This window comes from Myiozetetes cayanensis, unplaced genomic scaffold (genome assembly GCF_022539395.1).
Source record: "Myiozetetes cayanensis isolate MyiCay16 unplaced genomic scaffold, myiCay2020 scf5-8, whole genome shotgun sequence".
NCBI classification, from domain to species: domain Eukaryota; kingdom Metazoa; phylum Chordata; class Aves; order Passeriformes; family Tyrannidae; genus Myiozetetes; species Myiozetetes cayanensis.
Window position 1 is genome coordinate 10,210,179 of NW_026087742.1, and position 144,179 is coordinate 10,354,357.

The 144,179-nt window shown below is 40.2% G+C and overlaps 1 protein-coding gene and 1 non-coding gene across 8 annotated transcripts; one reads left to right on the forward strand and one right to left on the reverse strand.

Moving 5' to 3' along the window:
* Positions 1–29,316: 29,316 nt before the first annotated feature.
* NRIP1 (nuclear receptor interacting protein 1) lies at positions 29,317–105,243 on the reverse strand. Of its 7 annotated transcripts, none has more exons than XM_050333790.1 (4): positions 105,079–105,243; positions 98,258–98,342; positions 53,368–53,416; positions 29,317–38,169 (listed from the first exon to the last, which is right to left on the reverse strand). In XM_050333790.1, exon 4 carries the CDS (start codon positions 37,801–37,803, stop codon positions 34,315–34,317), a length of 3,489 nt encoding a protein of 1,162 aa, XP_050189747.1. In that variant the 5' UTR covers positions 37,804–38,169; positions 53,368–53,416; positions 98,258–98,342; positions 105,079–105,243; the 3' UTR covers positions 29,317–34,314. The 7 variants fall into 7 exon arrangements, with proteins under 7 accessions (XP_050189747.1, XP_050189749.1, XP_050189750.1 ...); XM_050333792.1 differs by lacking the exon at positions 105,079–105,243 and adding an exon at positions 104,818–104,956; XM_050333793.1 differs by lacking the exon at positions 105,079–105,243 and adding an exon at positions 104,154–104,172.
* A 12,605-nt stretch (positions 105,244–117,848) lies between these two features.
* Positions 117,849–117,921, forward strand: TRNAD-AUC (transfer RNA aspartic acid (anticodon AUC)). The gene has a single exon. It is a non-coding gene; the product is annotated as a tRNA-Asp (tRNA).
* Positions 117,922–144,179: the final 26,258 nt, after the last annotated feature.

Consider the following 144,179-nt stretch of genomic DNA (forward strand, 5'->3'; position numbering starts at 1 on the left):
ATTTTATTTCCTATTATACAAAATGAAGTTCAGGAGATTTGTTGGACAGGGGTTAAACCTGCTACTACTTCAAAATGTTTAAAAATTTATTCCAATTTAATTTCTGTGCAGTGTAAACTGTACAGATACATATGAAATCATGTTTAAATAGCCTGAAAAGGAGGAGTTTTACAGAAGAGAAACAAAAAAATTAAATTTTACAAGCCTAGGGGAGTGTCTTGCCTGCACCGGCTGTCTGATCAGAGAATAATGCAATATTACATAAGCTGCCTTTCACATGTAGCCAACAGGACTTCAGAAATAAGTCCTAAAATGAATAATCTCATTTAAAGTTTGATTTAAATAAGAAACATTGAAGTAAAGCTTTGCTTAATAATTCTGAACAACAAATGCTGTAAAGGACATCGCAGACTTCACAGAGCTATTCCAGGGACAGAGAAGAGTTACATTCATCAAATAAAGTGCTAATTGCATGTAAGTCATTCTAACCTCTCTAAATATTGTGGCAGAAAGATTTTTTCTTATCACCTCTATTTTCTGGTAACATAGTTAAAAATTTTTAAATACATATTCCTAAAATAGTACTATAATTGGATCATGCTGTTTATTTTACTGTAGTTCATCTAGTTGTCCCTTATGTTTACCCAGCCTGGCAGCTCCCTTTGGAGAGAGGTTTAGCTGCCAACACTCACTCACCATCATAGAGGTTGTTATGTTTTCACTGGTGATCTGAAAAATAGGGAAAATTTGTCAGGAATAATTTATTCCGAGGATTCTGGGTGTAGGTGAAAAGATTCCCAGAAACATTTGGGCAGTTCCATATCGCCAGCTAAAATGTGGGACCACTACAGGGTGTAGACAGCTATGAGTTTATTGATCATATACTCCCACTCTGATGGTGTGAGAAGTCCCAATAACCACAGGGGAGAATGTGGACAATTGGGTCAGTGTCCAGTCAGACTCAACTCAGGGCTGTCCCTGCCTCAACTTATATGATTTTTCCTTTTAACAGCAGATTACATATATCATGTGGTTACGCAACAACCAATACACTGTGACGATAAATAGAGGCTGGGGTCACTGTGACCTAATGATCAGCAGCAGTGGCAGGATGTTCACTTTTTGAACTGGGATGAGACAGCATGTGCTGAGCCAAGTCCTTGACTCTGAGTCAATCTCCCGAGCCCCCCCTTCCCTTGCACTGGGTGCAATGTAGAGGATATGTTTGCAGATGCAGGACAGGAAAAGTGAGGGAAATTCTGTGACCTGTTCCATATATCTTCATCTATAGCAATCCCTTCAGTGTATTGGATCAAACTCTTGTATCCTTGCACTTCTCCCCTTGCAAAAACCATCCAAACATTGCTTATTTTTACAGCACCATATGATGCCCAGTGAATATGTCTTGGTTTTGGATATGTCTGGTTTGGCTCTATCAGTTCATCAGCATGAACCGATTAATTATCTGCCACATGACTCCACCGAAACCTAGTAATTCTTATTAGTGATTTAAATATGTGATCATATTTTTAAAACACACTTCATTTTCAGACATACAAATCTTCCTAGGTTACAGTAAGTTATAGTTTAAAACAAATCCTCAGATAATCTCTTATTCCAATTAAATTTAATCCTTTAAATAAACCACAGAAAATTAGAGGCAAAGGTGAGAAGGCTTCTGAGGTAGAAGAAAGTCTACAGGGGGATGATAAGCAAAGGAACTAGGAAGGAAAACTTTCTCATGTACTACCCACACGTGCCATCTGCACAGTTATTGACTCAAAGTCTGCATGTTTGGTGATTTTTTTTTATCTGTTATTTGAGTTATAAGGAAACCATATTTGGCAGACTTCAGAAATGTATTCTTTGTTCATAACGATGCTGGTCTTTGGGTGGATCCAAATTTGGTCCTGTGAATACAGTGTACTGCACCCACCTCTGTCCAAGCATGCACAGCGCTCCCCAAAGCAGCAGAAACATCTATGTCAGCCTCTCTGAAAGAGATCAGACTGTAGCATTTCTAAGAGAACAGACTGGGCTTTTAAGTTTTAATCATCCTTATAATCTTGCTACCATGAATTTTAAGGGGTGACGCCAATTCTTTTTACATATTGATCATCTTTTTTCACTGGACTGTCTTCTTTTGGCTGATGCTGTCTCAGAACTGGTCTAGTCTTTATTAGTAACTCTGGTGTTCATCAGGGTAACATCAATAGCAAAGGACTCGTTTGGTATTAATCTAGATGCCATACACATTTCTAGGAATTCCATTGCGATCCGGCATTACTTTACTGTTCCTGATTGAAAATTTAAGCACTTCTGTACAAAAATAATTCTGGGAATTGTTGAAGTCTTTGGTACACCCTGCATACTTGGTAAGAAATTTAATGACTATTGTTATTGCTTTTATGAAATTATTTGCTTTAAATGTATTTCAGCTGTCTCATAAACAAACATTAAAATGTTTCCCATTACTTGCTTCATAGTAACATAAGCACAATAGCTATCAATTATCTAATGCTTAAACTGCTTTTAATAGCAGTTTAAGCTAATCCAGCTAACTTTATACTGGGCAAATTCAAGAGAATTCATACCCCTCCTGAGGTATCTCTGCTCTCTTATTCAGCCTGGGTGCGGTGGGCAGTAGCATCTTGAGCATGCACGGTGGTGTTTGCAGCCCTTGGATGAGCATGGCCTCAGGCTCCCAATTTTACATCTACAATCTAAAATCTTCATGACCTGGTTTATAAACTGAGACTTAAGTAACATTCCAGATGTCTTTCAGCAAATCAAGGTCTTAAGTACTGACTGGCCTAAAATGATATTTATAATTTCTTGCCTTAGCTCTTGTTTATATCAAATCTACTAACAACATTTCTCAATAGATCCAGAAACAAAATGTATTTTAAAAAACTTATTGTATAGGTGTTACGGTGTCTCTCACTACCTTTCATATGAATTTCTAATGGAGCTAAAGGAGAGGATTTCCTTTAGCTAATTGGATTTCTTTCATAATGTCACTGTATCACCAACAAAGCCTACACGGCAGAGTATGACAGCATGGCAGTGGAGTAAGGGAGGACACAGCCGTGGAGTCAGGGAAAATAAACGTCTTGTGGGCTAGGATTCATTCAACCATGCAGACCTCTCCTGTGTCACATATTTTGCCATCTAAAATGAAGACGAAATTATGCTGAACTTGTGGAGTTTCCATACATCTGTCAGAGTAGATGACCAAGCTCCTGCACCTAACAGAATCCATAAAATTCAAGTGCAAACTCATGTGGCACCTTGAAAGAAGCACGCTCTGTTTTACTATTGCTTCAAAGAAGCCACCCAAGCTTAAACAAGCCGTGGTATTTCACATATAGTCCCACTCAGGATAATAAAACTCAGCACTCCATAGAGACCACGGTCCAGCTTCCACCTTATAACATTACAATTTAATTCTGGTGTCTTGAATTGTGCCATGTTCTAGTCTAGAGACACCAACAAACAGAACAGACCTCACTTTCTGACCTTCTGCTACCTGATGCCCTTACAGGCACCTAACTCTCTACAGGCTCAAACTTCAGAGCAAAATTCAGGTAAAAGCTTTACGTCTCAGAAAATACATCCCAACAAAACTGCCTAGTAACCTCTCCAGCTCTGGGAATAAATACAACCGAATTTGCAGTTGTTTGTAGCCATGTAATGGAGCAGAAATAATTGTCTCTTGGCTGGCCACAGTCTTGGTAGCAAAAAAATGAAATTGCATCAAAGACTTCTATGCTCTTAACCTCCATTACATTACTACTTGTGCTAAGTTATTTCTACTACCTCCAAAAATACTTATGCTTTTTAAATACAGAAACCTGTAAACCCAGGTTAAAAAAAAAAAAAAATCACAGCTCTGCAATAGATAAAACTAATTTCTTTTTCCATGTGGAAATATACATTATGTTGGATCACTGAAAGTGTTTCTATAGCAGACTCAAAAAGCATAACCAGACTATGAGGAAGACTGAGAGATGACTTTAATTTAGCTGCACAATTAACTTTGACTGGACAGCAAATTTTTAGATAGCCAAATAAAAAGAAAATTAATTCCACCCTAAGACTATTCTCCATAATTCCAGACTGTATCCATTTCATGAGCCTGCCAAGAAAAGCATGCTCAGAAAGAAATCTATTCTTTCCCCTTCAGTTCAGCAGTGGTTGAAAGTCCCCACCAGAAAGACAGTTACATCAGACAAATCATGCTGTCTTGTAAAAAAAAAAAAAAAAATGAAAAAACCTAGTCTAACAGGGAAAAGGCTAATGAATGCTTCAATGGCACAGCAATAAGATTTTTAGGAAGTATTGCATGAAACCATACATTAAAAAGAACAGTGTTATCATAGTAATAATGTATAATTATCCCTTCACACTTATCTCACCTCAAATAGGCTTACTAAAGAAGGCAAGGAGTATTACCCTCATTTTATAGCTAGCATACCACAGAGCAAAATATCACCCTCAAAGTTGTGTAGCGGAGCACATGATGGATTCAGACATCCCACACAACTATGGCTTTATTACATCGTTCTGTTTCAGTTTTTTTAAAAAAGCAACAAAAAAGAAACCCAAAACCATATGACATTCCATGCAGAAGAAAATAGTGAGTGCATAGTGCATCAAGTCCTTTCTACCAATTTCTGCAATGTTCAGTCTTCAGAGTCCAGGGCAAAGTAACAGTTTTAAAGCTGTAAGAGATGAGAAGAAGCATTTGAATCAATTATAAAGCTGTTTCAATACTAAAATTTTATAAAAACAGCACCTATCTACCCCAGTACTTCCACACAAACTCAGACCTCATGTGACTTAGCTATTAGAGGGACCCCATTCTTAGCGTTTAGGACATTCAGATATATCAACCTGCTCGCTTTTCTTCCAAAAATGTTGTGTAAAGATTTACACTTCTCCTATTTTTTGAAAACTTGGTGAATTTCCCAGCTAGATAAATACGAACACATACATACACATGCATGACCTTAAAGAAGCAAAATAAGAAGGTGAATAATCGGCCTCCTTCCAAGGCAGCAGGACTGCAAAATGCAACCTGTTTTGCTTAGGACTTGCAAAATTGCTTGCAAATTTTGGGGTCTAAGCGCTGCACCAGGGCAGGACATGGTGAAAGTGCCACCTCTGGCAGCTAAGAGCCCATCAGAAGGCAAGGAACATCCCTGGCAACCTGGAGACCCAAGAGAAGCCCAGTGTGGAGTCAGGTCATATAAACAACAGACCACAGGGTTATAGGCCTGAGGTGGGGGATTTGGGACACGTCACAGCCCGCGAGGAAGGGCTCGAATCACAACGGGCAAGAAAACGCTAAGACTGAAATATATTTTAAGCGTGTAATCTCCCATCATGTGGTATTATTCAGGAAGCTGCTTGAGCTTGGGGGTGGCAGGGCTTATTCTCTTAGTCAGAGCCGGTGCGTTAGCAGGAGATTATTGCTGTGCATGTAACAGGAAAGGAAAAGGATTGCGGCGCCTGTGACGTGGGAGAGAAAGGAGGTTACCCAGCAGGAGCCAGAGAGGGGAAAAGATCTACGGGCACAATGGGAGGAGCATGTGACCATCCCCGTGACTAACAACGAAAGGGCTGGCAGCCCCTCCGACGACACACACCGGTTGTTCAAAGTTGAAATCTGGATCTCAAAGCAAGAAGTCACTGGACATTCACGCTGAGAGAGGGAGAAAAAAAGTGCTAATCGTGAAATATATGTTAGATTAGCAGGTGTGGGATTAAGCTAAGCATTTCTGTACACTCCTGTTGTACAGTTTGCTGTACAGGAGTTATTCATCCAGATACGCAAAAACTGCTCACTTGATAGATGGTTGAAGTCCTCAAAAGCGAGCTGGATAAGCTGACTCTGTTGCTTTCACAAGGGCTGAACGTGTGCCATCCCTTTTCAGAATCAATACCTAGAGATGCTTCCAAGGCATCACAATAAAAGTTTGGCATTGTTACAAATGAGAAAGCACCCTCTTCCAGATCTGCATGTGTGTGCTGCCTTTTGGACAGATTTGAGCTTCTAAATCTTTCATCCCTCTTACTGCAACAAGAACGAACTACTGTGCACTTCAGGCAACCAGTGGGGATAGGGAAGGTATTTAATAAGGTTCACTGCAGTTTCAACACCCAATTTAGAGTTTTCCAAATGAGATAAAAAGTAATAAGGCTGCAAATCCCTCTAGTTAAGACTATCACATCTCTGTATGCATATAAGAGTAAGCAGCTGCTAATTCAAGGCACTGATTTACACTTACCAGACATATGAAAGGCTAGAATTTTTTCCTAAAAAATTCAATGTGTGAATTAGTAAGGGCTTGGGGCTCTTGTCATAGTCATTCCAAGTGCTCTTTTGTCATCTCGTCGAGTGGAAATCAACTAAAAATTGGTTATTATTCTTTTTTATTGGAAAAGGTAGCAACAGCATGCCTGTTCTTTCTATGGGGATTTCCCCACATATTTTCTACCTTTGATTTTCAGTATTTCACCTTTGCATTGATCTTTCCTTGTAATTCTGCTACATTCTCTGCTTTATGTTCTTCTGGGCTCACTAAGTGCTATGACACCCAATACCCTCTTTTTTAAGGGCCTGCAGAGCTTTTAATACTATAGGTAGGCTCCAAGAATTCATTACTTCATCCTGACTGCACTACACCTAAAAACCCAGATCCCATAAGCTACATGTAAATCTATTATCAAAACTGTTTGAAAAATAAACTTTTTTCCCCTGTGTATTTCTATCCTCTGCTGCTTCTTTCTTGCAGAGGTGTATCAACCCTGCTGTGCTCTGAGACTGCTCTTGGTATTTTCTCTGTACACCTCAGCTGTTCTAGAGATTAAACTATTGTTCTAGAGATTAAACATCATCAAAATCCTGCTGACCAGTTGGGCTTTCTTGGACACCACATCTAACCAGTCAACTCAGGTGTTGCTTTGGAGGCTGGAAAGAAAAAGGTAGAAGGGCAGCAGAGCAGGGCAGCACAAGCATAAATAGGAAAAAGCATGGGAGAGATACCTAACAGAGGAACTTCAGCTACAATAATTACCAGAGCTTCCATTTAACTGTGCTACACTGATTTTTTGCAAAACGAGCTTCTTATCTATTAAAGATGAAGCTGAGAGCTTCAGTTTGTTGGCCTAGTTCCTCTCTAAGGCTATCTCCAGAGATGCAGCCTTCCTGGTGACTTTAATAGCATCATTCCATCAGAGTTTCTTTAAACCTTGGATATTTCACTTCATATTACCTCCATTATCAAGTTGCTTTGTTCAGCAGCTTTGAAATATTACATAACACCAATCTCCCTTGTCCCCTTGAATTCAAAATATTACTATTAATCCTTTTGTAACTGTGAATCTGGGTTATATAATTTCTTCTGTAGACTTTTTCTAAAGTTGACAGAAAATGCAGAAGAGGTCTTTTCCTGATTTAAATTTTAGAACTTGTTCCAAATGTAAAACTGCTCTATTGGCCTTTAGGCAGTATGTCAACTGAGGCAGACATATTTAAGCAAAACATAGGAGGCACTGAAACAGATAAGGTGCTGATAAAGTCTTCTAGGCATTTTCAAATCTGTAGACTGTATTCATTATAGAATTTAGACATGCACCAAAAATATAAAGCTGATTTTTGTTTTTATGAAGAAGCTTGGGGGTATTATGTCATGGTATTTTTACAGATTCCAACTTCAGTGTTTTATCTCTTCTCACAAATTACTCAGAAGTTACTCCGATAAAAAAAAAATTATACATTCAGTCTAATTGTCTCTAACACAGGAAATACATACTAAATTTTTTTGAAATACTGCTCAGAAAGTTTACAACTAGACTCTCTTTATTCACATTCAGAAGCATCGTAAGCTAAGCAATTTAACCAGTGATGATAAAATAAATTACATTATTTTTTAGGCTATGCATCTAAAAGCTGCTTAATGATAAGTGACTTTTACTCAGTGGGAAAAGCTGCTGGATGAATTTCAGGTGCTGCAGAATCAAAAAAAAAATTATCTTTCTCTGTGCATTGAGTTTAATTCAGGTCCCAGTTCAGGTCTGAATAAACTCAGTGGGCATTCTCTATTTATCTTCAGCAAGCTACAGATCAAGCCCAGGAATCATGTTACAGACAAAGAAGAGAACCTGTGGCTGAATAAGCTTCATTTCTGAACTTTCATAGACTGACAGACCAATTATAATACTTCTAAATTTAATAATTGAGAAAAATCAAAATCAGAAAAGTCCATTCTAGAAAAGAAAAAAAAAAAATCTTTTCTTTTCTGGGACCTGTTGTATGAAAACAAACCAAAACTTCCAAAGTTTAACAACAGAAGGGCTGCAAACATTAAAGCTATCTAGACCAAACTGCTCAGGACTGTGTCCAGAAGAATTTTTAATATCTTCAAGGATGAAGATCCCACAACTTTTATGGGCAACCTGTGTCAGTGCTATGTCACAATAAAAAAAGCTTCCCCTTATGCTGAGGTGGAACCTCCTGTGTTTTAATTTGTGCTCATTGCCTCGTCGTGCTGTTGAGTACCACTGAAAAGAGCCTGGCTCTGTCTTATTTACACCTTGCTCCAGATATTTAAATACATTGACAGGATTCCCCTGAACCTTCTCTTCAGCTGGGCTCAACAGTCACAGCCCTCTCAGCACCTGGAGCATCTCTCCTATGAGGAAAGGCTGAGAAAGTTTGGGTTGATCAGCCTGGAGAAGAAAAGGGTCTGGGGAGACCTTAAAGCACCTTCCAATGCCTAATGGGTCTGGAAGAGCTGGAGAGACACTATTTACAAGGGCATGTAGTGACAGGACAAGGGGGAGCAGCTTCAAACTGACAGGGAGTAGATTTAGACTAGATATTAGGAAGAAATTCTTTGCTGTGAGGTGGTGAGACACTGGCACAGGTTGCCCAGAGAAGCTGTGGATGTCCCATCCCTGGAAGTGTTCAAGGCCCGGTTGGATGGGGCTCTGAGCAATCCATTCTAGAGGAAGGTGTCCCTGTCCCCAGCAGGAAGGCTGGAACTAGATGATCTTTAAAATCCTTTCCAACCCAAATAATTCTGTGATTCATCAGGACAAGAAACAACCAAAGTGTTCTCTCACCATGGTGCAAATCAGCTGCTATGGCTCCACTACCTCTTCGACTTAATGTGCCATTTAGCACAGGTAACCCTGGGAAAAAGAAGCACCATTACAGGAAAAGCTTCATAATTTACTTTCTCTCTCAGGCTGAATAATCTTCAAAGCCTGCAAAAACCATGAGACAGCGTGAGAAAAATCTCAGCCACAGCTATACTACCTATTCTGCTGAATAGCAAACCTTAACCCGCAGGTTTAGCAGCATGTATCAGTGTGTTCACACTGCAGAGCAAACAGGAAATAAGTCTTCACCCCTCTCACCTGCAAAGCCTGGCTCAGTGCCCTGCTGCCTGGGAAGCGTGGGGACACTTCTGGCCTTTTGCTGCTGACCTTATTATAGTCCTCCATTTTCTAAGCTTTCACCTTAATCTTGATAAATGAGATCTTACTGGGTATGTTCAATGAGTTTAGCGAGATCTATGGCTAATCAGGGTAAGAGTAACCTGTATACACTAAAAATCTCATTTTATAAGAAAAAAACCCAAAAGAAGAATGCACTTTCCCCTAGTCTACAGGATACTTACTGCATATTTTATGCTGCTATCTGTAGGCTTCCTTGAGGTATTTCACTATGGTCTTGCTTCAGACAGAATCTTTGAAATAGGGGCAAATCCTTTTTTTTTTTTTTTTTTTTTTTTTTTTTTTTTTTGGTCCTTTTTTTTTAGTCTAAGGATTTTTTCATCTTCATTCATACTGGTAATGCCAGCTAACAAATGGCAGGCAGCTGGAAGAACAACAGCAAATGCCAGTGCTTGTGGAGATCTAGAAAAAGTATATTTGTGATTAAAGTATTAAACAGCACTTTCCAAAAGAGGAAGGTGTGACTGGAAGTATCTAGGCTAAGGCAGACATTCCTCTACTTAGAATTCAGTGTGAAACATATGGAAGGAGATATACCAGGATGAAGTTTGAAATACCTACACAGAATAACGTGGGAGCCAACCAGCTGCTGTTTAATTTAGATTGTGCAGTGGATAACCAGTATCACCTGACTACAACAGGGAAATGAAAGGTTAATAAAACTCACTACAGCCAAGTATTACAAGAAGGAAACTTTCCTGCACCCCTCTATCAAAGCATATCTTGGTTATTTCAGCCCCTTTGCATAACTCAAGATTTCACTACTAGATACATCAAAATATGTTGATTTGAACTAGTTCTAGAAATAAAAGACTAACACAAAGTGAACTGAAATAAATTGTAAGCTGGCTCAAGAGCAGTTACAGGAATTTGCCCACAATGATAATGAATTTCAGTAGACTATCTGAACACACAAAAGTAATTTAAACTTGGTAACTTTCTCAGCTATGCGAAGAATTAACAATTTTGAGAGCAATATGTGAACACGTTAGCATTCCTCACTCTTAATTGAATCAGTGGGCTGCAATTAAAAGCCTGGACCCTGGAAAACAGGTATGAAACATAGCATGAAATGTTTTTTACACCTATTTGTTGACAAAGTAATGTTTTTAAGAATTCCCGTGGAAAGTAATTTTCTGGCATCTGCAGCCATCAGATATCATCTCTCTTTGCTTATGAGGGTATTTTCATACCAAGCTTTCACATTTGCTGTGCTTGATTACATCCAATCCACCACTTCCCATTGACTTCTAAGGGCTCTAGAGAAAGTGTTCAGTGACCTAATGTTTTCTACCTCTTCTGTTTAAGTTTCTTTGAAGTTAAAAATAGATTTTTCAGCAGAACATCTTTCCCCCTTATACTTTAATTATACTGTTCTAAGCCTACTTTACCCTGAAAACATGTACAGCTGTGCTACTTCAAGAAGCTGTGAGATTCTTGAACACACACCTTCAGTTTCATTAAAGATCTTATTAAAACTTACCCTGATTTCTCAATTAGCTAGATGCTAAGCTGTGGTTACGAGGCTGAGTTCTCTGTTTTATTCCAGAAAACGTGCTTCTGTAAATCGAAGAGGACTGGTTATTTTCCAATTATTCTGTAACTTAAAATGGGGCACTACTAATTCCTGCAGAACAGCAGACTGGAGTGCCTTTTGTTGCTGTCACTAAGGAACCTGTGTGGTCAACATCAGGATAACTGAGAGTAAAGTTTGATGATCTACTGAATGACAACAAAGGTCATGGTCTTACACTTACAAACTACTGATAATCCGAACCAAAGCAGACCAGCATCAGATAGCATTTGACCAGTGAATTCATATGACACATGCCATGATGCTCTCTACATAAACTGAACTGATGTGCTCTGAGGATACAATTACACTTATGATCCTAAAATACATAACCTTGGAGAGAGTTCCTATGAAGGAAACCAAGAAAAATGAGTAATCAACATCTCCAATGGGAACACAATCTCACTTTAGTTTGCAGCCCCAAACCTTCCCACAACCAACCAGCACTATGTTGCTGTGTGAAATCCGATTGTATTTATTAACCTGTGAAGCACAAGTGTCTTTATTAGGTCCCAGGACTTGGGTTTTGCTTTCATCTGCTGATGACTCAGTCTCGGGTTTGTATTCAAACATATGGAATTGGAGAATTTGTTTTTGTTTGGTCTCTAGTGTGTAAAGGTATACTTTGAATGAGCCACAAGGAAAGAGACTACATGAGTGGCTAAAAGTAGTGGCATTAGGTCTAACTGAGAGTTTCTTTCCTGGGCTGTGTCAATATGAGTAACAATTAATGGAAGATACCACTGAAATCCAGTTTATGCTACAGTAGGTATCAGAGTTTGGAAAGCTTCCATCTCAGTTTCCAGCAAACTTCTCTTCTTAATATTTGCACAGCAATTTTTTTTTTTTTCCATCCATGAGCTGTCTCTCAGAATTTTTCTGCTTGTTCACTCTTTTCTGTTGAGAAATACATCTAAAATACTTAATCCAGATTTGACCCTTCTCAAATTGAAACCTGTTTCCAACTGGTGACAAATTTAAAAACGCTGATTTTTTTTTTTCTCCTCACACTCAGATCAAATAAGTCGCTCCTTCAGTGTGGCTGTTCAGACCCAAACTGCTTTTCAAAAACCTGAGGCAGTCTTTAGCAGGATTAAAAAACTATAATAGGATAACCCCTCTAAAAATCAATAAACAAACATCTAATAATGTAATGCACACCACTCAACTTTCCTATATCAGGTGAAACATTTCTCAGTAATTGAATTTACCTCAGATCCTTTAGGAATGCTGATGATCCACACAGCTGCCCAAAATTAAAAACTGGGATATAATTCTAAGTAATTTTATTTAATACACAATAGAAATTTATCACTGAAAGAGTTGTGTCAGGGGTCCTAAGGCATCTTATCTAAAAGGATTGTGATGAATTTTCACTTGATTCAGCAGCTGCCTATGTTTTTATTGCTGAAGCCTCCAAAATACCTGGCGAAAACATCACTGACATGATGAAGCATCACACAGCCATAAGTGGTGCTGCATACTAAAGAAACTGAGACTGGGGTATATCCCCAGTGGAAAAATCTCAGGCCAATTCTCTGCTGAGCTACCACTGCACTTTAACATGGGACTGAAGGCCCAGCTCACCAGTTCCTGGACTTACAGTTGGGTTGGAGGTGAAAAGAAAGCAAAATGCTGTATTTTGGTTTTTTATACTTCAAGGAATATTTTTTTTTCCTATGGAGCAACTACTTGGAGATAGGAAAGCAAAGAACAAACCTGGTAGGATTGTGCTATTAAGCGTTGCCCATTAAAATAAATCTATGCCTTTGGTTCACAGAAAATGCAGTTTTACAAAAGCTCTTGTTTTGCACATCATCAGCTTTGGACTGGCTGCTGTATACAATGTATTTTCAGAAAACTCTATTTTATCAAAAAGTTATATTATTGTAATTACCCTGCTAACTGAAAAGAGAGGCACCAGCTGATGGTGGTATCAATCAGCTGATGTGAATCAGCAGAGCTGCACCAAAGGAAAAGGTCTTGATGCCAGTCTATTAGCCAAGACTTTTATCCCAGTACATTTAGTGACTGTGTATACCTTTGGCACACACAGAATGAGCTGTTTAAAAGAGCTGTTCTGTGAAATTCATAATGATTTTTGCTCGAGGCAAGAGGGATAACAAACCACCACCCTTTCAGCAGCTAAAAAAGTCAGGGGTGGACACTGCACAGCGAGGATTGGCAGCAAACCTGTGCAGTGGTTTCCCACTGAAGATACAGTCTGAGGTTTCAGCCACTTATTTGGGATGTATGTGACCACTGCATTTCGACATGAGGGCTGAACAAAACTAACAAGGAACAAAACCGAATCTGATGCTTTTAGAAATGAAGTCATGGCCTACTTTTACTTCCTGACCCCAGGCAAATGATTGACATTGGAGCAGACTGTGACCTGTTTAGACTGGTTTAGTGTGTCAACTGCCACCTGGTTTTATGTCATTGAACATGTAATGAGGCTCACTAAATAAGGTAGACCTAACCTAGAAAACTGCATCAGTCTTCACTTATATTTTTAGGTTGATTTCTTCTCAAATAAATTTAAATACCAACCTGAGTCATTCACTGTGAAAGTCTGTACAGGCTTTCCTGTGCTCTCAAGAGAGATTAAGGATTCTAGCCAGTTACTTGATGTCACTTTATTCTGGTTTTTTTGCTTCTTTTTTTTTTTTTCTTTCTAATGAACTCTGATGTTCTATGTTGAAAACCTGCAGAGAAACGGCATGACAGAACTAGAAGTTTCTGTGTTTTCAGGAGAGGAGAAATACCAACACAAAAATGGAGCAGTCACCTGCCAGCTCCAGGAACTGGCCAATTCTGCTACTCCTCCCAAGTAACCAGTTAGCAGTACATTATTTTTATTACTAGTGTTGGACCCATGTGAGGAAAAGGTGATCCTCCTGCATGTTTTCCTAATGGTGACCGGCACAGTTGTTTCTGATAGGATTGTTCCAGCCTCCTGCATTTCTTGGTGCCCTGCTGAGAACCCAGAGGGGCATTACCTCAGTGGAACTAACCTACATCGCCCAGGGGAAGCTGAATACTTGCTACACCTTCTCTTCTCCACACTCTAACACTGAACAAGCCTTGCCACATGCAGGGAGGATTTTGGTAGCCCTAGCTGTAGGTAGGCTCTGCCCTTGCACAGAGCAGCTGGTGGTGGGCAGGACTGAGCTAGGGGGAAGTACTGTGGTCCCACACAAGCCCCAGGACACGGCACAACAGTATAACCCAAAGGCCAAAACCAAACTTCATGCTTGGCTTGCTCTCACAGAGATGTATTCCTACTGCTGTTCCTACTAAGCTCATATGAGAAGTAGGGCATGTGTCAGCTGAAGCTTAACCCTTTTAAATTTTTTCCCCTGACTGAACACTTCTTAAAAAAGGATGATGATTTAGTCTCATTTTCTATGTTATTGCAGCATTGGAAGGTCTTGGATTAGACTTTTGGATGTTCAGTCGACTTCTGGATCTGCTGCAAAGCAATGGCTTTAGGCAGTGCCTATGTTTTGAAAAATATGCAGATACTTTCTGTGAGTTGTTCAAACTGCAGTGCTGGGTCTAAACTCACTGACCTACTTTAACTTGCTTTTTGAGTGGCTGAGTTTCAGACTTATCTTCATTTTATCTGGATGTCAGATATTGCTTGTTTTTCAGAATTACCGTGCATGGCTCCATCTGAAGTCAGTCTCTTCTCTAGGTAGGTGGTTTCCTGTCCTCAATTTTTGTTGCTGATTGTAGTCATTCCTAATGCACACAAAAAGCAGTGTTCCAGGCTACCAAATCACCAGTGCATGCCCTCATCCCCAAAAGGCCTTCAGACATTTGGGGCATTATGCAGTTAAGCCCTTCCACATCTGAAGGTATTGAAACAAGCACATGAAAAAAATAATAATTGCAATAATAATAAAACCCAACAGTTGGCAGGCTATCAGAGCACCTAGTCCATTTGCAGGAATGGAAACCAAGTGTATGAGGAAAGAGTATTACACACGATCGGGCTGTCAAATCGCAAGAGAGATGCAAATCTTCGAACACTCCATGTTCAGAAGGACAGCTGCCCAAACTCTGTCAGTTCATTTCAGTTGTTGGAAAACATGGCCCCAGATCTTCATTCCTGCTGGGCAGATGTTAATATTCTTGTGTGGTGCTCCCATTCACTTCCTGAGAGCCGTCTGTCGGTGTCTCTGGTCTGCAAAGCACACCAACTGTTATCACAAGCTTTTCTAGAGAGGAATTTTCACACTTCTCCACAGACATAGTTGTGCAGACTTGAGTTTCACCACTGTGAAAAAAGAACAGCAGTTTCAGACAAAAACTTCCCCTCCCTTTGCTGGGTGCATTTCAGTCTCTGTCACTCGCTTGGTTTGTCGAGTGTCTGAGATTGCTCCCTAGATGGTGACACCAATGACTGGCTGCACTGCCATTTCTCTACATGCAGCACGTCTTGCTCTAGGGGAGAAAGGGGGTGTGAAACCCTTAGTCAGGAAGCCAGCATCAGTTTGTGCACTGTGTCCTATATTTCACTGCTACGGTTGTCCAAATTTCTCTGTAACAGCTCTAGCAGCCTCACATTTCCTTAGGCTACCTTGACTCTTAAGCAGCTCGTAGATGTGGGCAAGTAGAGATGCCATACTAGGCACAGCTCTGACTTTGTCCTGGCAAGACCTAAAGACAGCACTGGTGGTGATCCAGCCGGCTACCAGCTTTTATTGAGTCACTGGTGGAGAAGAGTTTCCATCAGCAGAACCACTCTCTCCTCAAGCCTCATCTCCTCCTTTCTGAGCAACGCCCAAATTCCCCTGCAATTCTGACCCCCAGAGCCCTCTCCTGTGACAGGGCACAGTGAGCCTCTCTTTCTCCCAGGGCAGGAGGACCTGGAAGGAAGTGCCAGCTGCAGCAGCACATTCCCACGCAGGGCACCTGTCTGTTTTTTCTGCCTGCATCATACCTGACCCGGTCAGAGCAGCAGCACGACCCAGCCAGGGCAGCACATCGGTACATTCGGTGCCAGGGTAAGAGGGTGCGAACGGGTTTGACATGATCCAGGCAAGCCCAAAATAATCTCAGCTCTTGGCAAGGCTAACAGAATTTGATAGAATTTGTATGAGGAGACTTCAGACTAGTCAGAACTCGTCATGAGACACAATAGATCGCCTGCGTTTTTCAAAAATGCATTTGAAAGGTTTGAAAAGTTCCCTTTCTTCAGCTTGGGGTTGTTCCCCCCCCCCCCCCCACCTCCCTTTGGGATTTACAAAAGAACGTCAGTGGATGGGGCACATCTTACAAGCAAATTCCACATAATTTCCAGATATTTGGACTATATATGGCTCTCAGATATCAACACCAAGTGCCCTGCCTGGGCCTCTACCCTCTGCTTCCCGGAACAAGGAGAGGTGCCTCATCTGAGAACACAACATGAGACACTATTTTTCCTACTCTGATCATGGCATGGGTGTGTAGGGGACATGGCCTGAACCCCCACTCCAGCAGGGCATAGTGGGGTCTCACAGCCAGTCCCATCCCACCACCTCCACAGGGAGCAGAGGTGGCCTGGGGGCAGCACCAGCACCACTACGGGTCCAGATGAGCTCTGCCACGATGGAGGCAAGGGACAGTGACAGCCTGCTGTGGTGCCAGGGCCCTGCCCTCCTGGGCAGTGGCCACATACACCAACAGCCCTGGTTATTTGTATTTTTAAACAAACAGCTTCACAGAAGAAAATACTGGAAATTTAGCATCAGCAAGGACAACCTGGCCCTTAACCTGGTGGTTGAGACAAATATAGCACAGCCACAGAGCCTGTTCCTCTGTTTCAAGCTACACCCATGTGCTTGCAGAAGTAGGGGGTAATGAGTTCTCTTTACTTAAAATCCCCCTCTTGGTAAAACCCTTGTCAGCTCCGGTATGTCAGCCACCAAAAGCTCCTTACAACTTAGCTGTTGCATCATGCCAGACACAAAAACTTGAGGCACAGAAGCCTGGGGTTTTTTTTAAATAGGACCATTAGCAGAAGCATCCTCATGAAATTGCAAAGTTTTAAAAATAAGCACAGTATGAGTGCTTGCCCACTGCTCCTGCAGACACCAGGTTTCTCAAAAGGGCTGCATGGGGCAGGGGACTGGCCAGCTGTGGATTCTCCCTGCTGCTGTGCCTTCCTCTGGTTCATTGCCTTCTGCACTGGAACTGATTGCTTGTTTGTAAAAACAGATGATGGTCTGATTAAAACTGATTAAAACACAAGTATCACTCAAATCCGGGGGACAGACCAGACTGGTGGATGTCCCCTGCGTTAGCTTAAATAGTCTTAGAGGGTGAGTTTCTCTCCTGTACCAGATATCCAAAGGACAGGACAAGAGTACGTGCACTCATACTGAAATTAATTTATGCCACTGGGTGAAAAAAACCAAACCAAAACAAAACACTTCTTTAAAACCTATGGTAGCATCCCGAAATCACAGTGACAAGAAAGTCCAAAGATAAAAAGATATATTACGCGTCCTTCGCAACACTTGCATGCTCTCTACGTTCCCCAGTGCAGATGCTCTAAATTCTGGCTATAAAATAATCTTCTCTCAAGTGATATATGTGATGCAGATCCACTGGAAACCTATTAGATTTAGACATGCAGATTCCAAAGCCCCCAGCTGTTTCTGCAGGAGACCTCTGTTTTCCCTGGAGTGGAGATGTGGGCTCAGGCAATTGCCCAGGCAAAGCCACACCCAAGAATCAGGAGTTACTCACAAGCATGCCTGAGCTCCAAATTTCATACCCTTCATACTGGCAGCACAGGCACACACGCCTGACTTCTTTTGAGTTGATAAGAATCAATCACAACAGAGTTTATCAAATCATTTTTTTGTTTACAGAGCCATAATTTACTTAGATATAAAAACATAAACCCCAGAGGTGTTTGCAAGTTTAATGTTGTGTGCTTTTCTCTGGTTAAGTCGGGGCAGTAAAACCTTCCATTAAAATCTTAGAAGCAGTTCAGAGTGACACTGTACCAAACAAAACAAAACAAAACAAAAACCAAACCACCAAAGAAACCACCATGGGAGTTATAAAAGCTGGAGCTGGCACTGGGAGATTGAAATTCGCAAGCACAGTTGAGTTTGAAGTTGTCATGGTACCAGTGCTACTATGTGTGAATCACAGCACCGTCAGATCAAACTCTGAAAAACAGCAGTTTTGCCTGCATGCAAGGCGAGCAAAACCTTGGAACAAACTGTTCAAGGAACTCGACGTTCATTCTGATCTAGTAGTGCCGATCCAAAGTTTAAGAAGCGGTGAGATTTTGGGAAAAAATTAGTAATTTTCTGCAAGCTAGGCCAGATTCCACACTGCCATGACATTATGGAGTTGTAATTCTGCAATCTGTGGATTAAATCAGAAGCACCAGAAACACCTCAGCTCTTCTCACACTGTCGGCCATCACACGATGTGGTTTGCCTCGTCTATGGCAATAATAACAATCAGCAGAATCCCTGTCAGTAATCAATGCTTTTATTGCTATTAGCCCTTTTGTGCTCTGCTACACATTGTAGCGTGGGTAATCCATCACTATCTTGTTAAACTTATTTTGCAAATTTTTACTTGAATATGTGGGCTAAGGTTTGTTCCCTTTATTGCTATGCTCCTAATAATAGTGTGCAGCCAAGTGTAAAAGATCTTCTGTCTTCTCAATTAACAGACTATTAAGCTTTCCCCTAAGAGTAATAAGCTCCTGAAATCTGGCAGGGGCAGCAGTCCACAGATACATCTTTTTCCCCAAACTGCGAATTTCTCGTCCCAGATCTGTGTGGAATGTTCTAAACAGATTTTGCTGAGGAGACACACAGAAGGTATTTCACACTAACTAACATGCTAAACAGATGAAAAGTCATCTGGTATACAATTAAATATTTCAAAATACTTCTTTCATTTCATCAAGTATTCCTCCAAGTATTTACTCATGGTGCATGAATAATCTTTGGAGACTATCTCTCAACAGCAGACATTTTTCTATTAGGGCCATAGGGACTCAGAACATCCCTGAAAAAGACAGCTGGAAAAAGCAAATATTTTGTCAGGACCGTTGAATTCGCTGGTTTAAAAGTTTCAGCACTGTTATGAAATAAACGTAGGAGGCCATAAACTCCAGAACCCTTGCTCTGAATTGAGGAGTTGAGGAATGCAGAAACTGAAGATAATGACAAATTCTTCCTTCCCGCCCCCAAATACATAGTCAGATATCTGGGAAACGACATGTAGTTTACCTAAATTTATAACTAAATGCACTGTTCCCATAAAAAAGGTAAGCAAGGTCAGGCTGCAGAGGTGAGATGTGTTACCACACTCATTAAGTTACACCACAGGAGAGCCAAAGATCACACCCAAAAGCAACAAGGCTGCTTTGTTTTCACGGTGCAGAAGCAAAGGCGAGGCATTCACAGTTTAACAGGTCCAAGGTCAGAAGATTTTCTTGCGTCATTTTAAAAAAGGACAAAGAATTCCTTCCTGAAATTTATGATCTGAGGACTTGGAAGGAAGACCATCTGCCCCTTCTCTCCATAGTTTGCTGTAGAAAACAGCCAGGCTCACCTGCTTCTTATATCTGCTTGACTCCACTGTATGTGTGCAGCCCCAGTGAGCCCACAGTAGTATTACAGAACAAGAGAAGGTGCAAGTAGGTTCTTTCACAACTTACAGAGCAGGTAAGGTCATCTACTTTATCAAACTCTGTTTAGAACCACGGCTGCTTTGAAACCTGCCCAATAGCTATGCCATACCGACCATGATTTTTTTATTTTCTTGTCCCTTGCAACCCAAAACCAGGAATATTTCCTATATTTCACTACTGAGAAGTCCCATTGCATTTTTTTCAGCTTGCAGTGATAAGATGGTATTGTCAGCACTAACCTTTAACTAAGCAAAGCCTAGCCTAGGGTTGCAGCGTGGGGACCACCCACACACCAAGGATGTACCTCTCTGCTAGTTAAAAACAACTATGTATAAATAAAGGGAGCCACCTGGGGACTTGGAGTCAGCTCTCTCCACATAGCCTTTCCTGCTTTTACCTTGCTGCTGCTCATTTTTCAGATCCAGGTGACACTTCATTTCTCTGCTGAAATCTCCAGGCCAGGTCCATGCAAAGCCCTGAGAGCACATCTGCAGTGCTCTGGTGCTGTGGCTGGGCAGAAATATCCACAATAGCTGTAAATGTGTTGGCATGGGCACCTGCAGCATTTCCAAGAACAGCAGAGCTTTCAAACACCTCAGTTTTATATTTCTTAATTTATTAAACAAGTTTCTTGGCAACTTCGTTCCCCTCCCCCCCCCCCCCGGCCGCTCTCTGGGCAGTTTAATATCATCTTTATTACCCCACTTTTGATCTTCCCAGGTTTTTTCCTCATACTTATTGGAGTTCATGCATTTTTTTTTTAAGGTATCACTGGGGAACAACAGCCCCTTCCTTTTCTGATCACTTCCATGACACAAGGCATAGATAGTGACTCTTGTTTCAAGTTAAGAAACAACATACTCCTGAAATAAGGCATACCAATGCCTAGGTAAGGAATAATTAAATAAATAAGCTTTCTCCTCCTCTACTCTGTTTTAGTGACAAGTTTTCTACATTTCCTATGATACTGAAGGCTCTGGATTGACTCAACCCCCAAAATCAGCTCAGCACCCTCTGTAACTGTTTCTTGACTAGCGCCCAATGAAGCTCAGTCGCTCTTTTGCAGTTCCATAGATCCAAATCCTTTCCTCTTTCCCTTTCTCCTCTCATCTTCCCCTCCTCTTTTTCTTCAGAAGCTCCTTCAAGTCCCACCATAAAACTTTTCCTCCAGTCCAACCTGCCTCTCCTCCTTCCTTCAACAGACTCTTTGAATGGGAAATCACCTTTTCCCAGCGTCAAGAATAAAATTCACCCCACGTAGAGGAGTTGGTGTCAGGTCCGCTTAAGTCTTCCAAAGAATTTCACCTCAGATGACTTTCCCCTCTCCTCCTCCTCCAGTCTCATTCCTTTCACGACGCTTTTCAACAATGACCTCAGCCAGATTCCTTCACTACTGCTAACTTGTACCAGCACTTAATGTACTTTATGTGCCTGCAGTGGTTTTTTTCTGAGTTTGCAATAGGCTGCAAATTCCTTGAAGCATGTCTCATTATATTTTTGTATAGCTCCACTCACTCTGTCTATACTTAATAAATAATGGCTACTCTACAAGAACACTCACTACACACCACTCGTGCTTTAAATACCAGGCCCTTGCATTGTCAGCTTTCTTAATTTTTCTTTTGTCTGCATGAGTCATTGTACCCATCTTCTGTGCGTGTTTACGTACACATACATGCTCATTGACATTTTTCTTCACAGAAAGAAATGTAAAAGTAATCCTCTGCACCAAATTCCTTATTATGCACATAAATCTAAACATTTTGGTTTAGCTGTAGACACAGTCAGCTTAAAAGATTTTCCACCTTTTTATTCTTCCTAGAAAAGTTCCCCTTCCTTTCCAAAAAAACCTAACCATAGAATGTAAAAGTGCTGTTTGTGTTCTTCAAGAAAAGCTATTTTAGACATGAGACCCCATGTTTAACTTGCCCTGCTGTTGCTATAAGAAATATATGGCAGATGATAAACAAACAACATGCTAAAAATACACTCAAATCTTGAACACTGGAACTAAGCCTAAGTGAAAGAGCTTTATGTTGAGGAAAACAGAGTGAGGTGTAGCCCAGCTGAGAAAAAACACTGGCTCCCATGAGCACAGTCACAATAAGGCACTTTCACTGCTGCAAGGTCTTATTTACTTGTCCAAGCCTATTAGGGGTTAGACCTGCTATACAATTGCAAGCCTGGGGTCAGCTTTCACAGGTTTCAGGTACAAATCACAGCCAGTGCCCTGTTTCTGCTTCGATTACTCACTCGCTTCAGAAACCTTTCTTTTATTTGCTTCATTCTCATTGGTCTTTAAATTTGCTCATTTAATGCACTGCAAGTGAGTTATACTTCCAAACTGTTTCTCTTGCAAGTACATTTTAACCTAGTTTTACTCAAAGGTCTCAGGTGAGACAACCAAAGCAGGGGCAGGGTTAGAGTGTGTGATTTAAATAACTGATGCAGACAGGAAGCAGCATCGGAGTTGAGGATTTTACCGTCTACTCTGTGATCTGTCACTGGCAAACACATTCCTGACTAACGGGGTCCCAGATCACAGCAGCTCCAGAATCTCCAGGGATGATCCCACTGATGGAAAGCTTCATGTTTAGATGCTCGAAAGGCCAAACCACATGCTGTGCATTTTAACACCCCAAAACCTGATATATGGCAAATGATACTCTCTTGTCTATGTCAGATATATGTGCAGCTCATAACCCACAAGCATAGAAGTCCCCCTAAAACAGGAAGTCTCTTTTGGTCTATTTAGCAGAGGAATCCTGACACACACTATGGCCATATGCCCCACCTGAAATTTCATGAAACCTCACATTACAAACGTGAGTCATAATTTGAGGACCACTCCTCTTCTCCAGGTGAGCATGGTGGTAGGAAACACAACCAGTCATGACAGGCTACAGGTACCACCTGATAGCAATAGAGATCTAAGTTGTATATAGATGCTGTGGAAAGAGAACCCTTGCTCATGGCAGGAAGACTGCAGTGATTGCTGCAGAAGTTGAATAAACAGAAATGAGGTAGCAGCTGTAACTTTTGCTGTGGAAAAAGAAAACATAGCAAACAGGAACTCCTGCTTTCACAGCAGCTTTATTATTTTGGCTTTGTAATCTGACTTTGTTTGCTCAAGCAAGGCATCCAAGTACTGCAATACCCTTCCTGAAGTCCTTTTTTTGCATCTCCCTTTCACCCTGGACTCTTTCAGCAAGACCAACCCAGTCGTCATTCCCTTCAGATTCAGGATGGTACCATCTACCCAGCTGGCCACCATGTGTCCCCCACCCCACTGAGCAGCAGTAGGCACTGCAGCCAGCAAGGCTCTGTTACATTGCCTCTTTTTGGTACCTCTTTTCATCCCTGTCAGGTCTCAGGCAACAGCAACAATTTGAATACTAGATAGAAAAGACAGAGTACCTCTCTAAGCACTCCTTCTTTGATCAATTCACTGCAGCCGTCTCTGGCCTTGACACATTTCTGGACAGTTTTCTGTGCTTCATCAGCTCATGATCAGGTTCTCACACCAGGGACTGAATTTTACCCAGTGAATGCTGTTCTCATTCATCTGATCCTTCCCCTGTTGTTTCCCACTCCAGAAAAATACGTGCATCAAGCAGAGAAGGAGAGCAAACTCGGAGCATACACACTGAAACCCAAGTGAAATCCAAGCGGCTCTGCCCTGCCCTACAGATGCTTCCACTGTTGTCAAGATTTTGATCTCCTGTACTGAACCCTCTACTTTCCTGCAAAGCACGGGGTTCCATGCCACAGGCAGTCACACTCCACATCAAAACAGACAGCACTGTCTCAGCTCCTGTGTAACCACGTTTGCTTTAGGCCAGCTGGGCAGATGCTCACAGGGTGACACTGGCACAGATGCACCCTTAGTGCAGGCTAACAGGAGGACAGAAGATGCCAGGAAACTGGCTGCTGCTTCTGCAGCCCGTGCTCTGTGTAACGCCAAAAATCTCCATATCCCCTTGATCCAAACTGGGAGACAGAAAAACTGAACTAGGCAGTTTTTAGAACTACAGCGCTCAGAATCTCATGTGACTGACATTACCACTCACCGCTTCAGGCATCCTGGGAGCGAGGCACAAGTTACACTGGGTCACAGGAGACTTCTGCTCTGTGCAGGAGGTTCCTGGGACTGTCAGGAGGCGTTTTGCAGGCAGCATTGTACTGTGTTTACAGACACAGTTTGAAATCAAACAAGGGATAGCAAGCCATGTCGCTCTAATGTAAGTACAACATAAATGTTTATGTAAAAAGAGAGAGAAAGATGTCAGGAAAACTGGAATAGCACCTTTCTCACTAAAGGGAACCAAGGCTTCAAGTGCTAAGCAGATGTTGGAAGACAATACAAAAAAATCGGTTGAAGCCACTAAATATGAGAAAAGTTTGCTTTTTTTAAAATATAACTATCTTCATCCTTAGACCTTCTATGCAAGTTTGAAAGAGTGAGATGTGTTCAATACAATAGCTGCTGTCAGTTTCCAGACAATTATTCCTTCCGCTTCTAAATTAATAACTGCAAATCTATGCCATGCAAAAATACAGGATGATTCTTTGTGCTGTGAACATTTGCAGCAGGGGATTTCAGTACCTTCTCTTCCTCCATCAGCAGCTGCCACTGTTTTGGTGGCGTTGAGAGCAGCCGCCACCAGCTCCCAGCTCTCCACGTCAGATCTCATGCAAATGGCAAAATTTGGCCCCCTGGGAAGCAACCACTGCCTGCACCACCCTTGTGCCTTCCCTCTGGGAAACAGGTGGTGGGACAGAATGGGAGCAGGCTACAGGCTGCCAGCTGGACCATGCTGAGGACACTTAAAAAAATTTCCCCTCTCATTTTCCTTCTCTGTCCTTGAACTTGCAGTTTTTATTCTGTGTCACTTTTAAAAACTCTTAAAAAGCAATTTTTTTTTTTTTTTTTTTGGTGAGGAAAAAAGGCTGTGTGACATACACTTTACTTCTTTCTGCCACAGTAAGCAGCATTCTTAAATAAAGAAGATACCGGGGGTAGGTGCTGTTAGATGTCATCACCTCTCTTCTCAGTATGCAGGCACTATGCAATGCCTTGGGTGAATACTTTCAGAGGAGAGACCAAGATATAGCATTCAATACAGTCAATGCATAACACAGTACCTTGGGCAAATACTTATTTCAAAGCAGTTGTCTAAAAATACATACTTCTTTTGTCTCCGCTGCCCTTCATGGATGATAACTGGGCTCCTGTGCAGTTTAAAGATGAGATGAAAGGACTCAAAATAATAGGTACAAGGAAGGAGAAAAATGGCATGAGAGTTAACAGCTGCTCACACAAGAGAGACGCATCACTATATGGCAAGGATTACCTGGACTATTCCTTTTAGATTTTCAAGCATATCTATGTAAGGACAAACCAGCTCTTGGTACTTCTGCATAATGAAATGTAAAGCTTCTTTTGATTTTGGACTAGGAAGTAAGTAAACTTGAATCAGTAATGTTCCAGGGTTTAAGTGGTGATATTGAACTACAGTTAGTTAGTATACTGAGCCAACCCTATCCTGGGATGCATCAAAAGCAGCATGGCCAGCAGGTTGAAGGACATCATTCTTCCCCTCCATTCTGCCGTCCTGAGACCCCACCTGGAGTGCTGTGTCCAGCTCTGGGGCCTCAGCACTAAAAAAGATCTAGACCTGGTGGAATGAGTCCAAAGGAGGGCCACGAAGATGTTCAGAGGGCTGGAGCACCTCTCCTATGAAGACAGACCAAGATAGCTAAATGTTGTTCAGCCTGAAGAAGAGGGTCTCCTTCTCCTCTGGGGAGACCTTAGAGTCCCTCCCCTGAAGGGGGCTTAAAAGGAAGCAGGAGAGGGACTTTTTACAAGGGCATGCAGTGATAGGGCAAGGGGAAATGGCTTTGAGCTGAAAGAGGGTAAGATTTAGGTTTGATATCAGGAAGAAATTCTTTACTGTGAGGGTGGTGAGGCCCTGGAACAGGTTACCCAAAAAGGCTGTGGATGCCCCATCCCTGGAAGTGTTCAAGGTCAGGCTGAACAACCTGGTCTAGTTGAAGGTGTCCCTGCTCATGGCAGGGGGTTGGAACTTGATGATCTCTAAGGTCCTTTCCAACCCAAACCATTCAGTGATTCTACTATCTATGACATGACTAGCTACATGAGATTTTTTTTTCCTGGATTCATCTAATTCCTGCCTCAAATGCTAGTGATGGCTTCCTCACTGTGACCATGTTAAACACAAGAAAATGAGGTGGGATTAGAAAGTAAAGGGCACTTGAGAATAACATACTGTAGCATGCTGTTTTAAGATTCCCCTTCCTTCTCTTTCTTCCTCCTCCTCCTCTTCAATTAACTGTGGCACAAAAGGTAAGAAACACCCCCAAGTTGCTGGTTTGCCACAGCAAACAAAGAGGACAGGCACACAGATACCTACAAACATGAGGAACTGAAGGAACACAGGCTTCCTGCAAGACCCAAGGTGAATCACATGCTGAGCCATTTGTAAGGCATGTGAGAATTACTTACACTTCTCTAAAAAAATACAAACCCAAAGGTTTCTTTCAGAGTCAAATGTGAATAACACATTCAGGATAAAAAAACTGCACAATTATATCAGCTCAGACGAACTTCCATTTTCCACAGAAACCCTAGTAAGGCACTTCCCAAGTCACAGCATATACGAGACTAAGCATCAGGGCATCCAGCTCCAAATCATGCTTGAATTTCACCGCTTATTCTCTCTCAGTACCTGTGATGAGGTTTGGGCATGGGCTCTAGTCAGGCAGAATTTGGAGAACTATGACATTTTGCTGGAGTTACAAAGGTGGAGAGAGGCAAACATTGAGAGGTAACAACAACAGACAGCATGTATCTATGTTTCAGTGGCTACTCAACATTCATTTGCACAAGTCACCTTTGAGGTCTGTACTGAAATTTTCAAAAGAATTTGAGCATAAAAAAGGGTGTGACTTTAAAGTCAACACCAGCTTCAGTAAAGACTGAGGTCAGAGATCCCCCACTAACTTACAGAATCTAAGTTTGCCTCCCACTTAGTAAGAAAGTAACACGACGTCACCAAACGGGAATCCAGATCACCTATACTGTGAAGGAGGACACAATTATTTCTCCATCTTTCTCCAAAACATGAAGATGCACTGAAGGCACACACTGAGTTTAACTGCAAAGGCAGGCATCAGGTTTATCTAACTGGCACAGTCACAAGTCAATGATGTTCGTTTTGCATTCAGTTAAATTCTGAGTAATTTAATCAGAAAAGTAATCTGGAAATAGTGACAAACCTCTTTACTCATTAAGAGCAAGCAGTCCTTAGAAAGCCCAATCAAAGTGGGCTGTTGCTAGCTCGGATCAGCATATGCTCCTTCATTAGCAGCACTGATAGCTACCAGCAGAGAGGATTTTCATGCCCAAGTTTGTGCCATGCTCCCTCTGAGTCACTCTGACAATCAAAAGGAAATAAAAATATTATCAGCAATTATTACCTGTGTATCTTAGCCACTGCTCAAGGCTAGATCCCTACAGACATTCCCATGGGCGTATTCCACACCTCTAATGTGCCAGGCTGTGTCACACACAAGAACAGTGTCATTGCACTCTTTAGTTTCAAACACTCATTTTTCTTGGCAAAGTTTACAGTCAGTGAAGAATAATTTGCTTTACTTTTCTTATGTGCACGTGTTTGTATTACTGCAACAAGTTTCTCTGCTCTGGTAAAGGCTTCCACAAGGCACATCCCTGCAAATGATCCATCAGAGTCCACATCTGTCCTTGATGTTAATTTCATTGAGGAGCAGAAGACTGGGCTGCCAAGTCCCATGAACACAATCGCTATCCCCTCCCTCCCCATTTTGACATCTCTAAAGCAGATATGAAAATTTCTTTATCCAGCAGCTATTTTGCTAAAAAAGCATCAACATCACACACATCTTTCATTCTGTGAGGAAAAACCTGGAGACCAAGAAGATTCCGCGTGACCACAGGTCTGCCTGCAAAGAGTTCACAGACAGTTTGAGGCATTTTTGAGCGAGTTCATTATGAATCACTAAGCGAGTGCTGCAAACATTCACTCGCAGTGAAATGTTGCTCAGGATATTCACACCCGTTCAACATCCTCGTCGCTCCACAGGCTGTTTTTAGCACAGCATACGCTCAGCTCCGCAGGCTTGTTTGTTCTGGTAGACACAATGCAAGTTTTACTTGGTGTTGCAGCACAATTGGATAAATACAGTGAAGTTAAAACAGCCTTTCCTGCCCTCCCCTCCTTCCCCTTCCCCCCCAAGTAATTAAAGAAAAATCGGTGATATTCAGGTGCTCCAAGGAGCACCACTTGAGAAACAGAGGCATACTGTGGGCTTTGCTTGGTGGGCAGACTCAAAACCAGAGGAACCACATCAGTGAGGAAAAGCAAACCATTCAAGAAATCATTTCCGAGCTGCGCTGCCACTGGAAGACTGGCTCCTTAGGTATATTGCTTTTTGCTTTTTCAGGTGGCTGTATTTTGGCTTAGCCATTCATCCCTCAGATCAAGCCTACTTACAGGGAGAAGAGTCTATGCAGAAGCTGGGTCAAGGGTCTTGTCCCTCTGCAGCACAGCTGATTATCACTGGTGGTACTGCATCTGTACTACAAGATGACATATCCAAAGACAGACAGCATCCCAACCCTATTCTATTCTAGGATACCAATTAAAAAGCTCAGTTATGTAGTTCATGAAGACCTAGCTGAGACCTATGGAGTCAGAATCACTATTTTAAAATTAATTTTATGTTTTATAACTTAGGCTTTCCAGAAAGCTTCCAAAGGACCTCAGGCATGCAGTTTATTGCTAAGAGATCAGAAAACATAGGAGGATTCATGAAAATAGCTGTTACTTTTATCCAGAACAGTCACAATCCAAGTGCTTGCCTGCAACTGTACAGCTCCAGACACAGTGTGCCTGTACATCTTGGAACAAAAATATTCTGGAGAAACAGCACTTGCACTAATGCTGCAATCCATCATTCGCACTGATGTCCTAAGCTAACTCAGAAACCCCAAAATACGATGCAAGTGCACTACTAAACCTTTCTGTAGGTTTCACAGGCAAATTGTGTTCACTTTTCTACGTTTGCTTAGGAAAATAACTGGAATAAACTAAAACGTCCTCTTTGTGATATGGACCAAAGTAGGTTTTAGTGGGAAAAAAGATCTTTCCTGCCCTGCACAGGGGACCTGAACAACATTTCAACATTTTAAATGATTTTCACGTGAGAATTCCCATTTAGAGGTTTCCAGTTTATGGTCATTGACTTCAAGTTAATAAGCAGAAGGGTATTTGAATAAAACACAGTACAGAGCTTTGTAAAGTAAAGCTGCTAATCTGATTTAGATTATTTCACTTCCACTCCACGACTCTCTGTTTCCAGTCAGTAGCCTTGCTGAAGGTTATGTGTGCCTAAGTTCTTGAGGTATTTTTGTTGTCAGATATTTGCATTAACAGCACTGATGCAAAGAGCCCACTAACACATGAAATAAAGCAGATTTAAAAACCATCAAGACAATGCATTTTTCTCATTTATTCAAATCTTCTGCAGGAAGTAAACACTGAAAGATTTAAAAAAACTTCACACTGCAGTATGTACAGTTTTGTGACATCACATGAGGAAATTAATTTCTAATAAAAAAATGAGACCAGTTAGATAAATTACTGAAGACACATCACAATAAAACTGGTTGTGGCAAAATCCCAAATTCTTATGTATGGCAATGAAAATCAATACTCCTTTGTTGTACAGGGATGGAATAGTCCTGGTACAATATTTCAATTATGCAAAATGGAGTCCTGAACTTACATGACTGATTATAGTTGTATGAGCACTTCATGTTTTAAAAGTAATTTTGCTTTTTTTTTTTTTTTTCCCCCAGACCCTTTTGATTTGAAGCACATTCTTTCACAAAGCTAAAATACCACAGCAGAAGTCATGTCCAGAAGTGGAATACTGTTGTGTTTTGAACTGACCTGACTTGTTAAGACATTTTTTTTTTTTGCCAACGCACAGATGCACAGGGTCCCCCATGCACTTTTCATGCAGCAGGTAATCACAACTTTAAATAAAAGTATTTTTCTATACATTCTTCCAGACTTGCAACTGTATACATACATGCAAAAGTTTTTAAACCTATGTGATCATATTTACACTTATACATGGAATATACATAACAAAAAAGATTAAAAGGTTTTTTTTTTCCTTTGCATTAGAACAATACAAAATATGTATTTTTCATTAAGGAAACCACTATTTACATCACCTTTTAAAAACCAATTTCAACATATTATAGGTGTAACAAGTCAACATATTTACATTATATATAAATATATATAATATATACTTACCAGTTTACTCCTCTGTAAGATGTGGCAGAGAACAAACTGGTAATATCATGTCACTGACGTCAATGAGAGCTGTAATACTTTCACCAACATTTAACAGGGAAAATTTAAACCACTCACTTCTTTCTTTTAAAAACATTTGTAAATCAAAAATTTAAAAACATTACTAAGAGTAAATGGCTAAGAAAAGTGAAAGTTATGGCTGAATTCCCTTTTGATCTTGTAACATTTATAAACTTCTCCAACTGAGCCGCCTGGTTATGTGGTATCAGCAGAGAAGCCCTACAGCAAAACACCTTTGATTCTGTGGTCATGTGTTACCCCCCATCATTTCCTCAAATTTTGGCAGAGGAGACACTAAAAATCCAGTTATCTGACTCCTGTACGCTTCCCTCTGGAGAAAAAAAAGGCATATCTGCGTGGTGACTACAAGTCAATCCCCAAATCTATCTGGCTTGAGTGCTACATGCCAAGTGCATGCGCCTGTAGATCGGGCACTCAGCAATCCAAGTGCTGCAACTCCTCCCAGTTAAGTGAGGTTAAAGTTAATTCACGTTTCAGACCCAAGGGGTTGCAATTACAACTCTAAAAGTGTGGTATAGAGACAACTCCCTAACTCACTTCTTCACTGCTCTGTGAGGTGGAGGCAACTCTTCCCTATCAGTCTCACCCAGCCACAACTGAGGTACATTGTCCCCTCCCTCCCTGTCCCTTCGGTGGTGAGATCACACATCAGCACCCATCGATCCTGCACTGCTTTGCCTATACAGCTGCTGCTGCCAGTATCTGACAAGATGCCATTTTCCTTCAAATCCATAGTCTAAGAGCCTGTGGGAGATACAAGGTGCTGAGAGCACCAAGTGCTATTCAAGAGATGACCCTGCTCTGAAATTCATCTATGGTGGAAATCATGGATATTTGAGTGGCTTGGGAAAACAAGGCCAGCCCTCCAGTCCGTCTGCTGGTGCAGCAAAGCCAGCTCCTGCACCCCTCTTTTCTGATGGAAAAGTCCCCAAGTTAAAAAACTAGTGACTCCTTTTTATTCACCCATGCTACGAGGCAAAAAATGATTAAAGAGCCTTTGGTCCTATGGTTTCAAGGCTGTAAATGTGGGTGGGGTAGATTTAAAGACCTCTCTTTCCTAGGGAGGGGGTAACAGCAGTGGTACTGGAGAATTTCACATAGGAGACTGCTGCCCTCCTAGCAGCTGACTGAGAGCACTCCCTTGGCATGTCCTTCCCTCTCTCAAGGTCCTCATCATTGTGTTACCTGCTGCTTGAGATTGCAGTGTCTGCAAGAGGCAAGATTCTTCCATGAACAGCATGTCCTAAACTTAAATTCTGGTGTATTGTAGTTTACTGACGTCTGTGAGAATGGCAATACCCTTTTGTTAACATCACCCAAGAAGAAAGTAAAGCCTCAACTGGTCAAACTGTTACCATTTTAACTTAAACATTTTATAAAACCTTCAAAACTAAATGTTCAAAAGTATATATTATAACAATAGACTACCCTAGAATAAATACATAGGTCAGCACACTGCTAGACTCCAATATTACTTTTTTTAGGGTCAGAGTCTTGTCTCCATTTTTCATCTCGACTTCGATGAAGTTTTTTCAACCAGATTATTCCATGTCCACTCAAACTGCACTATTTTGTGGAGCCCTTCAAGTAAATTATAACCCTGTACTTACTCTGGGGAACATCTATTATTCTATATTGTATATATTTCCTACCTATATACATATTGTTTCAAGAAAAATAATCAATTAAGACTTTAAAAGACATTTAATGGATGGAACAAATACCATCTTTTTAATATTTCTGCTGGGTTGACTCATATAAAAAGAATTCAGTTCCACTGTCGATCCAAAATATACTTTATCTCATTAATGATTATTCTATGAGACATCTGAATTGTCACTGGGCCACTTATAAATGCAATATTAGAAACAAACAAAATTTTATTTTTATATTATACTTCAAACAATGACATTTAAAATGATATTAGATTTGTGTGAAGGTTTTAAAATATAAATCTTCTTTGTACAGCCCATTAATATATTATGCTTCACCGAAATAACATAAAAATATATCTTTAAATTGCTCTGTTATTTCTCATAAAAACCAGGGGGAATGTTTTATATCAGATACTGCCAAATATTTGTGTTCCCTAAAAGAAGGTATCCTTCCCCCAGAGGGAGGCAAAACAGAATAGTGGTGCATTTTCCAGCTGGCAGACAGGAGAAGTCCCTTTCAGTAGGATAATAGGAACTGCACTGGGAAAAGGAGGAAGTGATCCTGGGCTGGGGATGAGGATGAGAGGGGGAATAACAGCTTGCTCTGCCTCAGCAAGCCAGGAGTCTGGGAAAAGGGTCTCTGAAACCAAACCAGACAGCAGAAGAGCACAATGCCCCATCACTCATCTCTGCTATGCAGACATGAGATGGACAGAAAGAGCAGTTCTGTCATGTCATTGGCTCTCAGTGGTGAAAACAGTCAAAATTAAAACCGTGTGGCTTTATCTGGTGCAAGTCAACTACTCAGCTGTTTGCTGATAGCAGAGGGGATTATCAGTGAAATTAAGAAGCCACAGAGAACAGGTTTTTTTTCCAGGGGAGTAAAAAGTTCAGCAAAACTTCTGCTTGCCAATAATTCACATAATTTAGAGGAACTGGATTTTCTCCTCCTCCTCCCCCCTGAGAAATAAGGGCTGCAAATGGAGTTAACACTGACAGCGTTAACAGGAAAGTGGCGCCTCACGGCTCTTCCCCAGCCTGCAATTATTTTAAGGTGTCTCAGCTTTGACTGCAATTTTCAGTTCCTCCCATCTCAGGCTGATATTGCCAGATGTTACAAATCACAGCACAGGTGGGGATTGAGGAAAAGGGCAGAGGAGGATTTCTCAAGACATGTCCCACTATCCATTACAGAACATGACAAAACCACAGTTTTATCCTCAGTGCAACCTGGAAAATTATTCTAAAACCAGGTTTTCTGCAGTGAAAGGGTAGTGCATTAAACCATGCATCAGCTGTTCAGAGAGTAATAAATATTGGCAGATTATGGATTCTTTTCCCTGGTTGTAGGAAGAGGCCAACACATTTTTCATTAAAATCCTATTCCATCTTTGAGTGGAAGGCTGATGTGCTGCTTTAGCACAGTCAGTGTTCTTCTGCAGAGAAGCAGGATGGTGCTGAACAGACAATTCCACTCATCTGCTTCACGGGCTTTCCACCATTTTCCTCACCAAATACATGTACTAAGCCTTCTCAATTCCACTACTCCAAGAGGCATTTTGGCTTTCCCCTTTTCAGCAGGGAAGTGACAGGAATGTGCCGACAAAAGGACTCATGCAGTACTTGCATGGCCTGTGAAAATCTGCCTTTTTTATAAAAACCTAGAAAAAACCCTTAATCATAACTAATAACTCATAACTATGGCTAAGAATTCTGAGGAAGGCATTTGTCAAGAGCAGGGCAAGGAAGAAAAATAGATTTTACACCACTATTCTGGCAGGACCACAAACAAGATTTAAAAATAACAATACAAATTTTGGAAGCACTAAAAGATACATTTCAGTGCACTTCAATTATTAACACTGACGCAGGTTTTCCAATATGATGAGCTAATACCTTGGACGGACTGCTCCATGTCTTAAAAGTTATCCTTAAAATGTCACAAAACATATTAAACATTCAAAAAAAAAAAAAAAGTACGCTGTCTCTATGCTCAGGCTTTCAAAAAAATAAGGATTATTTTACAGGGAGGGAGGAAACGCAGCATCACCACCACCTAGGCTGTATGCTTACACTTTGTTATACCAAAAACTTGCAGTTCCAAATAAGACTCTGATCAAAGAGTACTCATAACTTAATCTGATACATACAGAAACATCTTGTACAAATTACAACCTTTCTAGTTTCCTTGTGACAATCTACTGTAAAGCAAAATTTATCTACATGTATTTTAAATAACACCAGAAAAATAAAAAGTTTATCAAATGAAAACATGTTTCAATTAGACCATGCTTTTTTTAAAATCATGCTCAATTTATACAGTAGTCAAGTTGATACTCATTTTTTTTTTCTCCTTTTTTTTTTTTTTTTTTTTAAACAAAGATTCAAAACCGCTGATTGTAAACTCACTGAGGAGGCTGCAGTTTATTCTGGCTCTTTTTTGATTGTTCGCACTTTTTCCAGAAGTCCATGCACTTCTCCATTCACACCACCATGTTGATGAGAGGTGTTACTCCCCATATGGCTGTTGTAAGGGCTTCTCAAGTTACTAAAAGGAGTTTTAAGCTCTGTGTCAGATGGCAACTCCTCTTTGATTGTAACATGAGTTGAACTCTCAGTAAATGAAGGTTCATTCCAAATTTCTTTGTCATGTGCTTCTTGGCTACTAACAGAGTTGCCACCCTTCTGTAACATGTAGTACAATATTGGATTGGTTTTGGTCAGTCTCGGAGAGTCTTTCTCATAATCATTCTTGTCCATGCCTGTGATCACCCATCTGATGGGCCCTTTTTCACTGGGCATGGAACACATGCTAAACTGGTCAGACTCGAGTCTAGATACCGTATTCCCCAAATGTTCAGGGAAGGGGGAACCGGCAGGGCTCTTTACTGCTACAGGATACTGAAATGTTCTATGATCTACACAATTATTCTGCTGCACAGGGCTTCCCATCAACGATCTTACTGAAGAAATGGTGAATTCAGGTTTATTAACTGTTGCACTGGTTTTGTTTCCTTTTTTCTTGCCCTCTGTTAGTATGTTATTCCTATGTTGTGACAGATCTCTCTCACAGTTTTCTGAGAGAAGAAGCTGTTTCAACACATTAAAGCCTTTACTATCTCTAGACCAACTCCTATTTTCAGTTTCACTATTTGAACCGTGACTTACAGCATATTTAAACTCAGCATCACTTCTGCTGAATTTCAGTTCTTGCTGGTTAAGCAAAGGCCCATACAGCGCCTCGGTAGGAGAAGCGTGATTGTTTGCAGCATCAGACACATTACTTTTCATCTTTTTTAGTGGACTTTCCAAAGGCTCAGCATGAAGCTTCCTCTTCTTCGGTAGTGTGCAAAGACTCTTGGATTCAAGGTGTGTCAGCTCGTTGTTTCGGTGACTCCTGTCCAGCTCATCTGCAGGGTAACTGTCTTGATTTTGTCTCAGCAACCTACTTAGGAGGCCATTTTTGGAAAAGGAGAAATCTTGAGGTGAAAGAGGCTCAGATTTCAACTCCTCGGATGCTGGAGAAGCAGCTGTGTTTCTGTGCAGTGAATGAACAAATCCTTGAAATTTGTTGCCCTTGCACTCTCTTACTTGTTGTGCATTTGAATTATAAGGAACATTAGGTTCTTCAGATGGTTCAGTTTTTATTTTCACCGTCAATATTTGCTCATTCAAAGCCTTATCTGTCTGTTCTTGAGAACTTTCATCTCTTGAAAGCATCCTCTCTTTCTTTTCACTTTTACCTTTATTGGGAGTTCCCAGAAGCAGCTGAAGGACAGTGCGCCTTTCAAGGAGATTTTCTATTTCTGAACCTGGAAGTCCTTGTTCCGCAGGCGCAGGCTGACAACTGAGTATTTTGTTATTTTCTTCATGCGTACTCAATTTATTCGTGAGCAGAGGGCTGTTCAACCTATCAATCAAGCCCACAGGTTTATCCATGTTTCCTGCTAGCAGCTGTTTGCTGGCTCTTTGTTCTTCACTCGACATGCAAGTCTGCATGCCACACTGAGCCAGGTTCTGCAACAGCTTGCTGGCACTGAATGCTGAAGAGTTCTGGGGACTGTCATTCCTGCTCAGCTTGGCTCCTTGAATTTCTTTGCTTTTAGACAGGTCTATCAAATGTTTGGATGCAGGATTCATCAGTCTGTCCGGCTGGATGCTGCAGGCATACGGTGGTGAGCTGCGCTTGATGGCTAGAGATTGGTGCGAGAGATTTATAGGAGAGTCTGCTTTTGTAGAAGCCAGCAAAGGTGGAGTGCTTAATGGAGTCATTCGATTTGCACTGGGACTGTCAGTAACAGGAGTCCTTTTCCCAGTCTGAACAGTGAATTTTGCCACATCAGCTGCACTGTGTGGTCCCTGAGGGTCATTACTCTTGTCTGCCTGTTCTTCAGTCTTATGCCCAAGCAACAGCTGAAGCAGTGTTACTTTCTGATGGGGATTCAGCTTGGAAGATTTTGGAGTGTCTTTCTCTTCCTTGTTCTCTGGACAGGAAACTTTTGGATCCCAGTTATGAAGCAAGGACTGAGTCAGGTTATCCAGTGATGCAGGTGGACCTGCATCTGGTTTATCTGTCCTCTGTTTAAAGGATAGGTCTATAGGAAGACAGTTAGAATGGGAGCTTTCATCATCGCTGCTGTCTTCCGTAAAACTAGGATTGTTGTCTGAGTACTCATCAACAGTTGTTGGTGTGCTACTGTCTTCAAAAATGCTGGCTCTCTCACTCTGCTCACGCCCTGTCACATGCTTGGTGGTATTCTGGCTCTTCAGCAGATGCAAGAGCAAACTGTTGCTGGGAGAGGTTTTCAGGTTACTCCTTTCCAAAGAACTTTTGTATCCCACAGTCTTGGGAGGCGAATGCATGATTCCCACCGAACTCTGAAATGGTGCCATATTGCTTTTGCTAGAAAGCGGTTTGGGTGATGATCCCGCTTGACCATTGAGATGGCTTGTCATTCCTTTCGCCAGACCGAACTGGCCCACATCCTTCTGAGCGCTCTCCTGCAATCTGGCCATGGCCGCCAGTCTCTCGCTTGCGATTTGGTTGGCGTTTTGTGCTTTTAGAGCGTGTTCCCTGGAGTACTGCTGCAAGTGGGCTTCACTGGAAAGGAGCAGAGCTAGCTGGCTGCACGCTACGCTGGGCTTCGGCGAAGCAGCAGGACTGGATCGTTTCTCCACCATGCTCGCAACAGCTTGTAATCTTGCAGCACATGACAGAGGCTCATTTATCACCTTAGGTCCGCTCTGCACCACATGAGGGGATTCTATAAACCTCTCCTTGGGCAGGTTCTTTGTTATATCGGGCAGGCTGTTGTCCAGCTTCTGATCTTTTGCTTTGCTCTTCTTCAGCAGAGTCTTCAGGTGACTGGATGCAACGCCATAGCACCTTAAATCTTTCTCCACTTGTAAGGAATCGTGGCTAAGGGAATACCCTTGCTCCTTAAGGCTCTGCCTAATCTGCTGTGACAGAGCAACACTCTGCAGCCTAGAGCTGAATGACTGAAGCAAAGAGGCAAGTAATGTGCTATCCTGTTTGCCTTTAGGCACATTTTCAACCATGCCAGCCAACAAAGCTTCCTTTTTTCCATCTAAATCCACAATGGAATCAGACAACCGCCTTCTCTTTGCTGCATTCCAGTCTTCTGAAGACTGCAACAGTCTTGCTTTTTTGAGGTGCAGCATGCCAGATCCCCGATATGTACTTGTATTAAGAACTGGACCATTACTTTGACAGCTGGGAAATATATTTCCTGAAATCTTCAAGTTTTGATCCTCTCCACTATGCCCAGTAGACTTTTTGTCAACTGCAGTACCTGAGCCTCCTGCTGCTTGATGCATTAGTAATCCCTCTAGGTAAGTTAGAACAACAGAATCCTGGTGCATCTCAGAGCCAAGCTCTTCTCCATGAGTCATGTTCAATAAAAGTTTCCAAAAAGGCTCTGGTTCTATTCACTTCAAAGACTGGCTTTGCTGAATCCAGATGCAGAATTAAGAAAAAAAACCTGATGGATGTCTATAGTGTTTTCTCACAGACTTTCAGAAACAATAGAAAATGTCTTATTCTAAGCAGGCTTCTCCCAGTGTATACTGTTTGATAAGCCAGGTTTTCAATCATATCAATCTGCTGATATCTAGAAATATTTATGGACGATGTCTAGGAGGAGCACTCAAAACATGGTTCCACAGAAAAAAAGTTCCTTTAAGTATGTGCTGCCTTCTTTCTCCAGGAAGCCAACTTGCTTTTCTTCTTTTTCCATCTCCACCAAGCACATAAAATTCCTAAGTAAGAAACAAAAGAAAGAAAATATTTAGAATAAAATTTAAGTTCTTGAGACTTATTTTCTTTTTTTTTTTTTTTTTAAGAAAAAACCCCTGACCCTCCACACATTGTTTTAGGTAGAGATTCAGGATACATAACCAATGAACATGTTCCAGAAGAAACTAAAACTCAAGCAATGGGCAAAATGTGTGGTAACTAATTTAAAGACCTTTGTGAAAAAAATTTTAAGACAAAGTTTTATACAAAAATTAAACTTAATACTCATAAGCATAGCTCCTACAAGAGTTCATCGGATTTCCCTATTCTACATCTTAAAATAAGGAATAGCAAACATGAAAGAAAAATCTTGAATTGCTCTAAATGCAGTTTTAAAAAATATTCCACTGGATTTTATTTCACAGTTGCATCAACCTTTCTTCTTATACAAATGCAAACACACAGAACAAGCAGCCCATCAGTCTAAAACAGAACTAATAGGAAAAGGCATGCCTAAAGTCAACATTTAGGTTCACTTCAAATCTGTTTTCAAATAACAGAATAGGCAGCATCCTGAGTACGTTTTCGTTTGGCAGGTAGATGATATTGCTGAAAGTAGAAACCAAGTTGACACTGCTGCCCAGGACTATGCAGTATTGCAAAGTTCAGTGTGAGCACAACAGGGATGAAATCTGTTATTCTTACAACACCCAACTACTCCCACAAGTCATTAGAACAGTCATGTGATAGGAGTGGTGAAAAGGTTACTTATGTTCCTGATGTAACATAAATCCTGATACCAAAATCCTCCCTTAGCCTGCGTATTTTTATCTTTACATTCTTTCTATACATGAAACAAGCAATGGTAAAACTAAAACAAAACAGGTCTTCCTTGAAGGGTTGCTATTTTCAAAGAGTGCAGAACACCTCTAACTTGACACTTTCTTGGACGATGCACTGTGCTATAAAAAGCTGTTTTAAAAAGCACAACAATGGTGCTTGTGCAAGATGCATCTCTTCAGTTTTAGTTATAAGGCTGGTCAATGAAAGCATGAACAGTTCAGTCACCACAGGTCAATACTGAGATCATTACACCCCACAGGTCGCCTCCTTCCCTCACTCAGTTCTAAGCTGGCATAAATATTCAACATGAGCAAAGGTAAGTGTCTTTCTGCATATTTTACTCTGCAATTTGCTTTCGAAGACTAAAAGCTCATTGAAAACTTGTATTTTTGCAAGTTTTAAAAGGATGTACACAGATGAAATCCTTGTCTCCTTAAACTCAATGAATATTTTATGACTGATTTCCCAGAGGCTATTTTTTAATTCAAAATCTACAGGCAACTAGAAGTCAGAAAAATATTAGTGAAAAAAGTAAAGAATGAGAAGAAAACTTAAATACTCATAAAGTTAACAGCCCATATATCCCCCTGTGAAAATACTCCATGTTATTAGGTTTTAAGTCATTTAGAGAAACACTAAGAGCTATCTCGAAAAAACCTCAAAACAAAACAACCCAGCAATGCATTGTAAGTGTAAATGCATATACTTAAAACCCCATGTTTTTAAATATCAAATGAAAAGCTGATAGCTATTACTGAGGTCTCAGTACTTCCCTCAGAAATACATATCTACATTACCCATCATTTACATAATTACCTGGAAAAGCCACAGTGTTCCTTCAAAAATATGTCCAATGTGGATTCATCTAATTGAAAGTTACTGATCATCTTACTGTTCTCCTTCAAAAACCTGTGCACCTCTGGGTGAGCTTTTGCAGAGTTTCAACCCAAAATAGACTAAAATCACAAATAACAAATCCTTAAATGTGAAGGTTTCCAACGAACACATCAAGTATACAGCACCAGTAACATCAATACAGCCAGAATTATTTCCTCCAATATTTGGGAATGCACTGGAAATGTATCTGGAAAATACATTTTTCTAGCTTCCAAAAATAAATTGTTTATCTGCAGCCACACTGTTCATGTTTCTAAAGGTAATTAAGCTGACTGCATGCTGTTATTAAAAAGGACTGAGTAGCACTTGATAAGCTCTGCTTTGCATTTAAGACAATAAAACTGAAATTTTGTAAAGATTTTTTACTATCTGATAAAAGTAAGCCTTGCAGGTCACCTTTAAGATAAAGTTCCAAACAAATACACCATAAAGCAAATGTTCAGTACAACTTCACTTATTACAGCCTTGGGTAATTCAAAAGAGACAATGCATTTATGCAAATTCCTCAGGTACTCCAGAAGCCTGTTGCAGATGACGACACTTCTAGCCAGTACAGTTTACATACAATATCTTCTATAAGAAGTGTTTTGCCACCTTTTTTTCTCCCATTTTATTTTGAATTACTCAGTGCTATGGAAATACTAATAATTTTACAGAAATTGGGTTGATGCAAAGAAACCTCCTTTAAAGAGAATGAAACCGGAATATACTCAATATCAGCAATCCTTCTTAAAAGCCTCTTCTGATCTAGTGCTGCAACAGGATTATAAAATCTTATATGATTTAATGTTCAATATACAAATGTTAAGAAGTCATCTGTCAAGAACTAAAATTACATTTTTAAAAAACTGTCTCTAATCCTACACCTTATTTGTGAGGGAAAACCGGGTAGTAAATTCCAGAATTTGAAGGCAGTCTCATAACCAGGCACTTTCAGCAGGTTTTAACCAAGTATGGTTTTCTTCTGAGGTGTGGTCATGTGGAAACCAAACCAGGTCTGCAAATGAATGTTCAGGCTGGACATCAAAACAACCATTCAGCAACCTTTTAAAAACACATAAACTGTACTAAAGAACTTCCCTGGACTCACTGAAACGTTAATAATTTTTATTAATTTTATTCAAGAATAAATTTTATTCAAGAAATTACCAGAACAGAGGAAAGAAAAAAGAACATCAGTAAAAAGGACAGAAGGAAGAGAAAGGAGAAGTCACACGACAACAGATCTCCCAGTAAGGGCTGAACCAACTGCTAAGATCTATGAATATCTACACCTAAAAATTATATTTAGTTACTGGACAAATTTATAGGTTGATGTGCTTTCTTGACCACATAACTACTGTAAATGCACTCTTTTTTGCAACTTCTACTATCTTTTTACAGACTTCTGTAACTAAGCAATAGGTAACCCACTTGTTTTGGAGAGACTTCTTTCAGAACCTGAAGAGCACCCATAGGTTACAGCTCATTAAGCCATGTTCACCCAGACAAAACTAAACCACCAGCAGAATCCACAGCACAAATGCTGTAACCTGGTGAGACACTCCCCAAGCAGAGCATACCATGAGAAATCAGTCCCACAGCCTTTTCAAGTGTGCCTAAGGAGAAACTGTGGGCAGAATAGGGAAGATAAGAGAATGTTAAAATGTACACTGAAGTGTGTGTGTCCAGAATATTAATTTTACTTTTGCAGTTCTTGGAGTTTTTCTGTGCTTGCGAACTACAGATATACTTGTCCACCACAAAGATTTTAAAACAACAACAAAATTTAAGATCCTCTGCTCAAAAGAAGTATAACTGCTGCAAAATATAATGAAATTTGAGGATATATGTTAAAGCACAGCATCTGAGCCAATGGCTTTTTGTTCCTGAATATACATTTTTGATTTTTAAAGAATCCTCTGAAATAATGAAAACCTCAACTGTGAAACCTAACTGGAGAAAAACAGCAGACTTCTAGTTCACCCAACAGATATTTAGTTCCCAACATTTAAGAAACTGACAACTAGCAAAATTACATCCACAAGACATTTTTCCAATATCCCAGAGTAGTATTTCTAGTTAAATCCTTCTGCTAAATGGAACAGAGAGCCAAAGTAAATTAACAGCTAGACTAGTATTACAGTATACTAGACTTGGATTATCTGAGGAGAGTTACACAATTCATTAGACATAACCCATAAAACTGCATATTAATATCTTCCCTATGGTCTTGAATTAAGACTACAGAAGAAAAAAATCTTGTATCAACCATTAAGGTATTCATTTTGGAAACTGGCAATGGCTAGCAGATTGCCCAAATGAACATATATTTGAAAAGAGATTACAAAACTCTTGCACATTGTTAGAATGATTAACAGAGGCTGAGATTTGTAGAGATTCACACAGATAAAACATTTTTATTAACCACATTATGGAGTTCTTTCATGACTTTTAAATTTCTGTAGCCATTTCATGTTCCATTTTTAAGCTGAGATGCATCAAAACATGAATTTGCAGAGCTAAAAAATCAAACAAATAAAAATTTCCAGTTGTTTAATAAGTCTGGTGTTCTAATGCTCAGCTACTACTAGAAGAGCCAGAAAGTCTCTCATTAGCTCATTGACTTCCCGTTCTCACATCCCCAAATGTAAAGGCTCCAGCCCACCACATCAACCAATGGCTCAGACAGTCATTTTAATTATTACAGATTTGAGGAATGCAGTACAGTGATTACAGTGGCAGCTTGGGATCCAGGGGTCCAATTACTCACTGTGCTGCAGACAGGCTGTCTGACTTCTGCTTTTACTTCTCTGTACCCTGTTTTCCCAGATGGAGTAATAATAGATGCAAACTTCAAAAAGATAATTGAGGATAAATATATTAAAGGTTATGTGTTGCTCAGCAGCTCAAGTAATAGCACTGAGTAAGTACCTAAAACACAGGATTTTAAGTGATTCCCCTTCTTTATGGCTGCCTGTTATGAAATGTTGCAGAACACAATGAAATTAAGATCTCCAAAAAAATTCCCAGATGCACTGAAAATTGCAGCAGAATCTTGCAGTGAACTAAGCCACGAGTGGGGAAAAAATGAGACTTCCTGTCCCTGAATTATTTTGTTATTAAGCTCCGTTTGTAAATCTTTCATTTCAGCAAGCAGGAAGGATGCTTTCAGACCAGTGGTAAAAGCACTTCACAGTTGACACTTTTTGTTAAGGTTATGAGCAGTGCAACAGGTCTGATTCAACAATCCCTGCCACCAAATCCACAGAGCTGCACAAACGTGCAGGTACTTCAGTGGTACTTAAGCACGTCCTTTAAGGGAATCAAGTATTTAAGTGCTTTGCTTTCAAAAATCCACACTTTATGTCAGAAATCTGTTGAGATGAATGGAGCAGCTGAGACCTCTTCACAGTTTTGATTCAGGCTGTCAAGACATTTTGAAGGTTCCCTTTACAAATGTAATTTAGAAAAAGACCAAAAAAAATAAAAAGCAAAAAGTGATCAGCAATAGGTGGGTGAATTATTCCATGGCTGCACTCAAAAGAACTTGGGAATCCAGAAACCTTATTTTATGGTTAATTTATATAAGTAAATCAGGCTCCTTTTCTGCAGTGATAGGGTATCACTTTGAGAAAGCAAAAATAGGCTTCTTCCCAAGCTTGGCATGTTATTCACTCCTTCATTAAGGCCTACTGACTGACTCCAAAAGACATTTTAAACATGGGAAGGATACCCTATACCTTTTAAACAGCTCGGTCAGGAGAGGGCACACAGGGAATCATGTTGCAGGAGCAGCAGGAGCTCCTGCTCCTGCCAGGAATTCTGGAGGGGCTCCCAAGGCCCTGACCCCACCACAGAGCTGGCATCCCGCATCCCGAGTTAGGGCTGTTCCCTCCAGGCTGGCACGATCCCACAGAGCACGGCAGCACCGCTCCCTCTGTGAAACATCCCCTTGAATAATGGCAAGATTAGCAACAGCCACGGCTTCACAGCCCAATTCTGCATGAGCATACGGAATGGAAAAGCCTTTTCCCTGGAGTTTTGTTAATCTGTGTAATGCCAAACCCAGTCCTGACCTGACTTTCTTAAGAGAAGTTTCAGACCACAGAAAAGGGTGCTGTTTTCTTCAGTATGGGGATAGGGTGGGAGGGGGTACGTGGAAGGGAACAGACTCAAACCAGCACAGTCAAAACCTTCTCATTATTTTAGCAGATTAAATAGTAGGATTTTGAAAAATACTGTAGAAATCCAAATCCATAACGATTCATGGCAACAGCTCAAAAAGATACCATTTTGCAAAAGCACACAAACCCTGAGTAACTGATAAATCCCAGGTAGCATAAAATTGACAGGAACGCAGAACCAACAGCACAGCAGGCACAAGACCACAGTTTTTCCTGTGAGAATAAGGTTTGACAGACCACTGGACTGAAATGTTAGTGTACAAACAACTGTGTAGGGAAGAAAAAAATCCAACTGTTCTCCTGGCAGAGAGTATTTAGATTTACTTTAGCTTTTAGGAGACTGCTAAAACGTAAATGCCGATTACTGCTGTTAATAGTAGCCCCAGAGGCACATGAAGAAGGGGAGTCTGTTCCTACACATTCCACCTGGGGTGTGGAAAAGGGGATTTCAGACACCTCATCTCAGTGTCCCTCCACTCCTCAGATTTCACATGGGATTCTCCAGTCCGGGAATCTGTGACTCACCCGGACCATGCAATACCACCTCATGACAAGGAGTAGCTTTGGGATGGTACGTAATATATATCAAGGGGGAATACAATATTTCCAGCGTCTGCTGAAATGAGGTGTGGAAATGTCAGAGAGATTTTCATATCCACGCAGAGAGCTGCTCAGGGAGGTGGCAAGACAGGCCGTGCAGCACGCCAGGAGAGACGCGGATGCTGGAGTGCCTCAAACTCTGTGGCAAAGCGTTCCCACGTGAAACCAAAATTCTGAGCAGCACTGGCTACTTACCCAACCCTGGGGAACAGGTTGAGAAGAAACACCCACCCAGCCCTAAGAGACACCTCTGCCCCAGGAGAGGACAGCACGACCACGAACAACAGCAACCTGAGAGTGACAGTGCTCGGAGAAAAAGGTCTGTCTGCACGGCAGGGTGACAGATACAGGAGAGAGCCAGGCAGCTCCAGTGCCAAAGTAAGCCTAGCCCAGCACCAAGGGGCACCACGGAGGTTGCTCCCCCAAGAAGTGGGGTATTTCAACACTGAGCTACTCTGCTGCAACTTCTCCAATGCTGGCACTCAAGCCATGCCAGCTGCCTCTTCCAGAACTCAGTGCACAGTTTACAAAAGGCCACAGGTCCAAGTTTCTGCCTAAGTTAGGTGTCACACGTATTTTTGAAGCTTACTTCACAAACCTGCCAGTAAGGAGGGGAGAAAGAAAAGAAAAAAAAGGAAAAACCCTAAACAAAAAAATCAAGCCAATCAGCCAAAACAGAAGAAAACCAAAAAAAGCCACGTACATCATAAAAAAATCCCTCATCCAACATGCCCTTAAGCCCAAGCAAACCCCCAAAACAGTTGAAGTATATGGGAAGGGGGAAATGGGAGGGCAGACAATTGCCATGAAAGCTGGGTTTGTGAAAGCCTTAGCAGCAGCTCTCCAAGGTTTACAAGTACAGTTAAGCATCGTACACAGCTTAATCCAAATCTGGCCTGCATGTTAAAACCTCCTGCTAGAAAGTTTTGTGAAGTTCAGAGACAAAAATGCACATGTGGCCATTTTCATGCTGTGGCACTCGCACAGCTAATGTTAGCCTACCTTAAGTATTTCTTATTCTAACAAGTAGAAGAATTGAGCACCACAGAAATAATCACTCCTAGATGCAGAAAACCCCACACCGTTCATATAACTTGAACAATTTATCACAGTGTTTCATAGAAATGTCAGTCAATTCCTTAGCCAAACTCATGCACATATATTTCTTCTTATAAATACTACTGGAGAAACACTTTTGTTCTCTAATGGTACTGTAAAGGCCATCTTTGAGTTCATTTCTTGATCATGATCTGCTAACACAGACATAAATTCAAACACACTCTCTGCCAACTCTTTGATAATTGTAGTAGTATGAGGAAGAATAGACATTCAACCTACAAATGCCACCTTAGGAAGGAATCAAGTATTTGACATCTAAAAGTGCCCCATGAAGGGTTGGACTTGATGATCTCAGAGGTCCTTTCCAACCCATCTGATCCAATGATTCTATGAATCACTGATCAGTTGGCTTCTACTGAAGACAAAAAGGGCAGAAACTAAATGATGGTGCAGAAGAGTTATACCTCACTCCATACCCATTAAGGACAGGAGTCCAGAAATAACATGTATCACTAAATCTCAACTAACCTGGGTACAGGTGTTGATCAAGGCTCAGAAGTATAGTGAGCAGAAAGGCTTTTGGTTAATTGAGTCTCCTTATTCAAGAGACCAAGAGCAAAAAACACACAAAAATCTATACAAACACTTGTTTTCAGGATAGAGGAGTGGATAATATACAAGAGAACGGACAGAGAATGTACCTTTCAAATCTTTGGTAAACCACTTGCCTATAAATAAGCAATTAAAAAGGAAAGTCACAACCAGATTCCCATTCCTTCCAACACCTACCAAAACAAATCACTGATTATGCATTTAACACTACGTCAACTCCTCAGGAACGAAACTTGATTAATATACAGCAAAGAAATCAATGTCTTCTTGTGGGCAATCATGCTTTTGAGTTATGATCGATGCATGCAGATAATGCATTTCCACACAACTCTGACCTTCTGCCTGTTGAGGGGATCTAAAGACACAGGCAGTTATTGAGCACTGAAATAAAATTGTATATTCCTTGGAAAAACTCTATGTTACCTGGTTCACCCTATGATAAGTCACTATGTTATTTTAACCAAGGACTGGTTTCAGATGCCAAAGTGCAACAAAGCACTAAAGAGTAATGCACAGTATTTTATTGACAGTAGTAGTTGTGCTCCACTTGGGACCAAGCGTCTCATGGTTAAGTTATGAATGAGAGCCACTTTCTAGACTTTACAGCAGAACAGGTTTCAGCTAACTGAGCACAAATACATAGTAATTCCACAGCAAGGTGAAATACAAGATCACAGTTGCATAGCATTCCATTATATGTAAAACCCCCATAAATCCATGTTAGAGACACAGATGATTTGTGGTTTAGGTTTGTTTGGGTTTAAGTGAGTGGAAGGACAATACAGCTTCTATTGTAATGAGAGATTTCAGCTTATTGTGGATAATGTTTGTAAAGGTTATAGACACAGAAGAGGCCCATATATACATATATACAGTAAGGTGTGAAAAGTAAAATCTGCATTAGCAAGATGGTCTCTACTAGTTCAATTCAAACAAAAAATTAGGTTTTTTGAGCTCCAAAGCAGCAATAAACTCAAGTGAAATTAAATATAAAACATAAGAACCAACTTTAGTGAAACCTTGTGAGAAGAGGCTGTAGAGACAAAAGGACACAAAGCTCTTATCCTATCACTATGTGACAGTGTCGATCTGAAAACATTCATAACATAAATCCCTAAGTAAAATATTAAAAAGGTTTAAAGTCATATAGATGTATATAGAGATGATCAGATGACCCTCAGACGTAAGGAACTGGGCTGCAACTCAGCCTTAGACATGAATCAAATCAGAACAACTAAATGCCAACTTAACTCAAAACCAGTGAAAACAGTATTCACTGTCTCAAACCCACAGCAGCAACAGTGGAGAGCTGGCAACGGGAAAAGTTTAACTACCCTTCAATATGAGGGCATAGAGTTTAAAATAATTTATCAAATTTTATGCTGATAAAGGCAACATGAATTTTAAGAAGATAATATACCATCACAAAGTTGTTGAAAAAAACCCATTCTATATGTTTTTCATGAATGCTGCATGAAAGAAACAATTGCAAAATAGCAAAAAAAGGCTACTTGTTGTTACCACTTGTTCCATTACTGTCAAGAGAGTTGAAACAGGTCATTATATCAAATTAAAACCTGTATAAAACAAAGCAACAGAGATGTGCGACTGATCTCTGAAGTGTGACTTTCTACATAAAACAACATTACCCTAGAAGACCTATTAAAAGTAAGTCTATTACCCCACACTTGCACATAAATATTAGCTAATTTGGGACCATGTTTCATAGTGCCTGTGAAACCAACAACCCCACTAAGCCTTTATGAAGCCATATGCCTAAAGTGTCACTTAGACCGACCAACTTCACTGCCCTGTCAGCACACATCTAAAATAAGGCCTGAGCTCAAGGACCCTGCTGAACACATGTGGCACCAGTGCATCATTGCTAACTGGCTGGCTGGGAGCTCCACCTCGACCTCTAGGGAAACGAGGCCATCTCAGTCACCACAGAGAACAACGTTAGCAATAAACAGAACAGAACTAGTGCAGAATCTGCACATTTAAATGTATATGAAAACACGGTTCCACAAGAATTTTTGTCTGATCTAAGTGTGAAGCTGCTGCCAGAGCACGTAGCCTTGTCTTGGTCTGTGGATCTGCAGCCGCGTGTGCCTGCCACCTTCCCAGGACTGACACAAGCATTCCTACACAAAGGCAAGTCAGACTAAGGACCTCTTCATCATCAAAAGAAACCCCGAAGACACTGCCGAGTGTCTGCTTCACAGTTCTCCACGTGGGAATGTGTGACTATGAGCGGCAGGAGAAAGAAGGAAGAGCAGGGACTACTCCTTTCACTGGTGAACCTCACTTAAGGCCAAATGAAAGCACTGCCACTGCTGAGATGCTTACAGAGAAAACTCCACCTCCAGGCAGAGAACATCGGTGCTGAATTTAGAAGAGTTCATCAGTGAGATAAAAATGCCTTTTTAAGAAGCACCTCCTAAACAGAAATACAAAAAAATATAATTTTAAGAAGTCAAGGTATTCAAGCCCTCTGAAATCTTAAAAGATGACTTGAAATTTATTCAATACAAATACTTTAAATTTTGGATTTTACTGAGGTATCCTGTGAAGCGTGAGTATAAATCCTATTAAAATGAACTTAGTTTGTCCATCCCTAAAATAGATTTGACATACAAACACAAACACAAGGTCAAGGTCACAGATCAGCAAGAAAGATTACAAAGAGGACTGATGTAAGAGCTGGCATTTGATCAAAGCTCCTGGATGTATTTTTTTTAGTACACTTACCAGAAATACCACTACACTACATTTTCTGCACATTGGTACATTGTATGTTTTAAGTATTCCCTACCTTTAACAGCAGCTGCTCTGCCCTTATTTATTTCAACAAGCAATGTTAGGTAGTATAGCAAGTAAACTAAGGAAGAACTCTTATGTTAAATGCAAAGCAAGTGGGAGACTATTTAGCATCCTTTTCCCTCTATTCAGCCATGTGCTGATATATATTAGATGACAAATCTAAAAGGAAAACCACTGACAAATACAGGACATGACAGCAAGATCACTGCTAGAGAGTCAGGACCTCAGTTTTTAACTTCTTGCAGTCCAAGATACTTATCTTAATATAGCAGTTGTATATTTGGATGTGCACTTCCAAGTACAACACTTGTTTATTTATCCTAATTATCTGTGTGCACTGCACATATTTCTCAATAAAAAAAACCCCTCAGCACAAGGTCTGTTCAGAACACAATCAAACTAACCTCTTCTGTAATCAGGACAACATTTACCTCTTAGAAAGCTTCTTTAATTCTGAACACTGAGTAAGTGAGCAGATTAAACACAGTAGCAACAGTTGAAAGACTCATTAAAACGCAGCTGCTGAAAATAGTTAGCAATGAAAGTCATTTACTGATCTATCCATCCATCCACCCACTGATACGTTCTTAAAGCTTTAAACATATGCAGAAGAATATTCGGCTCACAGGTCACGTCTACCAGACATAGCCTTTTGATGCTTAAACAAGAGGAAGAAGGGGTGTCTTGGGTGTCACAACATCATATGACATTCAAGGGTGCACTGCTTCCACAAAGTTAAGATACTCATTGTACTAAGTAGTCATTTAAAGGATAGTCTGGCTTGTACTCTTAATTCTGAACCCTCACTTTCAATACCAGCACTGCTCTGATGTTAGTCTAGACATGACTGGGAGCAGTTTATATTTAGACAGAGGGATATGTCTATAAATAGGACTGTTTGTGTTGGTATTAAAGCTTTTATTGGAACCCATTTGGGGTGACCTGTATAACTCACTTGGATGTGGGTATCTTGGACATTGCCAGTAAAACCTTCATGCCATCACACACCTTCCTGAATCTTGTTGCAGCTGTTATTCAGCATTTCTTTACTGATTTTTCTCCATTTAATTTTTGTATAGGTATCACATATGCAGCACTCCACCTGTGTGATTGGACTGGCTCAGCTACTAGTGAAAAGGCCTCAAATGAAAAAGACAAAAAAACCCAGTAAAGTTTTAAAAAGCCAATTCCTTTTTGAAAACATCCTTCACAAGAATTAGATTGTCACCCTTTTAAGCTATAGTATTGTCTGAGCTACTAGGGCCAGATACAAATCACTCCTGAAGCCTGAGACTTGAGCTTCTCAGCACAATAGTATAGGTGCTTTTAACTCTGATAGTGATTCATCAGATCTTAAAACAGTCACTGGTTTAAGATCAAATTGAGTTAAGTCGTAGACCTCAGGGCAATACAATTCTGCTCTTCCTTAGTCCCTCCTTTTCTAAACCCTTTCAGCAAAATGGAAGAAAAGGGAAGGTTGGTTCATTTTTTTTTCAAGGGGAATTTCTATCCTTCCTTTGTGAAAGGTTGGTAAACCTTCTCACTGCATTAAAGTGTTAGGAAAGAAAAATAAAATAAATTGGGCAACAATTGCAAAAAAATAGAGGTTCATTCAACACTCAAACATATCAGCAACTTACTCAGAAAACCAAACACACTGGAAAATGTGTATAAGACATCACAACCAAACACATTCTAGGAAATGCTGACTAGCAGTACAACTACTCAACACTTTAAAGGAAGCATGACTGGAGTCATATAGCTTATTTAAGTTCACTAATGCACAAAAACTTGAATGTGTGAAAAAGTCTTTATCTATGTTACAGTGTTTAGCAATATCACAGTGTAATAACTGTTCATTCAGTATCATCGCAGGTCTCCTCTAAAGCTTACACTAGGGAGGGAAAAATAAATAAGTAAATCTTTCTTTAATCTTTGTAATCAAACCTTCAATAAAACTATAGTCACCAGCAGTTGTGGGTTTCGGTGGTTTTTTGCCTGTTAAATACAAGCTCACGTTCTTAACAGTCTTAACCTGCAGAAGGCAAGAAGTTTATCCTAGTTCTGAATTTTGGATCAAATCTCCACCTTTTCAAGCAGCAGGGTTGTGGCAGGTTACTAACAGCAGCCAGTGGTGGGTTTGGTCTTTTTCTTACTGTGACACCATGTAGAAAACATCTGAAACCCAATTCTAATCCGCTCCTCTTTGGAGAGCTCAAACAGGCATCTTTCCACATGGCAACCCAAAGGTGAAGCATTTCAAGTGTGCTGTCTTTTAAAAGGAGGTAACAACAAACTGCAATGAATGGCAAGCCAATATAGCAACAAAAATTAGTATGACAGCTAGCACAAAGAAGAGAGTACTTCTGGTCAATTCAGTAGCCAAGCAGCCTAAAACAATGGATTATCTTGAAGAACTGAATGGCTGTCAATGCCCAGTTCTGTAAAGGTACAGTGGTACTTATTTATTATAGCTGGAAAAAATATTGTCTAAGGTTATATTTATGTGTGAAATATGAAATTAATTTTTTAAAAATTTTAAAACATCATATTTATGAATAGTGCAGTTGTAAGTCCCTGAACTTTGCATTTTCTTTTTACTTATTTATTTTTCGTTACAGAAGTAGATCTACAGATTTTAATAGGACAGCAAATTAATGGCAAGATTACACACATGTGCATATTTGTGCATGAGAGAGGCATCTGAATGATGTAACGTATATTAAAGTCGCAGACTTTGACATGGAATAGATGGAGATCTACCATACTAAAAACCAGTAATACATCACCAGTTTAAGCATCACGACTACTAAAAGCAAACTAGTTCATATTCAAAATTTCAATATTCTTCTATTATTCAAGACTCAGCAAAGGATTTCCAGGACATGCATGATCAGTTATTCCGTAATTCCCATCCCTCAAGTTGATCAACACACAGCAACCATAGCAGGTGATTTGGTTTCCCACAAATTACAAGTCTGATATTGACTCATCGTCTAATAAAATGGGCCAGTGGTACCAATGAAAGGCAGGGGGAGGCAGGTGGTGAATTTCCCTCTGCAAATCTTGTCTCAGCTTTGAGGGTGTGGGGAACACACAAATATCTCAAAGGTTGTGATTAAAGTTTTAATCTATACACTTAATGTCTACTGATAGAGTATGGAGGTAGTGGGAGAAACTGTCAGATAACAAAAGACCTGAAAGTCAAGAATCTAGCAAATAAAATGAAACTGCACCAAAGTAACTTAAACCATGTATCACGTAGGATAAGGTCATTATATGATAGTTATTATCCATAACCACAACTCTATCAATTCAGCTGATCAGGCTAGGTATTATTTCCAGCTTAATCTGCCATGGTAGAGATCTGGGCCTGGCTGACAGGTCATAACCCATGTCCTTTGTGTTATATAAAGCCATCTTTCCTTGATGTAACTGGAAGAGTAATTTCCCAGCTCAATATACCATCAATAAGTAACTCCAGCGTTTTCTGAATCAATATCTCGTAAGGCCTTGTCAATGACCTGAAGGTAAATTTCATTGACTGCCTCCATTCTTACTAAACTGTAATTTTTTTTTGTTTGTTTCTTCTATTTTTCTGTCTTTATAAGAATCTTGTCATAAAGTTAAAGAAGAATGGGTTTGATCAAATTCTGTTGCTAAGTTTCATCAGTGAGCAATACCAGAAGAACTCCACTGAATGCAGCATTAATGTGATTTCATTCAAAAGTAGTTCATGTACCTGCAGGATCCTACAGGACCACAAGACAACTCACAAATATCAAATAAATGCTGATGCAAATCAAACTGGAAAGGGAGATACAAGCTGAAGAGGGTAACAAAGGAAGACCAGAGAGGGAAAAAAAAAAGCCCACAAAAGACCCCACAACCTATTCTTCTCAAAGAGACTTTATGCTCTGAAAGTATACAATTTAAAACCCATTTGTTGAGAAAAGGCCAGAAGTTCTGGTGGGCAGGTGATCATGTCTTCAGCTTCCCAGGAAATCTAGCAGATTGTTGGCACCCTAGTTAACAAATTAAAGAGAAAGAGATCAAGACTATACAATAATGTGAAATAAACCACTGTCTGACTTGGAATTCTTACCAGGGATAAGGACCAAAGCTATTGTGAATGAGACAAAGTTACCACTCCATGCTCAGGGTGAGAAAAAAAAAAATACAGGTTAATAAACTTCACAAGTTCAGGGCAGAAACTCATACCTTTCAAGTGTCAATGATGGATCTTTGTGAATCTGCTTTTCACTCCTCCCTGCCAAAAATAAATACATCATAATCAGGATGCAGAAACTTATGGTGGAAAACAGTTATTTCTGCTGTAACAGGCAAGTAATTTTCGTAATTCACAATCAGCTCAAGAAAGAGAGTCAGTCTTACTTCTTAATAAGGTATCAACAGACTTAATTAGTTTCCCCTGAAGTTGTTTTTACTTGTGGCTGGTTTGTGACCATATCAGACCGTGAAAAGCGAGCTGGTAACGGTAATGTGCCAGGAGAGAGGTGATAGGTCTCCTTGCCCAGTTAATACTATCCACTATATAAAAAAAAAAAAACCAACCAAAAACCCTCAGGATGAGAAACAAATTAAAAAGATAACCAGGAGATCATCTTTATTCTACCACACCTGCTACCCATTTACCCACCACGACAAAAAAAAAAAAAAAAAAAGAGACAAAGCCCAACCAACCAAAACCAAACCAACAACATGCTACACACCCTTTACACTGCATCCTGCTTTTCTAAAATCTTACTCATCTTCTCCTGCAATTATCCTTATTACTCTCATTCAGCTCTCTATTTCTACAATCCACACTTCTGTAACATTAATGACATCCAGTGACTGTTCCACACTACACAAAACACAGCTGTTATTGTAATCTTTATACCCCAGACATTGACCATACAAGCCTTTACTTCAACTTTTCAATTGTTTTTCTCCTGTTCCAGGTTAAAATTTCTCATCCGAGTTCTACAGACATTAATAACTTTTATTTCTACTCACATTACCTAACCACTTATTGTGTCTTCTTCCTTACCCTTTTGTTTCCACAAACACTCATTCCTGCTGTAATACTCAGGCACCTCTCACACAGGAAATTCCATTATGCTTCTGCACTGCTCCCCAGGCGAAGATCATCTACACTCTGGGGGCTATTTCTTCCTCTCCTCCAATAGTAAATTACCAGAGCAAAAATTAATCCAAATCCACTAAAATACCTCCTGCAAGACCACAAGCCAAAACACAAATGATGTATGTTACTTGCCTTTCCTCACAGACTTCCCTTTCCCTCATCACAGCCTACATGAAGTTTAAAACAAATACATCTGCACCTCTGAGATGCTGACAAGTTCAGCTGGACAGCAATTAAATGAAGCCCTAGAGCAACACTGGCCTCCAGAATAAGTGTGTTTTCCTTTTCTCTTACAAAAGAAAAAAAATGCTCCTATTGGTTTTGAAATACAAAAGTACATGCTGCTGTAGTAATAGAGTTTTCACCCGATTCCTTTCTTTTACTACATATGATTAGAAGGTAAGGGAAGAGTGATACAGACTAGAAGATCAACAGAAGACAAAGATTAATGATATATGAAGAAAAGGGTACAAAAGGCCTAAAATATAATGCAGAAAGGCTAAAACATAGCATCAAAGGGCTCCCCTTCTCTTGAGCTGCTGCTTTTAAAAATCTAGTGAAAGCTCTTCACTTCACTGGCTGACGCAATGACAATATCCCCACCCTGATGCAATTTATTTTCACTTCAGAGGGCACAGATGCAAGAAAGACCAGAAAAGGAAAGGAAATACTGCTCCTAGGAAAACTTTTTTCCCAGAGTGACCATAGTTATTTATTTTTAATCATGACAGCAAAGGGTGCCAAAGAAGACACAAACAAGGAAACTTTCGAGGAGGAAGGTGAAGGCTGAGAGAGCACCTGTCCCAGGGACTGGTTAAACATAAACCCAGAGCTCCTTCAATGAAACAAAAGAAGCTTTCTGTGTCTCAGGTGCCTTAATGAAATAACCTTCCAAGCCCAAACAGCAGACTTAATTCTGCAAGTTCTCCACTTCCTTGAATATAATTTCTCCTCCTCCTCCTCAAATCAGAGAGGTTTGATTTATTGGGTCCACCTCTAAATTCTGTTTTATTGCAAATAAAACTTAACCCCTGCTTTCAAAATCCCTTTGGTGTCTCTCTACTAGCTCACAAACCAGAGCTTGCCTGTAGCACTTGTGAAGGTGAACAGTTTGGCTTACCAAGAATAACCTACTGGGATGCAAAGTCCACTTGCCTTCTTTATCTGCTGTCAGGTTTATGAGACCAAGTCTGTCTATGCTTGACATTTGGCATAATCACTACTGTAAAACATTTTATATTCCCGTAAATTCAGATTACAACCCCAAAGCGCTTACAAACTCAGGCAAGATGCAGAGATAACGAAGGAGAAAGGAAGGGTTGCAGGGTAAAAGTGGGTATAAGGAGGAAGAAAAGCATCAATGGCAGGTGAAGACAAGTAAGGCTATTCAAGCTGTCTGGGACGCTGCCTCACCAGCTTCAAGTTCTGAAGAGTAAGAAAAAGAAGAGCAGAAACACGATGATGCAGGATACTGCACGTGGTAAATGGGTACAATCATCTTGCTTCATTAAAATATAAAGCCAGAGGTGAAATTCTAGGTAGCATGGTTCCTAAAAACATCAGCTGTATTTCACCATTGTAGGAAGCATTTCCACTGAACTACAATGAACACTGTTGCAATGGAAAAATCTTCAGGGATTTACATTATTTTTATTGTGATTTTGACTAATGGAACAAGAGGAAGGACTGGAAGATCTAAAACACTTTCACTCTATAATCTGTAATTGAAAAACAGGTGGGAGGGAAAGAGAAAAAACATTAAGTCACTGCCTATTCATCACCATTCAGACCACAAGCTCCACTTGTATAGGGGGTGGGGGATAAGATTCTAAAATGAATATTAATAGACCAAACCATTCTGTTAATTCACTTCTACATACAAGAAACAGAAGTGTTCACTGAATGAAACTTATTTTTGTCAGCTGCTTGGTAAGACATGAATTACTAAAGAACATGGAGGAATAACAGGCTCCTTTTTGCTAACATATCTGAACATAATGTATTTCTGAAAACACCTTTCTTGAGTTTTCCACAAATTCTTGTATTCCACTACAACTACTTTAAAGCAAATGCTTTTCCAAGATCACACACAATCTGTGTTACACACAGGTATCAATCACGAGAAAGGTAATAGTATTTATGACAGTTTTTGTAATGCACATCCAAAAAACTCAGACTACTTGAGAGGGATACGTAAGCACAATCTTTGCCACTCCAAGTACTACCACTAAAACCTCTCTTGTTCAACATTTCTGTTAGTTTGATTGGCAGATTTCATTATGAGCCTGATTTTTGCATAGTTAAAGCTCATACAGGCATTTTTAATTTCAAATTGGTTTGCACTCCCCATCATTACTAGCTAAATGCTACAAAAGTCTTTGACATCATAACCTCATAAGTCTCAGAGAACAGAAGAAATGCTCTTTGGGGAAGGGAACTGTTGATAAGACACTTCTTCCTCCATTGACTGTACTCTGTCAGCTGTAACTACGTGCAAGTATCCACACTTGCAAATTACACAAAACATGCATCTGAACTACCCTTCCATGAAATTATTTTCTTTGGTAAAATGATAGCCACAGGTAGAAAAGCTGAGAAGCAAAAAGTGTCTGAAGTTGACCAAGCATCCTGCTTTTCTTTGTTGCAACACACAACCATAATTTAAAAACTTAATAAAAATAATAATCTTGATGTACTCCACCACCAAGCTGCAGAGTATAGGCAACATCCTAACTGCAGAAAGGACTTTCATAGACTTATCCCTCCACCACAAGAATCCGGAAAAGAAAATCATGAACTATTTTGGCCTTGAATGAACTACAGAATTAAATTCCATATTGCTCATGCACAAGCTGAGGTCATAACAAACTCCATTTACACGCAAACTAATGACAAGTAAGAGGCATTTCAGTTTCAATCTGACATCTAAATATCGGATGTTAGATGGTTGCTGCTGTTTACAGGCTGATCATAGTCATTACATTCCTTCACTGTTCACCAGGACCTCTCATTACATGCAGTGTGTGGGTCTAAACCATGCTGGAGGCTACTGGGCACTACCAAAATTGCAAGAAAAAAAAGTGATTCCATCTTTGAACAAAACAGAACACTTTACAAAGCATCAATGAACGTGTCACAGCAGTCCTTTGGAATATAACCACTCCACACATGAGGAAGAGTGAGGACAAGAAAAGATTAAGCAACTTGCCCAGTAACACATACAGTCCATATCCATAGCAAATGAAGAGAGATTTTTCTAAATTTCAGTCTGACCCTTTAATTACAAGATACTCTCTCTACAGTTTGTGGGTGGTTTTGGATATTTCTTTTTCCCTCACTGATGAAAAAAACCCAACAATTATATACCTTAAACTTGAGGTGCTTACTAAAGGAGTAAGAATTACGAACTACAATAAACGCTTTTATCTTCCAAAATAAGAAAAAACACTGGCACTGCCATCACCCTTAGGTGTGTCAGTCAAGTACAGGCAATACAGGTTTTCTACTATACCTGCTGAAAAAAACCATTCTCTCCAAGAAAACAACTGTGTCAGTATTGAACTGAACAGATGAATGATGGCATAAGGATTAAAAACGTAATTCCACCAACTTTCCCTATTTCTCAGAGATCTAACACGCTGAAGGAGCCCTACTGAGCTGGGCAAGCACTATTACACTGATTGGAGCTGGAAAGACCCCTGCACAGCAGCAGCTCTTCTGATCCGTTGCCCACTTTCAGTCTCTTTCCTGACCAAGAACAACAAGGTCCTTCTTATCCTGAAGCAAGGGTCCTTCATGGTGAAATACACATATCCAAGCACTTCCTTCCCAAACAGGCACATTTTTATTTCCTTGCTTTAGAAAGCTGTTAAAACCTGCTTTTTAGCAGTCTAGTTCAGCTGCAATACATTCATAGCACTGGACTGCTCAGATGGACCAGAAAACAGGGTGTGCTTTTATCCCAAGCTACACCAGCATAAACACAGAACTGCAGCAGTCCAGGCAAGCAGCAGGGCAATGAAGGAAAGGCAACTGATGCTGCAGCAGCAAGTGAATCCACACAAATGGCTTTTTTTTGCATGTGCTGAACTGCTTGGCAGTGCCCATGCTCTGGAATCCTGAATTACACCAAGCCTGACTAAGCATCCTCTTCAAGTCGCACCAGCAACTAGAACTAAGGCTGCAGAATGGAGTTTGCTTCCCATTCAAACAAAGCCTGATGAGTTGGTACAAACTCAAATTCTAACTTCAGAAGCTGGAAGTTTCCAAATGGACCAAACTCAATAAATGAAGAACTTAATTCCTTTACTTATTAATTTGTAGAACTTGCAGATACCTGACATGTGTACTCTTTGCCAGAGTGGAAGAAAACAGATCAAATGTCTGCCAGTGGCTTAAAACACGTAAGTTTAGGAGGAGGGGAAACATCCCAAACGTTTTAACTGCTAATAGTCAGTGCCACCTATGGTTGATATTGCAGAAATAACTATTCAAACAAAGAAAAAAAAGGTATTTGGAACTTTAACAAGGTTTTTCAAATGACTTCAAGAGAACAGATTAGACAACGTAGATTAATAATCGTTGTCTACTCTAGATCATTTACCACAACTGCACTAGGTATAATTGTGCTACTACCAAAACCAGGTCCTAATTCTCAATATGATTTTACAATGAAAAAATCTTAAAAACACACTAAAAATTTTTAAGCACGGCTTTCTACTTTCTTATCTTACCACACTCACTTCTTCAGGTAAGACTGATCATGTTTTTATTAACAGCTCCATTTCAACTATTCAATCTGGCTCTGTTGGTGCAGATGCTTGTCCAGTGGTCAGGAAAATGATGCCAGACCTTATTTCATCAGTTCTTGCAAAATCCTCCCCCATCACCCCAACAGAGTATCACCAACACACTTAATTTTCAGGGAAAGTTAACCAACACAACAGACAAAATAATTCCCTCCAGAGGTTTCCCAGCAGTCTCAGTTCAGTACACAAGTCCATTAATTACACAACTGCCTTTAGCATTAGCAGGAATCTGGTAGCGACAGCACTGCTTGAGTTAAGGTTGCTTTCAGTATCTGCACAGAAAATCTATTTACTTAGAGAAGTTATGCAACACCTCCACTTCCTCTTTTCTTTACTATGGTAGAGCATGATAGCAGAGAGAAAGAGGGCGAAGATGAGGAACAAGCATTTCACAATCTCAAGCAGGGCACAGCTACCTTTCAAAAACAGACCTAAACTGGAATTCACCCCTAAAATATGCCCAAACTGATGATAACACTCAAGCACCAACTTTTACTTAAAATTTGATTAAGTACTTCCAGAGGAAAAGTGGTTACACAGTTAACCAATGCTGGAATCAACTGCATGCCTCCAATGTAAGTAAGAATGATTTTTAAAATCTGATTTATTTGGCTGGGGAGTTGTGTTTTATTTTCCTCATTTGGTATCTTTTCCACCACCTCACCACCACTTGAGTAGTCTGCCCAAGGCCAAGTTGTATTCCAAAAATCTTATCAAGATTTTGAAGTTATCAGTCATGCTCATTCAGTAAAGTCATCAGTAAAAAGTTTTAACTGCAGGGGGAGAAGGAAAACCATGAAAATCTTATGGTACTCAAGCTGATATATTTCACAGCACTAAGAAAATCAACGTATCACAAGCTCATTGATTCTCTTTTAACTATGACTTGAAGAGTCTACCTCATATCTCTATCGATATACTGACAATTGACCAAAAAAACCAAAACAACAACAACAAAAAAACAAACAAAACAAAACCCGACCAAAACAAACCCCCCCCCAACTCCCAGAACTGGCTCTTCCAACAGAGGAATTATAAGAAGTCCCAAAGTAGTCATGGCAATCTTGACTGGTAAAATGTTCTCAAGGATTTGGATTTAATCATTTTCTTTTCCTCTAATCATTTATTTAAAGTCATAGGCTGAATTATTTACGAACAAAAGTTAATTGCATTGAAATGCAGTATTGCCCCGTATTTATCTAACACCTTCTTCAGAACTCAACTTCCTGCCACTAACTGGTTAAAATCTACAAAAAGTCAATACAGAATTTGAGATAAGATTTAACCATTCCTGCAATACTGTTGCAATTAACTTCCAAAACTTTGTTAAATGGCAAAGTCCCTGGATATTGAGATCTGCTGTGTAAATCTGTTTTTACCAACTTATCATTACAACGTGTTTGTTTTGGGTTTGTTTTGGTTTGGGTTTTTTTTAAAGTAATTCAGGGGGAAGAACAGCTCACTCACAAAATACTTGCTTTGAATAAATAAGTTTTGACTAATGAGTTGCAATTAAGAGTAAGTAGCCACTATTTGAGTCCCAACAGTCACATCACAGAGCCTCCCTAACTGGGGTTCTTCAAAATTTTCTTAGCTGTCAAAGGATCTCAAAGATCAACGACTTGCATGCATAAGGCTGTATCCACAACTCTTTACAAGGTGCAAAGTGTAAGCTCAGGGGTACACTCACATAAATATACTGCACATCTATAAAGTGTTAATCTTAAATCAGCAGGGCCACATGACAGAAGTAACTACGACAGTGCAGGACTGCTGCCCAGCATACAGCGTTTTCCAAGTCCCTCATTTCCTTAAAGCAACTCATTTACTTGTCACCTGCTAGGACAAAGACTAGAGAGAGGATTTCACAAATACCTCTGTGGCTCGTGTGTGGTGATAACGCACCAGGAAAGATGGATTTTCATTTTCTCATCAAGTTATTAGATTAGGTTTACACGCAGATTTAAATGCCCAGGAGGAGTCTGCCACCTGTCCTAAACTTAATTAGTCAGGAATGCCTGCATGACAAGAGCAGATACTTCAGATGTTTCCCAGTGACCACAAGCAAACATCCAAATAATCACCAGCACAATTTCAGTGATGCCAAGAATGAAGCACTAAGCACAGCTCTCTGTGAAACAGTCTGAATTTTATTAATGGAGTGCTTCATACTTCCCGTCAAACACACAACTGACATCAGCTGAGCATCTATAACACCAGAGAATCAACTATGTCAAGTCTGCAACTGGGTTAAGAAAATGAAGAGCAGTAGGTTTCTCATTAAAAGATCCGTGCATATTTACACATTACTAGGCGGAGTGGGGGTGGTGTGTATGAGAGATGTGAAGACTCAAATCCTGTAAGACTTTTCCTCAGCTTTGTTCTTATTCTGTTTATCATAGCAGCACATCTAAGATTTGCAGGTTTTTATACCTCCCCTCACGTACCCCTCCCTCCTGCCCATGCAGGACCAGTGCAGCAGATTAAAAACTACAAAAACGCAACACATTTTCATTTAAAGAGGCAGACACATCCATGTTCAAGTATATTTCACATTTATCATCTTGCTAAAAGCTAAACCAAAACCCCCTTAAAACATTAATTAGAATTTTATCTGTGTAGGTATGTAGTAACTACTGACACTGAAGTGAGTAACTGAATATAACACAGAGAATTCAGTTAATCATCTCCTTACGTTGCCATTGGCACATAAATTTGTCTCATTAGCAGGGGCTACTTAGTTCGCCGTAGTAAACAAAGCTGCCGATACGACAGCCTCACATACTTCTCCTTCATTCACATATTTTTCTTTACTTAAGACTTCTAGCATGTGCCACAGAAGAGCCGAATGTTAAACATTCCTGGAGTGTCACAATATGTAATACAATAAAACAGATTACAACCATACCTTTCTTTCACAGCAGTGGTGCCAAGCACAGGTACACTGTAGCAATCAATTTGTTCTGCAGACAGTAAGGCTTTCATAGAATACTAATGCAAAATCTCTTTTCTTTCTCCTTCGACTTGACTCCCCAATGCCTGGGTCCCGACCAATACAAGAAGGAGGGCAGAATGTCTTCTGCTGAGATAACCACAACTACTAATCAAGTATACGTGTACAAGGGCACAGGATTAAACCTCCACCGGGCTTGACTCGGGCACCGAGAGCAGCTAAACACATGCACAGCAAGGTCAGAATTAAACACATACACACGCACACACGCACGCGCATCTACTTGAGTGAACTAATTTATCACACTTTACCACTGACGGCTTTTTACCTCGGGGGAGTAAAATTACATCCTGGTGAACTGACGACGTTCAGACACAACAGCTTCCCACAACAAATCAGATCTCTCAAAAAAAAAGGGAACTGGGCTCCTGGGGTGAACGTTCCTCTCCCGGTTTCAAAGAAACTCTGTGCAGGCTGTGCGTGTCTGTAGGTGCATGCAAGTGTTTGTGTGCATGTTTGTGCACACACACGCGTGTGACACGCTAGGCACTGGCCAAACCAAAATGACAGCAGTGAAGTTCAAAAACAGGCAATAACTCCCTTTCAGAGAGTCCTCTTTCTGATTATATTTACCTTTACCTCTTAACATAATCAATCTATCAAGTCTAATTACTCCAGAAGAAAGCATTTTATTATTGTCTAACATAGCAAATGTCAAACAAGCTGTTCATTTACCTTGAAGTTTATTAGCATAGAAATGCAAAACAAAGATGCTCTCAAAACATTGTCACTTGTATTCACAACATTTTTGAAAACCCACTTAGCAGGTTTTTATTGCCTGGCATAGCTGGATACTGTATAAGTTCTTAAAATAGGCAAGGCTTTATCTTAACTGTATCACCCTTGAGCTACTACAAGACTTTTTCTTTAAACATCCAATTTACATTTAACTTTTCTCTTTGGTTCTCTTTAAATAAAGGCTTCTCCCACATTCCAGTCAGCTCTAAGTATGTGGATACATGTGTTTTCATAAAGGTTCATACACGTGCCTTTAAAGTAGCAGTGAAAAGTGAAATACTGAAATTTCAAAGCGGGGATTTCCCCCCCTCCTTAAGTTCTGCCCTGTCATGCATCCTCATGGTACTTTCCCTGCAGTACAGGCAAATGTACATTTTACCAAAAACACTGAGATGAACCCTATAAATTATCATTGGTGGGGTTTTCACAACACTGCTTTTGCACGTGATCTGTATTGAGAAGAAAACACTGCACCAATGCTCCCCCAAAATAACATCTGGCACTTCACCTAGAAAAAATTAGAGAAATATTCTTGAAATACCAGTGGCTTTGCAGAGACACCAGGAAAAAGCAGCGTTAATCAATACTGATGAGTTTGTCCTTGACATACTGACCGTGTCATCGGGCTATTGTCATGTGATATCATGTCATTTCCCCACCTGGCTCATGACCTTGTCCTTTAAATGACCCAAAGCTTCCCTCAAGTAGCAGGAGGCCCCTCCCCGCTGCCTCAGCAAGGTCGAACGGGTCAGCGTGTCCTCATCTATAATCCACCACCATTTGTCAGCAGGGAGGCTGGAGGAGGCAGGCTTGCTACAAGGGGAGAATGCCCAATTAGGCAGCTGTCACACAAAGCATAGGCTGCAAAATTATCCCCTGTCAAAAGAAAGAGCAGCTGCGGGTGCCAATTACAGCAACCTTTCAACCCTTTAGGTACTGGAAACTACACAGAAGTAAATGAAGTACAATTAGTGATAACAAATCGATGAATTAGGACAGTAAATTAGAAATTACTAGCAGGTGAGCTTAGGTCTCCCATAATATTAAGGGCACAGCACACCCCAGGCAAGGGCAGAAGCATACAGATTTCACAGAGCACATCAGTTTTGTCTTATCCACGTCTTTCTTTTGTGGAGCCTGTTTTCCTCTGTCGTTTTCTTCTCACAAGCCTTGCCTGAGCCAGACAGCACAGGGAGAGGAAAAAAAAAAGGCAACCCAAAGAGGGAAAAAAAAGTTGTAATACCAGATCTTCCCTCTTTATCCTGGCAAATGCAGTTTCCTTCTTTCTCAGAAGGAGGTCCTCAGAGCCAGCACAATCTCTCGAGTATGCACACTCCATCTGACATTTGCTGCACCTCATATTCCAGCTGAATAGTATTTACCCCAGAAAAAACAAATGAAACAAGAACCAAAACAACCAGAAGTAACAAACTCCCAGTAAGTTTTATGTCATTTATACTTGGAACATTTAAATCTGTGTTAAGTGCTACACTTTTGACTACAGGGGGAGTTTCTCCACATTTCAGTTCTCTGATGGATCATGCAGTGCTATCTGTGAGCACACAACTGAGCCCAAAGTTTGCCAGCAAAGTTTCTGTTCAATGGCGCTTTTTTTCTGCCCATTTTCCCTTTGGTGAACAATTCCCAAGTATTTTTTCACCCTCCCTACTCTGTCAAGCAGCAGACAACCTAGAAAGCCTCTGTGTGCTGGTACCATAAGTCAGGTCCTACAGAACCCAGTAAATCCAGCTTTTCTTCCTGTGTGCAAGGTCAGGGGTGCCCAGATGAGCACTGCCCACAGATATCTAGGGCTCTGCATGCCCAAGGCAACCATGGAAGGGTGATCACCTGGCATTTACAGAATATAGAAGACTAGAAAACAGAATAAGGAAAAAAATAGGAGGGCAAGATTAAATGTATGGATAATTAACATATGGCCACATCAAACCATGGCTGAAACAGTGATACCAACGCCTTCATATTTAGGTGCTTTGAGTCAAAGAGACAAACAAATCTGAGGAACAAAATTCAAATTCCAAGATGCCCCTCTTTCCAGCCAGCTCGCAGTCATTTCAAACTAAAAGTGAGGTTTCCATTTCTTGTCAATTTTCTGCTTTCAATCCCCATTCCCTATTCTACCATAATGCTCTTATGCCTTGCAGCCACGCTGAGCACTGAGGACAGGAGTCCAGGTTTCTCCCAGAGGCAGTTCTGAAGAATACCTGTTCACTTGCACTGTAATTCATACATGTACTCACATATGCATATATATATTTATGCTAATACATTCATCAAAATGAGATGGAGTAGAAATTAAGTCACTGATCTCCAACAAGCAATTTCCTATGGCTATCACTTGATTTCTGACCAGTGAGTATTTCACTGTTTAATTAAAAAAAAAAAAATCTTTTGTAATTCTGATAAGAGAAAGCATAATAGAACACTAACTATAAATAGATGTAAAAATGCTCATTTAACAGTAGTTGCAGTAATGCTCATCAAGTCTGACATTTTCCTTTGAGTAGCATATGGAAACTGTAGAGTACTGAAAGAGTTAATGTGTTTAGAATTCAGTTTCCATCATACTTGGGTGACTATCTCTTTAAATAATTTAAATCCTCTCCATCAACTACAAAGCTGTTTTGAAGCCATTTAGCTTTGTTCTTTACATGTGTTCTAATTAAGAAATGACCTTGTCATCACACACACCAGAAATCCTGGATTATTTCCTGCAGCAAAAATCTACGAAGCCCAAAAAAAAAAAAAAAAAAAAAAAGCCAAAAAGAAAAAAAAATTATATATATATACACTTCTTCCTTTAGTGAGGAACTGAGGAAGTAGTTGGTTGGCTGAATGCTGAAGCAGTTTCACTGCATAATTTTGTGTGTGTGTGTGTTGTTGAATGTCACAGGGCGGGTTAGTGTGACCTTGAGCTGCATCAGCAGCACAGCAAGGGTCGAGATGCCTGCAGGCGCCCTTGTACTGGATTTGCAAGACAAAAACCTTCAAACTGGCTGAAGGACATCTTAAATCTCTTCAAAGGTTTTCCGAACTAATCTGGGCTGCTCTTAGCCGGATCTGTGCCAGTGTGAGAGGCAAAATTAAAAACAAGGTCTTTGACAGGATGTTGTCTCCTCTTAACCCTTGCAGCGCAGGAGGCAGCGCATCGCAGGCGTGCCGGAGAGACGCTTTAAAACCCACCGAGGAGCACGGCTCACCCCGCAGCATTCTTTCATAACGAAATTATGTAAGCCACCATTTACTAGGGACGGTGCTGCTACTCATACCGAGCGCCCAGACGGCTCCCCCCGCACAGCCATGCCCATCCCTCGCCTCCCCCGCAGATGGAAGTGTCATTTTCCCAGCACGCTGCAGGGACAGACCCAGCTCACCGGCCGCAGAGAAGGTGCTCGGTGCCTCAACACCCAGCCCCTCCACTAATATCCTGGGTGAAGATGCTTTTTCTGAGTGAAAGCAGCAGCGTCTATCACAGCAAGTTGCTGCGTGTTAAGGCCAGGCAGGTAAGGAGGAGGAGGGTCAGGAACAGGCAAGGAATGTGCTAGGAAACAGAAATAAATAAACTAACCACCCGGCCTTGCCTGCTTGTAACTGCTCAGCATTTCACAAGTGACACAGAGGCTTTCTAAAAACTTGAGTAAGTATGCAGAGATAACCTCTAGGAAAGGCCCTAGGAACACATGGTTACTCTACGAAACCACAAGTTTATCCAATGGATTTGGCAGCACTATTCGAATACAACTATCATCACACTGAAGGGATGGGCGCTCTCTTCAGAAACTTATTTGCACACAGAATCTCCAATTCCACCTCCAGTAAGTGTGTGCCAACTAGGAGTAGCCTTCTGTATGTTTAGTTAGAAAGCAACATGGATTCCTGTGTCTGAAAGTGCAGAAAAAAGCATCACCACCCTCTCTCCATCTGTTTTAGTGATGGTATGTTATTGGTCATATTAAACTGTCAAATTTCTACAGAGAGAAAAATTAAGTACAAATGGGTTAAAACAACCTCAGCTTAATCGAAAAGAGCCAGCATCACACTTCAGAACTGTCTTTTACTATTTCTAGGATATCCACCAGGCAAGTCCTTGAGGAGATGAGGAAGGAGTCACTTGTACCAGCAGAGGGTGTTGTGATTCTTCTCTGATTGAGCACTAAGGGCTTCGTTTAGTCTGGTTTTGTACAGTCATTTTTTAAGTACTATAATCTGTTTCACAGTAACAAAACACATTTAAGTTTACTGAAGAAGGACGCAGCTTCGGTAGTTATGTCACAACTGCTATAGCACTACCCTCCACCTTCCACTAAAATCGATTCACTCCCTGACTCCCAAGAACCCCAGCTCTTCTCACGAAACAACCTCCCTGTTAGAAGGCTCTAACAATATTAAGTGTTAGTTTTCAGTAACATCAGTGACGGTGCCTTCTGTGTCAGCAGAGGAGGAACTTGCACCATACAGATGCTTTCCCACAGATGTACCAAGGTTTCCAAAGCATTTGTTACGCCTGGACAGAGGGCCACGGTGTTCTCGCAGCACCTGGATGTCAGAAGAACCCCTGTGATTACTCAGAGCAGTCTCAAGGTGCTCTCAGCCACCTCTGCTCTGCAGCCCTAGGGGACCAGGAGGCTACAGGGGACACACCACCTCAGGTGCCTTCTCCGCCACATCGGGGACTCTGGTAAAGGGAGACTGAGCAGACCCACACACGTGTGTTTACCGATATTTCTGCAGAAAGGTGTCCTTTCTGCCACCTTTGAATGACAGGACACCATACAGGCAGCCAGCTGTGGTTTTTATAAAACAAAACAAAACAAAAAAACGCAAATAAAGTTTAGTCACTTAGCCTATTACACAATTAGTGCAGTACTGGATCCTAAGCTGTGTTTCCTAGAAAACTTTCCATTTTACCCCAGAGTTACCAGGAAGGGGGATAAGAGGAGACCAGTTTAAGTAGCTCACATGTTACATGTTAGCCTAGCAGAAAACACTAAGACTTATTTTCACAATATACACAGCTGACTGTGCAGCATCCACAGTTTCCTAAGTTTCTCCAACGTGTAACAAGACAAAAACATATTACACGTTTTCCAAACACCAAGTGTTGTGAAAAGCCCCAAAACAAAACCAAAGAACTCCTACTGCAATATTTCAGCTGAGCACGGTGATTCAAAGACCCAACGAAAGCTTTCAAGCCACATAATTGTTGCTGCCAAGTATGGGACACGTTGTGTGGCTCTGCCAAAAGCAGAAGCCAAAAGCCAAAAATTACGAATTAGCAGCTTGCTTCCAGCACCACAACAGTCCAGTGAAAACTTTCCAAATCAGGCTGTCCCTAGGAGAGTCAGACAGAAGCAGTGAGTGCAGTCGCACAGCACTCAGCCACGACTCCAAGCCTAGAGCAGCCGCCGGCACGCCCATGCACCCAAACCACAACCATCACGACAATGTCAAATCTGTCAAGTTGGACAGTCACTCATTTCTACCCATCTGATGGAAGTGGTCTTTGTGGCTACAAGTCCTCATAGATGGCAAGTTGCAGAGAGTTGGGTTGTTCTCTGCCCACCTGGTTCCCTACATAGGCATGCTCACACCAGGACACACAAGTCATATAAAGGACCAGACAAGTATTTTATAGACTATCCAAGCACAAGTTGCCCACTCAACCTTAATTCTGCCATTTACTAACTGCTGATTCTGATGACAAAACGTTCATATTCTTTAAGCATAAGCCTTATTTCCTATGCAGTGTATCTCTGTGCAGCAGAAAAAATGAAGGAATAAAGATGGCAGAACTTAATCTAATGTAATCTCTTCCCACCTGGATCCCATTTTTAAATAAAACCATACTTGCTAAAGGTGCTATTGACAAAAACATCCTCTCAGGAGCAAACACAGATTCTCCCACTGGTACCAGTATTAACGACAAACAGTTGAAAAATCATCTTGTGACTGACCACATCTGCCAACATTGCTGACATGACTTCCCAGCAGCATCCAAAGCAGCCCCTGGTCTAGCACCACACGAGACTTTTCTAGAGACAAGAGTTGTAAATATGATTCTTATTATTATACATTGTTATGCTTTTTGTGAGCTACCCATAATATAAAACACAGAGATTTTTAAGTACAAGTTAGGTCGGGGAGGGCTATTAGTTTAAGTAAGATGACTAAATAGATAATTTGGTAGATTGCCCTTTACAGTGCTAATGTACTAATACATTATCAGTACTACTATAATAACTAAGTTTTCATGAAAAAGGAAGCAGCACCAGATACAAACTAAGTACTGAAATAACAGCTAATACATTAGCACAAATAAATCTTAGAATGGTTACAAAGAAAAACATATCAGAAAAATAAAAATTAATACTACTATGAAATACTAGGTACATCTACTTCATAAGAAGCCTTATCATTAGCGTAATCAAGTATGCTTGATATAGCTGGCATTCTTATACCAGTATGCAATAAACTACCTATACTAGTATATAATATATTAATTAACTACTACTTGAGAGTAACAGTTAAGGGCAAGAAGTATTACATAATGTAGGTTAAAGTGATCAAACTCAGTAATCCCTTCCACATCCACAAAGGAAAAAAAGTCTTAGTAGATTATTGGCATTTACACAGAACTGCATCCAGCTCCAGGGTTCCCAACACAGGAACGACGTGGATTTGCTGAAGTGACTCCAGAAGAGGCCACCAAGATGATCAGAGGGATGGAGCACCTTTCCTATGAGGAAAGGCTGAGAGAATTGAGATTGTTCAGCCTGGAAAAGAGAAGGCTTTGAGATGACCTAACTGTGGCCTTCCAGTACCTCAAGGGAGACTGCAAGAAAGATGGAGAGGGACTTTTTACAAGAGCCTGTAGTGACAGGACAAGGGGGAATGGCTTCAAAGTGAAAGAGGGCAGGTTTAGAGGAGACACTAGAAAAAGATTCTTCACTAGGAGGGTGGTGAGGCACTGGAACTGGTTGCCCCAAGAAGCTGTGGATGCCCCATTCCTGGAAATGTTAAAAGCTGGATGGCTAAGCATCCTGGTCTAGTGGAAGATGTTGATGGCAAGGGGTTGGAACTAGATAATCTTTAAGGTCCCTTCCAACCTCAACCATTCTGTGATACAGTTACAAACAAAATGATCTTATTCTACTGAGATCTCAACTAATACCCAGGCATCTTCAACAGCTCGCTAGTAAAACCTGATGCTTAATTTAGGTCTCCCAACACCTCTCAAACACAGCAGCAATCTGCTGCAGATGTTTTGTCAATAGCAATAACTTCCAAACCTGTGGACACCTTTCCAAAAGGTGCATCTCAAAAGAAGCGGGGCTGACAACCTGCACAAATAGCACTACTCATTTTGGGGGGGTTCATTTCCTGCTTCAGACATCTCAGACACCAATTCAAGGACATTATCAACACTTCATATTACATACACTCATGAATAGGTTTTATTCTAATATTTAACTTGTGTCCTGATCAGGAATTACATGAGCATTTGCAGAAGAATAATGACTGTATCCATGTTAAAGATTGAATGTGTTTTGCTGAATCAGGACCCTGAACCTTAATGCAGGTTTTTCTCATTGCTGTACCAGTTTATTTTATTCAGTACAAAGCCACCAACAACCTTTGAGTTCTTATGCTCAAGGTCATTTTTAACATTCACAAGCACAGCTTTTTGGCTGTCTGCAGAGCACAGAATTTTTTTAAAGTGCATTTCAGAGCAAAGTGATGTCTGGAAACATCTTTAAGTGGTGAAACACACCCTTTAAAGTTACCTTAATCAGTTACCTTTTAATAATTCTGCTTGGCTACCTTTAATACTATAGGCTCTAATTTTGTCTTCAATCTCTGCACCCACCCATATCTGGAAGGTATAAACATGATATAAAAATCAGTTCCAACTCCTGCAATCTCAAAGTCTAAGCTACACCTCCCACTCTTACCCTTTGAAGGCATCCAGTATAGTTTAAGGTCCTTGAGCTCCTTTCCTTGTTCCATCAGACACAACATTTTCTAAATTTGCACTTAAAAGGGGGGGTAGGGTTGGGAGCTACCTACATTCAACAATAATTTGCAATATAAAAAAAGTCCACAAGTTTGTTTATATTATGCTTTATAAAGTTAAACAAGGTTCCCTATTACTCAGACATCTTCTTTCATCACCCCAACTAACCTCCTTAAGCTTCTCTATCACTTCTTTCTTCTTATAATTAACGATGTGGGATTGAGGGGGGTGATATAAGTAAGCCCTTATTTTATTCACACTTCGGATTGTGCTGTACTAAATATTATTAATATTTTGTCAGCACCTGACTGCTAAAGAAATATCACAAGCCTGGGGAAAGAAAACAACAGTGTTTTGTGGTGGTTTTTTTTAGCAGTCTCTGCATCATCACTGAAATGCTACATTGCCAATGTTCACCTTCAAATACTCTTGTTTAAATACTCTTGTCTGTAGAAATCTCAGATATTACAAAGCAAGAAGCAGTATACTGATTACAGATAATACAGCTAGCCATGAGAGGTGAAAAGCCGAACTGTCTGGCAGTCAGGCATGTTTTGTACACATGCACTGCATGTGTGCCTCTACATTAGACATGCCTACTTTTATCCTGGTACCCCAACCACTGTGAGAAGAGACTAAAAAGCTGACAACCAGATAAGCCCAAAAGAAGAGTGAATTACACTTGTGCAGTGCCAGCAATCATCACACTGTAATGCTGTTGCCATGTGTCCTGAACAGCTGAAGCCAACAGTGTTCAGCAGCAATTCCTGGTTATCAAGTGTATTTGGCTTCTCAGTTGCCAGCAGCATTTCCTTCTCCAAAACAGGCTTCATTTTATCTTCAACAATATTAATTCCTAGGTCATACATTGACTCAGACCTCTCTTGCTCTCCAGCCAGCAAGAGTGTCAGAAACTCATCTACCACAAGCCTTCTCTTGCTATTTTGTTATTTCACTTTACAATATTCTCAGTTTAGAATTGCAGGTTCTTCGCTTTATACTCAAGCCAGGAATTCCCTTTTTACTGCATGCATCTAAAATTTACAATGTATTAGGCTCTCTTCTTTTAACCTTAGAAATTCAAATGCTTGTGAGCCTCTAATACCTAAGTTTTAGACCTCTTGACTATTTCCTGGCATATAACTCAAAAGTGGTATCAAATCTCACATTAAAGTCAACAGAAACTTCAGTGCAAGAAGGTGAGATTTATCCTGTTTCTAGTTAAAGCCATAAGCTTAAGTAAGGATCACTTCCTTACATAAGAACCAGTAATGTTTTAAAATAAATAATAACAATAAAAATAATAAAAAGTAATGGAAAGGAAAGAAAGTTCTTAGGTAATTATCCTGAACTGTTCTCCCTTTCTAGATAGACCCTTTTAGAAACAAAGCCTCTCATTTGTCTTGTAGCAAACATAACCCCTCTACCCAAACACATTTCCTTTATAAATGAACACACTCATAACACTCCATACTCATAACAATTTTTCAAACTACAGCACATCTTGCCAAAGTACTGGCTTAGGAGAAAACTGGCACACTAAAATTGTTCTGCTTTTTCAGAAGACATTTTAAGTTTCTATTTAGTGCACACCACAAAACATAACCCCAGTTTCTCAAGGTGTGAAATGGTCCATTCAACTTTGTCTAATTCTTAATATTTTGCCTGTAGTACAGTTGTTACCACCGCCACCCCCAGGCTGACTGATTTAAAGAATCAGAAACACGGAGCTTTCACAAATCTTTTAAACGCACCCGAAGATTTCAAAACATTTACAAAACCTTTGTCACTTTTCAATTATTTTCTTTTATGGATGACTAACAGTATGTCTGTGCCAAACACAGTCATAAAACACATTCTTCAAGAGGCATGAATCTACATAAAAACACAGATTTGCCAAATTGAAATCCTGTAAGAACAATTATTTTCCTCGAGTAAAAACAAAAAGCAACTGAAAATTAAATTTTCAGCTTTCCAAACTTTCATTAACATCATAAAAATTGATTTGAGCTATTAGAAATGTACATAAATGTATACAACCATAAAAAATAACATTCTTCCATTATTCCATCTTTCCTGTTGTACAAGTGCACCACTATTGAGAAACCACAGATAAGCAGAAATGCAGTACTGGGAACAGGCAAATTGAGTACTAATTTCAAAAAGATAAGAGACTGAATGCTGTGGTTACCACTCTAACCTTATAGAACAGTTGCATAGGTAAATATCGGATGTCCTCCTACAGGCTGTCTCAACTTTCCAGGGTTAATGGATCAGCCATAATAGGGAGAGAACTGACACAAAACTCTAAACCTTTCCTCCTTGTTATGTTTATGAATTAGTACTAACAAGCATCAAACAAAGTATCAACAACAAAGTACTGACCACTGAAAAATTAAAAGGACCTATTTTCTCACAAGAACAAAATTAACATTATAGTGGCCTCCAAAAGCACCAAACAACCAACAAAAGCAACTGTACATAGAGCTCACTTACACAGATGGCTCTATGCCGTGTATCCCAACATCACCAAAAGGATCTCCCATGCTCATGAGGAAGTCTTCCCCTCTGATCTATCACATTCACAATCCGAGTGTAAAGAATAGACAAGAAATGTCTATGGCAAGAAACTCATGGAAAATTTCCTTCCCTTAATTTTCTTCTTATGTATAGAGTTTTCCACAGGAGGAGCAGTTTGGTTCTGGAATATTCATGCTCACTACCACCTGACATCAAGGTTCATTTCTCTGTGAAAGAGTCTCCAAAGGATAATAAAGTAAAAGCCTGAACACTTGCAAGAAACATGTAATAATGCAGAGAAGCAGTAAAGATTACTCCTGCCCTAAGCAAAGGGAATAAACAGATAATCGTGGAAAAGAAAATACTAAGACCTTCCAAAAGCTTGCTACTTAAGATCACAGGGAGAACTCAGTCTTTAAACAACCATCAACATCTAACATACGTGTCTTTCAAGGCAAGCCCAGTCAGAAATTCATATAAACTCTTTTTGTGATCCAAACCAGAACGCCCAAGCTGCAGCTTGCTGGCCAGATCCACTCCACTGTAACAATTTATCTGGCCATCCGCCCACTCCTTGCTGTCCTCCCCAAAGGCTAATTAGATATAGGAAGGAAGCAGGCAAGGGCTAGGGGAATTACTCTCACATCTGATTTCCCACTGCTGTGCTTCATAAGAACCTGCAGCCTCTGCTCTATCAAAAAACTGGGCAGGAATTACCACGCAGTAATGATGGTGCTCATGTAAACTGTCACATGCCTGCTAATATATGTGAATTTTGCCCCACGTAGAACAGCCACTCCTGCATCAGCACCACTGCTTATCACCCACCAGAGGTTTGTGTTACAACACGTATGTGCTCTATCCTAACACAGTCACCCCCATGTCTACAGACATGTCACCTCAAGTCCAGACCCTCCACTGCAACAGTGGCCCCCTGGAGAAGCTGAACATTAGTTCTCCAAACCAACAGGATTCACACCAAAACCAGGCAAGAAACGTCTTAAACTCCTCCCAAAACAGGAACGATTCACAGAAGAAGGCTCTCCATGCTGAGTAACATTTAGCTGTAAGTTGAGAGTGACTGCTAGCTGCCACCACAACTCGATCAGGGCATGCATACTAATGCTCTTGGACTGCTGCCATATTATCCATATACGTTTTATTATAGCTCATCTCCTTAATGTGCAAGACATTTATCTTTGATTCTTTCAAAATGAGAAAGAAAAAAAAGAAAGCCTGATACTGTAGAACTGGTTTTAGCACTGTGCAGACCATTTAAACTGGGTCACTGTAAGCTCTTCAAGCAGCTGTTTCTTTGTCATCACACATAAGCAAAAGCACCAAGTCATTTTTTGCCTTATTAACAAACTTTTCTGAATTGTAAGGGCTAGAATTTCTAATAACAATCAGGTAAACTTCTAGACACAGCTTTTCCATTTATCAGCAGGAAGTTTCAAAATTAAAAACATGAAAAAAGAATTTTGCCCACGGAACCCTCCTCTTTAACCTTACAACAAGCAAACGGATCGTTGAGTACAAAGACAACAGTGACTGAACCTGAGCAGGAGAAATCTAATCACATGAATCAACCTACTGGCTTCAACGCTAGTTAGTCATGAGGGGGGGACGACAGATGGATGACGGGACAAACACAAAACTTGCAAAATTGAGTCCACAAATTCAAGGGCAGATCAATGCCCATGACTGACACAGAAAAATAAGCAGGTCTCACAGACACCAACCAACCGTCATCAGAAATGTGAAGATATCCCTCATTCCTGAGGCAGGCAGTGGAATCAAGGAAGGCAACTGAGAAACAGCATCGTTTCAACAACAATGAAGGCTCATTGATGTGTGCTTTTCAAACAAAGGTACTGCACTGTATTGTATTTTAAAAATGGAAGCTCTTCCCCAAGATTTTTTTTTAAGGATGAACTGTATGAGATGTCCTGCAAAAACATGTCTCGCTCTAAAAACCTGAGAATTGGTAGTGTGAAAAAAATAAAAAAAAACCTTAACACAATTGAAATGCATAGTTAAATTAACTTGACCAATTATTCACAAAAACTTAGCAACCCACATGAAAACAGGATTTGCTAGTCTTCATGACTTCATGATAAAGACGCTAGTCTTGATGATAAAGAACATGCAGCAAATCCTTTAATCCACCCATCAAGAAATATCTTCGCACTTCTCAGTTGTTTGAAACTGGAAACAAATCTAATAAAGCACCTTAAATGTCTGCAGCTTCTAGAAGTCATACTTCCTTACAACCACTAACATGACATATCAATGTCCCTCAATGTCACACAACAACACAGAAACACTGGTTATGCGTCACACGTGTTTTCTATACACCACACTACCAACTCCAAAAAGATAAATGGCAGGAAAGGTCCAGAACTTCTGTACAGCCTCAGTCACACTCCTCCATCAGGGCAGTTAGGGTTTCAGTTTTCAGTAGTCTGTGTGGGTTCACCAAAAGCACAGTACAAAACCTGGACACATTTTGAACTCTGATTTCTGGGTCTATCATTATATGTGGTAGAAGTGGGTGAGTTCTTTTCCTTTATCAGCTGCACATGGCATTTATACTCTCCTGCCTTCTTCTCTGTTCCTGCTCTCCCCACACCCAACTTGCTGCCAGAAAACAAATATCACAAAACATCTCCACACTCTTTTTTAAGAAAAGTTTAACAAGCAATGCTTACAGCCTGCTGAACTTGATAACGCCCCTGTAAGAGATTTCCCCCCATTAGTCAGTTGTGTAACTCTAGTTCTGTGAATGTAAAGAAAAACACTGAGCAGACAGTTTTCTACTCTTGAAATTTAAGAAAATAATTAATTTAAAAAAAAAAAAGTTCTTGGCAACTGTTCCTTTGAGAGGGAAGCTATGCCAGATGATGGAGCTGTACATTGGAGCACCTGGGTTACTCCATTCTCTCATCACAGCCAAAGAGAACAGCAGAAACCAAAGTGCACAGTTACAGTGCTCCAAGTTCTGTCTCACATTACAAAACTTTTGCAATAGGCATATATAGTTGCAAAACCTTCAATGAAACCCCAAGTTTTTGCCATGCCAAACTTGGCTTTTCATCAACAAATTTTTCTTTTCTTTTCCCTACATTTCTGGAAAAAGGTAAGAGAAGCAGTTATGTCTTAAATAATCCACAAAAATAAAAAAGTCAAATGGATACAGCTGTTACAGGCAAACAAGAAAAATTACTGGTTCTCATTTATGAACTAAAGGAATGATATTTTTATATCATTATCAACAAAACAACAGAAAAAAAGATGATACATGACCTCAGACATTTGTAATGACGAGGTTAAAGAATCCATGTTATTTCTCGTCAGGAAAGAATATATTCTGAGATGACTTAGAGATTTTCAAAGTGCTGATTGAAAATACATTAAATAGATCAGTCCTGCGGAAGTATATACTGCAAAGGGTGGTGGAATAAACTGCCACAGGTGGTGACTGAAACAAAGTTTAAAGGAGTTCAAGAAAGACCAAAATTAGTTTCCAAGTTAATGATGGAACAGCAGCTTCAAATACAGTCACATTGCTTTTTGTTCACGCAAAGTAAATCTTAATATTACATGCCATCATTTTAGTGCACCTTCTAGGTCTTTAATATTGCACACCATTTGCCCTTTTTAATAAAGCAGGTTGTACATCCATTTTATTAAAATATTACAGTGATTAATCTCAAAAAAGAAACACTGACACCATACCACTACTCATGCATGGATCAGACCAGCCTTCCCAAAAATCACACTTTATATGGATTCAGGCCATCCTAGACCTCAAATATGACTGAAAGGCATTCTGAAAAGGATGCTCCCTGGTATTACAGCTCCCCCAAGTTGAATCCCACATACCCAGCCAACTCTGATGTTTTTCCCACCTCATTTTCCTTCCCTCTGTTACACAAGAGGAATCATTACGCAGTCCACGCTGTGAGACTATTTCAGCTTTCTGAAATCTTTAATCTGTGCCTGCAAGACAACGTGAATACAGACACACAGGGCTACGCTAAGCTCGGGCACTGAAAGAAGTTTGTCCTAAACTCTCAAAACATTTGATGTTGCTTTTATCATTTTCAAGACCTAACTCAAGAATAAACCTCTTTGAATATGCCTTGAAAGAGATGCAGAGGATATACAGGAAAGTAAACAGTGCTTAGGCACAGGGTATAAATAAAGCGAAAAAAATCATTAAGAAAATTTAAAAGGATTCAGAAAACAAAACAAACAAAGAAAACCAACAAAAAAACCCCACCACACAGACAAAAACATTAAGAGAGCACAGCATCCCAAACAAACAAACAAAATAAGCAATAACAAAATGAAAGACAAGGAGATTAAGAACTCAAAAAGTAAATCAGATTTAATCCAGATACTTTTGGTCAGCCACGTTACATTTCCTACGTTTCAATCAGCACGCACACACTCACCCAAATAGCTGTATCTTAATCCACACCAGTCTGGTTTTGCTACTCAGCTCCAGATTACATCCTTGTCCTTCCCAGAGCTGAGAGACTTTGATAGGGTTTGGTTACACAGCTCAGCTCATCACCCTTTGGATCACCCTTTGGATGCACTTCTTGGATCAACAGAGCCACCTTCTCTCAAACCTCTCCAACCTCCCCAGCAGCATCTTCTTCAAACCCTTCGAAGTCAGTGCCTGGGCCACAGTACAAGAGCAATTCCTCAATGGATGACGGTCAGAACACACATGAGGATGGGGAGAAGACATGGGGAGGGCAGGGGAGCAGGAAACGTGATAAAAATACTGGACGAACAAAATGAATGGAGAAAAAAAAAATTGATGGTTCCACACATGGAGTGCCAATTACGAAAAAAAAAAAAAAGGTGAGAACCACCCCTTTAAAAATGTAACTTTAGGCTTTAAAATACATTAAAGGAGGAGAATCAGCCTTACTAGTCAATTAGCTAGCTTTACTGGGTACGAGCTTTCTTGAGCTAGTTTTACTTGAGCTTCCTCTAGCCCCGCCCTCCCCCAATTCACAGTTTCATTGTGAAAGAATTTAATTATTATTTTCATTACCAGACGCAGACATTATAAAATGAGCCTGCACAGAAACAATGAACACTTTAGGAAAATAAGTGTAATAATAATGAGAATGATCAGTTTACATTTTTCTGCAATAAAAATGAAGCCACTTTCAAGGCCATTTTTTAAAATATACTTGAATAAAATAATTCATAACAGTCATAACACTAAATGTGACACTACTCCTTTTCTTAGAAAAGGATTAGTCCAGTGCCTTAAAATGTTAATGCTTAATAAAAAAACTGTTTTGATTTGATTTAAAGTTCCCTATCAAAAGTGTCCTGAAAAATTTAACTTGAACACATTTCACAATGACTGAATATTAAAGCTTTCTTGTTTTGTTCTCTAAAAAAAAAAAAAAAAATCTGTTCCAGAGATATCACTTATACAGCATACCCAGAGAAAGAATACTGCAGCCACCAAAAATTTAGCTTGAACACATTTCACAATGACTGAATATTAAAGCTTTTTTTGTCTTGTTCTTAAAAAAAAAGAAACAAAAAATCTGTTCCAGAGACATTACTTATACTACATACTCAGAGAAAGAATACTGCAGCCACCATACAGTATGCTGTTATTCCAAATAAACCACCAGAAAATTCAAGAGGAAAAAAAAATAAATGGAGTTTTCAAATTAAATAAAGATACATGTATTTATTTAGTCAGGAGTTTTGCAGCATAAATAAAAATCTCAAAGCCATGAAGTAATAAAAATACATTTTTATGGATAAAATAGACACAACGTAATGGTAACATCTGCATGTTACTTAATAGTCCAAAATTGCTTAGTAAGAACAAAACATGAGTTCTTGTGCTATACGTGGCCCGACTTAACAACACAGAGCAACACTCCAATTTCACCCAGGAACCAGCTTCAATAAATCATTTGCTTTCCATGGCCCACCACACACGCGCTGGGTGATTTACAGGTAAGCACCAAGCCTGTCACCAGGACGTACCCTGTGCTCTCCAGTAATAGTGTCCCCACGGAACTCCCCGTCTGACCACCTGTCACATCTACCCACGCTCACCTGTAAATCAGTCACTGCTGGAGGGGGGAAACTCAACAGGCCACTACTCCCAGCTCTTTGAAGTTCTTCCTGCTACGGAGCTGGGTGAACCACACACGTGCTCACGTCCTGCCAGCGATGCTGCAGGACTTAACCCATGTGCACTGACACAGGAGGAGGGAGGAGTCACGACAGGTTGGCTTCTGCTGCCCTGGAGGAGATGGCAGGAGGGCGATGCCCTGGCAGTGCTTCAGCATGAATCGTTAGCCCGAATTGGGCAGACCTCTGGATGCCCTGGAATGCCAACTTCCATTCTGGAAAGGTGTTGAGTCTTTACTCAGGTAGGATGGAGGGCATCTGACACTTAACCACTAAGCCATAATAACAGAGCACCTTTGTCTTCCCATTCTCAGATGTGGATGCCAAGCCAGAATTCACTTGACCAAATGAAGATGTTTACAGTGTAGGTGTCTGTATCTGAACAGGTCATGTAAGTCTTCCTTTACAGCCCGTGGGAAGAACTAGGCTCTTCTACTGAACTCATGTCTAAAGGAGGTCAAATGAATCACCCTCTAAAAGTGCCTGCTCCTGTTCCCTGCCTGGCAAGAGTTCTACAGGATTCCCGTTTCTCTTTGCTGAATAAATATCAGGTCTTCCCCCCACCTTCCACTCAAGAGTTAGACATTTATAACACAGGTGAGACAAATCCTGCGCTGTCCTAGACCATCTTAATCCTTTTTGTTTAAGAACTAGTAGCAAAACACTGATCGTGTAAGTTCTCAGCATTTCCCCCTCAATACCCTGCTCCTGGGTAACACCAGTCCTTCACGTAACTGCTTTTAGTTACAGGACACCAATTAACGTGTTTATTTCAATATTATTCATCCGTTTGAACTTATTCCTTCAGCACCTTTCCCTTCAGATGTCACAGGCATTGCCTGATTCTGATTAGTAACTCTTCTCATTAGCACAGAAACTTCCTCTCTTTGTTACCAGTCTTCAAACAAGACTTACCCAAAGATTTTACCCTTTAGGTGTGACCTATATATTTTCTTCTACTTTACTTCCTTAAGTTTTCCACTTCTTAAGACTTTTTTTTTCCTTTTGTTCTATACTTAAAAAAAAAAGTATTATCCAAAATCTGCCAAAAGCAGTGAATCTTTAGTTGACTTTGAACCAAGCTACCTGATCAGGTTTATCACCTTACATCTCTTCCTGAAGAGTCCTCATTTTTACTGGATAGTCAAGAACTAAAGCTATTAATATTCTCCAGTTCTCTAATTCTACTTCTGATTTATTTCCTAACCTTTTCCAGAAACAAGTCACTTTTTTATTTCCTCACTTCTAATCTCTAATTCCTCTTCTTCTAATCTGTATTCCCAAAACTCTCTGGAATCCAGACTGACAGGAAAAGGGTTAAAATGTGTTCAGGAAAGGGAGAGGGTTAAATTTTTTTAATATCCTCTCCAAAGCAGACATGCAAGCTGAACTCCCTCATCCTCTAGGACCAGGCAAACTCTCACCTGAGCAAAAAGAGACATGATACAGATGTACTGTTAGAAATTGGTCCCAGCTCCGTGAACTAACACGTATTAGTTACCTAACACTTAAAATGAAATTCCTCTCCCCTCTTCCTTCCTCATATCCTTCTATAACCACAGTCATCTCGGTTGGCTGTTGGGCATTTGCCAATGAAACCTTCAGACATCTTACAGTAGTTGTAGAACAGAGCTTTTCCAGGCCCAAGTTATGACTGTATTTATATTCCAACAGTTGGCTCCAGCTTTGGCGTGCAGTTGCCATGTAGCACTCAGAGAAAATCCCTCCTCCTCAAAACTACTTTCACTCCTGAACTTTTTTTTTCCACTGAATTGACCAACCTCACTGAAAATGGCATGGCTGGGAAAAACACCCAACACTTTTGCATGGGGCAAAGAGGGCCCTACTACAGCCTGTTTAGCTGAGGCCTTGGGATGGTGCTTTAAGCTTAAAGTACTTGGTTTTAATGGTTTGACAAATCTACTTTTCCAGCAGGAAGGAAGCTTTCCATGCCTGGCAATGAACTGTAGAGTATTCCACAAAGCTGAAAGAAAACAGCCCTTATCTAAATTTAACTTGCCATAGTTTCAAACTGGTCTGCATGAGGAAACGCCTTTTGCTTTTATTTCATGTAAAACATTCAATTAAATTCTCTCAGGATAAAAGCCCTTACGTATAAAGGCACGTATGCTATTTTTTCTTTCAAATATATCTCATTTATTCTCCCACATGACTCAAGTGGAAAAGTCTTAGCGTAGCGATTATAAACTCACATTAACCTGCCTTTCTTCAGGGGCAAAGGAGAACAGGAGAAGCACTGAGCAATTCCTCATCTCCATAGGCAAAGAAATAAGATAGGCCTGGCACTGAGCCTGCCAGGCAAGCTGACTCCACCAGACCAGGTTGGGAGCACATTTCACAGTCAAAAGTACTTCTCGAAGAACTTCCTGCCAATGGCTACTTGACATTAAAAACTAGGATGATCTAGGTCAAGTATCCCAGTTGACATTAATTGCTATGTCGGATCAAAAAGGCAGGCAGCCTCTCAGCCGGAGCTCAGGTCGCGTTAGGCTTAAAAGCAACCGAGGACAAAACCTTGAATTGTACCCAGAAGCCAAAAGGAAGCCAAGGCAGCTGTTGAAGAACTGCCCGAGCATGTTCTTACCACTCATGCCCTCTCCACACAGGCAGCTGCCGACCGGAGCTTGGGAGCACTGACCAAGCGCAGGCTCGAGAACAGGCAAGCCCAGACCCTCACGGGGAGGTCACACAGTCAGAGACAGCCTCCGTGACGTGCAACCTCTTAGGGACACTTTTCTGTGCCCTGATGCAGAAGGCTGGGAGCCTGCTGGCTGTACATACCTCAGACAAACAGCAGATTACAAAACACTTCAATAAAAGGACAGATGAAACGCTCCAGTGACTGGCAAACTACAGTACTACCTGACTTTAGTGCTTTATCTCTGCTGCTTCTTTTATCTCTACGACCTCTGAAGGCAAAGCACGTGCAATGTCCAACTGGAAAGGAAAGATGACCTGGAAAAGCAAGTCATCTTCAGAGCACAAGACCAAGTGACTCTCAGTTACCCAGAGAATTCAATGAGTACTTTAGAACACAATGCCTGAGAGTGTTGGCTGGAAAGCAGTCAAAGCTATCACTGCTAAAGAGGTAAAAATCAGAATAAAGGAATTAAAAACCTGAAACATTCATCTGATACCAAAGACCTCAGGAAACTTTTAATTTGTATTTTTAAGGGATGATGACTGATTAGGAACAGTAGTAATTTTGACAATGCACCTTACTCATTCAAACAAGACAGAGAGAATTCAAATTCACATTTTCAATCCCAGAGTTATCATCGTGGCCAATGCCAAGGAGGTCAGATTCTAGAACAACCACACCATGTGAAAGGTAGCTCCTTCCACATATTCTTCCAAAAATGTCTTACAGTAGATGATGTCGTACAGTACAATTTTCAGGTACATAATGAGTTCATGAAAAGAAGAGGCAATTCCATGAGCCCTTTCAATTAATATATTTTTCACAAGCTATAGCTGAAACATAAAACAACCAGGGGCTCATCTTACTCATCCACACAGCTTGAACAACACGGCCTTTTATAAAACAGACATAAAAGGAGCAGATTAATTTTTAAAGAGCAAAAGATGAAAATATATAGTTGTACTCCGTAACTCATAGCAGGTTTCCAAATTGTAATCAATATTTTCCTTTGCATTTAAGCACTCCTGAATCTTAATGCTTTTTAAATGTCCAAGTGCCAGAAATAATAATTTTATTACAGATAACCCTATATGATTAGAGTCTGGCTGTAGTTTTTGAAGTTCTTTGCAAACTCAATACAGGCTAAGTGCCCATTTGTATTGTTATAAAACTTCTTTACAGTGCTGTAATACAATAGCTCAAGCAGCAGACCCTGAGCTAATATTTAGCATATAACCTGATAACCTTGTATAGACCCAAACACAGCTGGAAAACCAAAAGTCTACATCAAGTCTAACAATATTTATATTATTTTATTCAAAAGTTTAAGAATACAGGTGTCAAAATAACTTTTCAAAGCAAGAAAAATATTTGGAAGTAGTAAGTTATCAGTCAATTCAACTATTCAACAACTGAAGCACGTGCAGTACTATGAGTGATTGACAGCTCAGTTAGTCCAGTGACAACAAAAAGACTTTTCACCCCACAAATACAAGCTCTTCAGCCAATAAAGATACCTAACACTTTGTCAAAATTTTCTGAATAACAGTTTTGGGCCAAATGCAAAATTGTGACAAGGATAGTTTTCTAAAACCCTAGCCTGTGTCATTTAAAATAAACAAATAAATAATAAACAACAACAAACCCAACCCTAACATAACAACAACTACAACAAAAAAAACCAATCTAAAACATATTTACTTAAGAAGTTGGGGTTTTTTTCCTGTTCAATACAGTCGATACCACTGCAGATCCATGTAGTGCATAAAATATTCAAATATTTTAACAGTTAAAATTAACCCTAAAAAGTACTTGTAGCAAGAAGTACACAGCATTTCACCACGTAAGCCAACAGGAAGCACCACAGTGTGCTAGTATGACTGGGAGAAAGTCTGGTGACTCTCCCAGCAATTACAAACTGGAGCAGATCTTTCCCATGCCCACTGGGACATTTAGGAAAAGGTTCTTCACTGAGAGGACAGTCGGTCACTGGAAAGCTCCCCAGGGAAGTGGTCACAGTATCAAGCCTGCCAGAGTTCAAGGAGCATCTGGACGATGCTCTTACTCACGTGGTTTAGTGTTAGGTCGTCCTGCAAGGAGGAGGGAGTTGGACTCCATGAGCCTTATGGGTGCCTTCCAACTCAAAATATTTTATGACTCTACTCCAGTATTTTCAGTCACCAAAATCTTGATAACCTATTGAGACTTCTCAAAAGGCTTTTTTGATTTGGAAGTACCTGTCATGCTTTTTCTGCTCCTGCATTCACAGAAGGATATCAATACTTTGTGAAAGACCTCCTGGAGCCTTCAGAGCAAAGCTCTGGAACACTACATATTGAACCTAGGGAACCTATTACCTACAGAAATTCCTAATGCAGACAACAGCTGCACAGATTAAAGACTGAAATTAGTGGTCTTCATTTATTCTTTTTTGTATGTTTGTTTTTAAGAGTTGTGGAGTTTTTTGTTTGTTTGTTTAAATTAGTTTTGATTACAAATGCACTGAGAAGTTAATGTAGCAATATGTGCCTTTCATAAAATACTAGGCTAGAACAGTCACTTATTAACCATAGTAGAGTTGTATTTTACAATGAAAGAATGTGGCACATGAGTCAGGCTTCTCATTTAATAAAGCTTCCTTCAGCAAAACTAGAGTAGAGTACCTCAGACACCTGACTCAAGAAGATCCTCTACTTAAATACCTGCTTATATGTTTTCTTTACTTTGGAAAAGTGCTAAAGATAAATAAAATGGAAAAGGAAAACAAAGGGGGAGGGGGGAACCCAGAAAGCTTCCAACACTGATGCAATCTCTTGGAAGGAAACATCTCTATTCGTTCAGAGAATCACCTAACATATACATTTGTGTTTTGGTTAATATATCTCTTGCTCCTCTTCTTGATCATCTGCAAGCAGGCTCTGGTGAGCCTACTGAGGGGGGAGGCAGTAATAAAATAAATTTAAAATAAGAGATCATTACTTCCAGTCCCCCGCTTTCCTTTACTTCCACTAGTACTCCTTTCCTCATCCTGCAGTAAGCTGGCTCAGGAAATGAAGATGGCACAAACATTTATGTTTTTAATAAGACAAATAACTGCACCTCCTTAAACTGCTCCCAGCAGAGTCATATCACAGCCTATGACTGTACCAGTGAAGTGGCAGCACGGATGGGCCAGGGATGAGACTTCCCTGCTCGGTGAAATTGAGCTGTAGTATCAAACTGTATTTGGTCTGTATACGTACAAATCCACTCTTATTATTCTCTTGTATTTCCATACCTAATTAAATGAATATGCCCAAGCTTTCTCCCTCACATATGCAATGTCATCCTTCGTGCAAGCATAATGTCACATTATTTGACAATGACTTAAAATGAAAATTGATGAGCAGAGGTTAGACAAACACCACTGATAACACCCATCACACAGGTAACAAAGCTTCTGCCTCTATATGACAAAAATCAAGCAACAGAGGCACTTTAATTCTTCAGACTAAAGCACAGGTCAGGTTCTTGTTGCCTTCTAATCTCCAAGTCTATCAAGAAGAGAAAAGATAAAAACCAAAAATAAGATTATTTACGCTATTTGTTTCTGAATAAAGACTAAGGTAAGAGGGTTACCTGTTGTCTTACCTAGGCTTAGTTTTTCTCCCTGCTTGCTCCACAGACCAAACTCATGCAATGAACTGCCAAGATGATAGCACCATCCTTGCTAGTTCTATGCAAGCATCTTTTCTAGTATTCTTTTCTTAAGTAATGCCTCCATGCAACTCCAGCCAGGTGTTTTATCACTGCTAAACTCAAGGAATGCTTGCATAAGCCCGCGGGACCCTGGGATGGTTCTCTTGCCACAGACTTCCTTTTTGGATGCTCTGTCTTACTTAAGACTCCACACACTTTAATGCCACACCTGTAAAATGTTAACAGTCCCATTCTTACCCTGTTTTACTGTGCATGTGGTTTTATGCTCCAAAACACAGTGGAGTGCTATTTTCAGCTACCATTTCTGCGTTCCTATATCACAAAACAATCATTAGCATAAGAAACGAAAACCGCAGCCAGACTTGGGGGGCAGAACCACTTGTTCCCTGGATGTAATCTACTCCTTCCAGCAAAAGGAAACAACAATAACCAAACGACCAACTCACAAGAGACCGTACAGTTTCACCAGTTTTCACACTGAGCCCCCCCGGAATCAGTGTATGGTACAGTTAAGGGACAGACTGTCCTCCTTGGAGAAAGCACACTTGCTGCAATTTAGTTGTTAAAAGGAACAACTAAAATAAGTGTTAGTATATTAAAGAGTGTTAACTGGTCACCAACTCAACCTTTACCTCTAAAAAAGAGCTCACTTTGTACAGGCAGTAGGGCTATTTCCCCTAAATTTAGGCATGTTCCACTTTAATCTGGTGTTCTCTCACAGTGTCAAAGCTTACAAGAAGAGCAGGAAACAGTGAAAGCAAACCAGGACAGGTTTCTCTTTAGAAACAGAATGAATATTTTTAAGCATCAGAAACATGCAATTTGGCATGTTGAGAGAGATGCACAGAGCTATCCCTTTTAAAAAAAGCCTCTTTTAGGACCAAAATATTTTATTTTCTCTTTCTCATAGGTATATGTTCACACGTTCTGATCTATTTTGAGAATGTCTTTCCTAGATTAATTTTTAAACTCAAGTCTGGATACTTTTTACCCTCTCTCTGCCCAGATATCCCTGTTGAGCCTGTCTGTTTCATTACTGGAGGCAGCAAGGACATGGAAGTCAGTCTGCCACAGGTTTGCATCCCACCCTTTCCCACGAAAAGCAATAAAAACAACACAGGGCGAGAGTCACCCTTACATACAGGAACAAGGCACAGCACTTACAGGGCAAGAGCCATAACTTCCTACAGCATGCATGCTATTATATGTACTTTCTGTCACAGTAGATGACAGTAAGCCACCTCATTAAATGCTGCAAGGCTTAAAAAGAAGGAAAAAACAGCACTGCTCTCCAACTTTCACCAAAAAAAGGAGAGTATAACAGCATACCTGCCTTCATCCTCTTACGCTTGACAGTATCTCTAACAGAATAAACCCACAACAGACTTTACAGTATAAGTACACATAACTAAAGCTTCTGGCAGTTTTCTCTTTACTAGATATAATACAACTTTTACAGCTTTAGCTATGCCAGTTCACAAATGTGACAATTTTAACCAAAGTCTGTTTATATACTTTTATTTAGAATGGTCTTGTACCTGAAAGCTTGTATACATCAGACATCATTTTGAGAGGAAACAGAGACTTCAGTTCAGAGACTTCAGACAACCACTGATGTCACTGTGAACTATTAAGTAGTAAGTTGCTTTAGACTAAGCCAGTCCTTCCTATTCCGCTTACAAACAGGTGGGAAAAATGATGTAATGGTGATTAAAGGGGGGGGGAAAGGAATTTACTTTACATAAGATAACCAGTGGGCAATTCCTGTGGACCAAAATTCAAGCTGACATTAGTTCAGAGATCTGTTATTTACATGTGCAGTCCCAAGGCATGGTAAGCACTGCTTCTAAACTGAGAGGAAGCTGTGCCCACAGACCACAGGGTATCAAAATATTCAGCACTGGTCAAATCCAACAGGAGACAAATCTCCTGGTTGTATAATGGTCACTGAGCTCCTCCAACAAACCACTTACACATTTCCACAAGTGTTCTCTACAGACTACACAGGAGCAACCTGCAAAGACTAAACAGCACACACAAAGTAACCAAGGGGAGCTAATAAAGGCATACTGAAGATATTACAATTTTCTCGTCTCTTCTGTGATCTTATTTTAGTAATTATCAGTTATCTCTACATATCTAAAGCAAGTTACATGAAAATAACAAATACAGGAACACAGTGCTGGAGCACACCAGCACTAGTGCACATACGGGTAGTCAGAATTCAGGAAAGTAAGTTTATGAATTATGTTTGTATTTGCACATTTTTAATATAGTCTAGTGATTACATCAAAAACAAAAGTGATAAGGATATTTGTCCTTATCTTAATTAGTAAGGCTGTTTATGCAGGATGAAAGGTAAGCATGTGTTTGTTTCTCATCTCATTTTTATTTATTACAACTGAGGAGTGTTGCATTATTTGTACTTTTTAAATCATGAGAAGCCTCCAGACACAATTGTTGCAAAAATGGTACTTGGAAGAGACACATTAAGAAATCCTACCTTTAATCCATCCAAGGGAGACCAGTTCTACCCAGAAAAAGTAAGGCTCTCACCCATCAGAAAGATTTGAAAGCGTACCAAGAAAATACAGTTTTCCCTCCCCCCCTAAAATTTCTACAAGTAAATCTCATCACAAGTTCCATTACGTCATAGGATGGCCCTCGTCCCTAATTCTTCCAAACAACAACACATGAGGTCATTTGACTAGAGAATATAATGAGGCTTAATTAGAGAATATGAATCAGGATTAAAATCCAGCCAATCAAAAAAAAATAAAACCAAAACAAAACAAAAAACCACAACAGATCCCCAAAACCAAAAACACTCCAAAAGCCACATGGTATGTGCTTCAGCCCAGGGCAGAAGACAGGTGGTCAGAACTGAAAAAATGGTTCCCATCCATTATTTCCCTCCTAGTCTTCAGAGTATTTGATGTTCCTAGTATCACCAGCCCTACTATACTTGTTGTCACATGCTCTTCCCGTGGTCTTTCTCCAATCTACAGGTTTGATACTGCAACATTCAAAACTCTTTCAGTATCTTAAGTTATTTTCCTGAATTATTTAAACAATCACTGCTATTTCTACAATCCAGGACATCTTGTCAGAGTTCTCTGAACCCTGCAGATGATCTCCACGTGACATGGGCAAGTTTTTTAATTTAAAAAAAAAAAAAAATTAAAAAAATACACATAGAGTAGCTCCATCTCCAAGTAACTCTCTTTGCTCAGGAAGGAAGGGCAGCAGGTGAGGATCCAACTCACTCTGACTTATGCCATCCCCCTACAAGGAAGGGACCTTCTGCAGAGGGATGGAGGAGGTCACCACGGTCAGCAGCACCGCCATGGATAAACCTGACAAAGTCCACCTGCCACAGCACCAAGCAATAAGCTAACAAAAATTAGATCAGATAGCAGACCTACAAGTGTTTATAGCCCATGACTCAACTTTCCCTCCTGTACAGTGACCTTTACAGAGGACAGGAAAAGCAGACGAGCATGCTTATATGTTAAATTCATACAATCCATTATCCAAAAGAGTAACTGATATCTGAGGCTCTAAATCTACTTAGGAAGCAGAACAGCAGTGGCCTACGATATCCCCAAAAGGCCACAACAGAGGAAATTTGATTGTTTTTGTGCTCCTGGTATCTTGTGAAGCATGTGCCATTTTTCTCAAAAAATAACAACAAAGTCATAAGGTAGGAGACACAGAAATAGTGTGATCATCAGCACAAAGAGGATATTTTAAGACCTGCTTTAATGCTCAAGTTCAAGTTTTGCAGAGACAGAACAAAGCTGATATTTGCCTAGGCAAGACATCAGAGCTAGGGGAACCATACAGCACTGTAACCAGAAATACTCAGTATTACCCCAAAAACAGTGTCCAAATAGTGTTCATCTCCCCTGTCGCACATTAGAATACTCTGAAAACAAGACCAGAGCAGGGCAAGGCAAAAGTGAAATTGCCTGGAAAGCCTGAAGGGCACACTGAACAGACCCTTCTTCCATTAAGGAAATTCACAGCAGAAAATGACTAATGGTAATACTTGAGGTCCAGAAGATAAAGTTTGGCAAAGTGACCTTTTATGCATTTCAGATCAAAAACCAGTTTGGTCATATGCGTGCTGAGATAGCCTTGGGCATATGACAAACTAGCTTAAAAAAAAAAAAGTTTGTGAGCAAGCACTTAAGACAGCTGTGTTCAAGAGCTATATTCAAAAAACATGATCAAACTTTCATGTTTGCCATTGTAATCCAAGAGCCAGAGTTCAGTAAACAGTATATGTGATTCTACACAAGCTTGTTATCTTTCCATCTCAACAGTTAAACCCTATGTGAGGGAGTGCAAAGAGGTTACAAAATGCTATCAGCATAGTTTATTAAATGTTCCCTTTGCATTTATTCTGTAGCAAGATAAAACTTGAGGTAGCAGAGACTCATAAATACCAAAAGTTGAGAGGACTCAGGACTGATTCTTGAGAAATCATCTTGACCTCCAGAGGGCAAGGGGAAGTTTTTCTTCAAGAAATTTTGCACTCTTACATGGCCACTTTGAGCAGTTCGGAGCAGATTTGCTCTTTGTTAGCAAAGCAACAATGAATGGCAAAGGTCCATAGATTCTTCCCTTTTTTTCCATAAATAGGAGCCAAAGTAACAGATTAATGGGATTTTTCAGCTGGTTTTGCCTTTCTACCTCATAACCACACACCTCTAGCGATCCATTATTCAGGAAGTTCCAGGACTTTAACACGTGATCTTGGGATTCAGGTGAAATTTTGGCCTTAATGAAGTCAACAGCACCATTCCTTTCAATTTCCAAGGTGAAGGATTTCACACTTATCTGTGGTGTTCCACCTCCCCATCTGTAATGCCCTGGTCTCAAAGCCTCAAGCTTTACCAGGAGTTTTACGTTTATTTAGGTTCCCAATAGTTTGCCCACACTAAACTTTTGCAGAGTCCCAGTTCTTTGATACCTTGAATTCGTGCACAGAAAAAAAGCTATGCACTTTCTTCCCCAAGAGATTTCTTTTAATCTAGTGAGAAAATAGGTCTTTGGGCAAAAGGAGTAACATACAACATAACAACAACAACCAACCAAGGAGAGGATTCCACAAAAGCATTACATTTGATCATCCTACAACTTAAGGGAAATAGATAACTTAGAACTGATTAGGTGCTATCTTCTGAAAGCACCTTTAAATCACTTCAAGTTATAACTGTTATTATAAATTCAAGAAACATCAAGCTTTTGTCCTATCTGCACAATTCGGAAGCACAGAATAGGAGCTGAAACCTTCAGCTCTTACAAAAATGGGAGGGGAATTGTGCTCTTGAGTTTGAGTTATGGGGCATCTCCAAAAGCTAGAAACAGTCAAATGAGACCATTCCCTGAATTAATGAGTGTTTAAAGTATATTTTCATCATTGCACAGTTACTTTAGCACAGAAAAGTTGAGTAAGTAGAAGAAAGTTAGCTGCCTCAACAGAGAGGAGCCCATGTACTACGCCTGGTCAGATGAGAAAAAAATTATGAAAGCAACTACTCCGCAAAATAAGGCCAACAAAGCCAGCAGCCCTTGTTGCCCAAATGGTTCCAGAAGAGCTCTGAAGAAAGAGTTGTGTCCAAGTTTCACATAGGTTAGTGCTTCCCACCAAACTCATTCCAACACAGGACTGGCAGAACACCCTTGCTCGGACACCCCACCCCCTCAGAGGTGTCTGCTTCCCCATCTGGGAGCTACATTCCTATAAAAGTCATCACAAACAGGAGATGAAAAGGGTGTGTGGAAAAGTTTTTTGGGGGTCTTTTTGTTCTGTTTAACCCGACGCTCCTCATATACTCACCTTTTTGCCAACTACAAAAACTCCTGAGTGGAGAAAAAAAAACACCCCACACTCAGGCAAGTAATTTTTTTCCATAAACGATAAGCAAAACAACTAAAGTCAAACAAAGTTGAAGGCTACTGACAAGAAAATAGAGGCCTAGGTCCTGTTCTTTCTGCTGCCTGAGAAATGAAGGCAGAAACCAGTATCTTGATGTTCTTCCCTGCTGTTTTCTGCTGCTTTTTCACTGTATTTTGGCAGCAGTGGGAATAAAGACAAAAGCAGCACCAAAGAACAAAGTGTGAATCTAATTCGTGCAAAAATAGGGAGCTGGAACAAAAGACAGTAGAAGTGGATGGACTACTTATAGCAATTATTGTCAAATATTTTTGCACTTCCTTCCTTAATGTAGCTCCTTTAATACACAAAGACCTACAAATAGTTCTGAGAAATTCCCTTTGTAAAAGGAGGAGAAAGGAAAACTGTAATAAGACTATGCAATGAAGATAAATTTTCCCAATAATGCAAGCTACAGGAAACACATGGAGGTCAAATAAAACTATTATTTGCCTTTTCAAACACTATTTTCTTCAGCTGCTAAATAAAAACATTATGAAGCCATTTTACACAGTGAAATTTAACCTTATATTAACCTTCCATATTAAGTAAACAAACCTTTCTAGCCAATAAGCATCATTGTGAACTCTCCAAGATGATAAGCAATACCTTAATTACATTCATTTACATGACTTTGAAATTGTTCCAGACCAAAGTCGACAACTGCAAGGTCAAAGAGTATGGAAATCTAAAATAAGGAGAAATCCATAGTCGTCCAGTTCACACAAGCATGGTGCAGCATCCTTCCTAACCCAGTTTGCAAAGGGTCAGGGATACCAACCAAGTACTTGCCTTTTCATCAATTAAATTTAAAAAGCAAATCCTCTGAAACACCAAGGACTGAGAGGTTCCTTTTTTTTTCTTTGAAGACTTATCAAAGTTGAAAACAATGGACACTTCAGAATTGTTTTTAATGCCTAATTGCCAATTAAGCTGCATAAATCTTATGCAAATGTTTTATAATATTCTAACTGAAAAACACAACAAATATAATTTTGAAAAATGCATCCACATCACTAACAACTGCTGAATATTTGGTATAGAGCCATTATACTCTGCAATGCTAAACTGACTAGATCTGTTGAGATTTATCCTATGAGGGAAGTGGAACAATGGAAGAGAAGCCACCATACTGATTCCACATCACTGTACTTCATGAACTGCGCAGACTCACAGAGAAGTCCCAGCCCGATGAAAACCTGCTGCCTAGACTTACATTCTCATCAACAAGACTAGACTAAACCCTTAAGATATGGGGAGAAAATTCCCTGTGTTTAGTCCTAAGTACAACTTTTAGAGTGCTACGTGAAAATCTTTACTATTTGATTCATTCCACACTTCGAGTGGGAAATGCTAATATCACTCAAACAGCAATTATAAACTTTTAGCAGTGACTGTTGCAAGAAACTTGATGAAGCATATTCTACCCTGGAAGAGTAGAAAAGCAGACACAGAGTCCATCCCATTCCCAAGACATTAGATAATGGCTCAGGTATGATCAATAGCAATCAAATTAGCCAAAATAGAGCATACATGCAGGCTGCACTAATGGATCGTTTCAGGATTACATTTTGTGTATTGTAACAATGAAATTATTACAAATATACATATAGAAAAATCTAAAGTACGGCTTTTGGATTTAGGTAGTCCCGTATCAATGCACTGCAGCTGACAGTATTTTCTTTGTATTAAATTAGATAAATCTTCCTGCACCTTACTTTACTAGCCAAGCACTTTTTACACAACTCTCAAGCCAACAACCTTCTGCAATTTAACTATGATTTAGTGCAAGAGAAGCAATGAGTATTGTAAAATTTATGCTTGTTCACCTTCTCTCCCCACAGAGAAGGGCAAGACGTTTTTTCATGTAAATATGTATTAGATCCAAATCATTTAAATAGATATTATTCCATAGAGAACATGATGCTGCATATGCCCATTTCAGCTCCATGTTACTAAATAAACTGCAAGATAACAATGTTGCCTTGCTCATCCTAAAGGACACTGAAAATATTTCTAGGCATTTCAAACATAAGTAAAAGGAAAAGACTTTCACAAGAAAAAAAGAAAAACTAGGGTGGCTCTTACAAAGCTAGATAAGGTGAAGACAAGTTACTGACAAATTAGGAAATCTCTTCAGGAATAGGTCACAGCTGCTATAGCAAAAGTATAGCTCAGGTACATGGAGCAGTCTTGGCAGTATGAATAGCAAGTCATTACCATCTTCCACTTTTAAATGGAGCAAGGGAAAGATAATCATGTTTGCAAGGAGAAAAACCAAGAAACTTTAAACAGGTGACTAATTCTAAAAGTTAATGTAGGAATGTTAAATGCAAGGTGCCAAATGCTAATTTGTCTCTAATATGTCTCAGTTATATTTAGCTACAAGTGTCACTGCTTGAATGAAAGAGAACGAGAGAATAGGGGAAACTTAAACAATGTCTTTAAAAGAGAGCTTTAAGTGCTACTTTTAAGTGAGTGCATATATCTCACTGCTTTTCACAAAATATGACGGAAGTTAATCAGCATGTTACCACAAAATGCATGTTTAGTTAACAACTTATTTCTAAACCATGTATTTATTTAAAGTGAGGAAGACTGTCATTGGGCTTGAAGCTATCACATATCATTTGGGCCACAGTCAGTTATCTTACAATACAGTCTGACCTCTACTTGATTTTAAAATAGGATAATCACCTTCAACTATGTATGAACCTTGAACATTATCAAAACCAGTTTTATTGCATCAACGATTTATTAATAGTCTTGTATTAATAGTAATGTAACTTTGACTTTACAAAGTCATAAAGATGACGAGAAACACAGTCAAGGCTTACTGTGCTACCTATTTTATTTTAGGCTTCTAAGGCAACCTCATGACACAATCAGAAAGACTATCCTGAAAGTAAGAGCTCCAAAGAAAAAACAATAAGAATACTCATGTATTGCCCCAGTTCAACAACAGAGCAGGAAGGATACGGACAGCATAATGAGTTCAGACAAACACTGAAACCTTTCAAGTACCAAAATTCTCCTCTAGCCAACTGTGCTTGGACCTGGAAAACCTCTCGTGCTGAGACAGGTAACGTCTGGACAAGCGCAGAACAGCGACTGCTCTAAAGAAGAGGCGTGAGCCTCGCGCAGGAGTGCACTAAGCCACGTTCCCCTTCCAAGCAAAGCACTGCAAAACGCCCGAAGCCTACAGGCTCCCATTCAAAACAAACCTGACGAAGGAGGAAACGTTCCTCCCAGACCTTTCTGGTTCAAAACACTTGCCGCAGCAGCCCCGCCGCGCTCCCTGTGCTGCACAGTCACTTTTATAGCTGTTAGCCCCATTACACCACAGCCGACAGTTTAAACAAAGAGCAACTAAGAAAGTACAATATTCTATAACTGGCATTTACAGCATCGGCCTTGGACTTCTAATCTTTACCAGACGGGCACACAAATCAATCTATCAGCTCATAAAGGTATGCTTTTTAACCTCTAAAACAGATGGGATTGGCCAGAAACGTCTGGCATGTCAAACTGCTAATCACTGCTGCCCTTTGCACAAAATAACCCACTTAAGTTGAGGCATGGTTGCACTGTAACAGACATTAGTCTGTGGGAAACCCATTTAACTGTCACATACTCCCGCCACTCTTGCTCTCCCTTAATTAAGCCTAATGCCTTATGCTTTGACCTTTTGTTCTAGCCTATTAACCCTATCTAGTACAAGTTCAAATATGTTAAACTTAAAAGTTTGCTGTAAAATATTAAATGCCAAGCTAGAGAAAGAAGAAGGGACGCTTCTCTACCCTGCCAGTTAACAATTCCTCCACCAAATTTCCTAGGCAGACAAAATGGAAGAACTATGTTAGCCACCAATGATAAAATACATCCAAACACTAATCAGTTTCACAGCAAAAAAGTAGAGTTTCTTCTACTTGCATAGCCTACTTTTTCCTCTTCAGAGGAGAGAGGAGGGTGAGGAAAAAAAAAAAGTGAAACTTCTGTTTGCAACTTCATATCCTCAGGCTTCCAGGTTTTTATCCACCAAGAAAAGCACATGCTATCAGCCAAGATCATACTACACTCATTTGCTGTTCTCTGAAACCCATCATTAAAAATAAGACATAATTGGTTTACAGTGACCAATTTCTCCTCAATTAAAGGCTGCCTCTGCTAACCTTGCTCACACTGAGTCACCATCTTGTTCTTTTGACAAGATAGTTACACTTAATATTAGTTTTTAATTGTCATCTGTAGCTTCTCATGATTTGCATCTTTTGAAGTTCCTGAGACTTGCATAGACTTAAACAAGAACATAATTATAAACTTTAGCTCACTGACACACACTTTGCCTTTGATACAAGCTCAGCTTAAGCATGACTGCATTCCACCCCTCTCTCCCACTTCATGAAGGTTACACAGCATCAACAAGTCCAGCAGTTTGTTTCTAAAGCAGCACTCTTTTGCAGAAAGACCAGCCTAATAGAGACCAGCCTAATAAAAGACTAGAACTCTTGACTTAAAACAAGCAGTCTAATTCCAGTGACAAAAACAAACCTCTCATCAAGACATTATTAAAGCATTCCACATTAAAGCTATTTATGTGTGCAATGCAAACTTGGTATACCAACACAGGTATTCTACAATTGCTGCTTATAACCAATAAACAAACATACTCCCCACTCCAAAAAAACAACCAAGACATAGCACATAACTGTTTTCTAATGTTGGTTACAGAAACAGAAGATGGAACACAAACTCTGTCGGGATTACCAGCCATGTATACACTGATGTTTTCTCAAATCTTTAGCTTAACCACCTTAGTCACTAAGTTGAATGCTTGGTGCAACATCCTTGTTTATAGCTTAAGCTTCTGCAACTCTGACTAAACAGAACTGCTTTTAAACAGAGGCAACAATCTTGAAACAAAGCTTTGAACTACTTTAACCGTTTTTGAAGAAGTGAAAGATTTCTAAAAGCTTGTTGCCACAAAAGCCACTGTCTACTATGTTCTGTTTAAGCTGTGTAAGAGACCATCTGTTACTGATCAAAACAATCTCAAGTTTTAAGCAGCTAATTAATTAATTATGTTTTAATTCCAAAGTGCCTATCCCAGTGATTCTGAGACCAGCAAGTAACACAATTAACTTTTCTGTAAATACAATTGCTTAGACAACTAAGATGCACTACAGAAATGCTAGACTTCTTTTTTGAAAAGTCAAAGGGGAAATGTTATGGTGAAAAAAATGGACCTCATCTTAATTTCCCTTTATTTCAAAAACACTAATTCTGGATAAATCCAAATCACCTGGATTTAAAGAGCAAATATATTTCATAATGATTTCACTTTGCTCTATTCTTTTGTGTCGGAGATGCTCAAACTGCTACACAGACCAATGCTGTATTCAAATGAAGTCAAGCAACACAAGGATTTACTAAAAAAAGAGAAAAATATATCCTTGCATCTGCAATCTATATCATTACAACAGATATGCAAGAAGTTCTGCAGGCTGGGATTTGGAATGACTGCCTCCAGCTTCTAGACCTTCCCTACAAACACTCACAAAAGTTGCCACTGGAGGCAATGCAAATGAGTCCTAAGAGAGACCAGAAACAAAACAACAACTGCTTGTCAACCATTACATGCCCAAATTGTATTCTTTATGCTCATCAGCATTCTCAAGTTCTTAGGCACGCATGTAGGCCCACCGAGGACAGTGGGGCTACTCAAGTGAATAAAATTACTCACAAACCAAAGTGCATATACATAAGCAATCACTGGACAACACTCAGGGAATTCTTCCCTGGTATCAAAGAAAAATAGGATTTAGGAAATGGGAACCAAGGGAGCAGATCTGAACAAAATGACAGCGATGCTACATGTCTACAAGACACTGTAATGTAATATCTAATAATGATTTTACTGTGATGGTCCCTTGCTACAAAAGCTCAGTTTGGATCAGTTTTATTTAAAAAAATAAAGAGAGGGTAAGACAGTAAGTTTCTCTTAATCTTCTCTTTCACTCTGAAATTATATGTAAATCAAGTTCTTCACTGTTTAGCTGCTACCTCCCAAACAAGTAGGCTAAATCTTAAGGACTTACTAGCAAATTGCATACAAAAAGTTCAAACATTACAAAAATACTTATTTCTCTTTAATCAGCACACATTAAAAAAAAAAAAAAGGAAAAAAAAAGAAGTCTTATAGTAAAAGACAGGGATTAACTTGAAAATTTATCACTTCAAACACATATTATAATCCTAAACGGCTTATACATGGCACATGTCTGACAGCTTTGGCAAGACAAAGAAGAAACCCCAAAAACAAAGAGACAAGGTAAATAACCCACACAAATTATTTACCTTGAATGTGGTCCCATCAGGAAAGCTCTTCCTTCAGGAGTCCAAGGATGCATTAATTTTCTTCCTCAATGATTTCATGCTCGATCTGAAAATAAGAGCAGAAATGGCCCTATGAAAGTCTGCATAACGAGTTTTCCTACCTCCTATTGCCTCCGTGTACTTTCTTACTGTTGGTGTAACAGTAAGAAGTAACAACAAGCTTTATTTTGGTTAGTAAACACTGCAAATAATCATTTTATTTCAGAAAAAAAAAATGTAGTTCTGAACTTCAGAAATTAAAATCTTCCAAACAGAACCATCAGTGAAACCAGCAGAAACAACTCACATTGTCTAGACTTGTACTGACTAAGGGGACAGTACTTCTGCAAGAAAAAAATCACATTCAACTCTGAAAGCCACAGTCCTCTTTTTCTTCCTTTCATTCAAAAAACAGCTGTGACATGAAAGCCCTCCTTCCTATGTAGTGATTAGAGTTTAACACTTCAAACTTGCACCTATGATCATCAAAATAATTTTTTTTAAAAGACTCTGTTAATTTACATATACATAAGGAAAAGACAAGAGCACAGTAAAACAGGTGGGTGTAATGCTAAATGCCACAAAATTAGGTAGAAAAAATGGAACTGGTAGAAATTATATTTGTTTTTGAGACATAAGACTTAAATAGTGTATGACCCTATAATTAGAATATCTCATCCATCACAAGCACCACCTTAAAAATTCTCACCACTTCTCTATTTTTTTTAAGTGAAATTTCACTAAATGTTGCAAAATTCAGGTAGTCCAGATCAGTCTTACTTCTACTATTTCACCACTGTTGTTGTAATGAGCATCACTATTAAAGATTATGTTACACCTTCTGTCATTAAGTTACCACCCAAACAGCAAGTTTATTATGCATAAAGAGTAAAATTTAACTGCAATAAAATGTATTTTAAAAACAGTAAAATAAATACAACAGGCCTTCTCCACTCCTTAGCTGAACTTCCCCCCACTCCTCTTGCTTGGCAGAGGTAGACTTCCCCTCCTCATATCAACACCCTTAGCTTCTTTTCCCATAAAAAACGCATGCAAAAAAGCTTTTTAAGCACAGAATTACTCTAGCACCAAGGATGCCACAGGTGGGGACAGGTGCATAGGATGGAGGGGGCAGAGTGGGAATTTTGTGTGCACATCTCAGCACTTCCCCCTCCACAAAACCACTTGGGCTCAAGTTAGCTTAGAGAAAAACGTCAACTCTGACCACTGCAATGTGCCTGCTACCTGGGAAAAGAGATACAGGTGTTGATAGATGGGTCATCATCAAAAAAAACCAAACCCTATTCGAAGCTTTCAGGTACATGAACTAACAGCAGCATGCTGGACTACTGCCAGCATCAAGATGCAACAAAAGACACCTAACAATAGAGCCAATTAAGCTGAAAAATAAGTAAATACCCTGAAAAACTACATGCAGATACTATTTCAAATCCTTCTCCTATACACATCACAAAATCAAAAGACAATTTGCACTACAGAACAGTAGGCAAGCCTCAATATTTGTATTCAATTAGGGGGAAAAAAAAAGACATTTACCATTGCAGTCAAAATAAACAGAGAAATGTTGGGTAGAGGGATAATAAACATAGGTAATAAACACAGTTCAAAGCCTTCTAAACTCCATTTTGCTCAATGGGGAAATAAGCTGGAAGTGGAGTCTTTTGTGGCCAAAGGAAAATCAGGACAAGAGGCCCCACAGAGCAGAAGAAAGTAGCACTTCTAATAAAACATCCTGATCTTCTCAAGTCACCTTAATTTGAGAAAAATACTTAATTCCAGTATTGCTGTTCTATACTATAGACGTAGACAAAATATTTTTCACCACTGACAAGGGGGTGAATTTAAGCATTCCTTCTTCCAAGATTTCTACCTAGTAGGTAAAAACACAAAATAAAACACAAAAAACCCACCCCACACAGTATTACCATCAAGGTTCAATGTACAGACTGGCTTTGCTTTAGGTCAGCACCAAACAATCTTGTCTGTATTGTTCCAAGTGACTACAAAAGGTTTATGGAAGTTCAGAGAAAAGAGAACAAAAGAATTTATTATTTCTGGGGAGATTCCATATTCTTCAATAACATTTTAAAAATTAAGGAAAAGAAAAAAAGGCTTTTCTAGAATAATACTTTATTCCCAAGAACTTCACATATGGATTACTTAGTGCTTTGCACACCTTATAGCTTTTTGAATGTTGATTTGTTTTGCCTTATGAACTGCCAAAAGCAGGATAGTTGACGACACAAACAACTCCTACAAGACAATCTCCTGCGGCAAGAATGATCATTTCTTTCTACCTCTGAGGCAAGCCCTGCTTTCTACATCGCTGAAAAGGCCTTTTCTTCCCTTTCCCTCTCCATTTTCACAGTGGGATGGAGCACAGGGAAGAAGCAGAAAGCATGCAGCCATGAATCTTAAAGTTCAGTCTGAAACAAATCAGTGTCAGAGCAACATTACCAACTCAGGACCAATAAAAACAAAAATACTAGTCATATGTGAGCAAGACATACTGCTTGGACATATTTCAGCACAGAACTTCCTTAAGCGCTTTTTGAGACACATTAAATTCTCCCTTATTTGTTTTCAACTTACAGTTTCATCCAAGACTGAAATCCATTTTGCATCTGGCATCTGATCTCTCACGAGGACTCCCTCACAACCTCCTTTCTTAGAGGAGGAAGATCAACCCCTCAGAAGTCTTTCCCAACACCAAGTTTCTTTTCTACACTAAACTCAGCATCTTCAAAACCAGAAAGCAACAGAAGATCTGTAGCTTCTTCTTTTTATCTGATTTTGTCTATAAGCAAAACTGGTATTCCTCTGCTGAAGACAATGGTATTTCAGTGGTATGAAAACAGTTTCCCTAAAGACGGGGAATAAACAGGTGCAATGAGCTCCAATAACAATTTAAGTATGAGAAGACTATGCCAAAAGGGTTTGACCCAAGCTAAGATGTCTAGCAACTGCTTCTTCCCCTTTCTACACATGAATATTTATTTACGTGAGTTTTAGTTCCCATTCTCCTTCTTCAACCATCAAGCCAAGTGACCTGCAACAGACAGCCAAATAAATTACCAAATTAATTCTTTCAAGTGCTAAATAGGTCCTATAGCACTTCCAAGTATTTGAAATAAATAATCCAGAAACACTAAAGAGCAGGCAGTCATCCTTACCAAAAGGATCTCTCTGCCCACTTTTCCCAAGGCAGATCTTCCCACTGGGAAGTGCAGGAAAGTTTTCATGTGGTCACAGATGTCCACCCAAAGTGCTACCTGCCAACCACCGTATGCTGTTTTCTAACTCAGCATTTTCAAAACATAACCAGCGAAACCCTAACCCTGTAACATCCAAAAGCAATGCCACAAGCCTTTTAAATACTTTCCTCACAACTCTTTGCCCCAGGCAGGCCAGCACAGCTGGGTTACTGTCCTTATCGTTTTTGGCCTGTTGGCAGGAAGAGAGAGCAAACCACAAATGCTGTAACCATTAACCTTCTCGTCTTTAGGTTAAGGCTGTTTAGACAGAGTGTTAAGTTTATGCTTTTTATATTTTTTGTACATTTGTGCAGTCTTTCCCACGTTTTCCTCCTGTTCAGTACATTTCTGATTGCCGTGATTAAACCCCTCCTGAGCGGTAATGGTTTATACTTCAAAATTTGCACTTCTTGTCCCAAAATGGCATTCATCCTTTTTTAATCCACAGGACAGCTATCCTATTAATCCCACCTACTGCTCATCACCCAGCCCATCGTTCAACACATGGGAGATGAGCCAAGACCTGTCTTGCCTGCAGGCCCCATGCCTAGGAAGGGAGCCACCAAAGCCCCACTGGAAAAGGGTCTTGTGTTCCCACTCCAGGCACCCAGTTGGGAACCCAACACTCTCTCCAAGCTCTCTTCTGGATCCTCTCCACTCCCAAAACTTTCACAAGTAGGGAAAAAACCCAACCCATTTGGGTTTTGGGTTTAGGCAAGCTCTGAAGAGCTATTCTAAAATTAACAAAAAATATTATAGACCCAACGTATTCCCTGATAGCCCTGCAAAGTGGTGTCAAACACAGCCCTTGAGCAGGACAGCTGACTGGGGGAAATGCAACTCTTGGCTTTGCCTTGGGCAAGTTTATGCATGTGCTTGGCACAACACAAAACAGTTTATCTTTTAATACAGTAATGTCCTGCACTGTCCCTGGTAAAACTGACAGTGCTCTCACTGCTAACAATAAAGCTGGCATTATAGAAACCTTTTGCCAATGTTCAAAGCCAGAAAAATAAAGTTTGCTCTGAAGCGACAAAATAAGCTCCAAGCAAGCTTTTGTCAATTCTTTTAAACAATCACATATTAAGCAAAACTACAGACAAATACAATCACTATAAAGTTATTTCATGTTTGAGTTCTGTAACTTTCACTGAATCACTTTAAAAAAAAAATTCCTTGATGCCTTTTACAGAACAGATTTACCCCAAACACAGCTATCAAACACTGCAGGTGATACAACCAGCAATTAGATCACCCACTTAAGTTTACAATATAAAAACATTAGTTCACTTTTACTTCTTTATCAACATAGTTTTTATGACTACAATAAATTTTGGTTAGCACATCTTTTACTTTGGAAAAAAAAACAAATATGGGGAAAGAAAGAGCATGTTTTCATCTGGTAATTTTCTACCCTGAACCTAACAGGGGAAAAAAAAGAAATTGATCCAGTATGGTTTGGCATCTGACAGCATCTTGTATTCTGTGCATGCATGGCCTACAGAAATCTGAAAGCCATATCATTAGATAACCCAGGACCACAGGGCGGTCTCACAGCAGGTCAGATTTCACCCCTGCCCAAACCGTGCAGTCACTACTCGCTACCTCTTCCATCCCACTCAAAAGAACACATACACCCTTACATATGCATTTCACTCATTACTAACTTGCTGTCTTGCTTTGGAGTCCACGTCAACTTTATCTTGACAGACTGCTGATAGAACAACAAGTCAGACTTCTCAACCACAAGTTTGAGAAGACGGTCACCCCAGACAGCACAAACCCCGAACCTGACAGACATCATTCTGGATGGGAACTCTTGCTCTCCAAGATGTTAATTATTGCTGCCCATATAGTAACAATTACTCAAATACCATTAAATCTGATTTTAACGACAAGATATCCTCGGGTCAGAGAGCTTTTCTCATATAGCATCTTAATGTGTCACTCTCTCATGCGTTCAGTCAGCCCTAGAAACAGTAAATCTCATATGAGTATTAAAGAAAATGTTTTCTACCACTCGCTCAGAGATACACCGCCCTCTTTCCACAAGTGACTGCTTCCTCCCCACAGGTCTTCCAGACTGGATTCACACTCTTTTTAAAATAAAGCTTTACGGTATCTCTGAACATTTATAGTGCCATGACTCAGTTAAATTCTAATCAGCCTGTGAGCTGTCAGACACTGCAGGCAGGTCCCCTCAAAATAAAACAAGCAATAATATACTCTCCAGATTCCAGAAAGATGAAGCAAAAGAGGACAACTTCCACTTAAGCCTTCTTAACACCACCACAGTCCCAAAGCCAGAAATCCCACTGGTTTTTTCCAGCACCTTCAACACGTGTCAAGCATTTCAGCTGAATCCTTTTTTAAACTGAAAGCCCAGTAAGCCACCAGAATACGCAACACAGGACGAGAAGAGAGGTGCAGCACAGACACACAAGGCTGTCTGCTCGCTACACCGCTTGCCCTTGTTTTGCCCACACCATGTTACCTTAGGTCTCACTGCCTTCCAACTTAATCACCCACTGACACTTACAAAGAACAGCCTCAAACAACGCTGAGAAAGCGGAGGGAGGAGAGAGGGGAGATTAAAAAATCACCTTTAAAGGGCTTCGGGGACACACAAAAAAAAAAACCCTCCATGTCTGGAAAAGTAACCTTTAGTCTAGAAGGGGAAAAACAGCGACGTCCCTAAGGGAGCCCGAAGCGATGAGAAGGCATCTTTGGGGGGCGCAGGGAGCCACCTCTCCGGGCGGCGGTGGCGGCGGCCGCGGCAGCCCCGGCGCTGGCGGCGGGCCCGCAGGTGGCGGCGGGGCGGGCGGGCGGCTCCGCGCCCGGGGGCGGCGGCGGGGGCAGCGTGGCCTTGCCCGCAGCTGCCGGGAGCGCGGCCGGGCGGCGAGCGAGGCCAGCCCCGAGCGCCCGCACGGCCCCGGGTGCCCGCACGGCCCCAGGCGAGCGGCTCGGCGGACAACTCGCACCGCGAGGTGTCCCCGCGAGCCGGACTGGGGCGGGGGGCCGGGCGCGCAGCCAGCGCTCGGCAAAACACTCGCGGGTCCCGCGGTGTTGGCGGGGGGGCGGCTCGTAACTTTTTCCGTGCCCGCGGCTCCCCCCAAACCCACCCCCGGCCGGGCAAACTTTCCGCCCGGCCCGGGGGCGCCGGCGGGGCTCCCCCCCCGGGCATTGTTCGGCGGTGCCGCCGCCCGGCAGCGCGGCCCCGGCCCGCCCCGCTCGGCCATTTCCCCGGCGGAACAGCGCCGCACTCACCCCGCAGCCGCCGCGGCTCCTCCCGGGCCGCCCGCCCGGAGCCTGCCGGGGCCGCTCCGCCCGCAGCCCCCCGCGCACGCCGCGGCCGGTCCCGGCGCGGAGCTCCGGAGAGCGGCGGCCGGCGCAGCCCAGGCGGGCGGATGGGTCCCCGCGGCTGGAGGGCAGGACAGGGCAGCGCAGGGCAGGACGCGCCGCCTCCCGCCACCCCCCGAGTCCGCGCGTCCTCCCCGCCGTCCCCCCCGCGCATCCCCGCGCACATACAGGGCGAGCCGAGCTCCGCTGCGCTGCTCCCCGCGGCTCGGGGCTCTGCTGCAATGCCTGCGAGGCTGACTTTCAAAGCCTAACCCGCAGCCGCGATCCTCCCTCTCCGCCTTCCACCTCGCCCGCCGCGGCGCAGCCCGGCCCCTCCCCGCGCCGCGCCATTCATCTCTCCAGCCAAGTTTCTTAACCCTTTTCTAACCCCCGGCGCGGGGAGGGAGGGAGGGAAGGCAGGGCGGGATGCAGGGATGCGCCCCCCGCCCCGCCCGGGGCGGGCAGGGCAAGGCAGGGCGGCCGCGCCGCACGTACGCGAATCGCATCCCCTCCTGCCCTCCCTAATTAATCTGACCGAAGGCGCAGAGCCCCCGGGAAACAAACTTGGGAGCGACAGGACCGGAGGACCCATATTTAATGAAAACAGCTGTGGCTTAAAAATAACACCTTTTTTTTTTTTTTCTTTTTTTTCTTCGGCTCCCCTGAAATAATAGTGGGGGGGGGCCGCTTCGAGTGTTACCAGAGCTTACGTTTTCAGCCTGTCCTCCGAAAAACACGCGCTAGAAACTTTATTATTATTACTATTATTATTATTATTATTATTTATTATTATTATTATTTCGAAGGAAAAGCCGGGATGCTCCCGGCAGCGTCACGGGGAGGGAGGGCAGCGGCCCCGGCACCTGCGACTGCTCCCGGGCGGGCTCTGCCCCGGCCCTGGCAGCTCCCGTCACGTCTCTTATCGCTCGGCCCCAGCTTCCCGGGAGCAGAGAGCATCCCTGCCGGCTGGCGCCAGGGCGGCCCGCGGTCCCTGTGCCGCTGGGAAAGAGGGAAGGCGGGGGGAGACCCCCGGCACCCCGCGGGAGCAGTGCCAGGGACGGGGGCAAAACAATCAAAGCTGTCTGCCCATGTGGCAAAAAAATACAATCTGGGAGAAGAAAAACACAGCTGGGCAGAGCTTCCAACCCTAACCAAGCCCTCCATTTTGGTAGGTGGCATCCCCAAAATCTCTGCTGTCAGAAACTGCACTGAATGCCAGGTCGTTCTTTAGACTTTGCTCCCACCAAGGAGGGGAGCACACCCAGAGACACAGGCTGAACTTGGCTGCACACGCGAAGCTACAAAGTGCATGCGACCTTCATCGCACCTCCTGTGTGCCTGTGTTTAACAAACGTCTGGACGCGTCGCACGCTGTCTGCCAAACGCTCTACAGAACACTTCGCGATACTTTACTTCTAGAAGTCAGCGACTGAGAAAAGAGAAACAAATCTGTTTGCAAGTCACATACAAACTGCGTGATAATTTCTGCATTAACACATGCCAACATTTTAGTTTTAAAACTCAGGTAAATTAAATCATCTATTCAAGCATCTTTTTAGTAAGAGAGTTGTATTGTTAAAGAACATAGGAGTTTCCACTTTAAATAAAGCAAAACCTTTTCACTTTTGTGAAAAGCTAAATATTTTAACCTGGAGATACCATGAATGAAAGTGGATGTAGGAATGTTAAGCAAAACCTCTTTCACTTTGGAATGTACGGATTGTGTACCAGCTTAGAGCGGAGCTAGTAATGTATTACTTGACCTATTTTTTTAAGCCAATGAAAGATTTAGGTTAACTTCATCATCGTGTGTTTTTAACCACTTTCTTCCAGACATGCAGCAGCCTTTTCTAAAGCCATTGCATGTCACAGTGTTTATACAACAGTCTCTTTTTTTGAGAGCATAAGTCTCATAATATAGCCTGATCATACTTCCATTAAAACAGTAAGTTTTGCTCTTCGTTTCCATAGTAGACTCATTAGCAAATTCTGATCGTAAAGAAATTATCTTTAATTTTTTTATTTCACAAAGAATCTTCATCTCAAATTTTTTTCAATGCTAAGCAGCTGAATTATCTAGGGAAAAAGAAATTTTCTCATTACTGCAGCAATTTATCTGCTATTTCAATCAAGAGTGTCTGTAGTAGAGACCTCTTTCATTCTTAACCTTAGGGAACATGTTACGTAGATGAGAAACCTACAAAATGAGGAATCTTGGACAAGCAACAGAAAAAACGTCCATGTAGAGCATTTGTTAAAATGATTGTTGTTAGGTAACTTAGAGTTACCTAAGTTGCCTGAGGATGCAAGTTTCAGTAAGATACAATCAACTGAAATTTTCTTAAATAACGCAGTGTATAGAATTAGTAGATTGTTTCCAACACTTAATATTTGTATCACACCGAGCTGTCCATATTTGCTTAACTATGAGAACTCAAACAATATACAAAATAAACACTCCATACAAGTAAAGGAAAATTTCCAGCACACAGTGGAATCTGCCTCTCAAAAAGTATGAGAGCACTGATGTGTGTATTTGTTGGTCCTTCCTTTGCATTCTTCAACCAAAATTAAACACGGTCACCCCCCACACATAAAAGATAATCATCTATGGATGTACATATCTAGGGTGGTGTCTATACCTTCACTTTGTTACAGACATTAAAAAATCTGACTTTTTTTTCAATTTTCTTCTTCAAGGAGAACTCATCACTACAAAATGCCTTTAAATGGAAGGCCAATTATGACAGGAAAGCAAAAACTACCTTTGTATTGGTCTTGGAAAAGAAAAACAGGCTTATAGAATTTACATTAGAACTTATTCCCAGAATTGCAAGCATTTAATGAGGAGCTGTTGGAAGTGTACTTCAGTATATCAGCAAACCACTTCTTTTTATATTTATAGGAATGTATAATAATACACTCCCTGCTTTACAATTGTTAACAGAAAATCTCCAGACAGAAAGCTATGTTTTTGACCTAGTATGAATTCTATCAAAATCAGAATATAATTGTGATTCTGACATTTTTGAAATACATAATTAATCTGTGGGACGACTTAAAAAATGGTTAAATAAATAGTGGATGCACCCACAGCTTTCCTTTGTTCACTCTGATGATTACAATAATGCATTTAAAAATTATGAACAAAGCTACAGTTTCAGTAACAAACTTTAACTTGCAGAAGTAGAACACACTGGTCTGTGCCATACAGTAAAAAACCTAGCAGTCATCTTAAAAAGAAAAGGACAATGCTATTATACTGTTCACAAACATTTTTAAGCTAATGCTAACCTATTTTTAAATTACATAAAGTGCTTTGAAGAGCTTGGGAGAATTACAATTGCTCTTATTTTGATTTTCCTTTAAGGTTATCTCAGCTTCTCAAAAAACTAACTGCTCTTAAACTACCTTTTTTCTATCAAAATAATTATGGCCTTGCTTCATGGCATCCAATCATGATATGAAAGGCTTAGGATGTGGTTGAGAAGCTAGCTAGCTTTACAGAAATGCATTCCCAGAATAAATCTTCCTCTAAAATAGTTTGTCAGCCTTACATGGACAAATAATGAAATTCCATCTTTGACTCAGCCTAGTTCAATTCATGTAATATGTCAGATTACCCACTATTTCAAAGGTGCCCTCACAGAGGATTAAAGCACCTAGTATTCCAGAACTTAGGCAGGCACACACACACAAAAAAGCCAAAACCAACCAACCAACCAAACAAAACAGAAAAGAAAGTTAAAAAAGGAATCATTCTTATTCATTCAATAAATGACTTCAAAAGAGGTTTAGCTAAATAAATTATAACCATGTGACAGTGTTCATCCATAAATCTGAAGTAGTAAGGTGGAAAAGTTTGCCATTCTTCAGGAGTTCCATCTAGGACTAACTGAAATCAGTGGTAACCCTACAAGTGTTACCAGAGGAAGAGCTGGTCCAGGGGAGGGTTTCTGCAGGATGTATGGTAGGACATGACAGCAGCAGGTCTGCAACTGTTGGTGGTGGAGTTGAATTACACAATAACATAAAAAGGGAAGAGTTAAGTACCCTTTATATAGCTGAAAGGTATCAAGAGTACACACCGCTTGTTACTTTATCTACCTACATTTAAAATTATAAAGGTATTTGTATGCATCCATAACTCATATCATTCCCTACAGGAGCTGGTTTCCTGCTTCCTTTTTTTTTTTAATAACACATTTTACTTACATTTTTACAAGTATTTTGAAGCAGGTCATCTGAGAGAAATGTACCCTTAGTGGCTCAGGTCCTTTTTTTCTTTTTCTGCTTTATTTAAAAGTAGACTTCAGATCGTGACTATTTGTTCTAAGAGTAATAGGCAAAGGACCAGATGCTGGAGTCTTTTCAATTACAAAAACATTTAAAGACAGCTGTACCATATAAACTCTCATGGAGGAATCATATGCTTGCAGCATCTGGTGAGTTTTGGCCATGCCTCTAGCACACTGTATCTGTTTTGAGGCATGAGATAGGGTGAGGCTTATTTGGCCATATGTGTTTTCGGGATAGGGGTGTGCATTTTTTGACCGCAGGCAGGAACTAACACTTCAGGTCTTATATTTGGTGGCAGGAAATAAACATGGCTTTCAGGCCCTGTAGCACCTTTCATGGAAGAGTCAAAGGGGTGTATGCTAAGTTGATATGACTACTTTATGTTAAATATTTTAGCAGAATGAAATACTGCTGTTTTTATTCAGAAGAACGCATCCTGTACTTGTGCATTTTCTGTAATTTCATCCCACTTGCACAATCAAACATTCAAAGTCTGTTTCTGAGAACATTGTTCTGATGAGTCGCATTGCTGGTGTGAAAGCATGTCCAGAAAACAACCATGCTGGAGTCACTACTTACAAACTGGCACGAGAAAATGCTAGTAGCACAGGTATTACACTACACGAGCACTTTTACTGCTTGTGGGCTGATGGCAATGCAAAGGTAATGTTTGGGAAGGTTGTATGCAGGTAGCTGAAACTGTTCAGAACATTCATTTTCATTTCAGAATTCACGTTTCCCTCTTTACGTTGACAAAGATGTTCCCCATGTCAGCACTAACAGATTGAATGAGGACTGAAGAATCCTGCCATCTCTCACGCTCTGCACTCAGAAGTTACTCTCAGCAACGATTTTGTTTCACAGCCCCATTTTTCTGTCTGGCTAACATGGGATCTGGGCAACCCCTTGTCATGGTTCTCATGATGACACAAGCCATGTTGTTGAAACAGTATGTTCTCAAATAAAATGAACAGTACATACAAATTATGCATACGCGATCTGGCAGCCAGGACCACACTGCAAATGAATAAAGTTCTGGAAAGGACCATTAGGAAGCACCTAAAAAAACTAAGCTAAAGTGTCCTGTGTTTGCCCTTCAAAATAATACAGGTACTGGGCAAACGCTTCTAAATATATGAACACTTTAATTAGATATTAAAATTGCAATAATATTCTTTAGTACAAATGATACTAAGAGCTCTGACTCAAGTACATGAAACTGCTGTGTTAAGCTAAACTGTGCATCTCATGTATTTTTATTAAATATTATTTCCCTTCCTACATATTAGCTAATGTACAACTAAGAAATTCTGAAGAAAACCTGGCTTCTTTCTGCAGGTACTCAAAAGGGGGCTGGTTTGAAAACTCAGCCTCAGTTTTGAGGATTAAATATTCTCAAAAAAATTGGTGCTTACCTACCTAACATCACAGATTTAGTCACAAGTGATTAGTGTTTCTGTTTAGCTACAGATGCCTACTGAGAAAATCCATTTAAATTGTGTATCAAAAAACTCAAGGAACTCAAATCACTGGGCCAGGTAAGTTTAGATAAGTTTCTGCTTGATTGTATTTTATACGATGAGCTTATCAGAATCATATTAGCTGTGTTTTTATAACTGATCCAACTGTGTATCTTTGCATATTTTTATTAGCACACAAATATCTAGGTTTTATTAGAAGGCATTAGCCTCACTAAATGTTAGATATATAACAAATCCAACTTTGACGCTGTTGATCATCGTACCAGTAGTTTACATCTAACGTAAAACTGTGAAGGCATAGGAGTGACTCAACTCACTATAAACCACAAAGCAACAGTTATGTTCACATAAGTTACATCCCCTCATGGAGCTGGGAAATCTCCCTTGCCACCTTTTTTGCATATATTTTATAGAACTGCCGAACCAGGATTACTCTTGCTTTGAAAGGAGGGAGAGCATGAGGATACTTCCATTTATAAACAGCAGATACTATACCCTGTTTCTATATATGTAATTCTAACTTTGAAATAAAATAACTGTATCTTTTTTTTTCCTGATACTTGATTTTTAAAAAAAAGTGAAAGTATTTTCTGTGGAGAAGAGAATCCATTCTGAGCTTTGATGACTTAGCACAGAGAATATCTGGGTTGCATTCTTCATTTGAACAACATCCATTTTTCTGCATTACTATGGCTGAAAGAACTATTTTAAAGTGGAGAAAATAATTGCATTTTGTTAATAATTTGAAAGTTTAGTTTCATGTTCATTTGGATTGGAAACAACGTTGTAAGTCCTCCAATATTATTATAATTATTGCCCACCATACAAATTATTTGGGAAGCCAGGACCTTAATGTTGTTGCCTTGATAAAATACTCTTAAGAAGCCTAAACTTGGAAGCTCCTCTCATAGAGGGAGGAGGAGTTTATATTCCCAGGGGTTCCTGCTTCTTGCTTCTTTCCACATCTGAGGAACCAGATGATCAAGCAGCAGGAAAAAGAAATATTTCAAATGTCTTCATGTTGAATTTTGTCTAACCTGCTGTGTCTACTTTTTGCTTTGTTTTGTTATTTTGTTTAAGCAGAATACTGTCATCGCATACAAAATCCATGTTTTTCTGACAAACTCTATTTAAAATTATAGTGTCACCTAAAATCCCTTATTTAATGCAAATGATACTGAAACTCTTGATACATTCAGTTCTACAATACTATTGCTAACTTGCTTAATATAAGGGTAAGGAAGGACTCACACAAGTCCTTACAGGCATCTTTTAAAATATATTCTGTTCTATATCCCTAATAACTCGTAAATGTTTTGCTGGTTGAGTCCATTTTCTACCAGCAGAAACAGCAGAAAGATACAAAACCAGTTTCTTGAAAAAATGTGTTTGCAAAAAAGAAGTGTCTGTGTGGTTTGCCTAGAGCAGATTAAACTCTTGAAAAGGTGATCACTATTCACAATTATTTAACAAATACTTAATAAGCAGTTATATTGGCCAGGTCAAGACACAAAAATTAATTAAATCCATAGATATTTTTTCACCTCTCCCAAGCCACTTTATGCACTAGTTATTTGTAATTTTCTACTCATGCTGTCTGATTTATACCACTCATATGGATGCCTAAAGAAAGCTAATAAATTATACAAGTCAGAAAAATTCTTTGATTTTTGAAACAAATAGTTTCATGTGTTTCCCAGAGTTATTCCTACAACTGTAAATAGATTTTGTTCATTTCTTTTCTATAAAAAAAGGCATAAACAACTTACTGTGTTATGACTCTCACTATTCTCTGCTGAAATTCTCTTTCCCAGTATCAGAGATGGACTGCGATTCCAGTAATAAGCTGTACTTGGATTTATGAGTAAAACACAGTGTAAATCATCACGTGAAGACATGTAATTCTGTTTTCTGTGACTCATCAGCTTTTTTCCAGTTGCCACCTTCATATAAAAAAAAAAAAAAATTTAATTTGTGGGATAAATTGTATGATCCAGACACTGCAAAGAGAATACTCAACTTTTCCTCCTATTGCACAGCCATTCTCTTACGGGTTTTCATTCTTTTTTCTTTCCCCTATCTCTTCTCTGAGAGTTCAAATATCAGTGACCATTTTCATCAACATTCCTGCTAGAATACTTCTGGTAGAAAGAAAGAAAATCTGTAAACCAGAAGATAAAAATAAATCTGTTGAATTTTCCTCAAATTCTTGAAAACTGATAAAAATCATGAATTGCAGAATGTTTTGTCCACTTGTTAGGATTAATTTTATTGTCTCTTTGTAATCAAAAAATAGTAGCAATAAGCGTTATCTAGTTGCTAGAATCCATAAGAAAGCAAGAGATGCAACACTATGTACAAATTCTGTTTAAGTTGATGCACAACACAAAGCATAAAATCCCTCCATGAATTTCTATGTTATTTTACATCCCCAGAAACCAGCATCACCAAAATACATAAAGAATTTGATTTTGGCTTCAATGAGTATGGAATCAGACTCTATATTTCGGGTGGGATTTTTACTATTTAAAATTTTTAGCAAGACAGAAATGAGATGTAACCTTATCCTAAAGACAGGGTCTCATTCTCCAGCTACTTTCATTTTGCTAGATCTTAATGTTCTTCTTGAATGCCTGAGGAACTTTATCTTCCTGTTTGGCACAGTTCTAAATTGGCTTAAATCATATTTATCCAACAGTTACCTGCATTATATTTTCAAGGGTAATTTGTGTCCTTCTCCTAGAGCATTTATTTCTCATGCTCTGTAGGGTTCCATTCTGGCCCTGTTCTTACTCAGCAATCCAAAGCTGCCTGTGTGCAGGGTTGTTCACTGGCATGATGCTGGATTTCATTTCTATGCCGGCAAGACACAGATCTTGTCAACCAAACCAGCAATTTCAGACTATGCTATTACCATATTGACAAGCTGGTAAGCGTAAAAGCCTCCACGAGCATCAATTTTCTTCAGTTAAAATCAGAAAAAAAGCCCTGAGCTGTCCATGGCTGGCTCTTGCCATCAACCCAAGCCCACTTGAACTTCTAACCCATCTTTAAAATTCAACCCAGGTTCATTGGTTAAAAACCCTATTTTGATTGCAAGCTCTTCTTTCAGGGTTGCAGTCAAAAGATTAAGGCTTCCTATTATTAGTTGAACTAAATGTGCTTTGCTTATTGCTCACTCATGCTTTTATGTTCCCTAGGCTAGATTATTTTAATGCCCAGCTTGTTGATCCGCCGATGAGGCCGATTATCAAATTTCATCTTGTAGCAAGTTCTGTTTCCAGAGCAAATATTGTACAGACTAATGCATGTTTCGTACCTGCTGTTCTCTCCCAGTGACTACTAATACACCACAAAAATCTATTTAAGCTATTACTGCTCTTGCACTACCAAGTTTTTCATGAACTTTGACTTATTACTAAGAGATATTTGTCAGGGGGCTGATTCTACCAAGTTAAGGTAATAAAAGCTTTATCACCGAGTCCAGAAAAAAAATGAGAAGCAAACCCATATATTCTCTACTCACATTTTTAAAGCTATTGCATGGGCACTGGGTGATGGCTTTCTGCTTGTGTCCTGTATATGTTTCAGAAAGAGCTGGTGTATCCCAACTGGCAGATTCAGAAGCACTTTTCAGCTCCTGAATCCAGATGTTTGTGCACTATGGCTACATCCTTCATATTGAAATAAAACTATTTCTTTGCAAACTCTGATTTTCTTCTGACAGAAGTGCTCACGTGCCACCGCCCTCCCGTCAGGTTGATCAGAGGATTAGGACTGACAGAGGCAGTCTGGGCTGCTGTGCCCAGCGACAGTCTGAGTCTGCCACAAGCTGCACAAGATTTGTGTTGTTTTCTGAGGGATTCTGGCTTGTGAAGGTGCTGTGTCCGTCAGCTACCACAGAATAAAGAGCTGTTTAACTTTATTTTGGACCTTGTAGTCATTTGTAAGAATTTGAACTCTTGAATACTGACTAATAAATAAATAAATAATTCAAAAACCTGCCTTGGCAAACGAACAAGAGAACAGCCTGGTTTTTTTCAGGCAACCTTGTTCAGACATGTACCTTCTCAGGTGGGGCTACTGAAATTAGTGAAGATTCTCCATCACAAAACATACTATAACCTAAACCAGAAGCAGCCATGTGGCAGAATCACTGACCCACTTTACTGGCTTTCCTGGTGGCACCCCTTTTTGCTGGAGAGCTGTTTACTGATTCTCATGGTCCCTCAGCTTTGCGCACCCAGGTGTGGTCACACATATCTGAGGAGGGATCTAGTTTTAGCACTAACATGTTTTATTATTCATGTCAAATGTTTTATCATCAGTAATTTAAAAAAAAAATTAAAAATATTAAGAGTTATATTCCCATGACTTGGCTTTTAAATGACCAGAAATTAAAACTACCAGAATAATGTTACTAGAACCCTTCATAAGAACACAGAACTTCAAAGGTGAGTAGTGGGGAGAGGGAGGATTTACAACTCCCTAGCACTGACAACGAAGGTAATTTCACAACAGACTGCAGAACTTGTTTCTGTAAAGTCCTTACAAGAGCAAGAGTTGCTGCATAAAGGAGTACCACTGTTTAAAAGGAGCAGTTGCAGAACCTCTAAAGTTGTAGCTAAGAATATGGGCCTACAGGGATTATATTAAAGATTAAAATATTTTGGCTGTAGTGATGGTTATAATGAGAATACATCCACAGATAAACTGAGAGAGCTGAAAAGTATTTAATTTAGGTGGCAGCCTACAAAAGTTAATGGGAAAATGAGACTTGCTTAGAGGTAATCGATGGAGGGTACAAGATTCATTTTTTAAGTGTTAACCTTTTACATGACAGTGTGATGCTGCAATTAAAATGACAGGATTCTTTGTTTGGGGAATTTATTTTGCATTTCTAATTGTTTTATAATTCCTAGGTTAGGAGTTTTCTCCAGAAATTTCTGACTGACAGAAGTCAAGGATTTTTCACAGCAATACAATGGAATGAGTGAGCTTCACTGTACTGAGCAAAAGATTAAGCAGCAACTTGTCTTAATTATTGTGATTAAATTAAAATATTCTTGAATATTAATATTTTTTCTGGTCTATGTTGAATACAGACATCGAAATTCAATTGATTTCTTTCTAGTAACCCAATCCTTAAGAACTTGCCCCAAACTTTGAGCCACTTTGATGTTCAAAGGCTTTGGCTGAGATCAGAGATGAGAAGAAAAAGAATGGGGACCTCTTCACAATATTTTTACCTTTGAAGTGTCAGGTTAAAAGTACTATTTCTGTTTGCTTAAACAAGCAGGAGAATGAAGGATAAGATCATGAATTATGATAACAGACAAATGACAAATGTTTTGCATGAAGTACATTTCCTTGTCAGGAGAGAGAATGTTCTTCTAATAGATTTCCAAAGAGATTGACAATTTGTAGAGTCAATTACTGGGAAAGAAAAGATCTATCGTTGTATTTTGGTTTTAACCATTTAAGTGGGAATAAAGGATTCATTTGGAACTTTTCCCTCTGTTTTCCTCTACATTTCATACTAGTGGTAGCAAACATGCACATTATCCAACTGTCAACAAATCCCCTAGACTCAAGCCTGGAACAGTACATCCCAAATCTTCCCCATGAAAGTACTTTGTGAAAGCTCCTCTGTCATTCAAGATCATACTATTCCCTCCTCTATTTATTTCTAAGTGTCACTCAGCTCCATTCCACCAGCTTGGAAAAACGTCAAGAACTTTTATCTTCAGAGTCAGTTGCCAGTTCTGTTTAGTGAACAAGCCAGCAGGGACCTCTGGTGCCATCAATGCAGCTCAGTCAATGCCCCTCTCTTCAGGGATGGAGTATATCATTATCCCGATGGCTGGACAGAAAAAAGCTGCATTTTTAGAATAGTTCTCAGGGAGCAGTTACTGGAAATCTCCTCCCTTGAGACAGACTATTGGCAACAAGTTTTGCTGCTGTGACATGAGGTATTGCATCAAGGCCCAATCCTGCCACTAATAAAGTTAGTGGGAAACGTGCCATTCTTTTCAAGCGAAGTCAACAGGATTAGTGTAGCAAATCAGAGCTAAAAAACGTACCTTGCATCTACAAATGCAAATAGAAAGTCATCTCACCAGTGCGAATGTCATTTCACGTCTGCTTTCAGAATCTGGTTTTGTTTCAAATCAGAATAAGCCCCTTCCTCAAATTTAAAACTGACAATAAAGAAAATGGAAATTTTGTTTTCATATGACAACGTTTCCATTTTTGGGTTTGGGGGTGTTTATTTAAGTTTGCATCTAAAAAAAGTCAAGAACAGACTGTTTCAGTGTTGGATTTCTTTTTCCTCTTTAAAAAACCCAGAAAACCCCACCCTTTTCTTAGTTTCTTCTAAAGCAATGCATAGACCTTGTAGAGATCTTATTTTTTAACAAAACTATTTTCTGATAGAAAACAGTTCACTTCACACTTTTCCTTAATAAGCTCTAGCAGACTTTTAATTACCAGCAGACACATTACACAGCTGTGCTAGGAAACATTACTTAACCTGCTCAGCCTGAATGGAGAATTTGTTTTGATGTCAGCTGTCAGACCCATAGGCTCTTGACTGCACAAACAGGTAACAGTCCCACTGTCTTGGCAAGTGCAATCTTCCTATAGAGAAATAAGATGGTGCTGGGTTATTTTAATTTTTTTTTTAGACATAAATAAATATATAAATATATATATATATATAAATGTTGGTTCACTTTTTTCATAAGATATTATCATACTTGGCAATACTGGCTTTAATTCTACTTAAAATGACAGAACTGAATTGTCATCATTTTTAATGGGTGAAATCTATGCAGTTCATCAGAGGTGCTGTAAAATCTAATCAGAAATTAGACTGTAAAATTAATAGGCCTATATTCTCTATAATGCTGTTTTATAAATCTGGAACTGTAGCAGATCTGGAGTTTCCCACACAGTACAATTAAGCAGTGGTGGGATCTTCAGTTTAAACAAATAACCTATGAAATAGGTAGTACACCACACTAAAGAGCTAGTGGTTGTGTTTTACTTTGAGTAGTAGGGTGCCAAATGCATTAATTCCGTGCCTGGGCTTTCATTTGAGTGTATTTCTACACCACAGTTACAAGCCATGGGATAACTTCCCGCTGGTTTATTGTTTCACAGCTATTTCACAGAGGAGCCCCTGGTGGTCTAGTGGTAAAGGCGCCGCGCTATCACCGCGGAGACCCGGGTTCGATTCCCGGTCAGGGCAACTCCCGGGCAGGTGGGGCTCGTTAGCCTTAAAGGCAACCCACCTACGTCCTAAGGACCTCGCTGCCACCGTCCAAGCTCGCTTGGCCCCGGCAGATGAACCTTAGGATTAAAGGGTGGGCTCAGTTCCGCGCACACTGTGTCTCACCTAAAAAATCCAATGCGCAGGCTGGAAGGTGGAAAGACCTTCCCCGGATCTTCGCTCGCGAAGACTGGCCATTATTTCACAGAATCTTCTGAGTTGGAAGAGACCTGCATGAAGTCTCTTATCGAGTCCAACTTGTGAATGGCCCATACTTTTTACGAAGCAAAGGTTAAGAATGGCTGTAAGACACGCAGCCCTTGCCTATGAATATCCAGGTGACAGGAGGGCAGCGCTAACTTATCCCTGTTAGTCGGAGAGGAATAACAGCGGAAAATGGACGGGAGAGGCATGAGATAAGAAAGGAGCTGGTGTGCAGCCTTCCCTTAGCAGCAGCTCTGGGAGAAAGGGGAGCACAGCTCCTCAGCCCCACCTTGCTCCGGGGGGCGGTGGGAGCCCGGCCGTGGGAAGGGGGAGGTGGGTGGCGGCCGCCAGCATCTCCTCCCTCCCCTGCGCTTCGCAGGAGGACACGCGAGGGAAGCAAAGTCTCCCACGCCCCAGAAGCCCCCACAGGCAAATCCCAAGCGGGATTTTCCTCCCCCTGACGGCAGAGGAGGAGGGTGAGGGGGCGCCGTTTGCGGTGCCTCCCCTGCCCCCAGCAGGACCGGGCAATCTGGCCGAACATATGTGACATTATGTAATGCCGCGGGAGCCGCTGCCGCGGACGGCGAGCGATGGCAAGGAGGCAGTAGGCAGATAGCAAACCTTCCTTCCCTGGGCTGGAATGATTCACTCCTAATGATAATTTGCACCATTTTAGCGCCGAGAGCCTCCCGTGTAATGATTATACAGCGTTACCATAAAACCTCAGGGTTCATCTGCAGAAACATTTCTTACGCCGGAGTTCTCTGTGGAGACATACTTATAAAAATTGGTATGAGGGGAAGATTAAATAGATAAGAGCATAAAAACAGATTATGGAATAAATACATTCTTGTAGATCAGTTCAACAGGGAGGCAGGAGCTTACGCTCCTGATTCTCCTGCCGAATTCTGTCCTACTGGACAAGATTGCTTCTTCTCTGTTCCCACCTCAGTTTACCAAATCCGAAAGAATGGTAATGCCTTTTTCAACTCTTTCTCTGCCTTATGTAACCGTGCTGGAATACAGCAGGAATACCTTCACTGGAGACATTAGCACTCTGTCTAGCCTATGGAATCTGGATCCCAGTTTAGTCTTGGAACAAATAATTATCAATATATAAACATGCTTACTTTTGGGTTTGGATTGTGTTTTCTTTTCCTGTAGGTCCTGCTATTCATTCCATCTCTATCGCCATCCCAAGAGAAAAAGAAATATTTACCAAGAGCAAAAGAGCCAAATCTAGTAAAGAAATGTTTTGCTTTGTTTTTTTTTAAACAACCTGATAGAGAATACAGCGCAGCGAAAAAGATATTTAAATCCAGTTTTAAAAAAAATCTTTAGTAGTATTTCTTTATGTTAATAAAGCCATTCACCAAAGTAATCTTGTCTCACACCATTAGTGCACAGCAATACAAAACAAGGTGAAAACCTTTGGAAAAGTACTTAAAGCAATAAATCTGTAACAAGGAATATGCTTTCTCTCCATCATAATTGCACATTTAAAGGCCTCTGCTTTACCAATGGCAATTCAGAGTGACAATGCCCAGCTTAATGCTGTCATCTTTTAGCTACTATTATGGAAATAGTAGTTACTCAATTTTCAAAGTGAGCAATTTTATGTAGTTAATTGTGTAATGTTGTTTATGATTTTAAACCACACAATTAATATATTATTCACAGACATGCATAATGGACTCTTTGTATTGAATGATGGCTTAAGAAAAAATGTAACTGATTTTGCAGCTACGATGATTGATTTATGAGGTAAAATTAAAAGTGCTAAGTATGTATTACTTGGCTACTCACCAGCTAAGTGGATGGGGGTGGTATGAAAAATATCTATATATAACTAACTGCAATGTATGGATATCAAGGAATCAGAGAAATTATTTAAAGCAAAGCAAAAGAATTAACCTAGAAGTAAATGGTGAAGATTCAGGAAAGGCAATTGACTATCAAGGGAAACTAGAAAAGAATTAGATGTTCTTCCCTATAAAAATCTTCTCTAATGTAAGATAATGGAAGCTTTATTCTTAGAAATTTTAAAACAGCTGGATCGAACAATATCAAATTAAAAGACAGCACTCCAGTAACATCTCTCATTAATATCTTGCTTTTTAAGTAATGGTGGGACTTTAAATGAAATGCTACCCAGCATGAATAATGGAAACTACCTGCCTGTAATGAAGAAAGGACCTCTGTGGTACCAAGGGATCTGACTTCTTGGTACCTACGAAGAGGTACTGGAAGTACTTTCCATTTTTAATTCATTTGGAGGGGGGGGAAAAAAAGATGTCATTACACACGGTGAATGTCACATGAATTCATGGGCAGTTCCATTCAAGAGCTTTACACTATGTAAAAATTCTCAGCTTAGACAAAAGCTATGCCCTGCTGTTCTGCAGTAGCTTTTTATACTAACAAATTTTAACTGGACAACAAATTGAAGAGGGCACTTGTTTTATTTCACCAGATTTCCTTCTCTGAACTGACAGTTTAACAAAAGTATGTAAAATCTTAATAATGACCAATTATTAGTGACCAATTTGGAAGAAAACACACCAGACCAATACACTAAACTTGCTGCTTCCATCATCCTCTTCACTTATACAAAGCGGAGTCTCAATTTGCTCTTAGCTACATTCCACAAACATCTTGCTATCCCTTATTTGAGCTAGCCTGCTTCAGAGGGAAAAAGTATTTAGAGGGAAACTACTCTAGTAAAGGATGGTTCCTCTTGTCAAATGGCATAAGGAGATAGGTTTAGCAAGGAAGTTTGTATAATTTAATAAAGTTTATCTAAGTGCTATTCATATTGATTTAAGCTCTAAAATTAAGCAAGCTTCCCATTTCTATGAAACAGCCATGAACAACGGACTATAATATAACTTGCCTTTAAGCTACAGCAAAGTAACAAACTTGTTTTTCCTAGACTGACAACTGTCACATATTTTGACACAGAAACAGGACAGATGGATCATTTATTACTTTGATTTTGGATACCTAACACCATCAAAATATTACAAAGCAAAAACATTGCACCAACATGGAACTTTTTATTCCTGAACTTCTGATGGGCAAAATTAAATAAAATTCACCCACCTCTTGTGACTTTTATTTTCTGTTGAGCATGCGTATATAAATGTCTATACTATACCATCTTTGTGTATGAACAAGGTAACATATATAGGATATCTAAAAGCAGTTTCCTTATCACTCAGCTTCACATTATTGCCTATTCTGTATTACTTGTAACTGATTAAGTTAATTTTACAACTCAGCTTTGTACTCCTTCTCCATTTATTCTCCTGCCAAAGCAATCTGACCCTTCTTCCACCTGAACATTTAACATACGTTGTAAGTTTCAGTTCTTCCTCTTTCTGGAAATTTATCTTCATACTTTGTGAACTTCATAACTCATATCTTCATCAGGTTTCAGTCATGACACTCTTACAGGTCTGACCATGTTTGAGTGTCTGTTTATACTCTTCTGCCATGTGTGTTGGAAGGACATGAACTCCCATAAGAAAAGGTAGGCCATAGCACACAGTACATCAGTAACATCTATAACATTTCATATAGAAATAAAATGGAAGTTCTGACACTATTGCCTTTTCTGATGTAATTTATTTGACTTATAGCCACCAATTTGAAATTTTTAAAAATGCTAACATTTCTGTTCACCTGCTCCACTGGCTGAGATAGGATGATATTCTCCCCAAAGAAAAGATGGCCATTAGAACAATATGATAACTCATGGAAAGTAGAAGTTCACATTTAGCAATCCAGCAAAATACAGATAAAAGACCAGTTTACAAATAAATAGCTGCTATTGTCATAAACTAAAAAAAAAGAAAACAAACCCAACAAAACCCCAAACAAACAAACAAACAACCCCCCAAAAAAAACCAACCAAAAAAAAAACGCAAAAAACCACCCAAACTTATCTCTTGGAGTCCATTTGTTATTGAATAAATTAGAGTACAGTCTACTACGGATGACCTGGTGCCCATCTAGGATTACAGGCTGGAGCCCAGGCTATTCAGCCCAAAGGTTAGGGCCCGTGTCCAGAGCTGGGAAAGGAGCCGAATGCTCATGGCCAAAATTCAGGAACCAGAAAGTCAAACCAAGGGTCAGCAGCCAGAGATAGGAATAAGCATCTGCCCAGGAATCATGACCTGAAATCAGAAACCCACAGAAAGAAACAGCAATCACAGGGCACAACGTAGAGGTGGTTCTGAAAGAGGTGTGAAAGGATGTGCTGGAGTTCTCCCTCAGAGACCTGCTTCTGAGCCACTGGCTGATGTACTCTGGTTAACAGGTCCAAACTGCAGGGAACCTGATTTACTACTACAAAAGAAGGTCTCGTCATAGATTAGTAAGTTTGCCCTGAAAAAATACAGCAAATAAACCAGCCTTCTACCCTTCCAAACTCTGTGGATGTTGAGAAAGGTGGAACCTCCTTTTTCAGTATCATACTTGCTAGGTAGATTAATAGAAGGCTTCCATTTCTTCTGCTGGTGAACCAGAAAGTTCCAGAGGCACGACATCCACATAACACTTCTAAATTTTGTACTAACATGGAACTTCCAAGTCTGCTAAAGGCAGGAATGAATTAAAACAAACAGGTCAAAGTTGCACTGGTATGGATCTTTAGAGTTTTAACAATTCTTTGACCCTCCTAAGGCTTTTTCTTGGTACCACTGCAGAGAGTGGTGCCAAATGGTCAGACTGGACTTCCACCTGCGATTTTGTATGCATGAAGTAGCAGTGGAGGAAGGTTCTATGCAATAGGGCCTGGTGTGAAAAATCAGATCAAAAGATAAGTAGAATGGTTTGGGTTGGAAGGGACTTTTAAAGGTCACCTAGTCCAACCCCCATGCAGTGCACTTACATCAGTTATTCAGAGCCCCATCCAACATGAACTTGCATGTTTCCAGGGATGGGGCATGCAGCACATCTCCAGGCAATCTATGACAGTGTTTTGCCACCCTCAATATAAAAAATTTCTTTCTTATATCTAGTCTGAATTTACCCTCTTTTATTTTAAAATCATTGCATCTTGTCCTGTTGCAACAGCCCTGCTAAGAAGTTCATCTCCATCTTTCTCATAGGCCCCCTTCAAGTACCGAAAGGCCACTATAAGGTCTCCCCAGACCCTTCTCTTATCCAGGCTAAACGACCCCAACTCTCTCAGTCTGTCTTCACAGGAGAGGTGCTCCAGCCCTCTGACCATCTTCAGGACCCTCCTCTGGACTCACTCCAAGAGGTCCATGTCCTTCCTGTGCTGGGACCCCAGAGCTGGAGGCAGCACTGCAGGTGGGGTCTCACCAGAGCAGAGCAGAGGGGCAGAATCCCCTCCCTCCCCTGCTGCCCACACTGCTTTGGATGCAGCCCAGGACACGGGGGGTTTCTGGGCTCCCAGTGCTGGGTCATGTCCAGCCTCTCACCCACCAGCACCCCTGAGTGCTTCTCAGCAGGGCTGCTCTGTATCTGTTCATCCCCCAGCCTGGATTGATACCAGGAACCCTGCACTTGATCTTGTTGAATCTCATGAAGTTCAAATGGGCTCTGTTCTGGATTTTTGTCCAGGTCCCTCTGGATGGCATCCCTTCCTTCAGGCTCAACAGCAACGTCAACAGCACCACACAGCTTGGCTCTGTCTGCAAATTTGCTGAGGGTGCACTTAATCCCACTGTCTCGGTCATGATGAAGATACTAAACAGTACTGGTCCCAACACAGTCACAGGCCCAAGCTCAAATTCCTTCCTGCCATGGTTCCTCAGGACTAGTGCCTAACATCCCTTTAGACAGCACATCTGCTTTGTGCATGGCTGTGAACCAAGAGATCTTGTCTGCACTGCATTAGCATGAGAGTTTGGAGAGTTTGTGTCATAGAAGGGCATGTGCGTGAGGGAATAGTGATGGACAGATGTTACTGTTGCTACTTCCTGGGCATGCAGTTCTTGTTGAAAGTGGCAGCTATGAGGTTCATCTCTGAGAAGAAAGGTGGAATGGGCCATGAACTTTGCCCTCTCCACACGTACAGTTTGGGCCAAGCAAGATTTTGGAGCAACTGCTTCAGAAGTTCTGCTCATCCCTAGACTGGGGTATTCTCTGCTATGGCACTGAGGCTCCTTACCATAGAAGTTCTCATTAAACTATTCCAATGTATATAAGGATATCTTAGGCATATAAGAATTTAAATATGCAAATATTGTTCTGTGGGTCAGACCACCTACATCTTACTTAGAAAAAAAAAATCATGTTGAGGATTTTGCTATGACCTCACCCCATTTTTTCTATGTGAAAGAAAAATATTGTCTGATTTCCTTCATAGCATATTCTATATCTTATTGACAAATCACTTATGACACTAATTTATTAGCATAGAAATATTACTCAACTCAAGACAGCCTGCTTTGATTTACTACATCATAGTTTTTCATATGCCAAGGTCCTATCATCTCTGCTTGATCACTGAAAGTCCCTTGGCTTTTTGTTTTTTGGAGTTTTTTTGTGCAACAGAAGAGTTTTGCCCTGCGGCCCTGGCTGAAATCCTGAGTGTTGAATGGATTTGCTGCTCAAAGGAAGATTCACTGAGCTGATGCTTAAGAAATACAGGATGTGTTTTTCAAAACCATTGTCTTACAATAGTTCCTTACCACAAAATCAATGGCAAAATAGGGAAAAAAGGAGACATAAACACAGAAAAGTAAAATCTAACAACAGAGACAAGAATTCCATAGAGACATGGAGAACTGCAAGATTTAAAGTCTTTCTGCCAGCATCATTATATTACAAGAAAGATGGGTGGCCAATTTCATGATGGCAGGGAGGTTGGAATTGGATGATCTTTAAGGTCCCTTCCAGCCCAAGCCTTTCTATAATTCTATGATAAGTTGCCATTCCAGGTTTTTTCCTCTCTTCCATGAGTGTGTCCTCCTCCTCCTCAGCTTCATTTCACTATGTGCACAACAAAGTAAGCAAGCTCTGCATCACTAATATTCCAGACTACAAGAGTCCATTCAGAAAACATATTAAAGATATAAAACTGAGACTAAAGCTACAACTTACTCTCTGTCCCTCACATAAATTGATTCGGTATTTCAAAAAAGAAATCAAAGCCTCATTGACCTAAAACTTGTGGCTCAAATGAAATCCATGGAAAATCAATTGGCTCATGTTTAATTCAAGGATCTTTCCTGGAAAAATTAAAAAAAAAAATCTTAACACATAACCGAAGATAACCAATTATTTTATCTTGTCTCCACTTCTCCTGAAACCAAGTAAGCCAGAAAAATTTCACTGGTACATGAAATGAGTTATTGAAATGTGATATAAATAAAAAATTTGGACACATTTTCAAATCTTTCATGCATTCTCAGAGATTTTTATTTATATTTCAGGAAATGCTATTTTAGCCATAGCAATAAATTTGAACACCTGTTGTTTGTGTAAGGTGTACCTACCAGTCTCTCAGCCAGACCAGATCATGCTATAATATAACTCCAAAGAGTATGTTCTTATTTTGTCTGAAAAGTAAACAATTCATCTGCTTACAAGGAAGCAAGTTTGCTTGTCAACACAGAAAATAAAAGCATGGTGATGTTACGTATCCAGCATAAAAAAGTAGCAAATGGTTCGAAATAAAAATAAATACATCAAAATAGTGTATATAACTTCAGGTAAATAAGCAAAAGCTGATTAGTGCACATTTAAGTTGCATTACTGAACACAGCCTTCCCATGCAGAAACACGCCTTAAAGGCTGTGAGAAGTACACTTGCCCCTTTTTAATCTTCACACCACCCACCAGCACGGCTGATAACGCACTGAAATGCCCTAACATTTTCCCCTCCCTGTCCCTCTTCGACAGATATGAGAGCGCAGTGCTGATACCCAGCTGTGGCAAATTCTCATTCGGAAACAAAATCTCCAACAGGAACTTTGCACCCGAATATATCAAAAAGTCAACACAGCTCATTGTCACATACGCGGCGCATTAGGAAGCTTATTCTGTCCCAGGATTGCTGAGATACTTGGCAAGACAGACAGCCAGTCTCTCTGTCTCCCCGATGGCGTCTGCAGTGCTACAGATTTGTCATGCAATTCATCGAGCTGAACTGAGCACATAAATTTTCAGTTATGACTAAAAAGTTAGAAAATTCTCCATGGATGAAAATTACACGTCCATACTGATAGGCAGGCAGGGAGCACTTTGGGGAACGAGAGCAGGAACAAAGGATCAATCCCAGAGTGCAAGAGTGACTTAGAAGAAGGAAGAAGAAGCTAAAAGTAACACTGGCAAGATATAATTTCTATGTTAACTCTAGAAGATCCTTCTACATTCGTTCATTTTCCAGCCACAACATCATTAAATATTTAAATCACTCCCAATGTAGGTGGCAGTTTATTGAGATTTGTTTTTTGAGAATTGAGATCTCAGTAAACCAAAAGCTCCTACCACAATCTCAATTCTGAATTTAAAACCAGCATCTCCACAATAAACCACTGATCTCTGCCCTCAACTATGGCAAACCAGCACACAGATCCAGAGAGAACCTTCCACTTGACATGTGTTTTCATATGAAATCTCTTGTCACACACAAAGACCAAAAGGAACAACGTCCTTTCATAAAAAGGCTTGAACCTTTCTTGAATATATCATACTTAACAGGTTGTAGGCAAATTTGATGATTTTACTACTTTTTTTTCTCTTAGGAAGGCATATTTTCAATCAGTATTTTACATAGCACAGACCATGCTCTAGGACTGAAGTGCAAAAACCTGAGATTCTTGCCAGTGAAAGATTTAACCTGAATAGGAGGAAAAAAACATTGCTCTTTGAACAACTCTTTTGGAGAAGTTTGACAGGTCTTACATAGCAAATATATGCAGACGCATAAAAATAACTTCATTTTTAATTCACTCTTTCATTCTAATTTTGTAACAATGTGTGTCACTAGTCCAAGGTGTACTAGTTTCATTATTACCAACACATAAAGAAGTGAGGCACTGAAAGATCTCTTCTGCTTTTAATACTCACCCAGTATGCCTGTGTATCTTATTTGAAATACAATTTTTAAAAAATTAGGTAGAGTTTTAGTTTACAAACTGTTTTACTGCACAAATATAACACCAAAGGATAGATGTCAATCTGCTTTAGAGAGCATTTTAAGTATCCGTACAAGCACGTTCTAGCTGATATAACACGACCTGCATTGGGAAGAAGCAAGTGGTGATGGCAAGTTTGCCTTAACTACCCTGGGAGAATAAAGCATTAAAACACTAGCTGCAGACATGCAGAAAACAAAACAAAACAAAAACCACAAACAAACAAAAAACCCACAAACCAAAAAACCAGAAACAAACAAAAATGCCAGCCCAAGGGCAGCTATGCCAATCCTATTTTGGACTGTTCTGGTTTGTTTTCCAGTATTGCAGCCAAAGGAAATCTCCCTGTATTTTCTTAAGCCTTACCTGAAGGGGTTCGAAAAAGGGACTGAGGAGTGTGTAAACTAAGAAGAAAACAATTCACAGGCACATACCCTTAGTAGAAAGATATTAATTACAGGATTAAAAAAACCTGCAAGCCATATTTGCATACCTACACCTTTTCCCGGCCATTGTTTTTTCAAAGAAAGGCACATAGAATAGATGAGTCCTATTGCTAAGGGTCTTGGCACCTTGAATAAAATGACTTTTACTTACTTACCTGTTAGGTCTCTCCCAATACTAGGATCCCAGCAGATCTCCAACCAAGCAGTACAGCACAGTCCTACTCTAGGATTTGATTCTTGGTTCAGGTGGGCAACAGATGGGATGATTCTCAAACTGTCTGCTGAGAAAGAAAATAATACATTTGAGACAATAGCAAACACACGGAGACAAAAGTTTAAATAATAATAATAAAAAGAGTGAGTAAAAGAAAAGAAATTAAAAATAAAAAACAAGAATTGACCTGTGAGTAACTTTCCTGATTATTCTTGTATTTCTAACTGAAGTCAGGTGACACAGGCAGAGAAGACTGCCATGAAAATGGGGGAGGGGAAGGCAAGAGGGAGATACAGTCACCTACCTACTTTAGCGAAGCCAACAACCAGAAGAGTTGCTGCCTTGCAAACCTGGTCCTGTTTTGCTTGATTTGGACTATGTACCTGAACTTCAGCCTGCTGCCCTAGCCCATGCAACCTTACTAACCGTGGGTCTTCCTCCTTCCTCTCATTATAGTTTCCCCTCCAAATATATTATTATAAATATGTGTCAGCGCCAAGAGAAAAGAATGAAAGAAACCCACTGCAAACAATAGGTAATAACCTGACCAGAGTCATCTTTTTGAACAAGGATCAAATCTGTAGCTACCATCCAGTAGAGCTGTACCACCTGAAGGACTTTTATCAGTGCAGTAAGCAATGTACACATTTTACACCTGTTAATTTTATCATCTTCTCCCCACCTTTTGTATGTTTGCAGCAGCCTGAAGTGCTGGGTAGGGTAGTGGCTCTAGTCAGAGTTTCTTAGGAAACAAAGATTCCAAGGCCAGCCTAGCAAAGAGAGGCCAGAGGCTCGGATGGAACTTCAGCAGTGGGAGCAACAGAAAATGTTACTCACCATCACTGCTATGTCAGAGATTTGCATCAGTGCAGGCCAAATGAACTGATTATGGGTACGCTCTGCCAGTGTCACTACTTAATACTAGTCTCAGTGACATATCTGTTCACTGCAGTGCTTGCACAGAGCCAGCAAAGAGTAACAGAAAAAAAGCCCTGTACTCGAGTTTCCACAGTCCTGGACAGGAACGGAACATCACAGGTGCAGTTCCTGTTATTTCTACTTCTCAACATTCTGTCAGGGAGGTCTCAGACATTATAACACATTACTTTGGATCTTTGGACCTTGGCTGTCTTTTTTTCCCCCTTTTTGAGCACTAAGTAGTTCATGCACCCATCTGAGACCTTGCAAGCCATGGTCTGGACTCTTCACTGTAGGGTCTCTCTTAGTTTCTTAAATACATTGCTCAGAAGTGGGAGGCTAGACCTGAAATAATAACCAAAGTACAGGACTAATTCATCAGAGGAAGGCTCCTCTGGTGTTTGACAGACTCATGAATGTTTGCAGGGAAATAAAAAATCATCATTTCTAAACACGCAAATCTTCAGGTCCAAAACTCATGTTTTGGGCTACTACAGTCCTTCCTTAAGTCCTGTTTTTAATTGTGGCTCTCAATAATTAAATTTATTGAACCTAGACATATGGAAACTGTGATACAAAGAGGGCAGACCTCTGATGTCTGAGAAAGTTTTCAGAACATCCATGTTCTTTTCAGTGAAGTGAGATGACAGCAGTCTGCTCAGACCTGCAGCGTGCTGTGGGCACTGAGCACTGATGACTTGGTTTACCACCCATGGTTTACCATCCTTTCCTTGATAAAGGATGTGGCAACAGATAGGAAACTTTTCTCTGTCTGTAATACCGCCACAGCATTGCCTGAGATATAAATTCCTCCAAGGGTGTTTGTACCAGCCTTTGCTCTCAGCCGTCAGTCTCCATTCTCACTCAGGGTCTGTGCTTGGATACAGCAGCCTTTGATATGACCACAGCTAATCAAAAAAGCTGCACAGGTGGGGTTTGCAGCCCTTATGAATAAGAAAGTTGGGGTTAGCTACGAAAAAGCCTCTGAAGGAGGAGAAAAAAGAGGATTTGAAAGCAGGATATCCAGACGCATTAAGTTCTCTTCACCCCCATGGTGCGGAACACTGTTATCGTGACACAAAGGAAACACACGGACCTGCTTTTTCTTTTCTCTTCTGTTCCTTTTTTAAAGAGTTCAGCTTCATCTCTTTGAATATAGATAATTAGTTCTTTGACTTCATTTTTCCTCATTTAAGTAACCCTCAGGAGGAAGGAGAACGCGAACGGGCGCTACTTCCCACGCGCATCCTTTCACCAGCCCGCTCCTTCCGCGGGGTTCGGTGAGGTCGCTCCTTTATACAGAGCATTGCTTTTAAACAGTCCAGTGGCTCCTTCCAGAACGTCCCTTCTTTAATGAAATCTGACACATCAGAAAAGAGGACGGGAAGTTTGACGTTGTTTGTACTTATAATCTTAAGCCAACTCCTGCTTGTCCCGAGCGTGTCAGGGAGCACGGCCGGCAGAGCCAGCGAGCCCTCAGACACTGAACTCTGAACTTGGGCCGGACCTTGCCCCGGTCAGCTCTGTGACAGGAAAGCAGGCAGACTTTGAACCCCAGGGCTTTGGGGCTGTGAGCAGAGAAACAGCTGCACTTTGCAACACGAACTTTGTACTTAGACACATGTACATTTAATCTCTATAAAAGAGCCTTTGTTTCATTACTTATTAACGTCTCCTCCTTGAGTAAAGTTCTTTGTTAACGTGGCTTTAAACATGGTGTGAGGGGTTTTTTCCCACCTTCCTATCCCCCCATAAAATAAAACCCACCACCCAACTTGATAGGATTACATTAACTATTAGAAAGCACCAAAACCAAAATCAACTTACACTTTACGTACCTTTTGAATACTGTGGATATTTGCTGTGTGCTCTCTTCTGAGAGACTTAATTGTAATAACCAGATCTAAATACAGAAATCAGGCAATGTTTGAGGCCTGTCTTTGCAGAGACCACTTCTTGAGATGATACCTACAGTAATTCAGGCTGCAGCAGCATTCAACCTTAATGGATAAATCAGATGAAACATGAAATAGTAAGAAAGTGTCAGCCCATCCACACTAAAAAGCCATACTTTGTGGAAGTGTCATGAGTTTTATAGTTGTACAGCTTTTTGCTATTGGTTTTACTTGGGAACAGTGTTACTGCTTGGCTTCTGTGTATTTCATCATAACATATGCTAACATGCACAGCCCAGCAGATCTGTAGAGATATTTGTGCCCTTTCCTTCACTACTAAAAACTTTGATCAGGAATAGAAACCTGCCTAAACAAGGACCAAATGAAAACTCCAAAACAGTCCACATAATGATTTAATAATTTCTGTACCAAAAGTAAAAGCTTAAGATACACATATGCATTTACTTTAACAAAACTGAAAAAAATTACTGGAAGATCCTGGAAATGCTCTATTATGTCTGTGTTGTTAGAGAGGCAAAAGAAGACTGAGAAAATAAGGATTTTCTGAACAATTCTTCATCTGCAATTAGAATAAAACAAATTGTTGGAAGTATATTTTCCATGTCTTCAGATACCACAAATATTTGTTACAGCCTGTTTGAAAGAAATTAGTCACAGACAGAGCAAACACAGTCACACTTTTTTTTCCATCACTACCAACTTTTCAACATAAATTTCCTTCCAGGCCTCTCTGGTGAGCTTCTTTCTCTTCCCTTTCTTTTTTTTTTTTCCTTCCATATGAAGACACACCCCCACACACCTGACCCAGTTTTCCTTCATTTTCATTAAAAGAGTGATACAAAAAAGGAAATTTTCAACTAGTCTAGCAAGTCAGGCGGGCAAAGAATAAATGAAGGAAAGAAGCAATTTCAAAGCACTCCCTTGCATGAAGGTGGGTTGGCAGGACTCGGAAGTGATCGGGTGAAGATGGTCAGCTCCAGCGGTTCCCCGTGAGAAGCCCATGACGTTTCTTATTTGAATTTATTTCTTAACCCCCCACCTTCAGGGCACTGCTTTGACAGCATCAGTGTTCATCTAATCCTAGAGTTTGATTTGCATTCCTTGCAGCGAGTGGGCTGACAGAAAACGACAGAATTACTTGTGTTGCTCCCATTTTGGGTACGAGTGCCATTGCCCTCCTGTGACTGCAAAGCAGCTGGCACAGCTGCAAGAGTGTTACACCTTGTTATTTTCCTTTGTATATCCAGAAAGCTGTGCCTTCTCCTCCTTGAGGTGCCCTCCCCCCCATGACAAAACATGCATTATGCATTCCTTGTCACCTCTGCCCTGGAACACGGCCCTCCCGTCACACGGGCCTACCACGATGATCATAAGATTTAGCTGTTGCTAAGAATAGACACGATCATTTGGAAGAGATCCTGCTTTACTTCTGGGCGCAGCCTCTAAATGGAGTTAAACAATAAAACCTCTAGGTTGGATCCTGGGTAACACCTGCCTGCTCTTTCCATCAGCTCAAGGGTGTCAGAGCTCCCTCCACGAGGGCAGGCGTGAGGACCTGCACCATTGGCTTAGCTGGGGACAGCTGCAGGCGCGCACACGAGTGAAGCCAAGCAAACCATAACATCTCCGTGAACAAAGCAGGCAAGCCTCTGGGGAACTGCAATGCCTTTAATTAAAATAAATAAATAAAAATAAATAAGCTCGGAAAGAGTGCCGAGAAGAGCAACAGGAACGATTTAGCTCTGGAAAGAAAAAGACTCCTTGCAGTGAGACATTGAACTAAGTGTGTTTTGCTTCAAAGAGAAGATTATAATCTTTAAGGGACTAGACAAGAAGAAGATATTTCATAAGGCTCTAAATTAGTGGGCAGACACACAACAGAATCCAATATTTGCAAGTTCAATCTGGAGATAAAAAGCATGTTTTAAGTATAATTAGCTACTGAGATGAATTGTCAAAAGATGCAGTAAATTCTCCATCACTGAGAAACTATTTTAATTATCGCATGCTTAGCTTAAACTAGATCCCAGAAGTCTCAGACAACACAAGCCCAACAATCTCTAAGTTTATCAGGCTTCTAGCACAAGACAGCCCCCAGTCTGGAAATTGTTCCTGTTGGTAATTCCAAATGAGATTATTTTTCCACAAGAAATTCAAGGTGGGAGAATAACGACAAGTGAATAATTAGTGCATACAATACCAAGTCACGTAGGCATTACTTATATAATAGTAGCACTCCTCAGTCCAGTGCTTCCAGGGGAAAAAAATAAAAAAGATATTCCCTAATGTCTAATTCAGGTTAGAAAGCCAAAACAACAACAAAAAAATCCAATTAAAGAAAAAGGAATATCACTTTATATATAAAGTTTAAAAATATACAGTATTGTGTATAGTATTGTGATGGGCTTTTATCATATCCAGAATCCACCCCAGAGAATCATAGAATGGGTTGGAAAGGATCTCAGAGCTCTTTTAGTTCCAAGCCCATGCCATGGGCAGGGACACATTTCACTAGACCAGGTTGCTCAGGGTCCCATCCTACCTGGCCTCGAACACTTCCAGGCAGGGAGCACCCACAGCTTCTCTGGGAAACCTATTCCAGTGCCTCACCACCCTCACAGTAAAGAAATTTTTCCTATTATCTAATCTAAACCTGCTCTCTTTCAGTTTGAAGCCATTGCCCCTTGTCCTATCACTACATGCTCTTGTAAATAGGAATATTTACTATATATATGTAAAAAGAGGAAAGGTTTCAGACTGGCACTATCAAGCACTCTACCAATTCCCTCCTAGAACACCTCAGGACTGTTTTATATCCTAAACAAAAAAAACACAGCTAGCAGAACACTGTTTCTCTTTTGGTCCTCTAGGAGTTTACATGGATAGCTCCTATTAACACTAATCAGAGTTGAGGGCAGAAATCCCCCATGGACAGCCATGTTGTCTGGGGATATGTCCATAATTAATATGTTCTAAGAGTCTAATTTTGAAACAAAGTAATCAGGCTTAAGATGAGTTATATTAAGACTAATAAACCTCTGACTGCATATTTGCCTATATATATATACACACTGGATCCAATGTCAGACCAATGTATAGTTTACAAGACAACTTCTGATGAAACAAGCTCTATCTTAGCTGTGTTTGGGAGCATGAAACACGAATATACAAGAAGAGAAAAAACACAGTGGGGCTTGTTTTCTTTTAGTTTTTTTACTCTTCTTTATAGCACACTGTTATTATAAATGTTAATGCTCATCATTGTTCTTTTTCACATCATAGTGCCCAGGCTGAGCAAAGCAAGCATAATCCTAATACTTCTGATGTTACAAACTAAAATTAACCATGCAGCACCATGGGAATATTTGTAATATGAAAGAGGTGGAACAGGGACTTTGTGACAAGCACATGGAGGAGAGAAGAGGAAGCTAGATGGCTTGCACATGAGTAGTTTTGCAAGTAAGAGATGCTGTAATGGGACAAGAAATGCAAAATAAAATTACGCCAACAGAATTTGGTTTCAGTATTATTTAGGATTTCTGTCACTGAAAGAGACATTTTCAAGTCTGTGGCTGCTGATGTTCCTGCACAATTGGTGCCCAAGTCATACATAATGTATTATACAACACAGTATATTAACTCAGCTTCAAAGTGTTAATATGTCATGAAACTTAATTCAAATATCACAGATTATACAAAGGAGATAGAGATGTGGAGACACACTCTTGTTTTTCAGAGGTGTCAGCCAGACATCTTTGTGTCCCCCAGTCCAGGAGGACATAGCAGCAGCTCGTTCTAAACCTCTTTTACAGAATGAAGGCTGGATGTCGCTTCAACCCGGTATTTTTGGCAAAAAAATCCCATACTGAGGGCAAAACCACATTTAAAAAAAAAAAAGCAGAAGCCTTTGAATACAAGACAATAGCCCAGGCTTTGCAGTGCCACAGCTACAGATACATTTTATATTGCTGATGTGAAAATTGTGTGATATAAGCACAGAAGACTTTCTCATTTTCTTTATCTACAATAAAACAAAGTCCTAGCTTTTGTGCTGTGTGGGTGAAGAATCCAGCTATACTCTCTGAATGCCTGTGAATAGATGGCAGCAATGGAGACCAACTGTTTCCTTGATCAGCAGCTGGAATAAAGATAGCAAACCTTTGGCCCCATGAGCTCAGTTGGGAATGGAGTTGCATGGAGACTTATTTAGTGTCTCAGTCAGCTGAGAATAAAGCCCACAACAATCCACAGTACTTAAAATGGAGGTAGACACCTTCTCCCATTTCCACACACACTGTTTTTGCAAGTCTCTCACTCACTGCTCTCTCCCTAAGCAATTCCATGTTTCATATAAGCTGCTACTAAAGAGACCATAAACAACATCTACCAAAATTACACTGGAAGCAACAGAGGGAAAGCATCTACAGGAGCTTTTGCTCATGGTGTGAAGTTTTCCAAATACCCTGACACAGGTAGATCTGAGACTACCATATCATTCTTTCATTAACTTGGTCCCTAATGCTTTTAAAACCAGGTTGGAAGAGATATGTCTAATTGTCTCTGTGTGTAAATTCATCTGGAGAAAAGGGAAAACAGAAGACAATTTTCTGCCTTTAGAGATAAAATAAGTAGATAATATTAAGTATTGAAATATTAAAATACTATGGACACATATTAAATATTTAATATAAAGTGCCCACTAGCATCTGTAACCTTCTAGGGTGTTTAATCTCAGGTAAATCAGCCAAGGCTTTTATAGAATGTAATTAGAAAATATTCTTATGAAAACAAAAACTACAAAAAACCCCAAACAACAACAACAAAAGAAAAACCAAACCAACCAAACAAAACTAAAACCCACCAAAACAAACAAACAAACCCCAAACCAACAAACCAAACACAAAACCTTCCTAACTCTTGCAACTTTGAGGAATCTACTTTTAGTAAATGAACTTGGTGGGTTTAAGCCTTCATGATTATCTAGGTTATGGCTTTCTTTGTATTTTTTGTACTAAACGAAGAGGAAAAAGGGATGCTTTCATTATTCAGACTTAATTAACACACTCACAAGAACAGACTCAATTTAAACTAGCTAGACAATCTAGTGCATTTGGAGACAAAGAAAAATAAACTAGGAAAACAGATGAAGTCCAAGATTCCCTGGAAGAAAAACCAGCTAGCAGGACTGATCACAGCCCTGTAGACTAATTGAGGCAGGACATGTCTCTCCTCAGTGATCACTTTGGGGAGTATGGGAAGAAACAAAACAATGCAAGAAGGTGCTGTCTACATGAGAGAGTCCCCACACATAGCAGAGAAATCTTGCTGTCATGTAAAAATACTGAGAAGTAACAAGGAGTTGTATTCTGTATCCTTTCACAATCTACTAAATCCTCAAAAATAACATTTCCTTAAACAAACTCTCAAGAAAACACCATTCATGGCAGCTGACAGACAATTTGGGAGGCTGTTAAGCCATCCTGTGACACATACAGACCACCAATGTAGAGTCAAACATTTTTTTAAATGACAAACCACTAAAATGCATCACCAGATCATATATTACACCATCAGCTTCTCCCTCAGCTACTTCCAGGGGCATCCAGATCCAGCCTGCACTCACCAACTTAACTTCCATCTTGTTCCTTGCTGGCAGGAGCTCCACATTCTGCTCATCTCTCCTTGGCCAAGTTAAAGCATCCTGATCTCTCTCAGGTGCTCCCCATGAGGGCTCACTCCCTACTTTCTCCTCTAATGGCAATCTTGCTCCAGAGCTTCTGCCAAATATGGCTGTGAAGGCTTAGTTTTCCCATCCCCTGTTTTCTGCAATTAAACTTAGGATATAATAGATGACTTAGGATATGTAATTAAGGCTTAGGTTGTAATAAAAGGGACGCTCTTTTGTATAAATTCTCTGCCTTACTGTGGCTGCTTTAAATTTGTATTTCTATCATTCCCTAATTAGTATCTCTTCTGTCTTTAGGCTGGCTTTTCCTGTTTATAAGGCTGTGGTAAAACATGATAAATCATTTAACCTAGAAAAAGTGATCACACCAACAGCTTACTAAGGCTACAATTATCAGTTTCCTCTCAGTATTACCTAGAGAATAAAGATGACAACAATTCTAACAGAAAATAGGTATGAGAAAGGGGTTACAGGAGTGATTTAAACTCTCCTTTACAGCACAACTTCTGGGGACTTACAGTAAATAAAACTATCTCTTTGAAGCTAATTAGCTCAGGTGTGGCAGCAGGCTGAGGAGTCTAGAAGGTGGTTCACCTGGAATCACTTCAGGGATTCATCCACTACCAAACAACATGAACATATTTTCCCCATCTCTCATCCTCGTTTCAGCAAGCATTTCTAACATACAGGGAAAGCAAAAGCACAGGATCCAACACAGCAGGCTCACCAGGACCAAGAGCAATATATTAAAATTATATATATAAAAGACAGAAGAGTGTGGTAATGAGGAAAACACAGGCATCATTTCCATCCAGTTCCTCTAGCCCATCCATTTCCCCACAACCCTTCCCTCGTTGCTTTGTGACAGCTCTTCAGGTTCTGCAGTCTCTGTTCTGGTTTACTCTATGGAGTGCTTGGTTACATCTGCCTGTCAGCATGTTGCTATGTCCTTGCACTCAGAACACAAACCCAGGGAAAACCTCAGAAACTGCAAAAGCAATGTTGTGAAACAAATCACCCATCAACTTTAAAATGGGGCACTGCAAAAGACTAATTCCTTCTTCACCCTTTGTTTTGGTCCCACAACTGTTACGCTCAGCACACTCTTTCAAAGAAGTAAAGAGAATTACTGCCAAACACACACAGACTCTCTTTTTCCATCTGAAAAGCACACTTTTTTCAAAATCTGTCCTCTTCTGCACTGAAGTGTGTGAAGCTATCTACATCCTAAAAGGGGCTTTAGCTTCCAGATAACCCAAACCTCCGACTTCATGGTAAGTCAAACTATACATTAAGCACTGCTCAGTAAAACCAGTCACAATAGAGCTCTGACAGCTGTTCAAAATAGATTACACAACAAATCACCACTGACTTCATCTTTGGGAGATGGCTCTCAGTTCTTTGAGGCCGGTCCATGCAGTAAAGAACTAATATGCATCTTTGATCCTGCACCCCATCTTCTGCCAGCAAATCCACTTCGAAGTTACGACTAACATTCCAAGTCCTGAGCAGCTTTACTCTGTATTAATTAATTAAAAAAGAAAAAAAGAAAAAAAAAAGGAAGGGGAAAAAAAAGGTATCTATGTGCCTTAGGATGACATTCACCCTGATCCCACTGACATCTTTCCTTACAGCTTTGAAATTTATTACCTTCTGCAAGAATAGGAACTTCGTGGCAACCTTCAAAAGGAAGCTTCTACCTTCAACACAGGACCTGCAGTTGCTTTAGTGGCAGATCAAGGTCTCCATGTGGTACAGAACAGCAATTACCCCGTGAATATAACAAATATGCCAGAAAGCACGTAGGAAGAAAAGTGTATGCAAAGTCAGAAACAGCTAGTCAAAACTCATCCCAGAAACTCTTTTCTGAGCAACAGTTCCTGGGAGAGGAGAGGAGAGAATGAAAACAAGTCTGGCTGCACATCTTGCAGCTGCTGAAGTCTGAAGACACTTATACCAAACACAGTAATTTACTCAAAGGGGCTGAGTTCTTCACTTTGTACAATGACTGGATGCACGAGGAATGGAAAATTCCTGCTAAGAATTCCTTCTCCTGGGTCAACTGGACCTAAAAGCGTTTAAGAGAAATTGGATGCCTGCTCAAAGGAAAGCCATTAGTGCAAAAGCACTGCCAAAATGTAGACTTAGGAGAGCTTCGACCCCATTTACAGTTGCTAGACCAGAATGCTGGACATGGACTGCTTTGCAAACCTGCCAGAAGAAAAATCGCCCCTTCAGCTGTGAACAGACCCTAAACACCAAACAGTCAACAAAACAGATGCCAAAACCATGCCAAAAATTTCCCAGGACTTCTTATTTTTCAGAAGAGGGGATGACTGAAATCAGGTCAAACCTGAGCATGTCTTCCATTCACTCAACATAAATACCCTTACCTGTCAGACTTACTTTCTGTCTGAGCTACAGTACCAGTTGTGGGTTTACATCTCACAGTACATATCCGTGCAGTAAGGATGGGTGGATCACTATGGCAGCCTTCTCCCTCTGCCCATCATCCTTTCCAAAACACAGGAAATGGCTGTCAGGTCAGTTCTGAAAGTTGGTGAATAATTATGCAGACTAATTATTAGCCTTTCATCTTAATAATTAGCATTTCAAAAGTATTTTATTAATCAGTCTTGTTACAGGTAGGGACCATTGTAAGCTTTGGATTTTTTTTTTTTATAATTTTAGAGTCTTTTTCATTATTAAATCACCATTGAGGTTTCCAGAGCTGCTGTTATATAGCTTGTAATAGCTTGACACCCTCCACCCCTCTTTCAATTTCAATTCACTATCTAGGTGAATCACTATCTAAAATTATCAGTATACTCTCCAGATATCACTATCTAGAATAATCAGGCTTTTAATGCTTAGAAGATACAGTAATAACATACCTAATTTTTAACTTTCATGATTGGGTTCCTCTGGGACAGAGTAGAAGAAAGATTGATGTATTATTAATATTATAAATAATTAAAATTAATGAAATGCACCAAAAGTGGAAAGTGTGAACCAAAGGAAGAACTAGCACACCAGTCTAAATGTAAACTATTGAATCTGTGTCTACACCATACCAGTCTGTACTCCTTTACATCCCTGCAAAGCATGCATAAAACCTTGCTAGAACAAAATGATATAATTTCCCACTCATTTTCCACACATGGAAGTATCTACAGAAGGTGCAAGGCAGGGGAGAGAGTGGTCAGTCAGTCGTGTTTTAATTTATAGCTATTTTTGCCTAAGCCCTGAATGGCCTGCCAATTATGAATAGTACCAGCTGGGCTGTCAGGAGAGCAGGCTAAGGACACACAGAAAAAGAAAATTATCATAATGTAAAAATAAAGAACGGGAGAAAGGTTTGGAGCAGGGGAGACCTGACGGGGAGCCCAGCTCTGGTTTTAAAATGCCTTACTACAGACCTATCTTCCCCAACCACCCCAAATAAAAAAGTTATGATGATCATCATCATTAACTGGACACAGGCCCATAACACATCCTTGACTTCTCAGAGCATAATCCAGATAGCTACTATGTATAAAAACTAGGACTTTTCTGTGCTTAAATAAGCAGCAAAAATAAGAACTGCATATGATGAGGAGGAGGAGGAGAATCTTCTGAAGGGTCTTCCTTTCATTGTTCAAATAACTAATAAAAACTCACTAGTTTCTTTTTTTTAACACAATCATTTTATATGGGTTTTAAATGAAATAAAAAAAAAGATTTTCAGGAACATGACAGCTCTTCTGTTTTAAGCTCTTTCCCCAGTCTCTGTCACAGGAAGAATATAAAAAACAATTCCTCTAAACAAAACCTGATGAATGCCCACCAACAGAGTCATGTCTTAAGCATCTATTTAGGGAACAAAGAATAAACACAGGCATTAAAAGACAAATATTTTATTCCTTTGCTACTAGGATATCAGTGCTGGACCACGCTGGTGTATGTATAGAAATGTTTCATTTGGCAAAGCAGTAGTTTTGGAAGCTGATCTGCTTTTCATGACTGCTCTTGTCTGTGAAAAAATTAAGAGATTTACTCCATACTTTATTGTAATCTGCTTATTTGTGGATGCAGATCAGTTTAAAAAGAAGTATATTTATACTTGTGCACTTCACTGTATATCAGCATTATACAGACAAATTCTACAATATCCTCCCCTCTGCTCCTTTCCATAGCCTTGTAGGAGAGACAAGGCAGACAAGTCAGTACGAACCGCCAGCAGGCCATAACTCCTCTCCTACAGACAAGCGACAATTAATCACATTCACCAGCTAGGCAGGTAGCTCTTGTCCTTTAACACTGAAGGAAACATAAAGCTCCTTTCTCTGAGCACTGATTGTCCAGTTGATATTGGAGCTCTCGGAAGCAGCTCCTGAGCTGCCGAGATACTTAAAAACAAGGTAAACCAAAGCCTAAATGTGTCAGTCTTCTGCTATTTTATTAATCCTTGTTTTTCAAGAGAGCAGTGAAAGAACAACCAGCTGCTGGAGTGGAATATTTATCACCATTTGTCCCTGCAAGTTTATAAGTTGCTCCTGCTGTGCCAGGATTCAAGGTCTTGGGGCTCATTCAGGCTCTGACCACAGCACCCCTGCTCAAGGGGGAGCCACTCAGGGCTGTGGGAATGCAGCACCAGGGATGAAGAGACATCACCCCTCCCTTGGAATAAGAAGGAACAGAACAAGCCACAATACTATCAAATATGTCTACTGTGGGACTAAGAAGGAAAGGATTATTGCTTTTTTTGGGGGGTTTTGCTCTCAAGCAGCTAACCTTTCTGTTTTAGCTTCCTCCATGTAAGCGTAACTCATTGATTAATTCTGACAATTATATAATGCTTTTGAAGTGCAAAGAGAGACCAAAGAGCATATCCAAAATCTGGGACAGCCATAGCTCATCTGTTTCTTATGGTTCCCTAGCATAGGTTTTATTTCCAAGTGAGTCAGTCACATTTCAGTGAGTGTAACGGAGTTATTTTTGTAACCCTTCCAAAAACCCTTCCACTAAGACTCGATGATATACTGACCCCTTGGAGGGGGAAGGGATGACAGATATAATTTCATGAGGCCACACAGAAATGTTGGGATTATCTGCGGAATCTCTCCTTCAGTAACTTAGCAGCAATCAAGCACTCAGAAACTCACCTTACTGGAAAAAAAAAAAAAAAAAAAAGGGGTGTCTTATTTTATCTGCTGAAGATTATTTAACCCTAAATAAAAAGATTTTCATGTTGCAACTTGATCCCCAAGTTTAGGGATCCCCTTGTTGGCTTCACTAACTCAAGTGTAATCTCAGTGAAACAAGAAAACTGCAGTAAGGACACGTGAAATGAGAAGTCTTGTTTGTTGTAGAAGTACCCTCATCTCACTTTCACACAGGCTCCCACCTCCTGTCGACCCAAAAGCTGACAAAACGAACATTTCAAGCATGTAAGCCAAAGTGTAGGCAGAAATTGGCGATGATCAGGGCATGTCAATAATGTCACACAGCTGGAACTCTGCCCGGTACATGGAGAACAGCTGTTCTCCCAGTGACTAATCACACAGGAGGAGGTAGATCATAAAATTCTCCGTTTTCAGAGAGGAGGACACTGCTTCTCCTGATGCCACCTCCAGTAATTAGTTTCTCCTCTCCCTTCCAGTTTCATGTTGTAACAGTCCAGCCACAATGTGTGCAGCGACATCTCAAACATGTAAGTGTGAACTTCAAGCATGCCAGTGTTTCGCCTTCAATGAATTGTCTGACAGCAGTGCTGCACCCCAGATGTGGAGGGATTCAGTGATCAGTGAATTAACTTCAGAAATTTTGGAAAAAAAAAAAAAAAGCAATCTATTAATTTAAAGCAAAAAAGTAAAATATTCTTCCTACTACTGTTCAGTTACAGATAGAATATAGAGACGTTGTTGAGTTCTAATACATCCAGCTCAAAGTTCACCCCTTTGTCCATTGAAATAATCACTTCAGTAAAGGACTCAAAAAAGCCTGGAGTGAAAGAGGTGGTAGATACATTAGAAATCAAGCCACAGGGTACATCAGTTTGGATGTACCTCACCTGTGTAGCACAAGTACTGTAAGGGAATAAAAAATGAAAAAATTCGGAATAAAATGCAGGGAATTGTTTTTATTTCATTTAAAAAACCTGAGTTTGTCCATCTAAATGTAATATTATTTCCCAGATGCTTAAAGATAATAGCAGGCAGGATAACATCCAGAAAGCAAAACAGAATATTGCTTTCATCATCTTGGAAGTGTTTGAAAGCCCAGCCCATGCCAGGACAAAATGGTTGGTGTTTGCCTCTAACCATTACAGTCATCCTATTTTTGAGGATCACAGTGATAAACAATTCCCTGAAGTATACTGTAATTCTGCAGCACTGATGAGCCCAATATCAATGCCTGTGTTAAGGGCAAGTTCAAAGACTCTTCAGTGTTTGCTTGATAAGCTTCTCAGAGAGGTCATTAACTAGGACAGTTCGTGTACTGCACTCTTCATGAAAATTTTCTGTATTTTTTGTTTTTCTCATCACGATCACCATTTTAGGGAATCTTCCTCAGCTGCCTAGGAACATCTAAAGGGAAAGGCACACATGCAGCAGTAGTCAGTACTCACATACTTTAGCCTGCATGTCTAAAGCATGTTTGTGGGTCAGGACTCTTAGCACACATGAGACCAGGAAGGGGTTTAACTGGCTGAGGACAGGAATGCAGTGGAAAACATTTGTGAGGCTTAGGTCCAGTAGGAAAGTTATTCCAGGAAATGCTTAGGGTAGCTCCTGGTAATACTCATCTCCAGTACTCAAGCATTAGGGGTAAACAAAACAAGATGAGAACCTGGGCGGTACCTCATCCTCCAGAGTTAAATGCTGCCGTTTAAAATCTCTAAAATCATGGATGTTTTAGTGGTGTTGTATTGGCCCTGCACACGGCAGGGTAGTGGAGGTGACCATTCTCAGAGCCCTGGATGCAATGCTGCACAGAACACTCACCAGGACAGCTCTGATTGTCACAGTCAACTGGAGTTAACTGTTCTTCAGCCAACTCCTTCCAGCGAGCAATCCAGAGTCTGAAAGAGTTCCATAGGAGCCACTCACTGACACAGGAATGCTGCTCTACCACACCAGCATTTTTCACTTACTGGAGAAGCAAGACAGAAGCAGCTTTTCTGTTGTGACCTCCGCCCTCTCAGTTACCACCATCAGTGAACTATTACCAAAAACCTACTCCAGCAAAAAGTTTCCACTGCATCCGTGCGTGTTTCTGCTGGTTAGACAACACTTGTCCCTCCAGCCCTGAGCAAGACAGGCCTGCCCAAGTCCCTCATGCAGACATAGCTCCACAGGTCTGAATTAATGGCAGCTTTGCAGTGGATCAGCTGCTGTCTAATGCGAGGCCCAAAGGCTCCAGCAAACATCTTTAAGCAGCTCTAAGACCCAGAAGCAACCAGAGTTGCCCGAGGCCATCACAAGCATTGGACACAGACTATTCATCCTGACAAGTCTGAGAGTACCCGGCTGTCTCTGAAGGGTTGTTGGCTGTTCCCCAGCCCTGTAGAGCAGAGAGAGCAGCGTGATCCAGAGGTGCCATGAGTCAGAACCACCAGGAGAAGCAGCTACCTGAGCGGGTGCTCTAAACACAAAAGACGAAAATTAAACCCTGAAAATTCTCAGTGCCAGTTTTTCGGTTTTATAGCAGAAATTAATTCAGGCAGGATTAATTCAAGCTGACAAAACCAGCAGG

Excerpts from the sequence above, each read along its gene's own strand:
- NRIP1 (XM_050333791.1), bottom strand. The coding sequence starts at position 37,803 with ATGACTCATGGAGAAGAGCTTGGCTCTGAGATGCACCAGGATTCTGTT.